Below are 144,179 nucleotides of genomic sequence, written 5' to 3'. Positions count from 1 at the left end.
TTTTGCTTTGTTAGCGGAAATGTCTGCCTTCAGTTATTTGCATGTAATGTGATAATAACAGAATAAGACTGGAAAATGATGTGTTTTCTGCTCAGAAAGCCACAATAATTGCAAATTTAATTTTAAGCTGATTTGAAACGAAGTATACAGCTAACCACCCACAGGTTCACTGGAGTCAATACTGTAGTCAAAAGTACGGCTCATAAACAGATATGAATCGATCTACAGGCAGAATTTATCATTAAACTGCTGCTGAGCGTTGTATCTAGTTAAAGTGGAATAACTACCAACTGAATCCTATCTTTCAGATGTTTGTGGTTGCAGTTTTGATCCTGCTGAGGTCGCTGTTTCTCTGTGGCCATGTGGAGGCGGGGTCCAGCTATTTTGAGGAGCTGAAGTCTACTGCATGTAAGTAATACAACCTACCATCTTATTCATCGTACACCTAACACACTGAATGTATGAACCAGCTGTACATTTCAGGGAATGCTTTCCACCTTTATGTCCTGGGGTTGATTATGACCTGTAATATAAAACTTTTCTGACAATGAATATGTACTTTTTTTAGTCTAAAAATGACATGGTTAGTTCCTAGAAACACCCTTTAAAAAACAATTCATGTTCAGTTCTTACAATGAATCAGGATGGTTTTATAAAAATGTATAACATTTGTTGTCTTGGAGGGTCAAAAATAAACCAGGGGTGCTATGATTATAACTCTGGCTGACATAATTTAAAATGTGTCCTAAATTTGACACTGAAACAAGGTGTAGTTTTGTGTTAATGAGGTATATTGAAATGCAGGGGCCAGCTGGGGGACAGTAGGTGAAGAACACCCATCAGGAATCAGTGAGAATGGAAGAAAGTTAGAACGTAACCCAGTGATCATCAACTAGTGGCCCAAGGGCCTTATCAGGCCCCCCAAAGCTTCTCATCCCAGAGGATTATTAAATACAAATGTGAGAAGTGAAAAAAGATGTTGTGGTTTAAGGATATCTTTTGGATTTAAATGACAGCAGCTGTTAAATCCATCCTAAAAACAAAACTGAAACAGTTTTACCCAAAATTACTTAAGATGTAATCTTTTACAGAAGTCCATGTGTCAGCCATTTTTAAATACAAAAAAAAAAGATTGGCCGAAATGTCACAAAAAAGGCTGGAGGAGATGAAAACGGGTTATAGAGTGGCAGAAATGAGTGGCAAGTATCAAAATGGTTGTGGATTGGTACAAATGGACACAAGTTGGCAGGAAAAGTGGTGAAAAGAGGCTCAAAAGTGGCAAGAAAGGGTAAAAGTGGAAAAAAGGGGTAAAAAATATCAAACATTGGTTAAAAGTCACAAACATGTTGCAAAAATGTCCGGGTAAAGTAGTGAAAAGGATTAAAGAGTGAAGAAAGGGTGTTAGACAGTGGCAAAATTTGGTTTAGAGGTAAAAGTTATCATAAATGGGTTAAGACTGGCAAAAATGTTGCAAAAATGGCCGGGGGAGAAAACATAAATGGGTTGAGAGGTAAAAATAAGCAGAAAGTGGCAAGATATACATATAAAACTAGAAAAGCACTCAGAGTCTCACCCATGGTCCCACTGGACAACTGAAAGTCATGGCAGAAGTTGAATATTCCTCTATTCCTCCCAGCACTGTGAGTATTCTCACTACAATTCTCTGTCTTTCTCTCCTTTACGCTCTGACTCCTCTCCTCAACCGGCCGTGCAATTCCAACTCTATAAACTCCAAAACTTTGAATAGAAACACACCTAAACACGCTGCTGGGATTGAAGTTACTCATGTCTGCCATCTCCTGGTGTAAAGTGGTAACAGTGCAGACCACTGCCATTAGCTCTATCTCCAAATGGTAAAGAATCCTTTAAAAAATTCTGGATCCAGACGGTGATCTGGATCAGTCCTAAAATCGAATCAGTTCTTCCTTATGCCATTTCTGACATTTCCTGAAAACTTCATGAAAATCCATCCATGACTTTTTGAGATTTGTTGCTAACAAACTAACAAACGAACAAACCCTCCTCCTCACATAACCTCCCTGGCAGAGGTAAAAATTAGGTCTGGCAGAAATGTTACAAAGATGGACATAAAGAGGTTAGAAGGATAAAATGGATAAAAGAGTGGTACAAAAGGGTTAAAAAATGTGCAGGCAAAGTTGTAGAAATGGATTAAAGAATGGCCAAAAATGGTGAAAGAGGCAAAAAGCTGCAAAAAGTATAAAGAATGGGTTAAAAGTGACAAGAATATTGAAAAAAAAAATGGCCTAGTAAAGTAATGAATGGGGTGGAAGAATAGTTTAATAAGCAGAACGTGGAGTGGCAAAAATGTTGCAGAAACGGCTGAGTAAAGCAGTGAAAAGGGGTTATAAGGAGTCAAAAATGGTTAACACTGGTGCTAAATCAGAATTGGGGAGGGCCCATTCTCAGTGTTTTTCAGTCACTTCTGTGGGCAGACCTGCCTCATTGTGGTCTGCATTATAGGTAATAGTGCTGGATCTCACTGTTAATGCCTAAAAATGTCATTCTTTGAAAGAAAACAATACAATATGTTAATAAGGCTAAAATATTTATTTGATTTTTATTGATTTGAAAGACCGGCCCCCACAGTCTCTGTCAAACCTAAATCTGGCCTTAGTGCAAATGTACTTGATGACCCCTGAGGTAACCTATGGTGAAGACAGATTTTAGATCCTCCTCCTCTAGATGATTGATGGAGGCTTAAATCATATCTGCTGCAGTGAGCTTCAAAAGTTCTTTCCTGGATGTGCCACTACTTTAGGGATTCAAAAGTACCTCGAAATTTATTTAACTCAATCTGAACAGTTGGCACCGCTGTACACATTGTGAACTCTGATGAACTGGTTGAACTTTTCTATGCAGGAATTACTTCCACATTTACACAAAGAGAAAAGACTGTAATGGAAGAATAAAGTTGGGAAAAAGCTGTACCACAGAAACGGGTGATAAATTATACATGTACTTCATAAGGACGCAAAGCACGCAGAATCAGTTTTGATTTTGGTGAGATTATTTGCTCCCCTTAAATGATTGGGGTTAGCTGTCATCATCAATCTTTCAAAATAGTTCCAAAACGGATTGCAAACTTAAAAACAAGGAATAATCTTCATTAAATGGGCTTGGGGGAAAATGAAATAACAGAATTTAGTGAAACTTTGCATCATCATGCTTTAAAAACAATGGAACACGGATGGATTATATTTGACCCACAAGGACAACAAACATGCCGTCCAAACAAAGACAACACAAGGCCTTTAAAGAGCCAGTCTGGTCATATGGAGCAATATGGATATAAACAGATAAAGTAAAACATATTTGGTGGTCATGTTGAGCATCTGTGACACAGAATCTCTATTCACCTTTTTTTAAAAAACCTTTCTCTCCATTTCTTCATCTCATTCCAGTGTCAATGGACAAACCTCTGAACTGTTACAAGTGGGACTGCAAGTGTGCTTTCGAGCGCCAGCGTAGCTGCTGCTGTGGCGCCAATGAGTTGTATGCTCTTGAGGACGATACCTATGAAAAGATTAAAAGTCTGTGGTATGATATCAGCATGCTGAAGTACAGTGTCCTGGGGCTCACAGGTAAGCACACCTATCAGTCTATCCGTTCCTTAAATGTTTTCTAAGACACTTCACAAAAAGAGTTAGGGTCTCATTTATAAATATAAATGGGGTCTGAGGTTTGGATACGCCACTTCTGGCTCAAGGGGAATGGAGGAACGTTAGAACGTAACCCACTGGGGGAAACTGGTGATACACAAAGTGAGATGGTGAAGTGAAGCCAGTTTGTATATTAATGCATCTGAAACATTTTATTTAAATAAATTCAAAACACAATCCACAAACTCATTGGCAGACAGTTACATGCTTGCAGTTAGTGAGCAATATTTTACATCCAAATATGGAAATGTGTTAATAAATGTCTTAAAAAGAAACAAAAAAACCCCATACATTTCATGATCAAAGTCTCACTTTCATTCATCCAAACAAAATGTGCTATCTTTTAAGTCGTGTATCAGATCCAGATGAAAATTAACCTGGCACGCCAGATGGATTTGTTCACACATCCATCTGGTAAACCACTCATATACAGCAATTTGGAAATGGCAGAGGCTTTGAAAAAAAACTCGAAGGGTGATTGGTTGAACATTCTGTCAGTCACATCTTTAAGGGCCAATCAGAGCAACAAAACACTTGACATAGCCGCTAACAAGGAGTAAACTCCATAGAGAACTGCATAATGGAATCAGGGCGACTGTAGACATGTCAGTACACGACTTTTGTCATTTCTGAAAAGAAAACAACTCACTGCTGTTCTTTGTTCTTCTTTTAACAAAGAAATGTCAAGTTCTGCTAAAACTGGCGCTTTAGCAGCATCCATACTAATGTCTTCTGCCATAATTGCACTGGCCTCTTGTTGCTGCTTGCTTACGTCACGACTCCGTCGCGCCCCAAAGTACTGTCCCTCGTTGCTGATTGGTCCTGTCACTTTCTAACCGGGCCCAAACGGTTCAAATGGGAGCTTTGCAAGATGAATTTGCCAATGAGAAACACAGAAACGGGCGAATCCATCTGCTTTGCAAGGTTAGGAAAATCCTCCACCTCAGAAGATTGATCTGAGGCATCAGTGCTGTGGGACTCTGTGTCACTTTCTGGCAAGGAGAGTCACCGTCACTCCCTCTTCATCTGGAAAACCCAGTCCTTTAAAAAAAAAGTCCTTTTCCCCTCCCTCCTCTCAGTGCCAAACTGCTCACTTTCTGTACATTTTTTTAAATCTTAAAGTGGGCAGAGTTTGCTCTTAGTTCGGGGTTCAGTTAAACTTTAAACTTTTAATTTGTGTGCATTTCTCATACTTTTGAGGGTTTGAGATGCTTATAATGAATAATAAACAATCAAAATAAATTCTGATTTTTTTTTTATCAAATTGCAACGATTTTAATTAAGTTAACCTCATTTTAATTAAATCAGTTCAAAACTTATCAGTTATTTTCTTAAACTCTAATGTATTTTTATCACCTTATATTGGAATTCATGAGTTGTTATGAACTACACTTTCATCATTTAATTTTTGTTTCTTTTATGCTTCCTTGGCACAAATGTTAGATTCTGTCGTAACTTAAAACTTTAGTCCAGCTGGTGCTCAGTGTATGACTTTAAGTAGTTTGAACTTCCGGTTTCAAGCCTACAGTGATGGACTTTAGATTTCACCTAACTATAAATGTTTCTTTCTCACACTCAGAGAGCTACAAGATTTCCTTCAAGGCCACAATGGACCCGAGTATGGCCACACCTATTCCTGGCACTGAAGAACGTTGCTTTGGTCCCTTCAATTCAAATGTGCCGATTCCATACACCATTGTCTCCCTGAATGATGGCAACGGATACAACCCTTCTTGGGGTAGGAATCAAGCACGCACAAATGAAGAGAAGACCCAAAGACACAGTGTTAGCTTTACATGACATCCCAATATTAATATTACCTCACTGTGACTCTGTATCTTCCTCTCTAGGTGCCTTCACCGCTCCTATTTCTGGTGTTTATCACTTCTCCTTCACAGTCTACTCAACTGTGGCAAAAACAGAGCGCCTGTACCATAAAGTAAACCAAAAAAACACTTCGGATACACATGGATCCAGATTAGCATAAGCAGTATCCTAATTTTGCATGATTTTATACCTTTAGATTCAAATGATGAGGAATGGTGTTGTGATCGTCAGCGTGTGGGAAAACAATCGCGAAGATAGCGAAGACAGTGGCACTCAGGTAAACACGAAAAAACATTTCTTTTTCAATCAAATATTGGTTAGATTTCTTCCTTGGACATAATCTTACTTTTTTTTCTGTGCATGCTCTCAGGTCGCCATCCTGTATCTTCAGAAAGGAGATCAGGTTTACATGGAGCTGATGTCCGGGAGGAAGCTCTGTAACCACCTGCAGCACAACATCTTTACAGGCTACATGGTGTACCCCAGCCCTGATGACTACTATCATTAGCTAAGGATCTGGACCAACTAAACTTTGTCGCTCCATGTCCTTAAAAGAATCCATACATTTCTCCACAGCCCCCATAGATTTAGTAGAGCACAAGTTAAAGACTAACACACAGACAGACCTCTGCATATGTAGGCACTAATGATCTCACATCAGATAGGTACAGTCATATTTTTGTATAGCATGGAGAATAAAGATGCATTTTGAGATACTGTATTTCCATAAATGTGTCAATGAAATACCAGAACTTCAAATAATAGAAAAAGGAAGTGTGCTGCTCATTTATTCTATTTTTCATACTTTGTTTCATGGATAAATTTCACCTTCATCAGGGAAACCTCCCATACAATGGGCAGGACTTTTATAAAAATTCTTGGAAGGTGATTGGACGAACGTTCTGTCATATCCAGGATGGCCCAATCAGAGCAACCAGACCAAATGAGGTTGTATGTAGCTCCAGTGCTAACTAGGGGTTGCATGACTTGTGAATTTTTAAAGTCAACTTTCATGTGATAAAAGTCAACTCAACTTCGCCTAGTCACTGATGCAATCATGAATAAAATCTACAGGAGAAGAGAATAGTATAAAATAACCAATAACTTCTATATTTTGAAAATCATAACCCATATACTTCTAACAACATGCAGCTTAAAAATAATTTCTGGTGTGAGTCCAAGCAACAAAAGGTTGATATGGTATATAACATTGAATTTACAAAAAAACCTGATGCACTGTCACTAGATTTCTTGAGTGGCACATTATCTACCTACCTGCCATCTTCTTGGTGTCCATGGTTTCATTTTATGTTAATTAAGCCTTTATTCAACTCATTTAGACCTGAGGCCACCTATAAAATGCCCTCTAAAAACCTATTGCCATGATCAGTAAGAAAACACAGATATTTATAGTTTTAAGACTAGCTCAGTAGGTCAGCCTTGTGTAGTTAAAATTGGTGGGATGTTCCCTGGTAACTAACTTGTATTTGAACTTGTATTAACCATGAATTTGGTTTTATTAGTATTTAAGACCAAGTTAAGTTTCTGCAGACAAGATTAAAGTAGATTAAAGACTTAAAGGCCTGCAAAATTTATCACAGAAATTGTAGACATAAACAGGGAATCAAATAGGTCCTAAGACTAAATCTTGATGCACACCTTTAGGACCTCCAGAAAAGAAGAGGTGGCAAACCATGATGCTGCTTAGTTTGACATGCCAGTATGATGAAGCACATTTATCAGTAAACTGTGGACTACAGTGTCAAACCTTTTATGAATCAATAAAAAGAGCTACACATTAGGCATTGCAATGCCTAATCATGTGATGAGTGACTAGTCGACTTCAAGCAAAAAGAGTCATCACACATCAGTCGAGTCGACTGGTCGACCAGTCTATGCGGCCCCTTGTGCTAACCTGAGTTAAACTACTATTTTAACATCGGATCTTGTTCGTGCCAAAAATTCATGTCGAAGTCTATCTGAAGATGTGCAAAAAGCATCTTTGCTGCTAAAAGAAGCTTTCAGTGTGGCTCTTTGTTCTTGTTTTAATAAAGAAATGTGGTTGAGATTTGATTAAAACCATGCTTTTCTACAGCTACATCCAAGCTAATCGCTACCCTGGTGGCAGCCATTGCATTGTGCTTTGGAACCTACATCCCGTCATGTTGCATTACGGGGTGGGGCGGTCATGTTGGGGGCTAAGGTAGTAAACAAACAAAGGGTCTGAAAGAGATTCATGCAGCTCTCACTCAGACAAGGAAACTGTGTTAGGCAGAAGGTAAGACAGCATTTTGGTTTCATGGTCCACACCTGTGGAACAAGCTTTGGGAATACATGAGGTCTGCTACAACCGTGAGCTCATACATTTTTAAAAACATTTCTAGCTTTTAAAAACCCAGGACACTACCACGAGAATTGCTGTTTGGGAGGAAGAAGACTTGTTTGCATGAGTTGAGCTGAGAAGTCTAGTATTAAGTATTAAGCCAGTGTTTCTTGGAGCCCCCCTTACATGTACCTAAGAAAAGCAGCCCCCCCCCACCATCAAAAATTAACACAGATTTTAATTATTTCACTGATAAACCCTAAAAAAGGGATATGCACGCTTTCCCCCTAAGGTTGGGAACTACTGTATTAAGCCCTGCCTTTCATTTACAGGCAGACTATTGCATAATAGAACTTGTGGTGTTAACACTACTAAACCAGTTCAGACAAAGGCATCCTAGACCACCTCTGAATGCAGTCTGAGCTCTGAGGTTTTAAATCTTCTTCTGCAGGCCATAAGGAGCAAAAATGTCTTGCATTGAATATCACCACCGCTATCAAACTGTGTCTTTTACACACCCACAGACATATATCTCATATATTATATATATTCAATTTAAGTCCATCTCTTTGCAAACAAATCATCCTTAATGCTTAATCTGTGAGTTCCCTTTAGATTTACTGACTCATATTTCTCTGAGGGTCTAGTTTTTACAGCCTTTTGTTACTGGCTTCAGTTCTGTGATTCAGAGTATTCTGAATATGTTCTTACCTTTTTCTAGGACTTCTGAACATGATGTACACTGAGTGTTGTGTGTTTTTATCCAGGATTTATTTTCTTTTAATTTCACCTGCTGTTCTTTAGCTCCTTATCCAACACACGTACATACACAGATACGTCTCACACATGCAGATGCATCCATGAATGGAAATTGGTAGCAGCCAGAGGCTTGAATATCATCTGGGAATGATAACAGTGGGTCATAACATTCTGCTGCCAACATTTAACCGATGACAGCTGAGTATCCTTGTAAACCACCGCCTTTTATGGAGGCTCATTATAAATGATTATAAACCACAGACAGGCTGAGTGAGTGTCCTTCCGTTTAACACATAAACACATGATGTAAAAAGCTCACACATGCTCCACACATTTTCACACATCCAAACAGATACAGAGACCCTGACTTTAAACATTCACTGCAAGTGAGTCATTCAGAAAGGATGCTCGGATCTGCAGGAAGCACTGGATTGTGAGTCTGTAACTTAATGAGCAATACTTTAATTGTAAAATATGGTCTGGTGTCAAACAAACTGAACAGGCAAAAGAATCAGACTTTTCAGTGAAAACATGATTTACCTTTGCATCAAACTGAAACCAAACCAATCAACTAAAGCTTTCAAAAGATAAGCAATGATCTACAAATAGTGTTAGCACTACAGCAACAATGTAGAAAGAAGTGAGCTATTACGTACTCCACAAAGCTACCTGAGCTGCCTTTCTGTTGCTGTACCTCAGTTATGTTTTTGCCACTTAAGATGGATCATAATCTCTACCATCAAATTTGAGCTCTGATGCCCTCCAGACATTTCTGAGTGAAGACTAGATGCATCTCTCAGCTCTGCCCACCTCAACAGCTAACTTTGAATTTAGGAGTCTTATCAACAAAACCGTAGTTCACAAAGTGTTTTTACAAAACAACAAAGGTTAGATTCTCTCCCAGAGCCCGAGCTCGGTCCAAGGTGTCTCATGGTCTGAAACCAGGTCAGGTCAGGCTCTCCACACCCTACTCTTAGGTCCAAACTTGACTGGGCTCAAAGGGAATCAAAGATCATCCTGTCCGACAAGCCAGCATTACAATATTTACCATATATTTTTTTCGTCTATTTTTATTTTTTTTTCCTCTTTTCAAATTTTCTACCTCAGACCTACTGCACTAATTACAGGATGTGCTGCCCAGGTCTGTTGATCAAGTTTCTTTAATTAGGAAGTGTTTTAAAAATATACTCTTAACCTGAATGACATTGCTCCAAGTCTCTGCTCCAGGATCATCAGTCAAGCAAAGAGAGTTGGTTTCCCTCTAGGTCAGGTGTTTTCAAAGTGTGGGAAAGTGAGCCTCCACCAAGAGAAAATAATTTATTCTGTGGACCTCCACCTCCATTAAAAATCTAATTTTAACAACTATATTTTCAAACATTTATGTCTCATCTTTGAGCATGTTTATATTTCTGATATTTTGGTCTGCATGTGTTCTTACACATCCATCTTTCCCAATAAACTTATTGCCTATACCAGGGGTCCCCAAACTTTTCAGCCTGTGACCCCCAAAATAACACTAATGGAGACCGGGGACCCCTACGGTCACTAATGGTGCTTAAGGCGTGGCTGAACATAGCTGTGCCATATAAGAATAGTCATGTGCAGACCTAAATTTAAAGAATCAGAAAATCCCCCCACCACCTTTCAGAAAATGTGTGCTGAAACAAGCCGTTCTCAAATGTTCCCCTCATGATGTCATGTGGGGAGTTAGCCTGACCCCTAGGTTCAGTGGCCCTCCCCACTTGAAAGAAAGACCTGGGATGCTGGATAGCTCAGTGGGTTACCCTGCTGACTCTGGTCAGATTGATGGTTCAAATCCTGGTCAGAGCATAATCCATGTACAGTTTGGGCCTTTAGGCCAAGTCCTTAACCTTGGATGAAAGAGTCTGCTAAATGATATTGTCAGGACTGCCACATAAATTTCCTGAGAGGGGTATGGTCAGGGGCGGAGTCAGACGGCTCATTTACATTTAAAGCCACAGACACAGAAACCACTCGTTCTGAGCAGGGCTGAAACAGAGGGGGTTTTAGACATGCAATAATCCAATACTGGAGTGCTTTCTTCAGCAACAGTCTTCACAGGCATGTTTTGAGGGCCTCTGAGAACAATATCAACTTCTCTCAAAAGGGTAAAATATATCCCCTTTAAGGATTTTGTAAGCATTACTTTAATTTCAACACAAATTTCACAAGATGACCATGTTCTAGTTCAAATTGAACTAATTGTATGCATATAGTTCTACAAAAATGGGCAAAATATACAATTCAAAATCATTTAGAAATATTCTTTGTTTTTTGAAGGCATCTCGTGACCACCTCTTAGTGTCTCGCGACCCTCCTAGGGGTCTGGATCCCACTTTGGGAACCACTGGCCTATACAACCTGATTATTATGGTCTATGCTCTGATTTAGTGGGAACTATTAGTTTGCATCTGTGCATAACAGCAGATCATCCTCCACCCTCAACCTTGCCTGGTACACACTTTTGATCATTGTTGGTGAAGAATCTACTCCTGCACAAGCTGTTTTAGTGTTTACAGCTCTAAATGTCTTTTACCTTCAATGACCAAAATCCCTTTTACTGCCTGTCAAAAATCCCCTTGGTTTGGTCGCTAGACTGAATGTTTTGTCTTAGTATGACCCCAGGGTTTACAGCCTTATGCTTTCATTATCTTGTACATCTTTGCTTATTAATCACTGTGGCCGCAGCACCATCAGGACCAATGCAATCCATTACATCCTGACTTCAATAGTTGACTCTACATTAACCAGAAAAACCTGTTCAATTTGCCTAATGCACAGAAGAAGTTAGCAAAGCACATCCTTTTAGTAGTTTATGGTTTCAAGCCTCCCCTGAAGTCCCTTGGTGCCCCCCAGGGAAGGCCTGCCTCACATTTGCTCTAGGAGATTCAGCAAACGAGGAGGGCAAAGAACCAACCAAACTGATTGAGTTCATTATAGTGCCTTCAGGGTGTCATTCCCTTGAACAGCCAAGTAAAACCAAAGGTCTTTGCACAATGAGTCAGTTTTTCGTCCAAATTTTTGCATGTTGAAAACTAAAATCAAGTTCATGTTGTACTAATCACGTTTGCACACTTGTGCAGACATTTTCGTCCATCATTGTTTCTTCGAAACAGGTTTGATTTTATGCAAATTTTGTGACTGATGATTCAGATCAGCACATGCTGCTTCCTTCTTGCTTCCTCGTTTGTTCACCCTCGAGTAATTTCTCCTCTCTCTCTCTCCCACCCTTGTTCAAAAACTTCAGTTAAACACTGCAGTTTTCCAGCGTATTATGTGGATTTCAACCATGGAAATACAACACATGAAGGCAGAAGTTTGTTGTCACACCCACCCAGCAAGAGTGATTTTAAAGGAGTGACAGAGCCACAGGCTTGTCCTCACTGCTAATTTTCATTGCAGTATAAAACAATTTGCCACATTCGATGAATTTTTGCAGCGAATACAAATAAAGTGCAGCAGACTCGGTGTGCAAGGTTCGACTGCTAGATGTTTTTTTTTTTTTTGGATAGTGGAAGTAAAAAAAAACCTTTCAAAATCTTGTATTCCTTCTGCCATCAGGTTACTGTTGGGATTTAAAATGCATCGAATGTGGCAAGGGTTAGGGTTAGAGACTATGATGACTATGATTATTTTTAAATATGAAAGATTATAATAAAAATTAATATAAATGAATAAAATTATCAATCAAGGCTAACAGAAAACAGGGCATTACCCTGAATGAACAACAACCAAATGAGCTAAAATCAGACTCAGAATTGATACTTAAATAATAATATTATCGCTGGGTGATTGTTACAGTTATTAAAATTATCCACTGGTAAAACTTAAGAAAATATTTCAGACACAGTAAGACCTAAATATAAAAAATATCAGCGTAATAAAGGAATAGTCCCTTTTTAGATTGCAATAGAAATTTCAGAACAGAGATTCTACAAATAGTTTTTCTCACTGGTGCTGCCCTGTGGTGTGAAAATAATTTTCTAACAAAACACAACAACAAAAACTTTCTATTTAAAATGTCATGAAACATGAAATTACAATAAATCATTGCAGTCTTTCAACTTCCCTGCAGCAAATTTGATAGACATTCAACATAACTATGAAAATAATGAAAGCTTTAAAAAACAAAGATACACATTTAACATCTACTTTTTGTTGTACTATTAACAAACTCAGCAGCTCACCTAACAGGAGTTTAGTGCAGGAGTGTAATTAAATGAAGATAGAGAGGGGTGGAGGATATCACTGACTGTAGTGGAAGAGACCCTGGACTTACATGGAGTTGTTTGCCTGAACTATGATCGATCTGTTATTCTCCTTACTCCCATCCACTTCTATCCCTCCTACCCCCCCAAATCCTTCAACATCCCCCTTCTTCACCTCCTCATTCTCCCCCTCCTCCTCTCCTCTTTCATCTTATCTTTATCCCACTCTAGTCCTTTCCATTTCTCCATCCTGATCTCACTTTTCTCCTCCATCTTATCCTTCGGTTCTTGTTGTCTCTCTCTTTCCTTTCTATCTGTTTCATCACTGTCCTCCTTCACATTTATCTCATCCTTGCAGGACGTCACACATTGTCTGGAAATAAGAGCCGCCATTAAACAATGTGAAAAAAGCCAGATGTTAATATGCATGTTAATCCTGCATAATCCTGACATACAAAAAAGGCTAGATGTCTCCCAACTAATGCAAAAATACTCAGTCATGATGTTCAAAATGACCCGCTGGGCGCTGCATCAACACATAAAAAAGGAGCTGCATGATGATGAAGGAACTCTGTGCTGTACTTGCTGATTAATGTACACTGGAAAACACTTTCGAATTGACAGCGAAGTTCGCTGCACTCTCACTACGTCAGTAGTTCATCCAGGATCTCTCTCCTCTCCACTTACAATTAAAGAATAAACAATTTACTGGGAATACCGGCTGGTCAGGGAGCTTGGTTTGAATCTCAGCTACCTGCTAATCAGAGTAGGTCCTAGAATAACAGAGAAACTCATTTTCATTCATATATACCTCCTGCTCAGCACCTTGTTCCTATCATACTGTATTATTATCAACATTATTATTGTGCTACAGAAGACATGACTGCATCTCTTTCTTTCCCCTGGCAGATATCTGACTATAGGGAACTCTTTAAGGGACTGTAATGACATTATATTTAAATACATGCTACTTTGTGATGCGAAGGTTGCATGCCGGTTCAGCCATGGAAACCTGTTCATGATGGTCTTCTGCGTCATGGCTGAGTTGCTGTTGCTCCTAAACACTTCCACTTCTTAGTAATATCACTTACAGTTGACTGTGAAATATCCAGCAGGGATGAAATATGCGCTCTTCAGAACGACCCTTATTGTATCACAAATGTTTGCAGATGGAGACTGCATGGCCAGGTGCTCGATGTTTTACACCTGTGGCAACAGGTCTGATTTAAACACCTGAATTCAATAATTAACAGGTATGGCCAAATACTTTTGTCCATACAGTATATCTTACTGAGTAGTTTTAGCAAGTGGTGTGTGGCAGTTTTCCATACATTTAAAAAGCCAGATTGAACATTTGCAGATGTGAATCAACTCTGATATTAAAGCCCTGTCTGGCCTGCATGTTCCTCTTCCTTACTGCTGATCTGTGGTTATGGCGTACGAAATGCCGGGTGAATTGCTGGGTGAATTTTTTTAACCCAGTGGTATGATGTTGTGTTGATTTAGTTGTTTCCATTCCTCTCCTCTCTGCAGGATTCTTCTCATTCCCTCTGCTCCATGGCTAAAACACTTATAAAGATTCATTTTTCACATTTTTTTCCAATGATGGTTCAGAAGCACACAATTATTCCATTTCTTAGTCATTAAGTCCTTCTCAGTTTCTCTAGGTACCATCTCCTCCTGCTCCATCCCCTTTTCTCTCAGCCCCCATCCTCTTTCTCTTTTTACACCTTGTTCTCTCTTAAACTAGCAGCGATGTGCTGAAAGTATTTGGAGAATTCCTGCTGACCAAACTGACGCTGCCTGGCTGCTCTCTCTACATGGAGCAGCTCTACCCAAATAAGGCCAGGCTCTAAACTAGACGAGAGGGGAAGAGACGCACAGGCAGGGAGAGGGAGCTGCTGAAAGGCCATTGCCCATTTAAGGATGAACTTTACTTTTTTTTCATCTCCCCCTTCCCTTCTCTCACTCCTATTCCTCCCTCCCTCCTTTCCTTCCTACCCTCTGTAGAGCAGTGAAGTCATCTTTCCTCATCTGCTCCTTTTAAGCAGGCGTTATTTAGAGTTTGTCCCCGCCTTGCATATACAAACACTAAGTCAAGCATCCACAGTCGAACCCACACGCTCCAGCCAGCAGAGAACTGAGCATTTCCTCTACACAGTAAGTATACTTTAATTTTACTTTGAAGAATATAGAAGTGGATTCTGTATTTTGGTTGAAAAGTATTACTAAAAATGTGTGTGTGTGTGTGTGTATATATATATATATGATAAATATAGGATGACAGTATAAGAAGATTGAGTATTTTCAAAATAAGAGACATTAAAGGAACTACAGGAGGTCTGTGTGCAAATGCATAAACTTTGAAATCCATCTGTACATTTATATATGTTAAATTTAAAAAACATGTTCCTTGTTTGTATTAGCTGGGACTTTTATTCTTATGTCTGTGGAAACACCATGAAATTTACCGGAGCTTAGGTGTACATGATTGAATCGAAACTTTTTCAATATTCAGTAGCAGCCGTGACATACGGAAGTGGGCATACTATGAATCCTGCAGCATTTCTTCCTGACCCATCCAGAGAAAGATAAACAGCCTGAGTTTAGGCTGCTCTTATGTATTTAGCACATACAAGAATGAGCTACAGATACTGTTATGCTACCTGACTTCAGGCAGTAAGGATCATTTTGAAATTAAGTAAGCTGATATGAAGCAGCATCACCAGCTCTTCACATCACGATATTTGGGGTGTAACGTCTCAGAGGTGTCATGGTTCAATTTGTACCGTGGTTTTTGGATCCCTGTTCAGTATGTGGTAGGTTAGTTGCCAAAAAAAGAAACTTAAAGTTCCAAATTTATAATTCCCTTGTTCATTATTTTGATAGCGTAGCTTACACTTTATTTCACATAGTGTTATTTAGAATTGCCTGTGATAGTTGGTGCAGCCTGTGGTGGATTAAACATGAGAAAAAAATGCACCTTTAAACGCATGACAGAAATGATTAGCCTAATAACTCTTGATTTGAAATTATTAAATTATTAGAACATAATAAAGCAAATTAAAATACATACTATTTAGAACGATATGTCATATTTCTCATGTATGACAGTGTGCAGTGACTGTTATGTAACTGTCAGTAAACAGTGGTTACTCAAGCGAAATCACGACTTGCGTATGTCAGTAAATGACCCCGGCGTAGCTTATGTAAATACAGGATGGGACGTAACAGAGGCTGGGTGAATCACTGCAATGCAAACTAAGAGCCACTATTCTCCCAATTCTACATTATCAATGCTAGGAGCTGCATAGACGAGTCGACCAGTCGACTTTACTGCTGTGTGATGACTCTTTTGGCCTGAAGTCGACTAGTCACTCATTACAAAATTAGGCTTTTAAGATGCCTAATGTTAAGCCCTTTTTATTGACTTATCTAAGGGGTTTGACACTCTAGACCACAGATTACTGATAAATGTGCTTCATCACTTTCACATGCCAAACCAAGCAGCATCATGGGTAAATAAAGGCTGAATTAACATAAAACACCACAATGGGCACCAAGAACATGGCAGGTAGGGCAGATAATGTGCCACTCTAGAAATCTAGTGACAGTACATCAAGTTGTAAATTCTAGCTCATATACCATATTAACCTTTTGTTTGCATTCGCACCAAAAAATGTTTATCCCCTTCTCTTGTAGATTCATTCATGATTTCCACAATGACTAGTTGAAGTCGACTCAACTTTATCAACTTTAAAAACTCTCACATCATACAACCCCTAATCAATGCATAGTCTTTAAATTGTGTTAGCATTTTTAATGTTTTACAGTATTCATTTTTGGCAGTACCACTTGTAATCAGAATAAATGCCTGATCTGAATAAAAATTCTTCATATAAACAATTCATTCTGAATAAAATCTTCCGATTTGGCTCATTCAAAAAGAAATTTTATTCCAATCAAGAGGGTTGGTTTATGCTGACAGTCGTTTAGATCAGTGTCCATGAAAACACTTGATCTGATCATCTCTCCCTATTTGGGATGATATTTGTCTAACTAATTTGTGTAACTAATCATGGATTACTTGAAAAAGTAAGACGTTATGGTACAACAAAAAAGTATTCTGAGTACTCTAATGGATTATTTATAGTGCGTCACTTCCAACATTGATTTTGGTAGCAATTTTGTGTCTACACTTAGTGTCTAGATTAAAATGCTCATCAGTTTTAGTCACATTTCAGTCATTTTGAAACTTTATAATTTTGTCTAGTTTTAGTTCGAGTCTAACATGAAAGCATGCGTCGTTCTTACTTTTCTTAACAAGCAGCAGGTGCTGCCGGGGCCCCTAGCCCGTCCCAAAGCACAGCCATGTGCAGACTGCAAATGAATCACGCTGCCTTGACAGATTATTTCTATTGTCTCTTTCTGGTCCATTTGAATTTTTTATGTAGAGTGTAAAAAAAACTTAAAATGTTGTGGTTTAAAATGTCCGTGTTTTCTGTGACTTGTTGTAGGCTCCTAAGTGGACCATAAGGTTAAAAACCAAAGTAAACTAACCATTTTGACATTATAAGTAAAAAGACAATAACTTCCTGTAAGCCTGTCAGCCAATCACAATGCTCCAGTTTCTTCTTCTATTGTTTTCTTGGCTGTAGAGACCAATCACAGCCAGCCAAAGATCAACAAGAGACAAGATACTCTACAAGATAGACCAGTTTTGAAAGGTTTGAAAAAATAGTCCTTTATGACATTTGTGCTCTTAAATGGGAATCAAGCACATTTTACGCACTGGAGTACCACGTGTGCAAAATGTGAATATGTTTTACAGAGATAAATGATAGTGATAGTTTCTGTTGTGTGTCGGATAATTATTTGTCCCTTTGATAGACCAGGTCAGGAGGAACCAAATGTGAAAAGGCTTGGTCATTGTTGATCTGGGTGTCATTTGTTTGAAGCTCAATATCTGGCTTGTTCTTTTACTTACTGGTCATATAACTCTTGATACATTCACCTGATATCTTAGCAGCACATGTATGCTGATAGTCCAGGCTGTAAAATAAATAAACAGATGTCTATAACTTGACTATGTTTAAAAAGGCTGAGATTCTACAGACATTTATGTATAAGAAATAAAGGCTGACCAACATTAGCAACAACCAGACTAGGGGCTCCAAGGGTTGAAGATGAATTCCACACCTGTAAATCATTCACCTAAGGGCCGGCTCTTTGAATCGGCTCATTCATGAATGATGCATCACTACATACAGGAGACGGCCTGATAGCTCATAATGGAGAGAAAGAGAGAAAGAGAGTCTGTGATGTGGCCCTCTGTGTCACTGCAGACAGGAACTGCTTTGAATAATGGCTTATAAACAGCCAGTACAAAGAAGTGCAAGGACTTTTTGTAAAAATGTGGATATATTTCAGACTATTTGTCACATTATTATCTTTTTTAGGCCCCTAGAGCTGGGAGAACAAGTCTGTGCCACAAAAGTCTTAGTCATTATTATTTACTGTGTGTGACACATAACAATCTGTGAGTTTAATTTTCTGTTTAGTTTTCTCTTTTGTCTTTATAGTCCCATAACTTCTTTTCAATTCAAGAGACATTACTGCTGCACATAAATAAATCCCAGGGTGTCCTGAAACAAAAGCGTGTTGAGAGCTCGGCTGTGCGCCACAAGGTTTATTTTTTTTAAAGCTTTTTAAGACAAAAAGTCCAAACAAGACAAAATGTTTTTAAAAAATTATCTTTCTGATGTTTTTGTCTGTTACGATGGCCACTGTCTCTAACATTGGTGATCATGGAGCCTTAAATTCATGCCGTGACGTTACTGACAGACATGACCGACTGCATGGTGGTATCATAACAATCCAAATATAATATGATAATAAAAAATTACAACTTATGTGATGTAGGAAGAGGAAAAGGGCTAGACTGCACCTGAAATGAAGACTGAACGAAACATGCTCTATTCACTGAACTATCCTGCATTAGTTTGGCTATTCAAACATCATGGGGATTGATACCCAGCAGCTAGCTTCCTCACCAAGTTGCTAAAGTGCACTCTCTCATCTCTTTTTCTGGCTCGATCCGCTGTTCTCTCTCTACGATGAAAAGAGCAAAATAAATACACAAATAAATCTATAAAAATAAGAGCCTTTTACACACAGGAAGTACAGTGCCCTAGGTGTGAGACCATGCAGAAGACTTACAAAGTATGTAAATATAAGACAAATAAAAACACTGCAAAAATATTCTGCAGAGAGAATGTTGGATTATCAACATGAAGTGAATTAGTTTCAACACCAGCCCTTTAAAGCTTAAATATTACGTACCATTTAATAAAGTACTTACCACAGTACTTACCAAGGCTGTTTTGTGTACATTGTGTAGCCCAACATTGGAACAGGGGGTGTATTTAGGAGCCACAGCTGTGTTGTATTTGATATATCACTGTTGGGGGCCAGTGTGGGCAAAAGTGCCATAGCAGACTTTCTGTCCCAGTCTGGCGACAGGTTAGCAGTAAGATATACGATTTTCAAAATTTAAAAAAAAGCAATGGAAACATTGTCTCTCAAACTAAAAATTAATAGTGATCAGTGACTGTGATGTCAATATTGATCGAAATAATTGTGATTATCTTGCAGCCCTAGAGTAAATGTCACCCAGCTCAGGCAGGTTGTTTGGTGGTGGTTATAACACCTGTAACAGATGAGCACCATATCTTAGCCTGAAATAAAGAATCATTCAATTTTTTTCAGGATTTACGGACATTTTACTGCTCTACTGCATACTGACAATACAGGGTTTACTGAGTAGTTTAGTATTTATAAAATGAAGTAGTCCAGTACTTTTACTCCAGTAACAACTTGACTGAGCAGCTTTCCTTTATACTGGACTGATATTTGACCAGAAGTTTTTTCTACTCTGAATGAAGTGTTTAAGTTGAGACCTGGCCTACCACCGTGTATGCTGGGCAGAGTTTTATGTCCATAAGCAAATGACTCACAGCCGTTTATGGTCTGTGAACACCGTAGTTTAAAACACAGACACACTTCCTCACGAGGCTAGAGATACTGAAAGACACAACAGCAGTCATAAATACGACTCCTGTCCTACAGCTTAGACTGTGTATAGAAGAATTAATAAATATGAAGGGTGGTTTTAAAATCATTGAACCCCATATTAAAGCTCCTGTGAGGCATTTTTCACTGTCAGTGAAACAGGCTGGATTTAGTACTGGTGAGTCTTTATGACCTCTAAAAGATAGCTAGTTATCAGAAGGGAGATTGATTCTTTCTGCACTGTTATTTTTTTATAATTTTCCTGCCTGTTGCTGGGTAGGTGTCAGATGAGGTAACAGCACACAGCCCAAATGGCCTCAGATATTTACACGCTGCATTAGACAGCTAAAATAAGGAAGTTTTAGATTTTTTCAGACAAGATTTGCTGTCACATGCACAGAACAAGAGAGCTTTGAGATCAATCATCCAGCTCTGTCCACAGGGGGCACCAAAATCCACTCATTCTGACAGTTCTTCACAGTAACTTTAAAAAAATGTTGTAAAGACAATGTCTAATTCTAAAAATTTAAAGTTGAAATGTTAATGGAAAATTTAAAGATTTTTTTTAAAGCCTGCGACACTTTCAAATAAATTAGGACACTGTCATGTTTGCTACACTGTTGCATCATCTTTTTCTTTCAACAACACTGTGAAGGCATTTTGGATATGTGGGAACTAGTTTCTGTCATTCTGAAAGTGGAAATTTTCTGTTATCAAATGAAACACAAGGTCTTAATGTTTTCCCACCCATTGTATTTTTCTTACTCTCACAACACAATTTCAATCCAAAAGATGAAGATTTTATCCAAAAACAAGACGCTTTAAACTTCCATTCTTTGTTAAACAAATGTGGTTTAGGACTTCTGGCAGTTTTATTGCTCTAAGATTACAAGTACAGTTTAAAAAAGCAGCACACCAAATGATTCAAGGAAAACCAGACCACAAAGGAAGCACCAGGGGACAGCTAAGCCTCTGAGCAGCAACAACAGGAGCAGATAACTCTATCAGTACTGTCAGTCCTGTGGCAGAACATGAACACACCAAACATGGAGGCACTGAAACAGAAGTCCAGGAAGTAACCATTTTTGCCTTAAAGTGAAGGTAGAAAGTGAAAAAATAGTCAGTTCAGCTGCAGATTTGGTTTAGATTTAGTGGTGTAGACACGTATTAGCTGTTTGCTTCAACAGTTGTGAGGGCAAGGTCTTTCAGAGCTCATTTAAGTCCAAACAACGCGGTAGATTTTCATAAAGATGGTCTAAACTGGAGTCATGTTACAGGAACATTTGGCTTTTACTTATATTTAAGAACATTCATTTGTTGGTGTTGCAGATGTATTCAGTGATATCAACACTGTCACCAAGTTTAATCTGCTAAAAGTAGCCGCGAGAAAGCCCCAGAGCCTAAAGTGTCTCTGTGATGTCTCTGATTGGTTAGGCCTGCTGTAACCGTAGAAACATGTACTGCAACCACGATCGGCGACTGTGGATGACATTACATCAGAGTAAACTTTGTTGATTAAAACTATGGCTAAAAATATCAATCAACTTCCTTTTTTCATGGGCGAGACCAAATTAAAACTAGCTAACAATAGTTCATCAGTCACTTCACAACTTCATCACTCCCTGCTGATAAATCTTACATGCAGAATTGAGGAGTGATGAGAGAACACCTTAAACCCCCTGTCAGAGCCAACAGGTGGATGCTGGGGTGGAGGTGGGTTGAAGCAAGAGCACAGCGCCGAACCAGGCAGCAGGCGATTGAGCATAGGAAGAGACAGGAAATCTTGCAGCTTAAAAAGACCACTGAATTAGGAGGATGGGAGTCATGTGATTTGATTACATTGATGTCAGGTGTTAATCGTTGCGCTCGAAATTACTGCCTGAACTAACTCACAAAGTTTGTCACATTTCTTGTGACACAAACTCTGACAACAGTAAATTAGGTTTTGGTCAGTGAGACTAAAATGTCAGTGCTGGACTGTTGGACATTCAGAGTCAATGATATTTCTTCACTGTATATACAAAATATTGCAGTGTTTTTTTACCAGGATATTTAAATAGATTAAAATATTGATAAGGCATTAATATGAGAGTTTTATATTTAAGTTGATTGTATAATTTGCCTAGAAACTGTTAAGTGAGGAAGTTTGTTGTAGGACCCAGAAGCAGACAGACGAGGTGAGCAGTTAGAAGGAGTTTTAATGTTTGCAGTTGTAGGCTGGCTGGTTGGTTTGGGTATCAGAGGAGACAGGTGAATTCTGGTCCTGTTGGCTTTCCGTAGCTGTGTTGCAGGAGGAGTCGTTTAGATGGCTGGATTTGTAGAATCTGGGCACAGAGAAAAAGGCTGTTAGAAACACGGGTAAGGAGTAGTCAAGCAGTAGAAACTCTGAACTAAATTTGCACAGAGGGGCCGATAATAAATACCACAGAGTGGATGTAATAATCTGGCGACGAGTGGAGCTGAAACCAGGCTTCTTATACTGAGGCAGATGAGTTGATGGGATCCAGCTGAGTCATCCAGGTGATCCAGCAAGGTGCTTGATTGCAAGCAGTTGGAGGGTGTGGCACACAAACAATCAGAGACAGACAGGAAGCAGAGCCCACAGAGGGCTAGAAGACACAGGCTTGAGAAGAGAGACGTGGAAGGTAGGGTGGACCTTTAAGGCTGCAGGGAGTTTGAGGCGAACTGCAGTAGGATTGATAACTCTTTCGATTTCATAAGGCCCGATGAATCTGGGTGCCAACTTGCGGGAATCGACTTGCAGGGGGAGGTCTCGAGAGGATAGCCAGACCTTTTGACCAGGTTGGTATAGCGGGGCAGGAGTTTGACGTCTGTCTGCTAAGTGCTGGTTTCTAGCAGCAGAGCGTAGGAGAGCGGCTCGGGCAGCTTTCCAAACTTGATGGCAGCGTCGTAAATTGGCCTGGACTGAGGGAACAGCCACTTCGCCCTCCTGGGCTGGGAAAAGGGGAGGCTGGAAACCCAGGGAGACCATAAATGGAGACATACCAGTGGCTGAACTGATCATGGAGTTGTGGGCATACTCGATCCAAGGGAGGTGTGAACTCCAAGATGCTGGATGATGGGCAGTGATGCAGCGGAGTGCTGATTCCAGATCTTGGTTGGCTCTCTCAGTTTGGCCGTTAGTTTGAGGGTGGTAACCGGAGGATAGACTAACTGTGGCCCCAAGGGCACGGCAGAATGCTCTTCATACTTGGCTTGAGAACTGAGGACCTCTATCAGAAACAATATCCTGTGGGATGCCATGAAGCCTAAACACATGGTGCACGAGGAGGTCAGCTGTCTCGGTGGCAGAGGGAAGTTTCGGGAGAGGGACAAAATGCACAGCTTTGGAAAAACGGTCGACTATGGTGAGTATAGTTGTGTTTCCTTGAGATGGAGGCAGACCAGTAACAAAGTCAACAGCAATGTGTGACCATGGGCGACTGGGGATAGGTAGGGGGCGCAGATACCCAGCCGGAGCCTGGTGGGAAGACTTGCTGCGGGCACAGACAGAACAGGAGGACACAAATGAACGGGTATCTTGGGACATGGTGGGCCACCAAAATCTCTCCTTTAGGAAGGCTAAGGTTCTATTGATACCAGGGTGACAGGACAACTTGGAGGAGTGCCCCCACTGAAGCACATCAGAACGGACAGAGTCTGGTACAAATAATCGATTTTCGGGTCCATTACCAGGAGCAGGTTGAGTTAGCTGTGCTTCCCTTACAACATCTTCAATCTCCCAATGAGCAGCTGCCACCACACAGGCTGGGGGGAGAATGGTCTCAGGTTGGATCTCCTCAATCTCTGGATCTGTTAAACGAGAGAGGGCATCTGGCTTGATGTTCCTTGAACCAGGGCAATATGTCAGGGAAAACTTGAATCTTCCAAGGAAGAGTGACCAACGAGCCTGACGGGAGTTCAGCCTCCTGGCTGAACGCAAATAAGACAGGTTTTTGTGGTCTGTCCAAACGATGAATGGCTGTTTTGCCCCCTCTAGCCAGTGTCTCCATTCTTGTAATGCCAGTACAACTGCCAACTGCTCTCTATTCCCCACATATAATTGTGCTCTGCTGGGGAAAGTCGGCGGGAGAAGTAGGCACAGGGATGCAGCTTTTGGTCAGAGGGAGATCTCTGGGATAGTACTGCTCCAACTCCAGAGTCTGAAGCATCCACTTCCACAATAAACTGGAGAGATGGGTCAGGATGGCTGAGGACTGGAGCTGAAGTGAACAACTTCTTTAGATGATGAAAGGCTGCTTCAGCTTCTGGTGACCAAATAAAGGGACGAGAGGTGGAGGTGAGCTGGGTTAGGGGGGCTGCCACACGACTGTAGTCCCTTATAAAGCGTCGGTAGAAGTTAGCGAAGCCAAGGAAACGCTGAAGCTGTTTGCGGGAGGTGGGAATGGGCCAGTCTGTCACTGCCTGGGTCTTAGCTGGGTCTGCCTTCAACTGTCCATGCTCAATGATGAAGCCAAGGAAGCTCACTGAGGAAACGTGAAATTCACACTTTTCAGCCTTGACAAACAATTTGTTTTCCAAGAGTCGTTGAAGGACCAGTCGGATGTGTTGGACATGCTCCTTCATGTCAGGGGAGAAGATCAGGATATCATCCAAATAAACAAAGATGAATTTGTTGAGCATGTCGCGGAGGATGTCATTGACCAACGCCTGAAAAACAGCAGGGGCATTAGTGAGGCCAAAGGGCATAACCAAATATTCAAAATGGCCAAGGGGAGTGTTGAAGGCTGTTTTCCACTCATCACCTTCCTTGATTCGAACCAGGTGGTAAGCGTTGCGTAGGTCCAGTTTAGAGAAGACAGTAGCCTGGTGTAGGGGTTCAAAAGCAGAGTCCATGAGAGGAAGTGGGTACTTGTTCTTTACTGTTATGTCATTTAACCCTCTGTAGTCAATGCATGGCCTCAGTGTTTTGTCCTTTTTCTCCACAAAGAAAAATCCAGCACCAACAGGAGAAGAGGAGGGGCGTATCAAACCAGCAGCCAATGAGTCATGAATGTATTTCTCCATGGCTTCTCGTTCAGGGCGAGAGAGGTTGTATAGCCGACTAGAGGGCAAGGGGGCACCGGGGAGCAGGTCAATGGAGCAGTCATATGGCCGGTGAGGTGGTAGAGAAAGGGCTTGTGACTTACTGAACACTTCACCTAAATCATGGTACTCAGGGGGGACAGAGGATAAATCTGGAGGCTCAGGGGGTGTAGTCACAGGGCATGGGCTAGGAGGCTAGGGCTGATTTGAGACAGTGGGAATGACAAAAAACACTCCAGCTGACAATGGTGCCTTTAGACCAATCAATATGGGGGTTGTGAAGTTTTAGCCAAGGTAAACCAAGGACTACAGGGACATGAGGAGAGGGGAGAACAAAGAACTTGATGGTTTCTCGATGATTACCAGATAGGATTAGAGTAACTGGGGTGGTACAATGGGTGACTTGGGCCATGGTTTTACCATCTAGGCTATTAACAGCCTTAGGAGAGGATATGGGTTCAATAGGGATGCCAGTCTGATTAACAAGGGATGAATCAATGAAATTATCATCTGCTCCAGAATCAACAAAACAAATGAGAGGGATGGACTCACTGTTCCATAGGAGGGTGGCTTGAAGCTGGCCTTGGTTTGGTGGGGTCGTAGCAGAGGAGGTGGTGTGGCTCATCAGAGACCCCTTGATTACTGATGAGCCTGCTCTTTTGGGCGCTGGGGACAGGAGGTGAGATAATGACCAGGATTTCCACAGTAAATGCAGAGACCTGAGGAGAAACGGCGCTGTCGCTCTGATGGGGTGAGGCGAGTCCGGGCCAGCTGCATGGGTTCTTCCGTCAGGGGGGCATTGGGGGGCACTGCAGGAGCTTTAGCAGCATGTAGGGAATCAGGGGAGCATGGGGACTGGGGGCGAAACTGGGGAGAGGACCTGGAAGTGGGGAAGCGTGCGGCTTTGGCTCGGCCACGCTCACGTAACCTATTATCAAGGCGAATGGAGAGGGAAATAAGAGATTCCAAATTATCAGTTTCATCCCTAGCAGCCAACTCATCCTTAACATAGTCACCCAAACCATGAAAAAAGGCTCCCTGCAAAGAAATCTCATCCCACCCACTCTCAGCAGCTAATATTCTAAACTCCAGAGCATACTGGGCTACAGAGGATGCTCCCTGTTTAATGGTTAGCAAACGCTGTCCTGCTTCCTTTCCCTGCACAGGGTGATCAAAGATTCTTTTCATTTCAGAAACAAAGAGGGAATATGAATTACAAATGGGTGAGTTGCTGTTCCATATAGCTGAAGCCCACTTAGAAGCTTTACCAGAGAGTAAACCCATTACAAAGGCTATACGGGACTTATCAGTGGCATAAGTTAAGGGCTGCAGATCAAACACTAGGGAACATTTTAACAAAAAAGCCCCACACTCCCCCAAATCTCCTGAATAATGCTGTGGGATGGGAATATATGGTTCTCGTGCAGAGTGAGAGGGAGCTGAGGGTTCTGGAGGGACACTGGGGGAAGTAGAGGTAGCAGCAGATGGAGTCGAAGCAGAGAGCAAGGTAGCTACCTGTGACATCTGGGTGCTGAGTTGGGTGACATGTGTAGACAGGTTGCTGAGTTTGCATGATTCCTTGTAGGGCTTGTTCATGGCGTCCAACTAAAGCTCCTTGAGAGGCGAGGGCTTGGTGGAGTGCGTTTGAGTCTGCTGGATCCATGTGGCCAGATTATTCTGTTAAGTGAGGAAGTTTGTTGTAGGACCCAGAAGCAGACAGACGAGGTGAGCAGTTAGAAGGAGTTTTAATGTTTGCAGTTGTAGGCTGGCTGGTTGGTTTGGGTATCAGAGGAGACAGGTGAATTCTGGTCCTGTTGGCTTTCCGTAGCTGTGTTGCAGGAGGAGTCGTTTAGATGGCTGGATTTGTAGAATCTGGGCACAGAGAAAAAGGCTGTTAGAAACACGGGTAAGGAGTAGTCAAGCAGTAGAAACTCTGAACTAAATTTGCACAGAGGGGCCGATAATAAATACCACAGAGTGGATGTAATAATCTGGCGACGAGTGGAGCTGAAACCAGGCTTCTTATACTGAGGCAGATGAGTTGATGGGATCCAGCTGAGTCATCCAGGTGATCCAGCAAGGTGCTTGATTGCAAGCAGTTGGAGGGTGTGGCACACAAACAATCAGAGACAGACAGGAAGCAGCCAGAGCTGTGACAGAAACAGAAGTTCAAAGAACTTAAAGATGAATATTTGATGACTAAAACTGGACTAAAGCGTTAATAAGTTTTTGTTGACTTAACTTGACTCAAAATTTAGGAGATTTAAGAGTGAAAATGACTGAAATGTTATTAAAACCAAAGAAAATCTATCTCAATAATATTTATATCAATCTAAAGACCAAGTCTAAATGTAAAACAGCTGCAATACATGCCAGTATGCAGAGTAAATGCACTCTGAAATTACATCAGAATTTAAAATATAAACACTACAATCAATGTAGAAAAAAGGTACATGTATGGGTTAGAATCTTGAAAACTATCCTAAATAAGGAATAAAATTAATCGCAGTGGATACTGGTATTTGTAGTTCCTTTTTCCTCACAGGGAAATATGTACACAGTCTTGTACCTTTTGTTTTTTCTATGTTTCGGTGTGCTTTTTGTGCTGATTCCGTTGTTTTCATGAGTGCGTAGGTGGCTGGAAAGTTTGGTTAATGCACTAAAAGTGTTGAGGTAAGGTTTTTCTGAAATGTCTTTGGAGGGCTGGAATGGCAAATTTACTTCCAGCACCAGAGCCAAAAAAACAGTGGCTGGGCACTGTTGAGCTCTACTGATGGCCCTTATCCCACTGCCAGAGAGTTAAACCAAAAATGCAGCCTTTTTTGAACAGGGATTGGCATTGTAGCATAATAAAATAAACAGAGTAACAGGAGGACATAAGTGACCGCTCACTCTTGTCAAACTTTGGCAAACAACCCCAAGTTTGGCTGGAGATGTCATTAACGGACATCTGTGAGTTGGATCTTAAGTTTTAAACTTCATTATAATACATTAGTGAATGTGAAGAGGCTACAGCAAGAGTGATCGCTGTATTAAAGTCAGTGGGAACACATCAGTCCCACATTTGATCTTTACTCCTCTCGAGTTTCAGCCCAAAGCTCTTCTTTTACACTCCAGTTGAAAATCATGTTGTAAGTAAAGGCTTTTTGGCACTTTATTACATTGCTGCCACTGTTGGCTAATCTACTGGCATTCAGTCTGGGCTTGTCTTTACCCAAACAGGAGCATGGTCACGCCAGAAAACAGGAAGTGGACTGCTCTTATCAGTATAGGAAAAGCTTTTATCTGTTGCCAGTGGATCATAGCGCTGTTCTAGTTCATGGTAAGCCTCAGTGTTACTTTTGATCTGTTAGAGAACCAGCTCAAAAACTTTGCTTGCTTTTATAACTTATTGCAACCTCTGACAGACAAAAAACAAAAGTTAATATACTTCAATTTTAAAAAAGTCCCTGTGAGTTTATTCAGACCAAGTCATTACACAGTGGTTAGATGGTTAACTGTAGAGGATGGAGTTTGGGCTGCATGATGCCATACTCCCTCAGCCCTCAGCGGATGCCACAACCCTCATACTGGTTTCCTGTTCTGGCATTAAGCAGGTTTGCCATGGTGACAGAGAAACAGAGCAGGAAAACAACAGAGAGAGAGAAGAATGGATAGTGGGACAGGAGTGAAGAAGTCATGTTAGGAGATGATGAAGATTTCTTCTTCAAATACAGAAACTGTACTCATTTTATTTTATTCATGGTTGTTTCTAAATATTCAGGCCTGTAATTTTTATTAAAAAATCTCACTTTTTTATTAAATCTTAGAAACATTATGAAGATGGTAAAACAGAATTAGACCTATGATCATTGTAATTTAACTTAAGAAACCATCTATTTTGCTCAACAGTGTCAGCTAAAACAGATCTATTGGCAGGTAAATATGTGTTAACTTAGATCCTCAGCTAAAATACAGTCTAATGCTGTAGTGTCATTTATAAAAAGTCAAAGGCCGAAAGACTGAGAGTATTTAACCTTGGTTATTAGAAAAGAGGGGTCATGTCATGATGACAACAGTCAGTCATTATATTTTGAAAGTTAACATGTGAGGATGCTTTAGTGCTTGGGCTGCAAAAATAAGTCTGTCTAGATATATTGTGTATTTCTTTTGTACACTATTAGGTTGGGTTGCTACTCCGTGTTGCACCAAAATTAAAAACAATCCTTGATATGTTATTTGAAGAACAATTACCTCAGGCATAATGTAAAAGCCTGAGACCCACTGGCTTGTACCAGTCATCCCTGACCGTTTCCCCCTTACCCAATTTTTTTCTTGCTTTTGAAAATGTACACCAAAGCTGTGTTGTTATGTACTTTTCTGTAGTCATGCATAAAAAACTAAGTATCAGTCATGTCACTGATGCTCTTGTTTTCCATTGTCATATGGAGGCATTAAAATTAATTTCAGTCCATCTAAAATTCCCTGTGGGCGCCATAATATAATAATCTTAATCCAGTGAGGCTTTGAGGGCTTGTAGGAACAAATGTTGAGATTTTTGGAGTTGAAACAGATTAGTGTTAATGGTAATGCTTCTTTATGGTCTACAAAGCAAAGCAAACCAAAACTGACCAGCCAGATTCAACTATGTTTTGAGCTTTTTGGTCAGCAGTCTTATAGTTAATTTAAGCCAACAGTCATACGGCTAAACACATGGTCAGAAAGTTATAAACAAGAAGCCAACAAATGGTAAATTTGGACATAAAGTGGTCAACTTGTTATATAAGCTAGAGGTGGTAATGGTATATTTCTATGGTAGTTTTTAACGTCTGAAACCACAGGATAGGTGACGAATGAAATCACTGCCAAAACAGACTTTTTTTTTACCTTGCAAAGCAGATGGATACAGTCACCGAGGTGCGTGTTATTCCTCGGTAGCTGCGCATGGACACCTCGGTCGCGGCTACGTCATGTGTTTTGTTGCTCTGATTGGCCCGTAGAGATGTGACAGAACGTTCATCCAATCACCCTCTGAGTTTTTTCAAAGCCTTTGCCCTTTCCCAGCCACTTAGTATTGAAGGTTTTCCAGATGGCTGTGTGAAACAAATCCATCCGGCGTGTCAGGTTAGACCTTCTTTTCTCCTATCTTCACAAAAAAAAAATCTTCAGTAGTATTGCATTTATCTGTTTAAATAAAGTAGGGAGGAAATAAAATTGATTAAACATACATAGGACAAAATCAGCAAGTTCTTGTGCCTCAGGTCACTCAGACTTCTTACTCAGACAAAGTTTATTTGGTTCTAATTATTGGTGTATTTTTGACAGAGACAAATTACTTTGGGAAGTCTGTTGGTTCTCCTTAAGTTACCTCTCATTCCTCAAGTGTTAGCAGGGCTAAAGACTCGATAAAGAGTGGAAACAACATGAATTAAACATATTTGAGCCTCTGAGTGACACATTACTAAGCTGAGGGAAGCACCATCCAGTCAGTGTGAACTCAGAGCTGAGAACAACAAACCCACAGGGAATTCGATGATGATCTCTATTAGGAATAACCTGACACACCTGATGCACTGTTTCAAATATCCATTGCGTTGGATATATTCACATCCATCTGGGCAGAAAATCCATAGTTGGTGTTTGGGAAGAGCAGAACCTTTTAAAAAACTTGAAGGGTGATTGGACTTTCACAGGCCAATCAGGACTTATGGTGAGCATGTGAAGCTCTGGGGAGTAAGCTACATAGCATGGACTCGACATGCAGCCACTATCACTGTTTTCTATCAGTGGAGCCAGTTCTATGAATCTCATACTCATTCTTTTACTTAAGAAATGCTGTCCAGTCCCTAAAAACTGCCACTATAGCTACACCTGGGCTATGACTTAACAGCAACAGTAGCTACCGCCTCATTCTTTTTAAATAATGCTGATTGGTCAGGACATGGTACCTGGCCAATCCATCAGCTTTGCAATGTTATATTCAGATATCATAACTCAACGGCATATTAAAAGGATAAATTAATGTTTAAAATACTGCATATTATACCTTTAGGGAAGTCAACAGCTTAGAAGAGACAGTGAAACAGCACAGATGTTAGAAGATTGTCTGGATCTCTTGGACTCAGGCCTGGTCCCCTGAATTACAACAGATCTCTATAAAAATCAAAACTAGAGACCAGACCTTAACAGATTTATTTAGTGCCTAAAATACATTGTGAAAAAAGGTTGCTGTCCCATGGATGGATACAAACTACTACTAAGAAGATGTTTCTCTTCATTGGTGCACAATGTAATCAGTGCAATTCAATTTTTTCCCCTACAGTGAGCATAATTGTGTTATTTGCAGTTGTGGTGCAGCGAGTGCTTTTTTGAGGTTAGGATTTAGAAGCCAATGGAAAAAAAGAGCTTTACCAGCATACCAGACTAGCATTATTGTGCGGTAATAATGTTTGATGACTCATGTCAGCTGGAGTAATAAGGGGTAAGAGTGAATTTTTGTGTGCATTTATCAGATGGAAGGAAAGGCAGGCAGAGGAGGATAAAATATAGCTTGAACATGTGGTGGTGTGTAAGTGAGCATGTTGCCCAGCATGTATGTTTGATTTCTTGTGGTTTGGAAAAGCACCGCAGGGAAGAGAAGTATTAAACATGGCTGGTGGTAACACTCTGCAGATGCTGGGCATAAATCCATTAAGGCTGTTGGTGAGTTTGTAAAATGAAATCTGAATGACTGGCGTGGTGCGAAAGGGAGTGAAATTCTTAATCTAGCACTACTAAAGGTCAATAAATATTCAAATACTATTAACTCCTGAATTATCTATATGTTTACATCTAAAGTATACCAGTGGAGAAACAAAATATCTTTTTAAAAGTCAGACCTGGCTGCAAGAATGAACATTTTGCAGACTAGTTCACATCAACAGTGAATCAGCAGAGTTACAAAGGCATCCTCCTTAAACTTGTACTGTATGTCTACCATAAAAACAAAATCACCTACTGAAGAAGTAGTTTGACTGGCAAATGAAGGTCAATGCTACATCTAAACTTTACCATAAAGTCAAAAAGACCACTCATGGTACAACTTTGGATTTTATGAAACATGGACAAAGTCTCAGTGATGTCAGTCACTGGTTTCTAAGGATGCATTTTGAAGCCAAAGCACAGTGGTCACCATATTGGACATGTGTTCTCCAACTAACTTTCTATTACTTTAGAAACAGGCAAAGAGATCAAGCTGATGTGTGCCTTCAAAGGTCAGTCAACTCAGCCATTCCCTAGTTGTGCAAATTTATAGACAATTCTTATGGCTAAATTACTAAAAGTGGATAAGTTCCTTGAAAAGGCAACCCTCGAACTGTGAATGAGTAAAGAAATTAGCTATTGATGCCAAGTTTATGTTTGAAACTAGGTTATAAACATGTTTATTTCCTCAGTAAAAATGAGCATTTTAGAATGAGACCAAATGGGGACTCTCTTGATTTTGCAGCCGGCCTCAAGTGGACATTTGAGGAATTGCAGCTTCAGCTTTCAACACTGGATGTTGTCACTTAACCTGGCACACCAGACAGACTTTCATATATCCATTGCATGGCATATACTTCACATCCACCTGGGCAACCACCCACAGACAGTGTTGGTGGTGGTGGTGGGGTGGGGCAGGGGAGGCTTTGAAGAAATCTTGGTGTAATTGGACAAGCGACCTGTCACTTCCAAACTGGCCTATCAGAGTCACAAAACATATGATGTAGTAGGCATTCACGCCCTTGGGAATAACTCCTACATTGTTCACTATCACTTTTTACCCCCGCCAAGGAGGTTATGTGTTCAGGAGGGTTTGTTAGTTTGTTAGTTTGTTTGTTAGCAACATAACTCAAAAACTTAGAGACGGATTTTTGATGAAACTTTCAGGAAATGTCAAAAATGGCATAAGAAAGAACTGATTAGATTTTGGGAGTGATCCGGATCACCGTCTGGATCCAGGAATTTTTAAAAGGATTCTGTACTACTGGGAGACAAGGCTAATGGTGGAGCTCTGCGCTCTCCTAACGCTTTTCTAGTTAAAAAAAATGTTATCTAGTTCTGACAAACTGCAACAGCTAAATCTGAGCGACAATGCCTCACTGGCAGCAGCTACTGATAACTGACTTGCGGTACAACTAAACCCTGCCCATAGCTACCCACCAGCCTGATGACAGACATGAAATCTGGCCACTCATCAGCTTTGTAAGGTTAGTTGCCACTAGGGTCCAACTCATGGTTCGTTTTGGCCTTCTTTTAACTGGTCTGTGGAAAACTCTTCCAGAGGCTAAACGTCGTTAAGAACCAAGTCCAGTTGCCCCTTTAGATCAGGCTTTGGATAACCATGACCTAGATGATTGCCATGTAAATTTGGTAGCTGTTTTAAAGTAGTGTTAGCACCAAGGCTTTGCACACTGAGTTTGATTTTTTTTTCTTTGGAAATTGCCACATATAAGGAAAGAAAAACAATCTTATGTTGTGCTTATGTCATCGCTCTCTCTCTCTCTTTCTCCCTTGCTCTGAAACTGCACTTTTAACACAGAGTTTTCCCAATGTATTATTGGTATATCAACCAATGGTATATGGTATATAGTCAAGCCCCTGTGCTCTTTGCTTAATCATGGGTGAAAGATTTCGTACCAATCATTGTGAGTATTGTTCTACTCAGAAAGCAGCAGAATACAGTTTGTTTGCAGAGCATTCATTGGTACACCTTGCCTTGCTTGTCTCCTGTCTATACATATCTTAGATTGTATAACCTTATCTCAAAATTGGATCCATTTAAAAACACATAGGACTGAATGGATTAAGACTGCGCATGGTGTTGTTGCACCTGTTATGTGGACCAATTTTCCAGTGATGACAAAAGAGGCCTTCTCTTATAACTTATTGTGTCTTCAAAGATGCCCATATGTTCAACTCAGTCATCGACTAATGGAAACATGTGTTCACTAACATCTAACTTTATTATTTATCATGGTGACATCATTCTCTCTCCAGTGCCAGAGATGATCATCATCCTCCAATCAACCTCTGCAGTTTTAAACCTTTAACATTTAAACCTTTAAACCTCCCCAGGAACAGGAAGTTGAAGTGACCTGACATCAACATGGCAACAAAGGTCGGATGGTGCAGACGGCACTTTGTTTTGGGTTTTTGACACTTGGCTGTTGGCCACAAGGCAGTACAGAAGCAAAAGTTTAAAAAAAAAAGTGCTGGCAGTGATATGAGGCGATGTGTTGACAGAACGGAGAGAGAGAGTGTGTGTGTGTGTCTGAGTGTGTTTAAATGAAAATATGCAAAATATGAGCTTGCTGGAACAGAGCTCCCATTGTACACCACTTAGCCTTGGACGCAGTGACACAAGTCCTTATAGGGCTAAATGGTGTGCACTAGGAGACATGATGCTGTCAGGGCTGTTTTTCTTGGGATGATATTCAAGTGAGCGCTGGAAACGTTTGCTTATGTACACGCTTTTTAAATGCATGTCATCGATGTTAATTTTGTTGTGTTTTATATATGTTTTATTACTGTCTAAATCTACATTTTTGAAGTATTTCATGCATGATTGTGCAGACAAGTAGCAAAAGGGTTTTTATTCCCCAAACTAACCCTGATCAACCTTTAGCTGTCATGGTGGGTGATACAAGGGAGCCTCTGTCTTTCAGTTAGAACATGTAAAAAAATTACAGGTTTCTTTTTCTGTTTCTTCCATGCTTCATTTCTGTCTCTCCTGCTCAATGTCTCCCCTTTCTTTTAGGGAGTCGGCATGGCTAACAAAGGTCCATCCTACGGCATGAGCCGACAGGTTCAGGATAAGATCGACAGCAAGTACGACCCCGAGCTGGAGCTGATCCTGGTGGAGTGGATCAGCCGTCAGTGTGGCTCCGGTGTGGGGAGGCCAGAGGCGGGCAAAATGGGATTCCAGGCTTGGCTGAAAGATGGATGTGTGAGTGCGACACATCTGTTTGAGTTACTGTTACTGACTAAGGTTAGTTGATTTTTTTTAAATGCCTCTTCTCTCGTTCTGCCTGTTCTGTGTCTTCTCCCCAGGTTCTGAGCGAGCTCATTAACAGTCTGAATGCTGGAAACAAACCTGTGAAGAAGATCCAGAGCTCAACCATGGCCTTCAAACAGATGGAGCAGATCTCACAGTTCCTCAACGCTGCAGAGCAGTATGGAGTCACCAAGACGGACATGTTCCAGACAGTGGACCTTTGGGAAGGTTAGACAGTTTTGATAATCCCTATTTTTCAGTTACCTCAGATATATTAAACTTGGTTTGTTAGGGCATTAAACAGCATAAAGATCTATCTTGACAAACTCCTAGTTTGACAAAAATCTATATGACTTATATTCAGAGGTGGAAAAAGTACCAGACTATTGTACTCAAGTAAAAGTACTGTTACTCTGGATAAGATTTACTTGAGTAGAAGAAAAAGCATTGTTCTATAAATCTACTCAAGTAAAAGCAAAAAGTAAGTCATTTAAAATTTACTTAAAGCACTGAGTAGCTACTTTTGATACCCAAAGGGCTTTCACAGTTAAATATGACTTGACTGCGTGGTTAATCAGTAAAATGGTTAAATTCATTTTTCAAATAAGTCAGCATGGGATTTACGAGTTGGTTAAACTAATTACCTATCATTTTTATACACACTGGCTTGAAATCCCAGTCTATAATGCTCTTTTAAACTGTAATGAACCTCCCGCCTCTAGAGACCGCTGTAGCTTCAGTTAATAGCCGCTTCCTGTCTGGCACATAACTGGATGTTAATATGATAAGCTGGTGGTGGCTTAGCAATTAGCGTGCAGCAGGAACAGCATTTTATGACAGTTTTTTAAAGTAGTAAATGGAAATAAAGTGATATGTAGGCTGCCAAGGGTTGAAGTACTCACCCAAAGTGAAAAAAGGCCACATATCAAAGCACAGTGTTGGTTTGTAAAGATGAATGAAGGCTAGCTTTTAATGTTAGCCACACTGTAGAGAGTATATCAGACTAACATCACACCCACTGACACAATAGCCCTGTGAGGAATTTGACTGTTTTCTAGGGATTTTCTCCTCTTTAGACTAGTCAGTTAAATGAAATTTAAATGAGCATTTAGCCAAACAGGGAAATAGACACTTAGGAACATCCTTAAATATGACCTGTCCATGAAACTAGGGCTGCAAGCGGCACTGAAGGGCCCTCGCATCCCAGCAAATATCAAGAGATTTTTTTGTAGGTCTGGTGATGATCCATATGCAGATCAAGAATCAAAAGCCTTTGAGGTGGCACACTTAAACATAAACAGAAAAAGGTCTTTGGACCCCACTCACACCCCCGCCCTATCATGAGCACACAGTTTGCACAACTTTAGATCTTCATCTTGTCTAGAATAAAAACAAAACAAAACAAAAACAAAAAAAAAATTAAAAACAATCTGATGAAATCTGTACGTGGAGATCCCTCAGATGTGACAACAGTGATGCTGCCTGAAAATTAATCATGAGCATTAACGCATTTATATTAACAGGCCTACTTTTAACCTCCTGTAGTGCATTTATCAACTGATCAAAGATTTATTTAAATCTTTGATTAGTCAGGGTTAAAAAATCTTGGCTATTAATGTTTTGTGACTCGTCCTCATTGTAATAATCCTTGTTTTATGTGTGACTGGGTACAGGTAAGGACCTAGCAGCAGTTCAGAGGACTCTGTCAGCTCTAGGAAGCTTGGCCATCACCAAGGATGAAGGCACATACAATGGAGACCCTAACTGGTTCTTCAAGTGAGTCTGATACACAAAACAGGGTCTGAAGTATCATCAGGAAACACTGATTTGGTTTGGCTCACTAAATGGGATGTGTATTGATGTGTTGCAGGAAAGCACAGGAGAACAAGCGAGAATTCTCCGATGACCAGCTGAAAGCAGGCAAAAATGTGATTGGTCTACAGATGGGGTCCAATAAAGGAGCCAGTCAGGAGGGCATGAGTTACGGCAGACCCCGACAGATCCTGTAAAATCATTGTGCAGCACATACCCAACTCCCCCATCCACCCCTTACACCTTCATAGAGCCTGTAAGCTTCAAACCAGTTCACTTCACCTCCCCTTCCATCATTCCCTCTTTACATGTGCCCCCAACCTCCTCATCCTCACCCCAAACATTTCATCTAGATGTTTTCACAGCTCAGATCAGAACTCACGATGCTTGGTCCTTTCCATGTAGTTTCCAGTACAACAGAATTTCATAGTCTTAATATAGAACTATTAAATGACTAATGCATTGAATTGGAGGTTAAAACACCAACATGATCATGTGCCAACGTTGAGCTGTTCCTGCTTTAGAAACAGTATTCAAATTAGGCAAAAGATACACCAGACCAGTTTAATCTGGCAGGTTTCGTCAACCACTCCCCACAATGCTTTGCCTGCTGTATCAGCACCTATATTTTTTGTACATTTTCTTATTAAATAATACCTTGAATACCTCTCTGAATTGACTTTATGACTCCGAGACACTGAAAAATGTGGGTTTGTGATATATACTTTGGATTTGTGTTTTACTAACCATTTTAAAAACCAATCATTTTTTTCTTCCAACTGTTGTACATCACCCAGAGACTGAGCAAAATGGTGTTAAAATGACACATCTGGAGTTTTTGCATCAGTTCACTTGTGGACAGACACAATTAAGGGTCTTTACACTCAGCAGTACTGGATTATGTTTGACATTTATGACTTTAAATCAGCTATATGAGTGGTTTTCAAACTTTTTTCGCCCAAAGCACACCTAAAGTTGTCAAAATCTTAAGGTACACCGTATTCATATCCATACAAAATAGACTTTTTATATAATGTTACAGCCAAGGGTACCCATAAGGGGGTAAAAAGAGGAGAGCTTTCTGGGCCCCAGCCAACTGGGGAAACTGTGATAACTAATATATTTAACCTGAATTATAGACACTCTTATCAAACAACAAAAAATAGTTTTATTTGTTTATCTTTTGGTACAATATAGCTTCCTTAACTATGCAATCCCATTCAAATAGAACAACATTTTTATTGGTTAACAGTATTCTTAAATGATTAGGGAAGTAATTTCAACTTCATAGCTAGCCCATAATGTACACAAATATCAGGATGCCAGCAAATATATTAGAAGATACTGAGACAATTTTAATTGAGAAGAACTGAATAGTTGCATAAAAGGAGACAATAATAAATATAATATAAACATGAATATATATATATAAATAATAATAAAAAATGTAGACTTCATTTACCAAAGGGGCAGAGCTGCCTCTTTTGCCTGAGGAGACTCAGATCAATAGACATCTGCAGTAAGATGCTGCAGATGTTTTATCAGTCCGTGGTGGCAGGTGTTCTGTTTTATGCTGCAGTCAGCTGGGGAGGCAGTGTAAAACACAAGGATGCAAGACGTCTGACCAGACTGGTGAAAAAAACTGGCTCCGTGGTTGGAATCAAGTTGAACTCATTGGAGGATGAGGTGGAGAGATGCACACTGAAGAAGGTAGAGGCCATTCAGGGGAACATGGATCATCCGCTTCATATCACCTTAAATGACCAAAAAAACAACAACGGTGGACAGCTCCTCTCTCTTCGCTGCAGGACGGAAAGATATAGAAGATCTTTTATACGCTCAGCAATCAGACTCTATAATTCTGCTATAAACAGATGACTACATGAGACTCCACACAAGTTAATTTCCCCTTGGGGGTGAATAAAGTTATTAATGTATTGTATTGTATTGTAATAAATAGGTTGATGTGGCAAATTTGGGAAAAAAGTGCCAAAATATGGTCAAAAAATGGCAAAAATGAGTTGAAAATTATTGAATATATTTTTCAATGGGGCAAATTTGGGCAAAAAGTGCCCAAACAGTGGGAAAAAAAAAAGGGCAAAAATGGGTTAAGGTGAGCTTTTTAAAAAATGGTGGCAAAACTGGGCAAAAAGAAATGAAACAATGACAAAAATGGTAAAAAGATGGCAAAGAGGGTTAAAAATGATTTAAAAAATGTGCCACAATTGGGCAAAAAGTGGCCACACAATGGGTTAAAAGGGGCAAAAATGGTTTGGAAGTGTCAAAAAGGGTTAGAGTTGCAAAAAGGTGGTAAAAAGGGGTCAAAAGTCATGAAAAAAGGTTGGCAAAGGTTGGCCAAAATGTCGCCAAAAAAAAGAGGCAAAATCTGGTGAAAATTGAAAAAAGTGGCAAAATGGGTTAAAAGTTACAAAAAGGTGGTAAAAAGGGGTTGAAAGTTGAAAGCAGTGATAAAAAAAATGCCAAACTATAGCAAAAGTGGCAAAATGGTGTTGAAAAAACATGTTTAAAGTGGCAAAAAAAGTTCCAAAATTGTGACAAAAAATGGGTCAAAAGTAGCTAAAAAAGTGGCAAAAATACCAAAAAGGTCAAAAATGGGTTTAAGGTGTCAAAAGATGTGTCAAAAAGTGCAGAAAAGGTGGTTACCTTGGTTAAATGTAGCATAAATAAATTATTTCAACACCTAAACCCAATAATAGCTTGCCATGCTTTTTGGTTAAAAATGAGGAAACTGTTAGCCAGGATGCTAGCACCAATGCTATATTAATGTTAATTATATTATTAATTAAATATTAATTATATCATATTAATTAATGCAATGCAATAATTCACATTTTGATTTTTGAAATTAAGGGAATAAAGTCATAATATTACGAAAAAAAAAACCTGTAATATTACGAGAATAAATTCATAATATTATGAGAAAAAAAATCATAATATTACGAGAATGAAGTTGTAATATTATGAGAAAAAAGTTTTAATATTATGAGAATGAAATATTACAAGAAAGAAAGTCTGCTGGGGTGCCGCCTTAGTTAAAATGAGCAATGTTGAGCATCTTGTGAAGCTATTAGTATCGGTTTCACAAATAAGGAAATACTTCATCTTTTGGCACATCAGCATCAAATTATTATCAGAATCAGGACAATACTCCGTCATAGATCTGAGGCGCCGTGGCAGACTGTCTTTCTTGTAATATTTTATTCTCGTAATATTAGGACTTTTTTCTCGTAATATTACGACTTTATTCTCATAATATGATGACTTTTTTCTCATAATATTATGACTTTATTCTCATAATATTATGAATTAATTCTCATAAATTAAAAAAAAAAATCTTTTTTTTTTTTCTCTTCGTGTGGCCCTAATACTCCGTCGTACTCTGGGGCTTTTTTCAGGGGCCCAGCCAAATCTGTGGGCAGGCCTGGTTATTGCACTTGTTTTAAAGTTGGACATAAAGTTGTAGTAATAATGTATTGTGGTACAAATTCCCAAGGCACACTTAGAGTTACCTCATGGTAAGTGACTTGCCACATCATTTGAGAACCACTGAGCTATACAGTGCTTTAATTTTTACATTTCTGACTAATAGATTGGGAGAACACTTATGATACAGTGGCCACCACTGACAGGATACAAAAGCCAAATTTAGTCACTGGGCAACTGATGTCAGGTGCATACCACTTTACAATTGTACTGATTTTGGACCTTATGCCCTTACGTCAGCAAAGGCCTGATTATCAGATGATTCTAAAGATTATCTTAGCAGATTTTCCTGAGTGATTTTTCCCTTGCCAACCAGTTTGAGAGACAATTCAAGCTGCTCTGACTTGGGATCAGAAATATTGAACAAGTTCAGAATTTACATCCAAAACTCTTAGTGTATGGGAAAGACACTGAGAAGAGCTGAGCATGCATGAGCAGGATTACATCATGCCTCACTTCCACGGTGTTACACACACCTACTCAGCCAGAATGCCAAAGAGGAGACAGCTTTTGCTCTCAAACACACAGAAACTACCGTACACTGGGCTCGTGAGTCTGGTTTTTCTTCATGACTGAGAGAGAAAGTGACAGAGCTGGAAAATAACTTGGCTTTGTTGAAACACAACCTCAAGGAAACTGGATGTGATGATATGTCTGCTCCATGATCCCCGACTAAAGTAAGCTCTTTTAAAAGCCCTTCTCCTTGCTCATATTAAACAAAAGCACAGGAGATATGTCACACGTTGGTGCTAGAAATCACGGTTTATTTGCTGTGTAGTTGGTGGTGCTGTGTAAACATGTTTGCATATGTGTCCTTCTCTGTGCAGCCAAGGTGTGATATTTTTTTTAAAGCTTTACAATAAAGTGCATGCTCTAAAACTGTGTCAAGAGTCAAAAGGCACAGCTTTACTACTCCCCTTATTATGTTGTAGCCCAATCATGGCACTGGTGTGCAGAGACACTGAGCCATTATGCAGTTATTGGGGGGGGGGGGCTTTGCATGCAAATTTGCCTAATTTCCCTGCGCAGGGCTCTAGTATCATTTTTCACTACAAAAATATGGCCCTATACCCAACAGACACTTTAATTTTCATACAACAGTTTTATTACCATTCAGATCACCTGTGACTTGCACAGCAAAACACAGTTTCCAAATTCACCCCAAACACTCGTTTACATAAAAATAGAACTCTTAAATACATTCTTAAAAACACTTTATAGAAATCATTAAACACAGAATATATCTGTACAGCAGGAACACTTGGTGTATATATTACACTTCATATAAAAATACAAGTACCACACTTGAAAATCCCACTTCAAGTTTTTACCAGTAGTTGGTTGAAAACCCTCAGATGATTAAGAAACCCCAGACTTAAAAAATAAAATGCAGAATAAAAAATAACACCTCAGAAAAAATAAAATCTTTTCCCTAAAATACACCAGCGCCTTTCTTCCATTTGAGGGCACTTTTTTTTATGGAAGACCTCGTATATTTGAGCACACTCACACATCACATCACACACTGATTTCACACACACTAAGGAGTGTACAAGCTCACACAAACAGCGGATTCAAACCTTTTCCTAGTGCACAAGTTTATGATCTTTTCCTGCCCAACAGGTGTCTGTGAACACGTCCTATTAGACTCTGACCTCAGTTCTTTGTCAGGTACACAGTAATACCCAGACTGTCTGTATTAATACTCATTATTTCAATCATGTCAGTGATAATACATTGAAGCCACTTTAGAAGGCTCTCCATTCATACCTGACCCTTTCTCTATCTGAGGCCTAATCCTAATAGAAAGTGTAAACCTGCCCTCAAACTGCAGGTCTGCAGCCTGTTGCACCAGCTATGAGTGAGTTATGTCTTCAGTTACGGCGTCCACACTAAACCTGACTTTACAACTAGTCAAGTTGTCATTTAAGTTGGGCCACTTTTTGGTTGTACCACAGAGATTTAAGGTTCATCTGAACTAGTAGAGCTCATACAGCGGCTTAAGTGCAGATATACAAATTAGGACATTTTGCCTAGTCCAGGGACTATAAATAATAGGACCAGAGCCAACACCATAAACCTAGAGCCAGTTTAAAAAACAACACACATTGAGGGGTGAAATTGTCAATATCATACGATAATTTATCGATGGATGGTGGAAATGATCTCCGCTCATGGAAAATGGCCACTGCTGGACTTTAGACCTAGTAGGAGGTAGGTGTACAATTTAAGTTATAACTTAAGCCTACATTTAAACTATCTCCACTGTTTCTACACCTTAAATTTCAGCAGAGCTAAGCTCTGCATAAGTTCAGGACTAGGCTTGAACTTATGCATAGCTGGTGCAACCCAAAGCTGGTCGTTGTCCTCACTTTGGATGATTTAATTGATAATTTCTCTTCTTATGAAATGTTTGTCAGATGAATTGGTGTATAACAACATGCAGGCAGTCACACATTGACGGGACATACAGTATTGTGCAGAACTTTCAGGCATGTTTGGGCCAAAAATTTAGGTTGACGTAAGGCCTGTAATGGCGCGAGAACTCTCCCAAGGGCACCATCAGGCAGGATGGAGGATTGACACAACCCTGGTCATGCTCTGGATGTCTTTGTATATTGCCAAGGGCAAGGGAAATTATTCTGTTGAGAAAATAACAGTCCATATCGCTAGGGCAGAGTCAGGGCTGGAAGTGGCGAGTAAGCATGGCCTAGGGTACCATCAAAGCGGATAGTAGGGTTGCCAATAGCTCCTGATCCTGCTGTAGATGCCACAACAACCCGAAAACTGCTGGCAATCTCAAGGGGTGAAAATCCTTGGACCAAAGAAATGCCGTCAAGCTTGACCTTGGCTGCCGATTGACACACGTGTAGACTTGTATCGGGCTAGTCTCTACCCGCCCACCCCCTTCTACTCCAGCCTAGGTTGTGGCACATCAGCTCTGTGATGAATCCTAAGTGGCCTACATGCCTAAAACTTATACACATGACTGCGAATGCATAAGCAGATTTTCAAACAAGGCCACATTCACGGAGAAAGCAGGTAAGGATAAATGCTACCCTCCACAGTCTAGTTACAGTGGTTGCTGGAACATGGATTGGTGAAATGGTGGCTGTCCGATATCTTCCAAAAACAGAGGAACAATTTAAATCATTTCAAGCAGTATATCTTAGCCATTATTGGAAAAAATATATATACTATTTGAAATCTAATACCAAGGGCACAATTTAAGTGTGTGTGACATTATACGGGGTTACAGGATAAAAAGTTTGGGAACCTTGGATCTAAACTGTAACCTACCACCACATGGTTTGAGGAACTGGTAGGGCTATTGAGGAAAAGGTCTGGAGAGTGCTGCAGCACTCCCTACAATCAGGCACAATCAAAACAGTCTTATCATTTTCTAAAAACTTTTGTTAATACCTTGGGATGCACAATATTACCGGTATGATATCAGTTTCACAGATATGAGCTTAAAAATTCCATTTTCAGGATTGGCAGAAATGCAAATTCCTGCAGATATATACAAATGATATCAGCCATATGTATAAATGGGTTTGTGGCATTTTAGGCAGGACTAACAGACTGAAGTCAGCTGACATCTTTTTTCTTTTTCATCCTCACTATTAAACCTTCATGTATGTTAAAAGGACTGAACTTTATTTCTTTGTTCATCCTTAAATGTTAAAGAGTAACTAAACCCCCAGGGACATCTCTGTGATCTATGACACTACAGGGCACTTCACATTGTAGGTAATGTAGTGCTGCTGCATGAAGTCATGAATAACTCCCTGCTTTGAAACAAGGTCACTATAAACTTGCTTGTGTCTTCTACATGACCAGTTATAGTCATTTCACCATTTAAACTGTCTTTTGTAGAAAAACAAAACAACCCCCCCCCATCATTAAATTCAGTAGTAGCTTGACCTGTAATTCCACATACAGCAGCTGCACCGCAGTTTTGCTCTGACCAAAGGTGAGCGACCTGACAGACTGGAATCATGCCTTGAACGATGCACAACAATTCATGCAGGGATATTATGTCAACTGCAGATTATTTCACCTTTTTGGGGTTGACTTGCTGTTCATTTTGTCATGATTCCATGATTTATTGCTTCTGTCATGGTTGAGTACATTATGAAGTTAAAAGGTTAATGTTTGCTATAAAGAATCTAAGGTTTCATGTGAAATACTCTGTTTCATTACACCTCAAAATGTAACTTTTCCTTGTCAATGGTGCTGTTGCAGCTCTGTGACCTACTGACCTCTTAATGACCCTTTGCTTGAGCTGAAGTATGAGCCAAAATATTGATATATTGATTATTTAAAATCAGAAGTCAGTGCATCATGTTGTACTTTGAAGTTGACTGGATACTTTTCATGATTTTCTGGCTGTCTGGATCAATCTGCTCAATGTGGATGTTTGTGGTTTTGCAGTGGCTAACGCGGAAAAATTAGACTGGCAGCCATCTCCAACGAAGCCTCGCGAATCAGCACTACAGGGATGTACCAGAGCCAGACTGGACGACAGCAGTGGAACTGACTAGATAGGAGGCAATCTGATCCACAGTGCAATTCACTGGCGGATTGCAGCCAAGCTGCTATATGTAAAAACTGGAGGTTTGAATTGGACATAATGCAGATGTTTGGTGTGTAAAGGTGGGACGAACCAATCAGAGAAATTGCTGTCCCACTGTAGGATTTTAGGGAATGTAGAGCTGTTGACAGAAATTGCATATAAATCATGTTTTTCTAAAAATGTGCTCAACAACATAAAAAACTGCTTCTCCTCTGGCTAAAGATCAAATCCAAGGAGCGGCATGGAGTGAATGATGTTGTGGCTGAATAGGGACAGTAGGAAGGTGGGAGTGGACTTGCCTTAGCCCCCCTCCCTCAAGACCTTTTTCATTACATTCTCAGGGTATTTGTTGAAATTCCAGAGTTGAGGCACCTCAGCTGAAACACTGGGGTTTAGTAACTCTTTAGTATGTTTTAAGGACTGAAGTATAAGGTCTGAACTACGTTTATATATCAGTATTGATACTGTTTTTTGCTTAAATTAGTTAGTAAATATCTGCATATTGGATATCGCCAAAAATCCAATATTGTGCATCCCTGTTAATTCCTTCTCAAGTTATATGAGGTTTTTGATGCATCTGATCATTACTTAACTATAGTAGTCAGCAAATTTTTATAAAACTTCCTGCAAAATAATACAATTTGCAACAGACTGGAGTGATAGAAAACTATTGGTGTGAAGTCGTGTCTGAGAGGCTTTCAACATAAAGAAGTCTGAGCAGCATTACTACATGTTGTCCTAAAGTTTAGTGTTTCGGTTTGGTTTTTCATTAAAGAAAATAAAGAAACTAAATAAAAAAGCATCTGAAAGAGAGGAAGAGGGGGCTCATAAGGAGGGGGAGTGTCTCAGTTATGCACTTAGGTGGAGTGAAAAGAAAAATGTGTTTTTATCATGTCCTTATGTAACTCAGTTTACCAGTGAAGTCTGTAAATGATGCTGCAGACTGACGTCTCTGTTTACAGATCAGTGCTGTCTCATGTAAACAGCTATAATGTGTGTTGGTAGTGCATATCAGTGTTCAAGACCTGCATAAAATGGACATAACCTCTCTGCTGTGATTAAAACCTGGTCATAGGCCACTGTGGCTGCATCAGTTTTTAGACTAAAAGTTTCTTGTCTGTAGATTTTAACATAATGCAACACGTACAAGCTGCAGTAAAATCTCAAACATTGGAATTAATAAATAAAATATGACTGCCCAGTAGAAAGTAAGAGGTCATGTAGTTCATTAGTCTCCAAATAAAATGTTATCTGTATTGTCATCAGGGTAGTGGTTCGGCTGAGTGTCGCTCAGTAGTAGGCGGGGCCAGAGGCAGTATGGCAGACTGTGAGTATCGGGACTAGTGGGTTCAAGCCTGAGATGCCCGGAGAGCACAATAGTCTGGCTCAGTGCTATGTTGCCGTCTGCTCTCCGTTTAAAAGTGACACTTTGGCCTCGGAGTCCAGCACCGCATGCAGCTCCACTCCTGAGTCCCCATCGTCTTCCTCCCCATCCTCCTCCTCGTCTAATGCCTCCTCTAGTCCTCTCCCTCGGTGTCCTCGCTTGGTCCGGTGAGTGCCACGCCTCCTGCCTATGCAGAAAAGGCCTCGCAGGTTCAGGTGAGCGAATGTGACCTCCAGTGTGTAGTAGAGGGACCAGAAAAGAGCGAAGCAGCCCAGCAACAGCAGGAACTGGAGAAGGTAAAGAGTAAGAGAAGGATTATTACAACTAAAATACTTAAAAGTTATTTCCACTGAGCAGTTTGGTTTAGTTCGTACAGCATGGTAATCATTTATTTATGCTTCCATAATCAATCGTTGGAAAGGTCCCAAATAACTGACCTGTAATGTCAAACTTCTGGCACCCTTTCGTAGTGGTGCCAAACTTACTTATCTGTCCTGAAAGGTCGGAGCTACGTATACAAAAGAGGGTTTACATTAGAGGTCAACAACTACATTTTTAAAAGGGCCAGTTTTTTCTTGGTGGACACTGTGGGGGCCGGACCATCAACTAAGCTAAAAATAAATGCACATTTTATTCTACTGAAATGATTTAATTTCCTTTGAAATGCTCCTTGTTTTTAATCTTTAGCATGAATTCTGGTGTGTGCTGAAGCCAACCACAAGGAGGCGGTTAAGATATTTTAGCCACATATTTCTGGGTTATCATGCATCTTATTTACTAATAATGGCGGACAGGTGGATTTTTGTAAAACTCATCAAACTTTAAAAAAAAAGTGTTAATCTCCCTTATTTTGGGGGTTCCTTTAATAGGGATTTTAAAAAAAATGAAAACATGCTATGAATACTGAAAAAACATTTTCAAGATACAATGATGTTCTGTGGGCCAGATGGGAAGCTGTGGGGGGCCTGAGGTGGCCCCCGGGCCTCCAGTTGATGATCAGTGGTTTACAGAGACAATGTAGCACACGACACAGCTGTCAGTTTTCTCCCGTTTTCACCCACTTCCTCTTAAATCCTCTTAAATTAGGGATAGGGATTTGGATTGACAGAGATCTATACTGACACAGTTGACCATGGATATTTCGTTTCCTGACATTTATCAGTAACCTGACATTTATATGGACCTGAATTCAAGAACAAGAAGCCGCGCCTGAAGGCATACATCAGCCTGATTCATCAGTGATAGATGTGAAACTGAATTAATAATGAACTTTTGTAAATATGAAGCTGTTGTTTCTTCATATTTCAGTGGTAATCCGTAGTTTGCAAAAACTCCTACTTCGCTTATTTTTGTGTGTTTTTCTTAATTAAAATGAGAGTAACATAAAAATGATAATCCCTTTCAATGCAACAACTTGGATCCAACTGGCAATATGAGTCAAATTACTGCAGTTACAATTTATTTACCCACACCGATGAAATTGGCAGGGGGTTATGTAAAGGGTTCCGTATCTTTGTTTGTTTGTATGTATACAAGATAACTCGAGAACGGAAAGTCGGATCTTCACCAAACTTTCAGGGAATATTGGGATAGTAACAGGGAAGAGTTGATTAGATTTTGGTGATGATCCGTGCACCCATTCATTTTTTCTTGCACTTCAAATTTTGAACACCATAGTTATCAATGAGAGCCTGAGTTCCTCGGTGGCGCTGCTTAGGCGTGGGTCTGCCACCTCAGACGGCCATTCTAGTTTCAAAATGATTCAGCTCTACTGCACACAGCCATGTTTAATTAGCCCTTTTCCTACTTTTGAATAGTACGCTTGCAGTAAGGGCAGAAGCCAAACCCCAACAAATTACTGTTCTTCCAATTTAATGCACCTCTCTTGTGTAAAAAATGGGAGAAATTGATAATTAAACTCACATTACTTTGATAGATTAAATGCTTGATAAATATAATAGGTGCTGTTTTTGGGTCATCACTGTTTACCTTCAGACTGTTGGAGGTGAATGGGTTGACTATCTCTGGAGGGATGTTCAGGCCTGGTGGGCAGGGCAGAGAGAAGCTGCTGTCCAGATACTTTCCACTCATAGCTTCTTCCACCAACCTGTGAATCAGCGCACAGCCAGTCAACACACAGCACATTTTTCAAGCTTTTAGACCAGTCAAGACCTTTAATGTTGTTTACCAGCTATTCACTTGCTTTTATTAAGTATGAGCCATCAGAATGAAAGTTATGAAGACAATTAAAACCCATTACTGAGCCATAAAACATTCTACATGGTATGGTAAAGCCAACATTTGCATGCAAAAAGGTCATATAGTATTTCTGATTCACATTTCATTCTTTCTTCATGAAATACAAAATGAAAAAGGAAAAATACACAAAAACCCTTAAATGTACAAGGAAAAAAGTAACTAACAGCTCCTTGAGGGTAGCATTAAAATTCTTCTTGAAATCTTACTTCTGTCTTTCTTTGACTTCGTTGAAGGTCATAGAAGAACCGTACAGGGTCAACGCCCACTGCTTTAACACTCCTATAGCAGCACACTTCTTCATTGATGGTTCTTCTGCAGTTGCAGAGAAGACGATCAGTGCATGCAGGGACAGTGTTCACAGTATTTGTCAGTTGTGTGAGTTAGTGAAAGGTGCCTTACTGTGGTCTGAGATCTTGAGCATGTACAGGCCTTCAGCTTTCTCTCCCCAGCAGCGCACAGTTGAGAAAGTCCAGTCCTGGTAGCCTGCAGGGTCCCTGTGCAAAAGATTGAGAGGAAAGAAAAACTCAGGATTCATGTTGGAATACTTTCATATTGTAATAGTTTATACATCGATTTGTAGCAGAAGGGGCAGTGCCAGATTTAGGAAATATCTGGGGTGTAGCACCAACTCTGGAAGATCCAGGGACGTGCTTCCTGGAAATTTTTTGCTAATCAGGTAGTCATATGCCCTGTTTTTAGCCATTTTATTTCTGGTGTTAGATTATAAATGCCAACAAACTCATTTGGAAAAATAAATATACTGTTCAACCTTAAAAAACAAATAAACAAAAACAGCCTTTAAATATTGTTCTCAAACTGTGATCATTCTAAATCCATTATGCATTATGTGGAAGATGAATCATTTTTATTTCTGCCACCTAGAGAGGGCAGACACCGTCTGATTATTTTCCTGTTGCTTTAAGAAAAAATATCTAATAATGGTCTTTAGACTTTCCATGTGTGTTTGTCTGTACCTGTCAACGGCACGGCGTGCCCCGATGACTGAAGTTATACCACTGGGGCAGACCAGCACAATCTCCACGTTGCCACGGCAAGGGTGGGTTATTGTCACGGTAACGGCAACGTGCTCCAGGGTCTCCATCCCTGACTGTTTCAGATCAGCTGATGAGACTGAAGGAGAGAGAGAGCAGCTCAGTGAGTGAATGTTTACGTGACAGTTTGAACAGTGTCTCATTCGAGATTCATTTAAAAGCAACTGAAAACTGTTAATAAACTCCTTAAGATGAAAAACTCCAGTTCTGAAAAAGTCGGGACATCATGAATTAAGTGAATAAAAAATGTGCTCCTTTTACCCAATCATGGTGCTATCACCTGTTGCCAATTAACCTATTTTCCTGTGGAAGGTTTCAGGTGTTTTTGAACTTAGTTTTGAGTGTTTCTCTTACATTATTATTATTATTATTATCATTGGTATAAGACTGATACAATTCTGGCAAAAATTCTGAATCAACACTTCTTAAGAAAATCAGTCACTATCAAACTTCTCCATTTCTTTTGTTCTTGAGATTGATATCATTCAGTCTGACCACCTTCCTCCCCTTGACTGAAACTCTCGGTATTTCCTGGGCTATGACTACTAATGAGCCGTGGTGCTCTCTGGCCATGTAGTGCCGCCCAAATCCTGGGGGCAGGGAGGGACACAAAGTGAAGAGGGAGCAAGGAGTGTAAACACAAGTAAGGAGAGTAGGGCAGATCATCAGGGGACACGAGTAGTGACGGGTGGGGAGAGACTTTCAGGATATGAGACAAGTAGAAACTGAGTGCTAAGGGTGAAGACAAGGCGATAAAGAAAGAAGAGAACATACATCCGTAGGGTAAAAGGAAATGAGTGACAGAACTAAACAAGGAGGAGAGGAAATAAAAGGATTTAGTGGAGATGGTTTCATCAATACAAATGCTATCTTCTTGAAAAAAATCCCCTGTGGTGGTACTTGAGGAGTTTAAATGCATGTACAATGCTCTGATTTTCTGGGTTTCGAGCAGGAATTTGATTTAAAATAACTAATTCAAAACACCTCTAAAGTCCTGTTTTTAGACATACACAATCCCCTTTCAATTAAAAGAATGTTTGTGACAAAATGGGGATTTTCTGTTAATTCTGTTAATTTCTGTTAATTCTGTTAAAGGGGCTCAGCTAGCCTCTTAGCTTGGTACAAGACCTTTCAGGACCTTTGTTTCCCTTCATCAGGATGGACGACACTAGGATGCCTGCAGGGTTTAGTATTTGTGATATTGACTTTTACCACACCAGGTAAATAATTCAAACTGTGGCAAAAAATCACTTTTCTTTAAAGTGTAGGAATCATACTCAATGTATGTATAAATTTTCTGATAAGTGCAGTGCACAGGTCCATTTGGAGCTAAATTTCCTCTGTTTCCATCCATTCCTTATGGCTGTCACATGATTGCAAACAATCTTTAAGTTTCCAAAGAAACAAACACAAAGTTCATGCATGCCTAGGCTGGTACCGTAGCAGCATCAAAAGGAAGGTGACAGTCTTAAAAGTTCAGCACCTCCAGCACAAACTTTCAGCAGAAGGGATTTGATCAGCTCCTGAATGCTGCTTGTCTCCAGCATTACCTGTGCATCAGTTTAAAAGTTCCAGGTGCACTTGCACTGGGGATGTTCCCTTCAGGTTGATTATGGCTACTAAAAATATATTATTTACATATCTAATTGTTTCACAATAAAAATGATAAAAATTGAGGAAAATTTAAATGTATTAATTTTTTAAATGCATCTGGAAATGCATACCATGAGTTCTATGTCCATGACTGTTCAATTTTAAGGATGTTTTTAACCCTATCTCTACATTTAACTGTATTAGTTTGAATTTTACAGCTTAAAATATTCAATATATTAATAATTCATCTGATTTATTTATTCTTTACATTTATTTAAGGCTACTAGTCCACAAATCTGTAGTTTGACTCAACAGTACCAGTAAACCAACTTTATATGGTATTGATGCAAAGTCGGTTTAAAGAACTTGGCTAACGTTGGCAGCGCTAGCTCACCCAGACTTCTCCCTCTTTGTTATGTTACTCTCCTCTTCAGTTATGTGTGATTAATCTGACACAGCCTCTGTACAACAGGCTGTTTTACGAGATGCTGTCAGTGCAATAGCAATTAACAGTGGTTTATATCAGAGCAAAGGGCATTGTGGCAGCAAGGCAGGAGTCTTTAAGAACAACTAGTGGCTACTAGTGGTGGCCGCTGCATTGCAGTTCTGACAGAGGGTAATACTGGGCCTGAAATTATAAAAAAAATATTAATAATTTGTTTAATTGACTTGTAATTCTGGTGCCAGTGACAAAGGGATCAGAATTTACCCTCTAATCCGGCTAATCACATGCATTCCTGATACAGTCAGCAGGCAAACAACATAAAACTACAAGAGCAAAAAAAGCCCTGAAAAGTGTAGCAAGTGAACTTGAACTTAATCACTGGCAAAACTAACTGGACTGCATATTAGTTTAAATCAGTTTTTTAGCTCAGAAAGTGTTTGCTCTTCCCTAAGAACCTCATGTTTCAATAGACCACACATGTACTCGTCTCAGGCTGCGGCCCTGACTGAGAGAGGCCATAAAAAGGGAAAATATACAGATCAAGGTAGAAGGAAGAGTTTGTGAGGTCACAGACAGCGTATGTTATAGAGAACAAACAGATCAAATCAGTGGACAATGAAAGAGATCAAAAAGAAATGAGCTTAAGAGTTGTTAAATAGAGAGAGATTTCAGGAAAGAAAGGTTAAAATAACTAGAGGTCGACAAGAAAAATCTCACACAGTATTTCATTGCTGACGCAGGAGCTGACAAAAAGGAGAACATTACCAAATATGGAGAGGCAGGCTTGCTGAAGAGGAGGCAGGCTGGGCAGAGGGGGAGGGAGCTATGTGGTGCAGAATGTAAACTGGACAAGCAGCTGTCCAACACAGAGCTGAGAGTCAGAAAGGAGGAGATAGAGTTACCTTTCCAAGTGCGGGTCAGCTGGTCAGGATAACTAGGGATGGATGCGTCCTCCTTTATCACCGAGCTCTGATAGGACACAAGAAACGGCACAGACTCCCAAACCTGAAAAGAAAAGAGGGAGAAGTATTAGACCCTGATAGTAGATTCAATAAATCTTGATTTTAAGCAGACCACTGCAGTCGCCCTTGTTTGTAGTAACACGTGTACCTTTGCAGCATTGACGAGTCTCCACGCGTTCAGCAGGCCAAAGCCGTGCTGATGGCTGTGGTAAAATCCAGCACCATTGACTCTCCAGTCTGCACTGTTGTCACACTGTTTAAAGACACACATGACCACGACACAGCCAAGTTCACTTTAAGATTTAATATTAAAACACAGAAATGAAAATCTGCTAGGATTTACTTCCAAAAGAAAATGCAATGGAGTCCATCATGCTCGTAAGCTAATCTTGCTCCTTTTGAACTTAGTAAGGCCCTGTTTTCATCTGTTTTTTTTGGCTTTATACACTTTAGTAACACACAGGAGTATTATCTGTATCCTGCAGTCTTTTAACAATCTCTCACTGAGAGTCTTAATGTAAACAAAGTTCTTCAGCATGCTTTTAATCTCTATTGTCTGAAACCTACTCTGCTGCAGCAATTTTACACACTGAAGTGATTATAGATAGACTGAAAACCTTGTCTCAATTGGTCTTGTTTGCTTTTGTATGTCCTAAAGAGGCATCAGTGTTCATTGGTTTCATACTCTATAAAGACTTTAACATACATTCTAAAGAAACTACATAATAAAGACGTGCTTCTGTAAATCCTATCACCTGAGTTAGACTAAACATTCCACTAAGATGGTATTTTCAGTGCTGAAACATTGTTACCTAATGGATCAGTTGTTCAAATAAGTTTGATAATCTATCTGAGCTCAACTGATTCTTCCTTCTGAAAATGAAATATGGATGATTTCCTCTAAAGGAGAGAACTGACAAAGCTTGACTTTTTACTTGCACGAATCTGCATCATGGAGTTATTTCAGCAAATCTATTTTCCTTAATTGTGGGAAGATTACGTTGAGATTATTTCCTTTTTTGGCTCAAATACGACCAGAGTGAGTGCAACTTGAGGGCCTGTGTCCATAGTTAGCTTTTTTTAACCCTTGCAGCGCTTTTCAATTCATAACCATCGTAGTCCAGCGTTCTGAGCACTCAGCACCCTGGGCAAAAGACGCGGCCTGCAATGTTTCTGGAGCAGAGCACAGCAGAGCAGCTGGAGACTCATCAGAAGAGTATGCAAGCAATAGATTATTTTACGTTTCTGTGGCTGATTTTCCATTCATTTCTATATTATTCCAAGATTTTTATTTTGCTTGAGTGAGCACATACATATGTTAAAAGGGTTATGTTTCCTACAGGGATCGTGTAGTTTTGATGTTTAATCATGTGGTTTTACCATCTCAAAAGTCAACTTTTCGTCATCAGTTGTACTGTAGAAGCTCTGTAACCCGATGACTGACCAAAAAACCTGTTGCATGTGCCAACAAATGTGACATAATGTTGACATAGGGATGATTTACTATTGAGAGTCTGTGCATTTGGTTGTACTTGGATGTTGACTGCATGCCTGGCACATTCTCCCAGCTGTTTGGATTGATTTGCTCTTCGTGGACTGATGCTGTTTGTCTGCAAAAACCACCAGAAATAGACTCGCTTTGTGTCTTGAATGCATCAGAGCAGCAATGCATTCCTGGGGTGAGCCAGTGATGAACCAGAGATTGTGCTGTGGATTTGCAAAGACTGACAAGAGAGGAGGCAATTTCCTCTGGTGAGTACTTCACATTTGGATTGGACACAAATGGAATAGGCGGCATTTGAGGATGAGTAGAGACCTCCAAAAGACATCTTCAACAGTGTAAGAGCAATGGTAAATGACAACAGTATCCAGGAGCATGTCTTCACCTGCCTGCTTATTGTAGAAACATGAGGCAGCAAGAACTGTTGCCATGCCTACCTTGGTGGCGGTGAAGGCAATGATGTGCTGCACGTCTCTCCAGCTGAGGCAAGGCCGGACCTGCAGCATGAGGGCCACCATTCCTGCTGCCAGTGGGGCTGCAGCAGATGTGCCAGTATGGTAGTCTGTACAGCCGGTCCCCTGCTGCATGGACCAGTCTGATGTCACCTGCACAGACAGACACAAGGGATGAATGGAGAGGACAGAGCCATAGAGAGTTACGTTTAGTACAAACAGTTCCAAGGTGCTGCTCTGGCTGGAGACCACCCTCGTGCTTACACATGCATGTACACATCCATCAAAACTTTAGGGGTTATGACAGACGATTCAAGTCTGTCTATTACAAAAGTAGCAGTCGATGGCACCAGTGTCACTGAGCTATCACAACAAAATGAGAAATTTATTGCAAGCGAAAGAGCTCAACAGTATGTGTATACATTTAAAAGACTGTTTGACAGGAGTTTAAAGGCTTAGAAGGGTTTGGTTTAAAAGAAACAAAAGAAAAAGATTGGTTCTGTTTACATACATATAACTCCCTTTTATTTTACTACTGCAATGTGGAGAGTAAAGAGAGAAATGTGAGGAAGATGATAGGATGTATATACAGGAAATTGACTCTTTATGCAAGGAAAAAGACAGATTTTTTACAGCATAATTGTGTGATCTGAAGGAGAGTCAGATCCTCCAGCAAGGACCACATAACATCTCAATTTAAAAAGACTTTTAGTGCACATAGTAGCGATGCTTGATGATGGCAAAAACCTGTATTTTTTACTAGAATATAAAAGGCCTTAAAGAATAAGTCTGTTATCAGTAATCTTTTAAATAACAGAAATTAATGTGCAGAAAGGTTTAATAGAACGACTCAAATATAATGAAAAAGTGCTGAAAATTTTCCGACTCTCCCACCTTAAATATTCTATTAATAACTGCTGAATTTCCTCATTGTATTTTCCAGACAGTGCATCAGTGATGGCAGCTCTCCTTGAGAGAATCTAAATGGCTTCTTCAGAATAAAACAGTAATGGGCAGTGTGTGGTAAGGACTCGGCCTGTTTGTGTACTTTGGTCAATGGGGATTATTCTTGAGAGTCCAAAGAGGGCTAATCTGGGTTCATCTCATTGCTCTCTCATGAACACATCACTGACAACCCAAACAACTGAGTTGCTATGGTGACAGGAATAAATACCAGTAAATAGATGAGAGTGGCTTATTTGGATTGCTGCTAATGTCATCATCTGTTGTTGTTTTTGGATGTTTTGTGGTCGTCCTGATGTGGAGCTGCTCTCTGAAAAGTTTTCACGATCAGTACATTTTGTTTTATTTACTTGAGATTTCATACAATGAAATGTACACATTTAAAAGACATATTCTGCCTTTGAATAAAGAATTACTTAGCAAAACTAAACAAAATCTGGTTTCCTTTTAATATTGGGTCATATTAATGTTTTTATTAACTTGCCATGCCAAAACTGGTCCACCTGTTAACTGCATGGGATTTGTCTGATATCCATTTGGGCAACCGCCTTCTAAAAGCGTCAAAGTCAGTCTGGCTGCAGACCATTCAGCACTGACAACAACAATCACAGACCATTCACATAAGACACTGAATATCTCTGAACTGAAATACACACTAAAACTTTCAAAATAAAATCAGATTAAACTTCCATTTTCGGTTAAGATAAGGGTTAGGATACCAAAAGTTAAAGTCAAAAACCTGACTTGAAATACATGATTACAAAATGTTTAATCAAGTCAAATAAATAGTCAGTTTACAGGAAAAAAGTTTGCCCTCCATGAAAACATTCCAACACAGCAAGCGTAGCTTATGTTACTCTGTTAGCTGCATAAGCTAGGTAGCTAACAGATCTACAGCTAAGATCACGAAGCAGCTATGTAACTATGTATCTATGTCAACTACATAGCTTAGTTAGCTTTAGCTATGTTTGCTAAAGCTCATGTTGCTAAAGCGCACTTAGCTATAGCTAACAAAGCTATGCAGCAAACAGAGCCACAAAGCTAATATAGCTAAAGCTAAGCTCACAAAGCAGCTACATGTGCTAGGTAGGTATGTTATCTATGAAGCTACGTCAGCTTTAGCTATGTCTGCTTAAGGTAACTCAGCTATAGTTAACGAAGCTATGTAGCTAAGGTAGCTAAAGTTAATCTCACAAAGCAGCCACTTATGCTGCATAAGTACTTTATCTACATAGCTATGTTAGCTTAGCTATGATTGCTAAAGCTCACATTGCTTAAGCTAATTTAGCTACATTGCCTTGTACTTACGTAGCTTAGCTAAAACGAGCAAAGCTGAAGCTAGCCATCGTTCATCTAAAATGGGTCTACGCATCATTTAATCCTGGATTAGACCTCTGACCTTTTTCTTAGTTTTATTTATGAAATGCTCATAGTCTGTAAAGTTTGCAATGTAGATAACTGCCAGACTTGGTTCTGAATTAAGTCGAATTTTAAAGAATATTTTAAAACTGTAAATAAGTTCTACGGGCAATTTACGGCACTAATGTCTGAGACAAACAGTGTTGAGTAGCCACCAGAAATGTATGGTCTGCAGCCAGACCCCTCTCTTTAGGGAAGAGCAGAACCTTAAAAAAAAACCTTGGGCATTTGGAAAAACATTCTTATTCATTACGGGCCATTCAAAGCAATGAAGTATATAGCTTAGTGGGCATGCACATTTAGTCACCAGTAGTCACCAACTACTACTAGAGGCAGATGGTGAAACAAAGTCCTTCTTCATTTTCTTGCAAATTCTTCTGCTGTTTATGTAATATGTTCATAAGTGTTTGTGTTCCAGGAAGACCTACAATGCTCCTTAGCTTGTTCCCTCCACTGCTGAAAGTGACAGCCAGCATTGACGCACACTCCTCAGCATAGAAGGGCATTCTCCCGTTCTCATCCACTGCTCCTACAACACACAAACACACAGTGTGATTATCAACAGCCCTATAACACAAATACACACCATGGGATAAACATAAGAAGTGGATATAGCCACTATGAAGTCACCTACTAACTTGAGGACTTCCATTATGAAACCTCATGTTTGGCATTTTAACTGGTCTTTTTTTCCCCTCTTGTGATTATTTTTTCACTGCTCATATCAGTTGGCAGTTAGTTTGTTTTTTCTGTTGTTTGTGTTTTAGAAACACACTTGTAAATGTTAATTGATATAACTATAAAGAACAGTCAGCTTTACCTAAGACGTCATCCTCTACACACTTTCCCTTTCCTTTTAACCCCAACAGAGCTTGTCCAACAGAGCTAATCTCCTGCTGCGAAGACATTCTGGCAAATCTTCGGATCTGAATGTCCCAAAATGATCTAAAAGGTTTCAGAAATTCATGTGTGGCAGGGACAACACAGTCAGACTTCTTTGTTCAGCTAGTTTATTCAGGTAAAATGCAGTTCCACCTTGGGCTTACCACTGGAACAAGAGGGTTACAATAGTCCTAGGCACACAGTCATACACACAAAAGGGGCGTCAAGTCCTACCAACTGTGATGGTATAGATGGAGTTGGCGTAACCGTCATAGTTGCAGTTGTCGTCGTATTGACCCCCGTTACCACTGGCAACCACAAAGATACTCCCAAAGCCTTTCCTGCCTGCAATCACCCCATGCTGCAGTGCTGCCTGAGGGGGAGAAAAATAATTATAACTTTATTGTGTAGCACTTTTAAAAACAAGGATTTACACAGTGCTTTGACATGCAGAAAAAACAAAGCAGCAGAATCTAAAACGAGAGATAAAGTCAAAAAAACACAAGACATCAAGAAAATCCTCAAAATAGAACCTAAACAGAACAAAAACCCAACCTATGTATAAAACCTGGACATTATTATCCACACAACATCACTACTAACACATCCCAAGATAACACATGATTTAAGACATCGTGAGAATTTGGACATCTCAAGACTAATAAGATCTGAGAAATCAAATGACACCACAGGAACCCATAAATACAAGGCAAACACAAGAAACTTTAGACCAGGAGGACCAACGATGTAAAAATTAATTAAAAGATAAACAATAAGAACTAAAAAAAGTTAGACAGGTAAAGTAATAAGGGAAAATGAAAGGTAAAAGCGAAACTATGAGGAAGCACTCCACTTACACTAAAAATACTAAAAGCAATAAAAGTATTAAAAAGATAAAGGCAAGACCACTAAGATCAACCAAAATTAAAACAATAAGAAAAGTGAAATATATGAAAATGAGCTAAACAATAATAATAAAAAATAATGAGAGAAGGGAGGTTAAAGGGAAGGGAGAGCAAGAATAATTAGTAATAGGAGCACAATTTCACATAAAAGTAAGTCTATAAAAATAGCTTTTAAGAAGTGATTTAGAAGATGTTAAATAGAATGGCATCAGTACAGAAAAGATTTTATTTCATTCAATCAAAAAAAAAGTGAAAGAGGTAAAAACAAAAGTTCATTTTCTACAGGTGATGTCGTCTGTAGATTAACTGTTGCTGTGTGGTGCCCCCTGCAGGACAAATGGTGCTTACCTTGCCCAAGGGATGGGGTCCATCCACTGTGTGCCCATCATCATCTGGACCCCAACTTAAGAGACAAAGTAAACAATCTGACTCCAAGAGCAACTTTCACAGTATTGCATTCCATATTTATATACATTACAATAGATTAAATTTAAAAGGACCTGTGAGATCACCCAGATATGTGCACATCTGCTGTATTTTCCTTTTTAGGATTAATACTCCACTGAGACTAAAATCTGTTATAGTCAGACAGAAATGTTGTTACCTGCAGCTGTAGATGTCATTGACCTGGTAGTGCTTGTTAAAGGCTACAGCCTCCAGGCTGTCAGTCAGTGGGCCATCCAACACTCTGATACCTGAGCAGGAAGACCAAGCAAGAGATGTTTCACCACTGATGCTTACTCTAATTTCAGCAGTTCCTACCAATGGGTGAATATATAAGGAAGTTAAAAGGTTTATGTATTTCTTGAAAAGATGTGTGGTTTCCATTAGAGCTGGGCAATAACTCGAGCTTTAAATTAAATCCCAATATGTCCTAAAATAATTAACAAATCCACATAAGGTACCACATGTCATTGACCAAGAATGTGCTTTAAAATACGGTTTTATACATTTTTTTTTGCAGCAGAGATGTTATGGTCTACACATCATGCAAACATTCAAGTGTCATTTTATTACAATGGTTTGCAAAAACTTCTACCTTTCTTGTTTTTCTATGTTCAGTCTCAGTTTATTCTACCAAATATTGTGCTCCATTAAATATATAATAAATTATTGCTTGTGTGTTGAAAAACTACATAAAATAGGAAACTTAAAAACAATTACATCTTAAATAGCAAATCTAATGTTTTGGAAAAAAAGAGTGTTTTTTTACACTCAAAATCAATCTTGTCTTCATCCATGGCTCTGCACTCTCTTTGTAACCCTCTGAGAGATAGGAGACCTGTGCCCTGTGCTCCAGAAAAAAACTTAATGATCATATAGTGATAAGAGTCCATGCATTGTGTTGTATTTTTTAACTGACTTGATGCTTTCTACATTCTTATTTCTGTTTGGGTCAGTCTGCTCTATGGGGATTGATGTGAAACCACAAAGATAGACTATAAAGGGAGCAATTCCCTTTGAAGTGCACTTTGCAGGGAGATCACATCAGTACGTGAAATGCGATTTTTAAAAACTTGGACACCAGAGTTTAACATAGCACTACTAAGGGAAAATGTCTGTTCTTTACCTGCCACCTTGCTGCCATAGGCCACTCCTACTGCACAGTAGCTGTTGTTGGGAACGGCTGCGATTTCTCCAGCACATCGCGTCCCATGGTGGTTGTCGCTGTGGACGTCTGGGTGAGGCATGGGATCTGGGTCATTGGAGTTCAAGTCGTAACTGCCTTCTGGACTCTGAGGGGATTCAAGGATTGTTGATGTAAAAAATAGGAAGAAACATAACCAGAGTACAGTTTACAAGCTAAGAGCTTACATGTACAAAAAAAAAAAAAAAATATATATATATATATATATATGATCAATGCACCAGTCTTACGTAGTTGGGCTGGATGTCCTGATGAGTGTGCTCCACTCCATCGTCTACTACCACCACTGTGACTCCTTGGCCTGTGATATTATGCTCCCACACTCCTGTCACATTGATATCCAGACCCTTATTCAGGTCATTGTGCTGCAAGAGTAAAAAAAGAGAGGAGAAGAGGCAAATTAGTGAAGGGCTAAAGCTGTTTAAAGTTAAAGATTATAATTCAAGTTCAGGTGGAAAAAACTTCCATGCCTATTATGTCAATACAAGAATCTAAAATTTAACAGGTATATGATAGCAGAATTTAAAGAAGGGCCTGAATGAAGGTGAAAATTTTGAGCTTAGATAAATAGTCTGTGGTTGAGTTTTTATACATTAGTGTTTAAATCTTACATTTATCAGGTACCACAATTCAGTATAAACCCATAATAAAGCCCCCATAATGCTTTCGCCTCAGTGAATATCAACAACAGATGAATGCCGTTACTTAACTTAAATGTGGCATGACGGAAAAAATGTATGCATGTATTCGTATGACTGCAGGGAATGTATTTTAATTTGCAGCCTTACAATCTGATGTTTTGACAGAAATGATCATACTGTCAAATAGAGACATTTTTTAAACAAACCTAAATAATCTTAGACGAGTCCCTGAGATGTAAACTCTTCCACTAGTTACAAAATCCTTCTTACAATGCTCTAACAAGATCAAGAACTGGTATTAATAAAAACCTGGAACCATGGCTTTTTGCACCATAAAGAAAGGCTCCAACCAGTGGTTAAAGTCAGTATTACAGCTCAAACCTAAATAACTGATGATTTAACTGTCTTATTTAAACTAAAATAAAGTCAGATAAACCAAAATAAGCTCCAAAATAAGATGTAATGTAACTGATTGCACTCTTGTTCATTACTTTAGAGAAAGTGTACAATTGGATGTAACTGGTTATGTTTCAATTAAGACTGCAAACCCATCAATAACCATATATTAAGTTTTACTTTCTGCATGTGTCTTTTGCTTGCACATTGTCCTCTTTCATCTAGTTTTAGTTTTAAAGAGCAACATTTATTTTTAAAAGAAAAGCTGTTCTTCTTTGCTCCTATTCTAAACAGCTGTCAAAATATATAAAATCAAAATGATTGCCTTGAAGGATGAAAGAAAGTGCATCTTAATTCCACTTTACCTATTCCTAAAAGCACAACAAATGCTACAGTGCATAGAAAAAGCATTAAACCCCTTGGATGTTTAAACCTTCTACTGATTTTATAAATCAGTCATGATCAAAATAATTCGGCTTTTTTGACAAAGGTATTACAAAAAACTTCTGAAATGTCAAAGTGAAAACAGATTTCTATAAAGTAATGCCATTTAAATAAAAATATGAAGGTAAAATAAATGGCTGCATAAATATTCACCTCCTTTAGAGTGACTAACCTAATCCAACAAAGCGCCAGCCAACTGTTGCTAGTGGTCGCACAATCAGTGAAACGAGGAGCACCTGAGTGCAGTGGATCTATCTCGAGTGATTGTAGTATAAAGACACCTGTGTCTGGAAGGCATAGTCACTTTATCAGACCCTGTTAATCAGTATTCCTGGCTACCATTACACCATGAAGACAAAGAACACCCAAAGCAACTCAGACAAAAGGTTATTGAAAAGTACAAGTCAGGGGATGGATGCAAAAAAAATCAAAGGCACTGAACATCCCTCAGAGTTCAGTTAAATCTCTCATTGAGAAATGGAAGGAAAATGGCACGTGTGAATCTGCCTAGATCAGGCCATTCTCACAAACTGAGTGGACATGTAAGAAGGAGACTAGTGAGAGAGGCCACCAAGACACCTATGACTACTCTGAAGGAGTTCCAAGCTTCAGCAGCTGAGATGGGAGACTCTGCTGGCAACAACTGTCACCTGGGTTTTTCACCAGTCAAAGCTTTATGGGAGAGTGGCAAAGAGAAAGCCACTGTTCAAGAAAACTCAGATTAAATCTAGACTAAAGTTCACAAGTGGGATTGTAGGAGACTCCATGGCCAAGTGGAAGAAGGTTCTTTGGTCTGATGAGACCAAAATGGCCATCAGACAAGACGCTATGTTTGGTGGACCTCAAACACTTCACATCACCACAAACACACCATCCACACTTGTAAAGGCTTGTAAAGGTAGAGGGTATATAAATTGTCGATATGGAAATAACGCTGCCTGTTAGACTGGTTTCATCATTTAGTGCTAGCATAGTGCAGGGAACCTGAAAAACTACCAGCAATAAAAGCTGACTAATGAACTCTGGACACAAATCAAACTCTTACACAGTTTGAAAACTAGCAAATGGTCAAATGATCATAAAGGTATAAGAATGTCTCACTGCTCACCAGGTGCCACTGCCTAGGGTAGTAGGGATCGTTGAAGGCCAAAGATCGCTTTGAGCGGCTGAGCACCTTCTCCTTGGAGTACCATAGAACATGAGGGTGAGCTGCAAGGACGTCTTCAGGCTGGTAACTCTTACTCCAGAGATCAGCTGGGGATCCAGTTTCAGGTTTGATAGAGCACAGCAAATAGTGGCCTTCAAGCTGTCCAACCTGGCCCTGGTTCTGCAGCCCAGCCTGCTCTGCAACCTAAGACCAAGAGAATACATATGATTGGTACAAGGTGAACTAAACCGTTCCCCTGTTATAAACCGGTAACCTTCCCTGAGCTTGTAAACTTTAGACGAATCAAGAGAAACAACAATCCCTCTAAAGGTGAAAGGGAGTTGTTGCATAAATATAAGTAAGCTTCATAAAACTGCATATTATCAAAATACCGGCCTCATGGCTGTATCTGCAAATCACACAAGATTCAATTTACATCTGTATGGTTTTCCCACAGATTTACTGCAAGTGTGGGAGGGACAGAGAACATGTGAAATACAAGAGATCTTTCAAATAGGGCTTCTATGATAATTAAAAAAAAAATCATAATTAATCCCAGAAAATCAGAGGTTTATAGCGATTTGTCACCTCATTTGTTGCATTTTGAAATTCCACTATTTTGCATTTAAAACTGTTTCTATTTCATTTTGGAATTTTTGTATTTGTCTTAAACTGAGGATAACTGACTTCTTTAATATTGAAAGGAAAAAAGGAACTTTGGTAAGACTGAAGATTATAACATAGAGCTTAACCACAGAAAAAGTAACCTGACACGCCAGATGGATTTGTTTCACACATCCATCTGGGAAAGCTTCAATAGGAAACGTTTGAGAAAAGGCAGAGGCTTTGAAAAAAAACTCAGAGTGTGATTGGATGAACGTTCTGTCTGTCACATCTCTACGGGCCAATAAGAGCAACAAAACATGTGACGTAGCTGCTATCGAGCTGTGCGTGCTCAGCTACTGAGGAATAACGCAAAACATGGCGACTACAGACATGTAAGTACTCGACTTTTGTCATTTTTGAAAAGAAAACAACTCACTGCTGTTCTTTGTTCTTCTTTTAACAAAGAAATGTTGTCAAGTTCTGATAAAACTGGCGCTTTAGCAGCATCCACGCTAATCTCTTCCTCCATAACTGCATCAGCTCTTGCTGCTGCTTTTTTACGTCATGACTCTGCTGTGCCTGAAAGTACTGCCCTTCACTGCTGATTGGTCCTGTCACTTTCTAATTGGGCCAAAATGGTTCAGATGGGAGCTTTGCAAGATGGATTCGCCAGTGAAAAACAAGGAAACAGGCATATCCATCTGCTTTGCAAGGTTACAGATGTTATAGAACATGAAGGAAAAAAAGGAAGCAGGAAAAAGTTAAATATTTGATGACACAAGCTGCAGATGACTTCTGACTTGTCCGCTGAGATGTCTGTGAGTTTTTAAGTGAAATGAGACATTTGTGGTGGACTTACTTTACATCACTGTGGCTGCAGGGAGATGTTAATGTGGCCTCACCAAAATGTGCTAAAAGGGACAATCAACAATACCTTTAAAACACAAACTATATAAACTAAAATTGCTGCCCAGTTACACCCATCTGTTTACTTCTTGTTTTGTTCAGTAAAACGGCATCTTAAAAGTGCACCTCAGCGTTCACTCTGGAATCTATGTCAGAGACGCTGCACAGGCGCTCTGGCCATGCTTCCAGCGTGAGCACAGAAGTGCACTTTTAAGTGCATTTCTCCTTCATTAGGAGAAATTTATGTATGAAAACAAAATTTTGGTTTCCTGTTTAGGACATATGCCTTATGAGGTGCCGTTTTATTGAACTGGTTCCTCAGGTCAAAACTAGAAGCAGTACTGAGAAAGAGGCTGAGGAAGTGGGTGGTGCTGAGCAGTACTGGTCTGTACCTGAAATGCCAAGTCTGGGGGGGTTTCCATGATACAGAGGGGAGTTTGGGTGATTGAACATACAATCTATGGCAGCCAACATGACAAGACTCGTCCTGTTACATTTACAAAATTAAAGAATTTCTCTGTCTTCGAAAACTCAATTTTTTCATGATTTTGATTTTTTTTTTAAATAAATCAGTGCTACTGGTCACGCCTTTCTATCTGTAAGTGGGTTTAAATACTATATAAAGTGTAAAAAGGTGCTGACTTTGACAACTGAGTGTTAAATTACTGGAAAAATACAGCTTGTTTTTCATTCCCTGAAAAGTTGTGATTTTGGTGCTATGAGGTTTTGGCCTGAGCCAGTGATATAGCTATATGACACAGGAATGGTCACTTATCACAGTAAGTTGGATATTTCAGAACAAAAATTCCACACAATACACTAAATACGGACCTTAATTGCATCACGATTAATGCATAAATGAAACAGCTCTAGTTTAAAAAAGAGAAAAGCTCAAATAAAGTATTAGCCTATGTCGGCCTAAAACTCGAGAGGTCACACTATGATTTAGAGGAGAGACAGTGACTCAGTCCCATTCCTGACTTTAGACCTTACCCCTCAATTTTGAATGCCACTTGCTCCTTGAAACAGTCAAAGGGGTAGTGGTAAAGTCTTCCCCCTTTGAAATGGGACAACCCTTTAAGTTCCTAATATGTTGAGAGGCATCTGGCTGCAGACCTCCATGGTGCGGTGTTTTCAGCTCATCTGTTTCAGAACTCTACAATGAGGCGACCTTGACCTCTGGGCGGGAAGTGACGTACTAACCCTTATTGGGTGTTTTCTTCATTTGTGATGTGTTATTTTTTATTTATCCCCCTTACCCTCCCCCTAACCCTGATCTTTAGGGTCATAGTGCCTAACCCTAACCCTCTTTGGGTATTACTTGGTTTGTGGTGTGTTAAATCTAATTTATCCACCTTACTAAATTTTCAATTTTTATTCATAAAATTCTGCTGCTGTGAAAAAATAGCCACGTACCATAACCTCCGAAAGTGAGCGGAAAACATACGTCAATCGGTGTGTCATTCTGATTCTGGTTTGGGTAGTGTATGTAGCTTCCCGCCCCATGGTCGAGGTTGCCCTACCGCAGAGGTCTGCAGCCAGATCCTCTTGAGATATGTCATCAGATGTCATTGAAAACATTTATGTTAACAGACATAACAACAAAAATACCACAAGAAAAACATTGGCATCACCTAATTTGTTATTTTAAACATTGGTTTCAGTGTCTGCCCTCATGTTCACAACCAGTGCATCTCTAGATTTAATGTTCTTTTTATAAATACTTCTTTTGGTGTAACACTCCAAGTATGTCAACATTTTTCCTCACATCTGACCGTGAAATCACATCAGAGTTTGTCCTGAAGGTCACTTCTTCAGCCCTGTGCAAAAATGTATTTTTTGATTCAGCAGCTAGATACCAGATGGCAGTATGAAATTGATTGGACAGAACAGACAGACTCTGATAACTGATGTCTGTTGATGCCACTTAACTTGGCTGATGGCTGATGTTTGTAAACAGGGCCAATATTAGCAAATACTGAACTGGGTTGAGCAAGGGGACATTGTTAACTAATTCTCTGCAGATGGGATTGTTCTCCCGGAAGAATAGCAAAATAAAACTAAACCAGCTGAAATAAAAGTGACTCCATGTGTTGCTGAGATAGATTGGGACAGATGTTGGGTAACTGTGACCTTTATTTGTAATGAAAACAGCTAATCAGTATATCCATTAGTCAATGTGCACATATTACGCCCTGGAATTCCTGAGAAATTATTTAATAACAGAGATGAGGAATAGTGTGCTAGAAAATGTTGAGGCATTATTAGAGGCATGCTCTGTAAAGCTGAAATCAGTTTGAGAAAAAAAAGAAATGGAGCTTTGGGCAAACAATAGAAAGAAAAAAAATATTCGCAGATAATAAACAAGTACTGTACCCTGTTAGCTATTACATCCAAATGCTCAGACTTCTGTTCAGGATCTTCTTCATGATGTGGGCCAGCGTGGAGCCGGACAGCCCAGGCCTGAGCCAGCCCACAGGAGGGTGACGGCCAACGTGAGGAAGAAGAGGAGGATGTCAGGGGAGGTGATGGGGAAACCGAGGGCAGCAGGGTCAGGAGCAAGAGGGAGAAGGAAGACAAAAAAATGAGAAAAGTGGGGAAATAGGGTGTTGCCATGGCAACGGAGGGAGATAAGCAGGCTCAATCAGGCAAGTTCTCCTCATCTGAAAAGTGACCTGGAAAGAAAAACAAAGACAGGGAGAAAAGAAGATCTTGTTAGTAGTGCTGACAAACTGAGAATAAGTGGATGATTGCTTATCACCCATATGCTGCATTCAGAGGACATTCATGAGATTCACAGCATCACACCAGCTGGACGCTAGTTCAGAGAGTGCTGTGGTGCATTATATCGCCCACATGCTAGTGACAATTGAACCACCTAGGACTCTCAGAATATCATGGGCTCATCTACTGACTGTGCAACAAGTTTGTACAAAACATGGAGAAGCAGCATTTTATTATCAAGCAGCCCAGAGGTGGAATAATCTTACCAACTCGACAAAAACGCAGCAATCTATGAGTCTAACTGTATGGGAAGAAGTGAATTACATTAAAGGATTCGTTTTGATTAGATAAGACCAGTCAGTGAATCTGTGTCAGGCTGTAAAGTAAGGCTTTGTGGTCAGTGACTTTAGAGAAGTGAGTGCGTGCAGAGCTGATTCAAGTAATCGTTGACTATCACTGACAGAGCCAACACACAATTATATGTACTTGTTAATTTCAACTAGTAAATCTAAACTTATTAGTAACAAATCTAAAAATGAGTAATCTAGAGAATTATGTATGAAGCATTTCAGTTACAACTAATGAAGAGCTGAAGTGTAAAGACCGAGTAGATTTTTCCATCTCAGTACCTCTGTGGGGGGTTTCCAGGGCAGGTCAGGGCTGTGCCCTACACAGACGCACAAAACTGAACCTGAATGATAGATGTAATTTTTAACTCTTTCAATCTTTTATTTTTAAATATTTCATTTGTGTCTCTTTTTGCTGTCTTCTAATGCTTTTAATGTTGTAAATGTTCAGTTTCAACTCTATAAAGCATTGCTGAGGGAATGAATGGTGCCACATTAGTAAACTTGCCTTGCCTGAGTGACTTTCATTTCTTACTGTGGTTTTATCAGTTCCTGTTCACAGTGTTGTGATGTGGCTTTAACGTGTGAATGCTATTCTCTTGCAAGTAGTCTGCTAGACCAAAACCAAGGCTGGAAAGAAACCCTGTTTTAAAAGCAAAGTAATTTCATTAGATTTACTCACATTACTGCGATTGAGTAGCTATTCTGTGTAAGTGTAGTTTTGAGTAGTTTTAAAAATCAATCATTTTACTTTACTTCAGTATAATTCAGGGGAAGTATTATGCTGCTCTAGATTTCAAGAAGCATCAATTACTGAGTAAAGAAATAAAAACTAAACTAACTAATAAAAACTAAATACCCCCAAAATGGCCCCTGCTTTCTGTCAAAGGCATGAAAAGAGCTTTGGTTGCACAATGGCCAATAGCAAACTGTAGTAACGAATCCACATTACAACCAAAACAGCATTAATTTCTACTAAACTGACTGAAAATATGAGTCCACCACCCTTTCAAGAGGAGGAAGACTAGACTAGGACAAGCTAAAAAATAGATATTTAATGATTAAAACTCTGATGAAGGGTAAGTTTATTTTCATCAAGGAAACTAATACGAAACAAAAATGTTGATGCTGGACTCTTTAATGTTCAAAAACATATTTCTCCACTGTGCATTCAGTCTAAACTAGTGCTACAAAATACATCTAATTGCATTTGCAATAACAATATGAGGCTGTGCAATGACAGTCACATAAAAGGCTGCAATTATTTTACTGTTTTGCAACAGTGCCTGTGCACTTTTAAAGAGAACCTTTAATAATCTAATTTTTTTAAGAAAAACTTTTATTAGTTGGAAAATATAATACTATTTGGACAGCAGTACTGTAAAAATGTAACGTTTTGTATTGTTTCAAGCCACTTAATTTTTGTATGTTTTAATTGTGAAATACGTACTTTAAACCATCTTTTTTTTCCATTGATAACCAATCAAATAGGCTCCTGTTACCATCTATGAATTAATCTTAATCATAATATTGTCCCATGTAATCACAATCACACATTATTACCAAAGAATGCAGCACAAACCAGAACGCAAGCAGAGATGAGGGGAGAGAGCATTCAATGCATGTCACTACTGTCTTTAGTATATTTTAGAGTGAATAAAGTATTGAGAGAACTCTAACAAATGTGTTTCATATTTATATTACTTGTACAAAATGCCTCATTAATTTAGTTAGAAAATACTTTTGGATAATAGTAAAGACTGAAATGTTTTTTAGTTTTGGTGGACTAAAGCTAGACTCAAACTTTCAATAGTAAACATGACTCAAATGTGACTAATCCTAACCCTAAAACTAAAGCACACACAGACCTAAAGACTAATAAAACGAGTTTAAAAAATCTAAAACAGTAGGGATAAACAACATTTTCAACTTGATATCATCAGATAGCTTACAAGTGAAATATCCGTGTCAGCAGATAAGAAAATTTCTGACGATATTTACAACCAATATTTTGGCTGTAAAAATCTGCCAATACCAGCTGTAAATATTGGCTGAATAAACAAATAACTTGGTGGAGTTTTAAGCAGGTCCAACAGACTTACTTCAGCTAGGGTCCTTTTCTTTATTCATCATCATTCCTTATAGTCTTAAGTGTGTTTCAAGGGCTGAAATGTGTGAATTTGTTCAACCTCAAGCTTTAAATTGTGTGTGTTTAAGGACTAAATCTTTAGGTCTGAACTAAATCTAAATATTGATATCACAATCTGTATCAGCTAAAAATATTTTGTGAATATCAGAATATCAGCATATCAGATAAGCAAAAATCTTATATCCCTATAAGGTAGATGCCAATGCTAACACTAATCCAAATACAGCAGTTGCTTTATACAAGTATGCCTTTACCTAGACAGTCTTTCTGGAGATTCATATTCTGTTACTGTTTCTGCACATTTAGGAAAGATCATCTGAAAACCCCTCAGGTATCAAAATAAGATACTTTAAATAAATTTTAAATATCTTACCTTTTCTACTTGAGTGAATTGATACACCAGAAGTTTTACTACTTCCTTAGTAAATTTTAACCAACGTATCTGCTCTTTTACTTTAGTACAATAGTCGTTCCACTTCTGAGACAAACAAGCATCTCTGACTTGGCTAAAGCTAAAACGAGAGGCAGGATTAACCTGTTGGTGGATATTATGTGCACTGTCTCACTCCCAAGCACAGTAAACAGCGGAAAATTATGTACGGCACACTTGATATTTGCACAGACAATCTTTTCACCTATTGTGGAGCTTTATCAGGTCATACGTTTCTTCTGTCTTAAATCATTTACACAGAAATCTATTCAGTTGAAAATAGCTTTCATTTTTTCCACACTTCACCTGACCTGTATTTACAATAAATGTAGGATAGATACCATTTCAGTTCAATTACTATTCATGTAAAGCTCAAATTATTACGTGAGGTATGTCACTGTCCAAGTGGAGGGAACATCACATAAAAAAGTGATCAATGACAAAATATGACTAAGGTATCTAGATGTCACAACTTCCACACCAACGTGTGGTAACTGATTCATAACCTATTGTTATATTTAAATGGAAAAAAGTCTTGTTCTTCCCTGGAACAGAGTTTGCTGTCCTATAAAGACAACCATATACAGTTTACCATTACACGGATGTGTAAAATACATTGGATTATCTGATGATTCTATTAATCCAACATAAACTTTCACAAAGACTCCTGTAAGAGGAATCCAGCAAATTCACGTACTTGGTATTGAGCAAATCAGCCACTGTAAGCTGTTCTAAAGCCAAATATCCGACCATAATTAAGACTTTATAAGGTTAACACAGCTACATACGAATTAAACAACAGATCCTTTAAGCTGTTTTGAATTACAATTCATATCTACGTAGTAGTAATTATTTTAAAATAATTTTGGCATTATGATGCCATTCAGCTGTTTAATTTAAGCGTCTTTAATGTCACATTTTTTGACACATGGAAAGTGTCAGTATTGTTTCACTTCCTGTAATCAATACTTTCACCTCCCTGTTCAGCTATTCTTAGCTAGCTCTCTATTTTGCTGATTGTTTAGGTTTAATTTAGCCTGTGGGTCAGCTAGCGAGCCAGGCAGCTAACTGAGGGTGTGTGTGATTTACAGGGCTGCCACGGTGACACTCAAACACAACAGCTATGAGACAATCTGAAAATATTTCACTGAGTAACTTAATACGACAATTTAAAGTCAGAAGAACGTGTAATGAGACTCGGCATACAGCCAAAGGGTTGTTGTTGTTGTCATGGTAAATTAGCCAGTATCCTAAAGCTAAACGTTGACATCAATGTTCTCTGGGGAAATAAATCCCATTGACTCAGTACACCTGACGGCAAATAGCGATAATAACCTGAAACCTTACCTTTTTATGATCTGTGTTGTTCTCATCGGCTCTCGGCGATTGTTTGAGAGTAACGTTGAGCTAGTCATTTCACTTCCGTATCATCCAACTCACAGCCTAAGCGTATTACGTCATACAGTACTTGCGTTAACGTAGTGCTTGCCACAGGATTGGTCCAAAGCCAGAGGCGCAGTGCACCCTTTCTGTACCAGTAACTTTAGCTTTTTTGATAACTGAGAATGAGTGCCATTTGGTTGTTTTTAAAGCTTTATGAGTCAATGAAATGGCACGAATGCACATATGGGACTTTGGGTGGGGTCTTTACATTAAGACTTTTTAACCACAGCCACACAGTCTTTTAGGGGTGGATGCAGACCATATGGAGCTCCACAGCACTGCAACCACTGCTGGGGTAATTAGGGTAAATGTTCAAAGCATTCGGGCAATACAGTGTCCCTTCTATCGTCTGCAATATATCACAAGTGAAACGGAAAATTTTTATTCAATTCAATTCAAATTTCCCCTCCTAGTGCCCTAATTTTTGTAAAAAAAAAAAAAAAAAGTCGCCTTCCAGAAATTAAAGAATATGTTAAATTTATACTTTTTTAAATTAAAATATTTGATGAGATTCATGCTGCAATCAAAGCAATGTTTTCAAAATCCCTAAAATGTAAGTTTACATGACTATTCTTGCATGTGCATGGCTGTGTTCAACTATGTATGAAGGCTGAAGCAGGTAGGGTCAGTATGGAAGCGTATAGTGATCAAAACTCAAATGAAAAGTCCAGTTAGAAAATTAAAATACAACAGCAGAAATGCTTTTGAATTTTCCAATTATGGATGCTGTTTTTAAACTCATGAACAAAATCAAAACTCAGTTATTTAATTTTCTGTTTTTATTTTTATCTTTAAATATGCATATTCTTAAAATGCTCAAACTGAAAAAGAAAAGTACTTAAATTTTTTTTTAGAAAATGTTTTGCTAAATATTTCTCATAACTCAAATAGTCTGGCCATTTTAAACCCAAAATGCATTACTATAAATGCTTTTTGTTTTCAAAGTATGAGTGCATTTTTGACTCATAAATAAAATGAATATTCAATTATTCAAGATAAGATAAGAAACTTATTGATCCCACACACAATACTTAACTACAATATTACCAAAATCAGCAATAATAAAAATAACAATGATTTTTACATATTAACATGTGCACACGTTCGCTAGGGGAAGGACAAGACCAGGTTAAAATTAAAAACACAGTGTGAATGGTATGATGTGAGAGGGACTAAAAATTAGAAGTTAACATTACATATCAGGGAAAATAATAAATTTAACTTAGCTTGTTTTAATTTAACTTGTTTATACCCTTTCTGTCCCTCTCTGTGCTCCCCTCTCCAAAGCAGACCACTGCATAGAAGAGACCTGACAGAATGTCTTGAGCAGAGTCCTGCCTACTCCAAAGGACCTCAGTCGCCTCAGCAGGTGTAGTCAACTTTGGCCTTATTTGTTGAGGATGTCTGATTCTTTAGGGGGATTGTAGACAGGCCAGGGGCACATATTTTTGCTGGAAATGCCTGAAAAAGTGTAAGGACTTTAGGGACTGAACAAGTCTGTGTGTGCCATTTTTAATGCTCCTTTTCTAAGTGCACACAGTTACTGCAACAGTATTTACCCTGCTGGGTAACCAGAGTAGACATCTGACCTCTTTAAAAAGAAGGCACCAGACCCTCCTAATGCAGGCTGTCATTCCACAGAAATTCCTGCAGGAGGCAGGGTCCCCCTGGCCAGAGGGTTTTCCTTTTTGTCTTGAATTATTGTGTGTAGTGTTATAAAAGAAGTACAACACATCCAAGGGAAGTTTACTGATCCGAGTTTGTCAACATCATAAATCACCACTCCATCCTCTTCTTCCAAAGAACCTAATAAAGGGAAAATAAATAAATCATTTTAGAATTAAGAAAACATTTCTGTTTTATCACCAATATCTTGAAGTCCAATGCAATTACTAACATGGTATTTCTTCCAGTTCCAAATCACAATGTTACTCATTGTCACATGAAGTCCATCACACATCAGCAAAGAGCTAAAAAGAGATTTATTATTATATTATTGATTGCTGCACCTTTGGCTTTTTTTTTTATTTGGAAAAACTTGTCTAACATCAAAACTAGGAACATTTCAGCCATTAGTATGCTATAACCTGCCCATACCAAATCTAACTCAGAGAATGTGCAGTCTATGACTTTCCATGAACTCCCAAATGCTTACAATGATGCTGAACTGATCAGATGTTTAGCCTTTTATTTTATACATTTAAGTACATTTCAATGATAGTTTGACAGTTTCTAACTCTTGGCTTATTTTTGTTCTTTGCTAAAAATAAGTTGAAAAATTCTCAAGAACAATTTTTCAAGTATGGAGCTATGCAACAGATTCAGCCTCTTTTCAGTCCTATTGTACATAGACCAGGAACTTTAATCATGTTTGAATTTCATTAACGATTTTAGTGTTACACATTCATGAAACAAGACACATATATTATATTACATAATTTCTGACACTGACATTACTTTGTAAAAATCCGTTTTCACCTTGACATTGAAGAGGTCTTTTTGGTCAGAAAGCCAAATGATACTGATCATGATTGATTTATAAAATCAGTAAAAGGGTAAACGTCCAGGGGGGTGAATTCTTTTCATATTCACTGTAGGTCGCCTACTCATCAGTTAGTGGTTAAACCTGTGGGGGAAAAAATGAAAAGTACATCCTGTTACAGTTACAATAAGTAGTTTATTGGTTCAACAGTGCTGCCAGCGCCTGACAGATAAATATACACTTCTTAGTTTGTCTATTTACAACTTGCGGAAGGACGATACAAACTGTCCCTTGCTGACATACATAGCAATCGAGTGTATACCATACTTTGGGATCGTTTCCTTGTCCAAGCATATATGGTCCCCATTGAAAAATGTGGTGAGTTAGGCTGTTTGTGGAAGAAGCCCTATCAAGTCTGGGTTTGTTAACATGTAATGTGTTACATGTGCAAATCGTCAGACAGTGCAGCAGTAGGATAAGTAATGTGTGTGAATGTCTGAGTGTATGTGGGGCAAATAGGAGAACTGGAATGCACTTTTCTTTTTTCATTACAGTATGTTCAAGCTATCATTATAAGAGAAGAAAGTGACATCTGATACTGACTGTTCAGCAGTCTTAGTTTTACACCAAGAGCACTGAGAAAATGCTGTTACAATCTTATATTTCATCAATGAGCCTCTTTATGCTTATTTGATTTGCATTGCAGAAATATTTGCTGGCATTTGCAAAATAGTGTTACTTCATAGATGCTATTTGTCCTCAGTAGTACAATTTCATTATATCTTTCTGTATACTCTTCACGTACATTACAGCTGTGCACACATACAGGCATGCTCACACACAAACAATCATTCATAAGCCACAAACAGTAGAGTTAGAAACACACATAACCAAGCACTCATATGGCCAGATCTTACCATCTCAAACCAGGCCTGAATAGATGATGTATTTCCATCTTAACATGACACCCAGGTTGTGACATTCTTAATTCAACCACACGTTTATCACATCTGCTTTCTCTTTAATAATCCTAGAGTTGCTGTCCATCTCGGTGGTCTATTTACTATACATAAGAAAGAGCAGATTTTCTTTCCTGCATTTACCCCACTTCAGCTCCTCTAGGCATGCTGACACAGAAGCTTTAAACAGACTTACAGTTAACACTGACGACACCATCTTTCTCTGGTTTCTCCTCCAGGTTAGTAATGGCTCCAGTTTAAGTCAAATGCTCTCTAATTTTAGGGCAGCACTTTTCACTGTGTAAATACAGTGTGTTATATTTTATATATTTAACTCCTGAAGAAATGTTTGAAAGCTCTGTTTCAACAGCACCAGTATCCTGTATCACTGACCATAACTTTACATCAACCCTTCTCAATGCTGTAGTTCAAGTTTAGTCTCTGACTTATTTTGCCCCTTTTTTCCACAAATTCACTTAAGGAGCGATATATCATCTGCAAAGTCCCCGTGTGGGTGGATGCAGCGGGCGAAGCGCCACTGGCACACCATGAGACACAGAGGAAGCATGAAGAGAGCACAGATTCCTGCCATGATGTAGGCGATGGTCATGAGAGTGGACTCGTCTGTTTGAGGGATGTTGTAGCCGCAGTCCTCCAGGTCGACACCGTGGAACAGACCTTCCACAGAGGCTGTACGAAACTCATCGTGTACTGCAGATAGGAAGAGAGGGTTGTTAGTAAATGAGACTTACAGAGACCAGAATAGAGCGCTAATTATCAGCTGGTGGCCATATCAGTCTCCCAAAGCTTCCTATCTGCCCCTAAGAAGATCAATAAATTCACAAAATGTGAGAAAATATATAAGAATTAATTTTAAAGTTAATACTGGCAGGAATGTTAAGAAAGTGGCTGGATAAAGTTGTGAAAAAAGAGTGATACATTTCAAAATGGTTTGTGGAGTGGCACAAAAGATCAAAATTGGCAGGCATGGTGGTGAAAAGAGGTTAAAAAGTGGCCAAAAAAAGGGTAAAAGAGTAAAAAAGGGGCAAAAAGTACTATAAGTAGGTTAAAAGTGGCAGAAATATGCAAAAATGGCCGGGCAGAGTTGTGAAAAGGGGTTTAAGAGTAGCGAAAAAGGTGACAAGTGGTACAAATTTGTTTAAAAGGAGCTAAAAAGGGGCAGAAGTTATCAAAATGTGGTTGAGAATGCAAAAAGTTTGCAAAAATGGCTGGCTAAAGAATTACATAGTGGCTATAGTTAGCAAAAATTGGCTAAAAAGGTCAAAAAAAGATGAAAAATAGATTTAGGCTGGCAAAAATATTGCAAAAATGGCCTGGTAATGTAAAGAAAAGTGGTTAAAGAGGGGCACAAAGGGCAAAAGTTGTCACAAAAGTGACTAAAAGGGTGAAAAGTGACAAAAGTGATCAAAAATAGGTTAAGAGTAGCAAAAAATGTTGCAGAAATAGCAAAATGAAAAAGTCTCAAAACAGGTCAATGTTGGTGCTTAATCACAATTGAGGAGGGCCCATTCTCTGTGTTTTTCAGGGACCCAGCCGATTCTGTAGGCAGGCCTGCTTCCTGGTGGCCTGCTTCATTATAGGTAATAGTGATAGATCTCACTGCTAATGCCAAAAATTATGTGTCTTTTGAAAGAAAATACAAGCATTAATGAAATAATATAGGCAAAAACATTTATTTAATTTTTGTTGATTTGAAAAGCTCCCAAGGTCTTCTGTGTTTAAGAGAAAGGAGGAATGTGTTTATTTGCATTACAAACATCATTAAACCCCAGTGTAACAGTACAATATGGATGTACTCAAACTCTTCAAGTTTTGATTGCATGACTTGAAATGTTAATGTCATGCATTTTCTTGTAACCCAGATTATCATTAGTTTGTATCAGAGGTGTCCAAACTACAGCCTGGGGGCCAACTGTGTCACCTCTGGCAAATTTGACAATATAAAATGAGATACGGCCCACATTAGAACATGAAGCTTGTGCTTTATAGTACTTCTTCATTTGGAATAGATGCGGATTTTTGCCAATATCATATGCTATTATTTTGGGAAAGGGCAGTACTATCGTATTCTGGTGTATCTAAAAATAGCCTTTGTGAAAATGGAGCTGTGTAACAAGTGCATGCTTATAATAAATGCTATAATAAAATGTCTGTTTCCAGCAGCAGTACCACTGCCAATGCATGAAGATGTCATAAAAGTGATTAAGAACTCTTGTTAATGATTTCAAACAACATACCTGTCATAATAAGTAATGTGTTTAAAAGCCCAGTGAGCATTTCTTTACATTGTTAGATCTTTCTGATAACAGTTTGGGATAATTATTTCTCATATTACCTCAGAACAGAGACAAAAAGAAAGAGCACATGTGCCATTACTCACAGAGGGATAAGAGAAAAGAGACTTCATATGATTCTCTGTCCTGATGTAATTCAGCTTCCTGTGATGTATAAAACAATGCTGGAACTATAAATCTCCTCAAGTGCCTCTATAATAAATATTCGCATTGGGATTTTATGTAAGACTCAAGTGTTTTGTAAACATTGAATGACACACATGTAAATGTGCATGCTCTGCTCACTGTGCTTGGTCTGACCTGCCTCTTATTTAATGTGCTGCAAATTTTAACCCCGTTAATAACGTACACCATGGGAAGGTTTAAAAGTATTAAAAAAGTGCACACACCAAACCTAGTACAAATGCAAAATGGCTTGTTCAGAAATATCCTGCACTTTCAGGCTGGTATTTCCTGTATTACTTTCCTTTCAACAGATATCCTTATTTCCTCTCACTGAAAAACATCAAACTTTCAGACTGAATTCTACATCCAACCCCCTTTCCTCACCGTGGCATGTACTGACAGCAAAGCCGATGCGTTTCTTTTCTCGGTCAAAAACAACGTAGAATCCCTCCATGATGACAGCTCCCATCACAGTGCCGGTGCTGGACTGGGACACAGCAAACTTATAGCAGTCCTCCTGGGCAGAAGCCACATCCTCCACCGGCCGCAGGTATTGCTGCATAGAAATCAATTGAACAGAATGAAGAAAAGAAAGAAAATCTGTGCTACCTGTGGTGTAAAAGCTCTCTGTGTGATCTGATGACTGGAAAAACACATAAACAAGCACAAGCCCATTTACCAGGTCGGTTACATTAGTGATTCTCAACCTATTGAGTCTGGACCCCCAAGAAAGCATGTGTTGGTGTTGGTGGCCCCCCACCCCCATTGCACACGCCCCTCCCTCCGCCTCCATCCCAGTGTGGGTGGATGCTGCGCTGTCTGTGGTGCTGAAAACAAAAGCAGGGCAGGTGGACTAAAAAAATCCACTGAAAAATTGACGTTCATTTGTTATTATTCTCCTTTTAATGGCTGTAAATCCAACTCATGATATACTTTTACAGTCCACTTGGCAGAAATTGAAAAATGGGGGGAAAATAACTAAGTGAAGCGATACTCAACAAGTAGAGAAGGAGAAGTGCAGCAGCTTTGCCTCTCTAAAAAAGCTTCCCCTTAAGATTTTGAGCAGTATTTCTGAATCACATGCTGTATAAATGTACATAAATCTCAACAGTTATTTGTTTCATTACCTTTCGTAAGAGTGTCTTTAGTGTCTTTTTTTGTGCCCGCTATCCTGTGTTAAACCCATAGTTTCTAATCTTCGTGTTAAAATCTACAATGTTTTTACATTAGGTCAACAGCTTAACAGTTGTTGAATCCAGTTTTTATCAACTGATCAAATCAGTTCTATCTTCCACTTTAACCTCAAGCGTTTAATTCATGGTTATACCAGAGTAATGCCGTAATTTAATTCTAGTGAACAAAAACATTTTTCAGTGTCTTTCTTCTTCACTACACTCCTCTTCTGCATCAACACACCACTGCGTTCAAGCCTTCAATGACCAAAGCAGAGCAGTAGGTCTTCTTCTGTCTCAGAACCTCTGTGGTTCTTTTCTTAACTTCTGACACAGACTCCAAACATGTCCCTTTGAGCACAGATTTGGTCTTAGGAAAAGAAAAAAGTCACATGGCGCTAAATCAGGTGAAAAAGGAGGGTGATCAAGCACTGTGGTTTGTCTTTGGGTCAGAAACCACTTTATTGAGTGCTCAGTGTTAGCTAGAGCATTGTCTTGATGAAGACTGAAACCAGTTTTCTACATTTGTGGTCTCTTTTTTTCTGACTTTTTCATACAGTTTTTCTAGAGCTGGTTTTTAATAGTGCTGATTCACCATTGACCTTTCTGGAACCCACTCCTCCACAATGATACCCTTAATGTCCAAGAAAACAATCAACATGGCCTTGAATTTGGGCTTGCTGCTGTTGGTGATGATGGTGTTTTCCAAAGCACTGACTGCCCTTTTGTCTCAGGATTGTATCAAATGATCCAAGTTTCATCGCATGGAATCACTCTTAAAAAAACTGAGTTTCTTTCAAATGTGTCCAAATGTCCGCACAAATTTCTCGCATTTTTCGTTATGATCAGGAGTCAGAAGTTTTGAGACAACTGGCACACACTTTTGTCTGGGACTGGGCAATTAATCAAAAATAAGATTAAATCACAATCTGGCCTGCTGCAATTTTCAGATCGCAAATGATGCAATATTTCTTTGACCTGAAATTTGTGTCAAAATACAAGTTTTAAACATTTTTTTTGCATTGTAGATGTTATGCATGACATATCATGCAATCATTGATGTGCCATTTTTTAAGAATTGTCCACAAAAAAATCCCACCTTCTTAATTTTTGTACTTTTTTCTTATTAAATAAGAAACTGAAACGTTTATTTCACTTTTTACCGAAATCCCAAAAATCCAAAATTCCATAAAATTTAACATTTAAATTTTTTTGTATTTCATTTGATACATTAGGTGTTTCTGGTAACTGATTATCCACTTGAGGGCATTTTAATCATTTTTCAGAATCGTATTCAGAATTTTTTTTAGTAATTTATGATCATATTGATTAGATAGAGGTATCATAAAAGTATGTATCAAATATGATACAATAGGCTTTAAGGGGTTAAAACCACAAAATAAACAAGACAGCTGTAGCTCTGTCTCTGTGTCTTATCTTACTAATAATAGCTACTATTTGCTTTCATTATGTTATGTCTTTCATGTGTTTTTAGTTGATTTTGCTTCTATGGTGTTTAGTCCATATAAGGAGATTCAAAGTTGCACCTGATATTGAAATTCAAAGAAGTTGAATCTTTACTCGAGCATTTAATATGCCATGGGCACCAAGGTCATGAGACTCCCACAGGTGCACAGCACTGAATCTCTCTTCAAATTCTCACCTTATTCATTCCTTATGCATCACAGCTTTTCTGAGTGGCTTTGAATCAAAACCGTTTAAGGACTTTACAGAGCTTTATGAAAGGCTTTAGGAAATATATTCAAAGGCTACTGGCTTTGAAAACGTGGTCATTATTTCGTCCCCCACGGGTCCTTGCCAGGCTTTCGTCTATTGAAGACTATTTGAAAGAGTACAGTTGAAGGAGTGACCTGAACTGTGACCAGACTTTCTCTCGAGGGGGGGAAGGAAATGAAAACTGCATTTTAATAAAGGCATTTAAATTGCTTCAGAACTCTGAATTACAAAAACTGAATTACAAAGACATGACTCAGTAATAATTTATTAAACAACTTTCAGTAAATAACAAAATGCCTTCAAGTTCAAAGCTTGAAAGACTCATGAATCTATGCTGTAGCATAGGCTGTAGGTCCACATGTCATTGCAAACCTCTGATGTTTACAGGCATGCTGTATGTACGCTTTAGGCTTGGTTCTCAACTGGTGGGTCAGGACCCAAAAAGGAGCCACAAGCCTTTTTCAGTGGGTTGCAGATGTGTGCCTGGGAAAAAAAAACTGTGGCAAAAGTCTTTGATGTGCTTTTATTTTGAAGGGCTCATCTTTCTCTTTGTTGCGTAACATAATTTGTTCCAGCCCAAGTCCAAATGGCCCCATTTTTCATTTAAATTTTTTGGTTATGGTTGAAGAATTGAAGAAATTTATGTCAAATTATTGTTAAGGTGATGATGAGTCCTGACACCAGACCAGTTCAGAGCCACTGCTCTAGGCGTTACAATTAGTCAAATCTGCATGCCAGCACCTGAAAATATCAGAGGTGCATTTCCTTATCCATGCCTCTCTTTGTGACTGAATGAGTGAAAAATATTCCTCAGCCTTCTCAGATGTCTCCTCCCTTGTATTCTTTGCACTAGCTGCAATATAATCAGCTGCTGCTCAGTGTTTATCAACTCCAACATAATACACTTGGCTTCAGTTGCCATGGTTTCAGGCAGACAGGACACACCAACACACAAGCATGAAGTGCTTACAGTGGCCTTGATTTATCAAACTTGCATAGAAACCAACACAGTTTTGGCTGTAGAAAACATCTAACGACAAGCTCCACATGTTATTTATGAAGAGTGCATATCTAGCCAATAACAGCATATTGTGAACAGGTGTAAGTAGCTGAAACAAAAGTCTTTTAAATAACACGCTATGACCTCACCATTAGAGTTTAGGACATGGAAATATATAGCAACAGCAATAGCACCATGATCTCTTTATCAAATTTTCAGTCTCAATGTCTCCATTTAGTCACTAAAACATAATTTGAGTTTTTACATTAAAGCCTTTGCTTTCAGTCAGAGCAATTATTACATTTGAATAAATTAAATCAAGCATATTATATAATTTAAATGAACATAAAACACTAAGATAAATGCACTACAAGATTTTAAATCACTGTGAAATACACTGACAAAAAAACTGACATACCTTGAGTCCTCTACCCAATTTCTCCTTGTGTTTAACAGATTATTTGCCCAATGTTGAAATAACTTACATTTTAGGGTCAATGACAAAAACAACACTTGTGTTTTTTCAGCTTTTTTTCATCACCAAAGATCTATTTATAGGTGCTTTAGACTTTCTTCCATGTGGAAATAAGGTAGTCAACTGACATTTTTAGTCAGAGTTTTAGTCACAAAATCAAAACTGTTGCCAGCCACCCTAAAACACCACAAAGGAATAGAAGATTTTTTTCATTAGCAGTTTCAGAAACATTCTTGCTTGTTTTCAGCATGGGATTGATGTTGGTCAGGACCACGTAATCTTCTGTGCAAAAAAGTTCAATAAAGCTCTCCTTCTTAACTTTGTCTTTATGACCAGGAAATAGTGACACGCTTTTAATTAGCTACTGCTTTTCATCTCTGTTTTATTCTTCTTCCATTCTTCTGCCAAAAACCCCATACTTGCTGTCCCATTTAGAGTGAGAACAGTCTTTGCGATTGCCAGGAGCAAAGGATTCTGTTTCATGCTTATTGAAAACCCCATTCTGGCTATTTTCATGGACACTTTAAGTGTTTTTCTTTCTCTGTACTTTCTCCTGTTTAGGAGATGAAGTTTCTCATATTTTTCATCTCATTAAGAATAAAATTCGTTTCAGCTTCACACCCAAAATTCTGCTTCCTAATGCTGCCATTCGCTATGTTTTGTTTTCTCTTTATTCACTTCCAATCATGTACTCTACTCATGCACAGAGACAACATTAGAAACCAGATTAAACTGTTCACATGCACTAAATAAAACAGATTACTGGGCCAAATCAGCCTTAAGAGGGTAAATTAAACAAATATGCTTCGACACAGACTATTTTGCAATGAGCAAGTCATCCATGTTTTTCCTTTTTAAAACTAAAGTCAAAAATCTGAGATTTTGATCATTTGGACATAAAATCAAGCTTAACAAATTTACCTCTTATGATAATGACATAAAAAAAATAAGTGAACCCCCGAGAAAAAAACAATAAATTACCTGTGGTAAGATGGAGATTCTGAAAGACTGGTTGTGGTTTTCGCTCATCAGGTAGAGTGATATGACTGGGAAGATGTGCCAAGGAGTAGTACCAGCCTGCCAGCATACCAGCTGCTCCCCGAGCCAGAACCCAGAGGGGAACTGTTCTGTCTAAAAACAGGGTTATAGAGAGAGTTATACTTTCCTTTCCCATGTCTGTGTTTTGGAAGTTAGATTTGCATCAGGAGATGGAGATTTTACAGGTAACAGGGGTATAGAGTCACTTACAAGTGAGATAATTGGTGATGATATCAGAAAATGCAAAAGGTAAACAAAGAAAAAATACAAGCAGGATCTTAAAAATTTATAACAGGGACTTAAGGTATCATGACTGACCGAAGAAGCTGCTTCAATAGCCTTGACTGCAGCCTGGAACACTTTCCGAGGCAGACGAAGGTTGGTGGTGCCACTATCCACAATGCTTTTATCGTAGTTGTACTGAAAGAGACGTAAACATCAAAACGCAATAATATTTCTCACAACAGTAAGCCAGATATCAACCACCAAGTCATCCTTAAATAGACTGTTTATCAGATGGTCAGATCTTACCTCTTTACAGTCCATGTTGAGGTCCTGTCCATTCACCTCAATTTTCACAATTATGACTTCATAGTACCACTCCCTGCGGATGGGCGTGTACCAAAGCTGTCCCACATACAGAGACGGATCCACTCCTCCAATGATCTGAGGGCAAAGGGATAAATATTCTAGCGAAGGCTCAAAATATGATATACGAGTTTTAGATATGTGTGTCTCAAAGTGTCTCACCATGCTGCCACCAACGGTCGCACTACCCAGGGAGTAGTTCTGAGTGAAGCCAGCTCCACACAACTGGAGAGAGAAGAGGTTGGGGACAGGAGTCTGGCGAACCAAAGAGTCGAAGAAAGGCTCCAAAGTCTCGTCAGGCTTAGGAGGGAGAGTCAGGGTCAGAAAGAATGATGCAGATTAGTTTAACATTTTAGTTTATAGAAAACTGATTAAATTTTATCCTGCCCCCCCTTCATCTTTCCATATTTTATAGAGAGTACAGCAGCATTATCTTTACTGTTCATAGAAATCAGCAGATTTTTAAAAAACAAAAACTTTGGTAGGACTGCCATAATCTTGGTATTCTGAGGAAAGATCAAGACCTTTAATTGTATAAATTGTTGAAGTAATGAATGGCTTCTGTTACAATCTAGTTAATGTAGTTATTATTATATTTCACTCTTATTAATCTTTTATTATCACATTTCAAAATTCCACTATTTCCTATGACTGTCTATCCATTTACAACTAATTTTGTGCTACTGTTGCATTTTGGACACCTTCAGCTAAAGGTATCTGACTTCCTGTTGGGATACACACTTTCTGAAGAGTCAAGCTCGACACATGATGATGGGAAGAAAAAGAATGCATTGGCAATCTTCTAAAGCTAGAACCAGCTTTCACTTCTAATTCTATGCTCCCTCACCCCCTTCCCTTCCTGCTTCCTGTCACAGGGGTGATTCATGGCTGCAAATGGAACTGAAACTTAAGACTTAGTCATGAAGATTTCTGTTTTATACGAAGCTGTGTCTTGGTTTTCTAAACCTGCACACTGATCAACAGCTGGAACTTTGCACAATCTGCACAAAGATTATGAACTCTTAAGACAGAGTCCTAAACCGTGCTTGAGGTTCTAACAGGGAACAAATCCTAGTGCAGTAAGCAGAGTAAAGCGTGACAGAAGAGAATAATGTTGTTATAACCGTTACAGATGACATTGTTTGGTTTTTCGTTGTTTTTCCAGGTTATTTACAAGCCTTTCACCTGACAGATACACACTGGGATAAGTGGAACTTTATAATATCAGCGTTTTTTTATTTTGGCTCTGTGCAAGACTAATTGATTTTTAGGACCTCGGATACATGACAAATACAGTTCGTTACAACTGAATTCACACTTAACAACATAACTAATTCATAAGAGAGTTACTCAGGTATGCAGGGTTCTTACCCGTGCTATATCAGCATAGGCCAGTCCTAGGATTCCCTCCCAGTTGGATCCATTGATGAAGAAGCGATCTGACTGGGTGATAGCAGCGATGTTAGCACGCAGTGTGGCGTTCGGGCCATGTGGGACGGAGACCAAGTCGGTGCCCAGCTCCCCTTCCCAGCGACCCTGAGTGTAGGGAACATACACGCTCCTGCCCTGGTCACGGTATGAACTAGAGCTGTAGAGGGATGGTGGGAGGACAGAAGGGGAGGAAAAGTGAAGAAATTCAGCACATGGAGACTCCCGCAGGAGTTTCATTGCTGGTATTATAGTCACATAATAGAACAAATCAACAACTCTGTCTCCCTGTTGTCATACTTCATTCACAATATGATGTCGACTGTGAAAATTGGCATCCTTCATTATAATGTTAGCTGAATGATTGAATCATAAAATAATATTGAAAATCAAACTAAAGACAAGCAAAACATACTGTAAAAAATGGAAAATCATGGAAAACATGCAACCTTATGAAGCTATTATGAATGTTCTATACCAGGCATTCCCAAACTTTTCATTCTGAAACCACCAAAATAAAGGTGCCAGAGACTGGACACCTCCCACTGTCAATGTCATATAGTTGTGCATACTCAAGGACAGTCATGTGCAGACTTACATTTTAAGGGTTTTCCATACATTACTTTGGTATCAGCATAAATCATACCTAATGACAACGGCTTTATTCCACAGTCAACTAATTTCATGCATATAATTTACAATAACAGGTAAAATGTATAATTTGAAATCATAAAGCATGTTTTTTGTTTCTTGGGAGGCATTTTGTGACCCCCCCCTTTCAGTATCTTGACCCCTGCTGTGCAGGGCTCCAGACTGCCCCTAAATGGTCGCATTTTGCCCCTAAAATTTGAGACAGTGCGAGTAAATTTTTCATATACTCGCGCATGTGCGACCGGTAAATTTGCCAAGTTTTTATTATTATTATTAAATATTTTTTGTTGCTGACAAACTTCTGCTCCACACGTCAGCCCAGTTGTTGGCAATAATGCACAAATGAGCTGGTTTGTCAATCGACATTAACTCCAAAAGAAGAAGAAAGGAGACAAACACCAAAGAAGAAGAAGGTGGGCCAATGGGTGCTTCTCACTCCTCTTGTTATATGGCTTGGGTCTTTGGCGTGAGTCTTTTCCTTGAGTCTTAGTCCCGCCCACCAGAGACTCATGGAGAGACCGAGGAATCGACACGGAAGACTGAAGCCATAAGACTGATGTTTAACGGTCCTTGGGACGTCCTTACCTCTGCAGCGTCACTTGAAGCGACATCAGTTCATGATGAGGTGCCGCCTGACCATCAATCAGCTGATCATCAATCAGCTGTCAGGAGGCATAAACAGCTGTGTCTGCATAATTTGTACTGCATTTATTCTAAACAAATATCCACATTTACAGTGTTTGGTCTCAGTGTGGATCAGAAAACACCTGCATGAAGAGAAATCGGCAGTAAACATCAGAAGTTTTAAAAGGCTCAACAACTGATGGGCTGGGATTTTAAAAAGTGTTTGAAATAAGCATTTACAGTGAATTATTGAGAATATATTTAATAAAATCAATAATAAAGACTAAATCAGTATGGAGTTTAATATTTGATTTGTTTTCTGATTCACCTTCAAACATCAAACATGTTAAAAGCTCATAAAATCAACAGAATCAGATATAAATCTTCACTTTCCCACCAAACACCCGACATCATTTAGTTTTTTTTTCTACATGCGGTCCGTCATAACCCTGAATTTAGACAAAAGATAGTTGTAGAAAATTATTAAATTATTCTGTCCATCTGATTTATTCCAAATTTAGCCCAATAGTCATCAAAAATATGACCACACAGCGACGTCTTTCCAACGACCTGAAATTACATCTTTTCACCTTTCACTATTCTATTAAATCTAGACGTTGTTTTAGACATAGTGGAGATGTTTTTCAACATCTTTACAACTATTTTTTGATATCAAAAAACATGCGGACTCTTTCTATCAGCAAATGCTATATTACAAAATTATTTATCATAATTATTCAGTGTGAAGGCTAATGACAAAACCTGACGCTCACTATCAGTCTGATAGAAACTCTTAACACTGAGATGATTTAAACGTGTTTCTTCCTGACAGACAGAATGCTCTGACTTTAATTCTCCTCATGATCTATAAACAGATTAACAGAAATTACTAAATGGACTATACCACCCAGCCAAAAATAGTTCTTAAAACATTAAAAAAAATACCTCCACTCTGTCTAAATGTCTAGATTGAATAGAAGCGTGAAAGGTGAAATGCAGTTATTTTCAGGTCGTTGAAAAGACGTCTCTGTAAAGACATTGCTGTAATATTGTCATTTTTTTAATGACTATTATTGGGCTAAATTTGGACTAAACCAGAGGGACAAAACATGGCTCAATTTCCTACAACTATCTTTTGATTAAATTAAGGCTATGACGGACCAAATGTAGAAAAAAAAAACATCTAAATGTTGTTGGTGTTTGGTGGGAAAGTGAAGATTTATATCTGAATTGCTAGATTTTATAAGCTTTTAACATGTTTGATGTTTGAAGGTGAATCAGAAAACAAATCAAATATTAAACTTCATACTGATTCAGTCTTTATTATTGATTTTATTAAATATATTCTCAATATTTCACTGTAAATGCTTATTTCAAACACTTTTTAAAATCCCAGCCCATCAGTTGTTGAGCCTTTTAAAACTTCTGATGTTTATATTCTGTTTAGAGTCCATTGAGTCCATTTATCGCGCTATAAACTCTGTTTCTCCTCCATCATTTATCTCTGCTGATGCTGTAAAGTTTTACTGACATCCTCTGTGTAGCAGCGTTCAATCAGAGAGAGATAGCCAATAAGGGGGCATGCCTCTGAGTAAAAAGACTTCTGGGAAGCCTGCTCTCATGTGTCTTTGCTCATCGGTCTTCAAATCTCAGTCCTCGGTCTTATGGCTTGGGTCTTTACACTGGGCAAGAGCTTTGGCACGGTCTTTAAGATGGCGGATCAGAAACTACTTCTGGCTCGAGCGAATCCGTATCTATATGAGACCTGGGATCCGGCTAATGTGTGTGAGACGGGGGGGGGGTGTTGGGGGTGTTGGGGGCGAATGACCACTGTGTGATGTGTGCTAATGTGTGAAAAGAGGTGAGTCTTGGGGTTATCGCGCTAATCTACAGGTTTCACATAAATCTTGTAAACAATGATCAATGGCCATAGGGACTATCAGTGCTTACTTTCTCCCCACTAAAACTAGTGTGCCAGAGGTGACAAATCCTGATGAGTCCAACTCGTTTTGTGAGGAAACGGTCATGGTGAAAAAGGGCAGGAAATTCTGTTTTCGGGATGAGTGGCTGCACAAGTTCACCTGGCTGAGGTATTTTTGGGAGATGAATTAAATGAATTGCAAATTCTGCTCAATACCCACAACACGCGGGGACAGAGGTTGCGTTAACTGAATATTCTCCGTCACTGACGGAATTTTTTGAAGGATGACGGAGAATTTTGAAGGCTGTCCGTCATTTTGACGGGCTGGAATGATGAGGATGAGCCTGCATTTTAGCACACACACAGACAGACAGATGCATAGACCTTTACCATTTTGCACACATGGACTATCAAGGAGGTTATTTGATCTATTAAAAATCTTGTACCCGGTGGGCTCTCTCACTGACCTCGACATCGTAGATTAATGAAAGCGTGTCAGTCTCTGCTGCAGGTGTCTCAGTACACCGGTCGGCATGCAGAGTTCCTGCTGCTTCCACCCTGCTTGCTCACCACCGAAACCTCACTTTAAACACCAAAGTTTGCTCATTTATCATGTGTATATCAACCATGGAAATATAACAAAGAGATGGGTGAATGATGATTCAGATCAGCACCTGTTGCTGAATTCTCTCTTGCTTGCTCATCACTGCCCAACTGCCCCCCCCAAACCTCACTTTATCCACCGCAGTTTCCCCCTGTATTATGTGGACATCAGTCATGGAAATATGACAGATAAAGGCCTATGTTTGTAGCCTACTCACAGGTCATAACAGAGACAGAATTAAAAAGTTGTTCTCCACCTCTCCAACTTGTCTCAATGCTATGATGCATGAGCGTGTGTTGTATGAAGCTCTCCGTCAGGATGGATCCAGCAGGATTTAGAAGGAGTGACAGGCTCACAGTACAAAAAACTTTGCCACATTCTACAAACTTTCGCAGTCAAGGCAAATACAAACGCAACAGACTCAGTGTGCAAGGTCCGAGTGTGTGACGTTTTTTTCGGATTATGACTCCTGTGGAGCAGACAAATGCGCACGGCTCCACAGTGCAGCCTTTTAACAACTTGTTACCAGCTGTGGTCATCAAACTACAACATCTTGATATTAAAAATATCCTCCAAACTGTGCATGATGTCTTAAATGGCACAGTTCATAGTTGCTTGCTTAAAGACAGGGATTGTTGCTCCACCGTTTGTTGCTCCCTGCGTAAAAATGACGAAGAGAAAATGCTGTGCTGCTTTATTCATCTCTCTATCAGTGCCATTAAAATGCAGAACCTCAAAGATTGTTTTTAGAATATAAGTTTAGAAATGGTGCTTCATTAATTAAACACTAGAAATAAAGTCATATTGAATTATATTACAGATATTAAAGAGGAAATTATAATGACGGATGGTAAAATGGCATGACGGAAATTTCACAACCCCTCCCATCAAAATGACAGACAATAAAAATGTCCAGCGCAACCTCTATGCATGGAACACGATATTTGCTGATAATACTGGCACTACACAATTAAAACATGACACTCTGAGCAAACACAATGCCAGTCTGAAGCATAAAATGTGCCCTGACCTGTGTAATGAAAGTGCAGCTCCACAGTAATACTGTGAAAATGAGAGGAAATGTGAATATTTACTTTGGAAGTCGATTTACAGTGTGCACCCCAAAATTTTCTGCTTGCGCCCCTAAAATTTTAAGTTAGGGGCCACTGTGCTCCTGGTAAAAAAAGTTAGTCTGGAGCCTTGACTTATGGACTGGCACCAATCAATCTGTGTGTCACTGACAGCTTTGGCATTTGTCTGCATCTGTACCCTTCAAGGTCCCAATATTTTCAAATAAATGATTTGTTATCTGTTGCAAAAAAAGGTAACTATATTTATACTCACAGCGAGCGATGGTAGTATCTTCGCAGGAAGGGATGAGCAGCTGCTCCGACAGCAAAGTTGCTGCTTCCTGTGTCCACCAAGATGTTCAACTAGAGAAAAGAAGAGAGAGAGAGAATAAGCAATCAATGATTATTTTTCTAAACTCAAAACGTTTGTCATTCTGGTGCTTTGGTTCTATTTTAGGTATGTAGCATGTCACATGCTTAGCTGCCGCTTTGGTAACAAACATGGTTATTTCCAAAACAAACTTATGCGTGTTCACTTTTATACTGATTACAGGCCATTTCTCTGTGTTATTCTCTATTTATCTTTCCCTTGCGTTGTTTCCTGTTGCCCTAAATGCCCTTCTCCGTCCCCTCTCTGTCTCCACTCTAACCCCCCTCTCCTCTCAGGTTGCCCATTCTACTCCCTCTCTCTCCTAGCTCCTCCATTTCTGTCTGCAGCTCAGTGTGAGTATCATATTTAGTGCTATCAGTCAAAGCAGTTACTGAAAGTGTGAATGGAGACCTTGCAGACCTGTAAATCCCATTAAGAATTACTTGATTCATCTCATACTAGGTGAAAAATGGTAAGACTTTATTTCAATCTTGATGATTGCGGCTTAGAGCGCATGAAAATCAAAATCCCACAATCTCAAAATATTAGAATATTGCAAAGAAGTCCAGTTTGCAAAGATTACCTGAGTCTTCATTCATTCACTCACTCATGTTCAGTACACACAACCACAACCATGGGGAAGACTGCTGACCTGACAAATGTCCAGAAGACAAACACTGACACCCTTCACAAGGAGGTAAAGCCTCAGAAGGTCACTGCTGAAAGGGCAGGCTGTTCTCAGAGGCTGTATCAAAGCAAATTCATGGAAAGCTGACTGAAAGGGAAAAGTGTGGTAAAAAAAAAAAAGGAGCACAATCAACAGGGATGAGCTTAGCCTTCAGAGGACTGTCAAACAAAGCAGATTCAAGAGCTTAGGTGAGCTTCACAAGGAGTGGAATGAGGCTGGAGTCACTGTATTTAGAGCCACCACATGGATGGGTCCAGGAAATAATAATAAAAATAATAATAATAATAATAACTTTACTCATCCCTGAAGGGAAATTCATTTGTCTGGAGTCTCATCTGTTTATAGAAGAACTAGAATGGCCGTCTGAGGTGGCAGACCCACGCCTAAGCAGCACCACCGAGGAACTCGCGCTCCCGTTGATTACTATGGTGTTCAAAATTCGAAGTCCAAGAAAAACTGAACAGGTGCGCGAATCATCACCAAAATCTAATCAATTCTTCCCTGTCACTATCCCAATATTCCCTGAAAGTTTGGTGAAGATCCGACTTTCCGTTCTCGAGTTATCTTATACACATACAAACAAACAAAGATGCGGAACCCTTTACATAACCCCCTGCCGATTTCATCGGCGTGGGTAGTTATACAGTCTTATTGCTGAGGGTGTGAAAGATCTCCTAAATCTTTCCGTCCTGCAGAGAAGAGAGAGGAGCCGTCTACCACTGTTGTTTTTTTGGTCATTTAAGTTGATATGAAGTGGATGATCCATGTTCCCCAGAATGGCATCCACCTTCTTCAGTGTGCATCTCTCCACCACATCCTCCAATGAGCTGAACTTGATTCCAACCACAGAGCCAGCTTTTTTAACCAGTTTGATCAGACGCCTTGCATCCTTGTGTTTTACACTGCCTCCCCAGCAGACTGCAGCATAAAACAGAACACTTGCCACCACAGACTGATAAAACATCTGCAGCATCTTACTGCAGATGTCTATTGATCTGAGTCTCCTCAGGCAAAGAGGCGACTCTGCCCCTTTTTGTAGATGAAGGCTACGTAAATGGAAATAAATGGTAATTTATTAGTAAATGGACCGTAAGTGTGGTGTTCTTAGTTCCAAGCCTCTCCTGAACCAAAGGCAACGTTAGCTTCTCCGACGAGCTAAGGAGAAAAAGAACTCAAGTGTTGCGCAGTGGTCCTAAGTCCTGTTTTCAAATGAAAGTAATTTAAGCATTTCATTTGGAAATCAAGGTCAAGGAATCCAAGGTGCTTGAAGTCCAGTGTTTTCAGTTTCCACCGTCTGTGACGGTTAAGCGTCATGTCATCTGCTGCTGTTGGTCCACTGTGCTCCATCAAGTCCACAGTCAACACTGTCAGCCATCTACTAGGAGATTTTAGAATACTTTATGTTTCTATCTGCAAAAAGTTTCATGGAGATACTGATTTCCTTTATACTTGTCCACAGTGAAGCCAAGACTACCAGAATCTGGTTTGCTGACTGTGGTATTACTGTGTTTGATTTGCCAGCCAACCTGAACAGAATCTCTGGATCAAGAGGAAGATGAGAGACACCAGACTCAACAATACAGACGAGCCTAAGACTGCTATCAGAGAAGGCCTGGGCTTCATAACACCCCAGCAGTGCCATGGACTGATTGGCTCCATGACATATCACATAGATGCTGTAAGTGCATAAATGAGCATTATTTTCTAGAAGGTCAATATTTCTGTATCATAAATCCGTTTTTGGAATGATGCTTTAAAATACTGTAATATATTGCAAACAAAATAGTCTTGAAATATTTTTTTTTATTTAATTTTTCTTGGATTAAACCAAAGCAAAAACAAACTTTTTTGATGATACTAACATTTTAGATACATTTGTATCTATTTGTACTAATATCAGTGTTTTTGTATTTTAAAAAAACAGTATCGAGGTGCAGATTTAGTTCAGCTGGTAGAGCAGGCACCCAAAAATAAAGGACACAGCCTTTCACACTCCAGTCACAGGTACAAAAACCGATCCTGGCACTGCTTTCTGCATGTATGCCCCCATTCTCTCTCCCTGTATTTCCTGTCTCTCTTTAGCTGTCCTATCTTGTAAAGGCAAAAAGCCCAAATAATAACTTTTAAAAAAGGTAGTAGCAAGATATCCCTACTTTTAATGCTTTTAATGCTGGCTGTTGACAGATTTTTTTATGCTGCAGTGCATAATGTAATATTTTACTGACTGATAGATTAAGACTCCTCAGTAGATACGGACCGACATCGTGGCACACAAACACCCGAACAGATGAACAGGCAGGCAGCCATAGAGCCACAGCAAGCTGTTCAATAATGGATTGGCTCTTAAAATACCCAGAGAAGTGGTACTGTCTCAAGGGCTTGGCCTGAAAGCTCAGAATAAATACTGACGCTGTCCACCTCACAGTTTTCTACCACACACATGCATCCATCTGTTCTGCACAGACGTGCCTGCATTCACTGTCTACAAACCGATCTGTGCACACTGACTGTCACTACAGAATCTCTGCACAGAGAGTTTTGCTGACTGCTCAGGATGGATGTCGCTTCCATACACAAACACCAAAGGCTGCATCCTGACACACTGAGACTTCATGTCTTCCCCTGCTGTCTCTCTCCCTCTCTCCTCCTTTGTCTTCCTGTCTTTGCTGGCAGACTGCCCTCCTGTTCCAGCCATTATATTTGCCCTTCCCCCTCTGCCACGGAAGTGAAATCAGGAGTTACCAGAACAGAGAGCAACATATCTGAAACTGACTGTAAATCACTCAAGTCACGTACATAGAGCTTCACCTCTACTCAGCCTTTATGCACTTGTGCAAATAATTATTTCACTAATGGGTGCATGATATTATTATGTATGATAACATTGGCAGAGGGAAGCTTAGAGAGGTTCTTGTCCGTACTAACAAATATGAAAAATTCTACTTAGCCCCTCTATGGTGGTTTTAAGATGGCACAGGCCCATTAATTAAGACGTAGTTCATGAAATATTAATCTGATTCTTTATTTATTTATCTATAACCTATGAAAAATTAAACCCCTGATGCATTCAGACAGTGAACTTAAAACCATCAAAGTATGTGGCAAAGACACATTTCAATTTTGTCTAGTTTTTAGTACAACCACAAAGACAGCAACAGGTGCCAGAACTTAAACAGTTTGGAAAATATAACTCTGACAGTTTATGATAACTTTTAGCCAGATATTCTGTTTCAAAATTAAGCAATGTTTAGGAAACTGAGGATAATTTTTTTTCAAAACAACTACCATGGTTATCCACTGGGAGAAAACTTGAGTCTATGTCTGCTTGATCACTAGAAGTTCCACTCATAATCATATCTACAGTAGAGCCCCAGGAATAAGATGGATAGGACATTCTTTTGGTTCATCACTGGAGAGTGATAAACCAAAAGAACACAACTAACAGTGGCGCCCTCTACTGGAGTTCCTACTGACTTGTCCTGTAAGGCCTATGTATCGTCGCCAGTCTGCATGATGCTGTCCCCATGGTGAGTTTATTTGTAGCAAAAACTGCTAAAATATGGTTATGGTCATGGTAGTTGCTAACGTAGTTGAAAGGGGGCTGGTGTCCCTGCCTCCAGAGCCTTTGGGTGTGGGATTTCCACTCCCACACCCTTAAACTGCATCATTCGTAGACACCTACATTTTAAAGACCTGTGAAGGTGAGTACTCCTGACACTGCAGGTCTTAGACTAGCTGCGCATAATATGACATAATATGGTAATATATGCTGAGGTGTTGACAACAAGTTCTCAACTGTTTCAGCTCAACCTGAGGCAGTCGGTCCAATCAGAACCTGAAACGTGACATGCCATACCTCGAGGATCGGGAATGTGCCTTGCACAGATCTGGACAATGGCCATCAGGAGGCTGGAGCAGCACAGGGCCTAGGCTGACACATGCTCCCACACCTGTACTGACCTGGCTGCTAGAATACCCGAAAATAAGTTTGTTTTTCTTAATAAAAGTATCATTTATCATGCCACGTGTTAGCGGGAACTCCAAAACCAATATCAATCATTTCAGTGACAATCTTGATTGGTTTTTGGATTATTAAGGCTCACCACTTTGTTGTAGTGGGCTGCAAACCAGTATTAATACCGTCACCTATAAAATTACCGCCATGGAATGGGTTTTAGCAACACAGTCATCACCGGTTTAAATACATGTGTTGTGTGTTAGTGCACACGTAAGGCATAATCGATGCTGCCATTAGCATAGCAGAGTGATATGTGACAGACAACTGCTTGATATCATCTGAGCCCAGTCATCAGCATGTTTCAGTCAAGCAATCCAAGCAGCCAGGTAACTAACCAAACCACACCCACTCATGCTGTTGTAAATTAGCCTGCAGTATGCTATGATTTGGTAATAACATATAATTGTGATTATGCTTGACAATATTGTGATGTGCAATAACAATGAAACACATAAATTGTATCATGAGTCTATTTGCTTGTTTATAGGAAAATGCAGAGAACAGTGATAGTTTTGAAGTGTGAATTTCTGACTTCTTAACATGCTTATATGAAGAGGCATATAAAAATACAAAGCCTGAAGTTATTACAGAGTGATGCTTTTAAAAGAACTTAATATTCACACTACTTTTACTAAGTGAAAATTCAGTGGCACTGTTGTAAACATAAAGGCCTTTTTGCATATTTTTGTAAATCTTTCGAGTACTACTTAATACTAAAATCACTGCAGCCTTGTATGCAACAATTAGGGATGTATGATATCATTGGTGTGATATCTGTATCAGCAGATATTAGCTCATAAAGTGAATGATCACATCATCAAACATGAACATTTCTGAAGATATTTACAACTGTATTACAACTATATTTTCCCTATTTGTAAATATTGGCCATACTAAAAAATACATTAGTGGAGTTTTAGGTGGATCCAACAGACCTACAGTGCTTAACAAATTTATTAGACCACCCTAACAAAGTAAGGTTTATGCCACAGCTGCCCTAAATTAACAGCATTGGTAATTACCAAAATCATTTTTGATGTTTCTGCAATGGTTAATACACCAATATGTAAAAGCTTTTTAACCAAAATGATATTTTTAATGTTAAAATCTAATTACCATTGTTATCCATGAATTTTCAAATTTACTGATTTACAAAAAAAAAAAAAAAAAAAGAATAAATAGTAAAGCACATTAATATTTTTTGATTAATATGTCAAAATATAGTTATTTACTTGCATTCCTGAACAGAAAAATGAGTTTTAACGGTTGAATGTTATGCTTGATTCATTTCTGACTTCTCAGAGCAGCCGAGTGGGCTGGCTCAAATTTGGGTGAATTCAGTTTGAAATTCCTCATTCCTGTTCAAAACGGTAAAATGTAGAGGGCTCACTGAAAATGAAAGAGTCTACTTTAAAGCACTTCATGATGCTGGATGGTTTCTGAGACAAATATGACAGGTGGTCTAATAAATTTGTAAAGCACTGTATGTCAGCTGAAGTCTATTTCTGTATTCGTCGGCATTCTCTACACCTTAAAGTGTTTTTTTAAAATATATACTTCAATGTGTCGATTAGTAGTGTTAGTTACATCTTATTGTCACAGATATACATTGACTCATTTTCCCCATTTTGACATTTAGACCCTTGTTCACCCTCAACCACACAGATAAAAAATAATAAGAAATTATAAAAATGAAATAATAAAAATAAAAAAATTATACAAAAAAGAAATGACAATGATAAAATGAATCACTTCTTCATTTTTGTCTAATTTATTACTATTATTTTTAAATTATCATTGAGTTTTAAAAGTGTTTTTAAGGATGAAATTTATTAATTTGTTCATTCTGAAACTTTACATTGTGTGTTTTAAGGACTGAAGTTTAGGGTCTGAGTTACATTTAAATATTGGTATTGATATCGGTATTAGTTAAAATTAGTTTGTAAATATCAGCAATCCAATATCATGCATAAAGTAGCAATTATGTAGCTGCACAGGCTAATTTTTTGATTGCCATGAGATGAATTGTGTAGTTTTTTCCTCTCCAAGGGTGATATCAGTAATAACAGCAACATACAGTGAGTGTACTCACTTTGCAAAGCGTCTCTGTCAGCCTGTCCGAGGCATTAACAAAGACTACATAGTACATCAGATAAACTGAGTTTAACTTTAGCACTACAGTGATAAATCTTTTAATGGCTTTAACTATTGTTTAAAGGTGTGTTTTAACTCATGACTCGCTTGTTTTAAGTCCATGATGATTCACAGAAGGAGCATTTGGTGATAAACGAGGTCGGAGAAGCAGGGGTAAACTCTGCAGCTGGGTTAACTCACCAGTACCCCTGATCAAATTAAATTAATGATGAAACCCTATTTCCACCAAGCACTTAACAAAAAAGCACTTCAGTTCAGCAGGAAAAAAATGAAAACCACAGGTGCAGCTGCAAAGAAGGGAATGCAAAGAGACTTAAAAAAAAGCAAAAATAAAAACTTTTGTGATCATAGTTTTAGTTGAAGAAATGAACACTAGTCAGACTCGATATTTGACTCCTTCTAACTACACAAAAATGTGCTGAATGAAAGGTGGCAGATGAAGAACTCTCAGTCTAAACACCATACCAATGGCCCCAGCTAGCTGGTAGTTAGTGCTGCACATTAATGCCCCATCTTGACATACTCCATCGCTTCCTTTTTACCTGCTTTTCTTTAATCAGGTCTAACTTTTCCTTCTGTGGTCCACACTTTCTTTTTCTGACTCATCTCATCTTCTCAGAAAACCCCGTCTAGCATTTTCTCTTCTTCTCTCACTTTCAGTAACTCTTTGCGGCTCTCATCCAACCATGACTTGTGTTGTTTCATCTTTTCTGTGTCACCCCCCTCTCACCTTCAGAAACTCCTTCATCTCATCTTCTCCCTCCTCATCACTTTCTCTCCCTCCTTCTATCTGTTTCCCTCTGCGTGCCAGCCTGTACACCGCAGCTGCACCCAGCTGGCACTCCTCACTCTGCAGAATTAATGGTTCCATTATTCATCTTATTCAGTGCTTTCCCTCACTTTTACAAACTTGCACGTACGCACACACAGGCCATCTGTCATCGCAGGCCCAGCACCAGCAACAGTATTAAATTTTGTTTTGTTAGGCTGAAATTATTCTAATGTCTGTAAGAGCACAAATCATGACTTATTTGCAGACGTTTTTTAAGTTAACAGGTGTTATAATAACAGAGGAGAAAATGTATGCATTATCAGGACATGTTTTAGATGTATCCGTGTCAAAATCTTACAGTGCATCAGTAACAAGTCCAGGGTACAGTATTTATTGTGATATCCAAACAACACAAAAAAACAAATGAAGACTTGGAAAAATGATGGTGTTGGCATTTATTAAAAATCAATAGCACTTTGAATATTAAAATATCAGGCTTTCAAATATAAACTAATACTTTGGCTCCAGCATGTTTACCAACCTTCTAAAACCTTAAAATAGCTGCAGGTCTTTGGTGATATATTCACCAAGACACCTTGTTTTTGTTGAGTTCTTGCTTGGGAGTGGGATTGTGAATGCCTCCTGTCTGAAAGGGACATTTTTCCATTAATTTTGTCATTTGTTTTATTTGTTTTTTATCATGTTATGTCCTAGGATGACAGAGATTCAGTTATTTACTGATTGAATAATGCAGTGATTCATAAGTATTCCTTTATATTACATTTATTTTGCTTGTATTTTGAACATTCTTCATTAGTTATCTTTCATATCGATCTGGTTTCCTTATCAGATTGTTCTGGGAATTATGTTCCACCTGGTGTTGATTGTTTCTGTTTGCTGCTGCCTTACATTTTCTTATAGAAGCGTTAACTCAACCTTTCTGCTGACATGTTTCTTTTTTATTTGCTATTTAGTACTTTATTATACCAATATTCCTGCATTTTGTAAAGCTTGCAAGTCCTATAAATGCTTCCCTAAGAGTTACTCTGATGATCACCCAGCTGTCAGTGTGTTAACACACAGTGCTGTGAAAAAGTATTTGCCCCCTCTCTGATTCCTGATATTTTTGCATATTTATCACACTTAAGTGTTTCGGATCATCAAACCGGTTAATATCTCACAAAGGCAACCCAAAATGCAGTTTCAAAATAATAATAATAATATACATTAAGGGGAAAAAAATCCAAACCTATCTGGTCCTATGTGAAAAAGTAATTGCCTCCCTTGTTAAATCATGAGTTAACTGTGATTAACCTCAGGTTTCGGAAAGCTGAGTTCAATTTCACTGTCCACAGCCAGGCCTGATTACTGCCAGATTTGTTGAATGAAGAAATCACTTAAATAGAAGCTGTCAGACAAAGTGAAGTAGGCTAAAAAATCTCAGAAAGAAACGCATCATGCCATGAACCAAAGAAATTCAAGAACAAATGAGAAACAAAGTAATTGAAATCTATCAGTCTGGAAGGTTACAAAGCCATTTCCAAGGCTTTGGGACTCCAGAAAACCACAGTCAGAGCCATTATCCACAAATGAAGAAAACAAGGAACAGTGGTGAACCTTCCCAGGACTGATCCACCAACTAAAATTACTCCAACGACAACTCATCCAGGAGGTCACAAAAGAACTCAGAACCACATCCAAAGACCCGCAGGCCTCACTGGCCTCAGTTAGGGTCAGAGTTCATGACTCAACCATCAGAAAGACACTGGGCACAGATGGCATCATGGGAGAGTTCCAAGGCCAAAACCGCTGCTGACAAAAAAAACACAAGGCTTGTCTCATATTTGCCAAGAAACATCTTGATGATCCCCAAGGCCATTGGACAAATATTCTGTGGACTGATGAGACAAAAGTCGAACTTTCTGGGAGGTGTGTGGCCCATTACATCTGGAGTAAAAATAACAGCATCTGATAACTAGAAAAGCACTCAGAGAGCGCAGACCTCCACCATTAGCCCTATCTCCCAACAGTGAAGAATCCTTTAAAAAAAATTCCTGGATCCAGATGGTGATCCAGATCACTCCCAAAATCTCATTTGCCGACTACTCCCTCCCCGGTGGGGTGGAGACATGGTGAGGCAAAGCATTGGCTTCGCTACATGTGGACTGTCATGGCGGAAGCCCCCATGGTCTTACCGGACGACTGAAAGTCATGGCAGAGGGTGAATATTCCTCTATTCCTCCCAGCATTGTGAGTATTCTCGCTACAATTCGCTGTCTTTCTGTCCGTTACGCTTCGACTCGTCTCCTCAACCAGGCGTGCGTCTTTCAAACTCTATAAAATCCAAAACTTTGAATAAGTTACTCATGTCCACCATCTCCTGGTATGAAGTGGTAACAGCGCAGACCTCCGCCATTAGCCTTATCTCCCAATAGTACAGAATCCTTTAAAAAATTCCTGGATCCAGATAGTGATCCGGATCACTCCCAAAATCTAATCAGTTCTTCCTTATGCCATTTCTGACATTTCCTGAAAATTTCATGAAAATCTGTCCTACACTTTTTGAGTAATGTTGCTAACAAACAAACAAACAAACAAACAAGCCCACCTGATCACATAACCTCCTTGGCGGAGGTAAAAAGAACATCATGCCAACAGTCAGACATGGTGGTGTCAGTGTGATGGTCTGGGACTGCTTTGCTGCTTCAGGACCTGGACCACTTGCTGTGATTGATGGAACAATAAATTCTTCTGCCTACCAGAAAATCCTGAAGGCAAAAGTCTGACTATTTACTTGTGACCTTAAGCTCAAGCACTCAAGGGTTATGCAGCAGGACAACGACCCGAAACATACCAGCAAGTCCACCTCTGAATGGTTCAAAATAACCAAAATTAAGGTTTTGGAGTGGCCAAGTCAAAGTCCGGACTTATATCCAATTGAGATGCTGTTGCGTGACCTTAAACTTGCAGTTCATGCTGGAAACCTCTCCAACATGACAAAGAGTTGGCCAAAATTCCTCCACAGCGAAGCGAAAAACTCATCACCAGTTATCTCAAATGCTTGATTTCAGTTATTGCTGCCAAGGGTGGCACAACAAGTTATTAGGTTCAGGGGGCAATTACTTTTTCACACAGGGCCGGATAGGTTTGGATTTTTTTCCTTAATAAATAAAATCATCATTTAGAAAGTGCATTATGTATTTACTTGGTTTGTCTTTGTGAGATATTAAAGTTGGTTCGATGATCCGCAACATTTAAGTGTGATAAATATGCAAAACAAATTAGGAATCAAAAAGGGGACAAATACTTTTTCACGGCACCGTGGAAAATCAGAAAAAAGGGCTTTATTTAACACGCATTGTTGCCATTCTAGGTGTAAAATATCCCGCAATGTCCCTTACTGCTTTACTGTATCTAAAATACTCCAAGATCACTGCGGTAAAATTCTGCATCAGCTTTTTCACCGAAGCCTTGCAGTGTCTGTACATTGCTTTTTGTTTGTAACTTTTCCTCTTCGTTCTTTAGACAGAGGGATGGAAATGCTTCCACATGTCAGATTTAAACATTGTTTAAGCTTCACAATCTTAAAAAAATGTATCACTCGGTTCTACCTTGCCACTCATAAAAGCCCCCATTTTCACGCTTTTGGGTCAAGCCAACAAGTGGAGTGCAAAGGATGATGAGTAGGCAAGGGCCAATGGTAACTGTATTTCCCGCTTCCCTTTGTTCTGCTCCGCTAAAAACTACAGTTTTTGCCCTGAAGATCGACCGCTTGAATGGGAAATGGAGACACACAGCGATACTGCAAAATTAACTAGACCGTTACATCTCTAGGTTTTTGGTTTAACTAATGGCACCTCCTATTTAGTTGTGCAGCATAAAATCTTGACCGTTTGTGTTCTTGTAAATCATCAATTTTTTTTGTAAAGTTATATTTCAAGCAAACAAAAGATACTTGTGCTTTAACATATGTTTGTATACATATGTATATTGTATACACATATGTATACAATATACATTTGTATATTTTAATTTGAAATTTATATTTTTATTTATATTTCTTATTAATATTCCCTTAGAAAACCTTAAAAAGGGAACTTTGACCTCAGAAATTAATCACATTGATCAGTTTGTTTCCCAGACTTATACAGAATTTTTCCTATTTTTGCCGATTCTTGTTGCCACTTGTTCCCCATTTTGTGCCACCTTTATCCCATTTTGCTCTTTGTCACCATTTTTTGCCACTTTTATCCCATTTAAGCTACCATTTACCATGAAATACCACTTCTTTCCTTGTTTACATATTTTTGTCAATTCTTTTTACTACTTTTCCCCAATTTTTTGCCCATTTAAGCTTTTGTCATTTAATACCACTTATTTCCCTTATTTCCTATTTTTTCCCGCATTTTTGCAACTTCTTTTTGCCACTTTTATCCCATTTTTGCCCTTTTTCACCGTTTTCTACCTGTTTAAGCTTCCTTTTGCCATTGAGTACCACTTGTTTCATTTTTTGGCCTTTCTGGCCACTCTTTTTTGCCACATTTTGCCACTTTTGGACAATTTTTTGCCACCTTTAACCTACTTGAATTGCTACTTCAAGCTGTTTTTGCTACTTTTCATCTTAAATTATGGCTCTTGCAAAGGTATTGTTCAACAATTTGGCTCTTTGGTTGAGCAGCATTGAGTAACGCTGTTGTAGAATTATAACTTAGTTAGTCTCAACAAAGTTTGAGCTTATTCATACAATTATGTGTGTTAGATCACAGCAGTATAAAAGAATAACACTGACAACTAATATCTGTTCATGTCACATTATTTGCTGATGGCTCATGTTGGTCCACAGGGCCAATGTGGTCCAGCAATGTTAAACCAGCAAGCTCCCTCATTCTAATAATCCCATTATGTAAACAAAACCTTACCTTCTGCGGAGGAGAGCCCACAGCCATTTCCACGTAGTATCCCTGGCCTGACTTTCCGCGAAGGTTATCAATCATGTCCACGAAGCTGATACCAGCTGCTCCTCTCCGCTTGCGCACACCGTATTTTCCCACGTTGCCGCTCTCGCGGTCCACAGCGGCTGCGGCAGCGGCAGGTGGCAGAAGCGGTTCAGCGCGGGCGCCCTGCCGCAGTGGCACGCGGATAGCTAGAGGCAGGCCCGAGGCGTCAGGCGCGGAGTGACCGCTGGAGAGCAGACACAATATCGTCCATATGAACAGACCTGTCAACCAGCAGGGCTGTAACATCGACGTCTCCATGATGAAAGTCGGTGAAGTTGTGTTTTGGTGTGTCGGTTTAAGCGCCTGTTCAGCTTGACATCCTGTCCGCGGCGGCGAAGAAGAAGAGATCAGGTGGCGATGATGCTATGACGGCTAAAGCCATGATGGTAGTTGAACCACAAATAAGAGGGGGGGCAGGGTCACTCTTTTTTCATAGTTTTCAACAAAAATGAAGACGAAATCATGTAAACTACACAAACACTACATCTACATACAAAAAAAGCCAACGCTAGAAATGAAATCACTCTCAGAATTAACCCTCAGCCCTCGGTGTCACAGATAATTTGAGGCGACGGGTGAATTACAGGCTCCCTCTCTGAGCTCAGTGAGTCAACAAACCGCAGGCCTTTGTTGTTTCCTCCGCAAATCCTCTTGTCCAACGACCGAAACCATCGTTGGCACGCAGGCTGACCGGCGGTCCACGGTAATCCGCATCATTCCCCTCTCTAACCCGTTCATTCTGTTCTCCGCCTTCCAGTCTTTCACCTCCTCCTCCTCCTCCATCCACCCCGCTGCATCCTCCAGAGCTGCGAGACAGCGCGAGCAGCACCACGGTCAAGTAGAAAACAGAACGACACTTCCTGTCAGTATTTTCAAAATAAGACAATCCTACAGAAACCAACAACAGATAAAACTGTACAAAAAAGAAGGGAAATATTTCACTTCATATTTATTCGTACATAAAAATGTATTACATTAGAGCAATTAACCATCTATTTATTCCACTTTGTTTAACCACAACACTGTTTAAGCTTAAAGAGTTTTGCTTTTGAAGTTGAAACAGCCTAATATATACAGTAGTCTATATATATTTATATAAGAAGGTTAATTTTTTCAATTAAAAAAACTGAGTTTTTTGAGTTAAAAATTCGTAGATTGGGGTAAGGTTGGCTTAGGGGTTACACTCTTAGAAATTCCCCCGTTAAAAAAGGCAAACAACTGGCAGTAGGGTAGCCAGGAAGTTACTGTAAAATTAACGGTATGTTGCTGTAGCTGAAATTTACAGCTAGTCACTGTTTTTTTTTTTTTTTATAAATACAGCAAAAAGCTTTTTTAAACCTTAACAGGAAACTACTGTTGAAAAGATTAGCAGTTTTTTACCGTTTATTTACACTTTTTCTGAAGAAGTATATTTACAGATTTTTACTGTGAATTGAAACAAAAAACTACACCTCGCTGTTAATTCATTTCCTTTTAGCAAAATTGACAATATATATCTATTTTTCTAAACATATATTCTAAACAAGTATTCTATTTTTCTAGTGATTTGATAAATTACTCCTTGCATGTCATGTTATAAACGCCATCTTTTAATGTGATAAACATGCAACTTAAAATGTCAAGACAAATAACAAAACTTCAAAGTGTCTTCTCAAACATATCTCTTTATTGAAATTGAACATACGTACAAGTATCAATGCTGTTGTGCCAAAACCTTCTGCAAAAAGGTCAACTTTTTTTTTAAGATTTATTTTTTGGGCCTTTATTCGATAGAGGAAGGACAGTGGATAGACTCGGAAACAGGGAAGAGAGTGGGGAGAGACATGCGGTAAAGTGCCAAAGGCTGGATTCGAACCCAAGCCACCCGCGTACGTGGGTAGCGCCTTAAACCACTCGACCATCTGCGCTAAAAAATAAAAAAAAAGGTCAACTTATCAAGGTTTAACAAAAACTGCCCAATTTTAATTTGTTTATATGTTGGGTTTTTTAATGATTTTGATGGGTCTTAGGATCATCAGACTTTCTCATAACGTAGAGAATAACTTAAAACTTCAATTCTACTTAAAACACTAAAATAACAAAACAAAAATAAGTTGGTTTAGGACTGACTACACCAGTCTGCTTCAAGCATTGGTGTCTAAGAAGATTGTAACACAAACAACAAATATCAAAAAATTTGGTTGTAAAGAAAGTGCATCAATATAAACTTAAGTTTCCCATAGGCCACTATAGTACTACATTGGTGTCCACAAATCTGGCATGGAGACATTATTAGAGGTACTGTAGGATATCCTGGACTAGAGACAATTTTACTGTAGCTCCCTCTGAATTTCCTTGCTGGACAGGAACTGCAAGGAACTGTAAAGGAAAAAGCAACATTGGAACAAAAGCAATAATACATCAAATTAATCATCTGAATTCAATTTTCAGCAACTGTTAAGATCAAGCTAATGTTAGCTGGCAAAGAATTTACTCACTCTGTGTGCCTGCGGTGTTTGTGCGTCATGTCAAACTCCAGCTAATGCTAATCGTACAAATGACCTCAAACTTAGTAAGTGATGGTTTTTGCCTATTCTAACTAGCAAAGCAGTAAGGCACTCACCTGTTTATTGTTAGGATGGAGGTGGATAACAATGTGACTGATAACTTCACTCTCCTTCCAAGCATGTGGTCTCACCTTCTTGTTCCTGAAATGCAATGCAAAAAATACCGTAAATGACTGTTTTCTTTCCTTGAAGCAGTAATACAGTAAAATACTGTTCTAAACCGTTATTATACAGGGTTGTCCTGTATTTAAACAGAACAGGATCTTACCGTTGAAATTCCCTCGTAAATTTACAGCAGTTTGTTAGAGTGTAGGTTGCACTGTGTTCAACTCTGGCCTGTGGCTCGTTCAGTGCATGTCATTACCCACTCGCTCATCTCTGCAAAGCTGGAAAAAAGTACAACTACTGTACTACTGTACCCAAGTAAAAGCACAGTTACTCAGGTTGAAAGGTACTTTGGTAAAAGTAAAAGAACTGTTCTGTAAATCTAAATTAAGTACTGAGTGCTGAGTAAAACTTGGGCTGAATGGTTTGGGAAAATAATCTAATTGTGGGGTTTTTTTCCCCCAATATTCCATTTGCAATTTGACATACAGTCATTTTTTGAGTTTCTCATGTGTTTTTTTAACAAATGCAAGCAATGAGTCATTCTATATCATAACCAACAGAATATTACGCAGACTAAACATTAACTGTTGTTCCTGTAGGCCAGCCCTATATGTAAGGATGACAAAACATGATGTATAGCTCAGTATGAATTACATAGGCTATCTTTATCATCTACTTTGATCACAGTCATAAATTTACTCATTTGTTTAACTTACGGCAAAGGTCATCAAGTACATTAGCACGGGGCCAGATTTAGTCTTGACGTAGATTGTGGGGGTTGGACTTTCAAATTAACAAAAGTTGCATAGCTCTTAGGGGTCCACAATCACACCAGCATGATTTCATCATGCGCAACTTTTGTCACATGACAGCATAAAAATAAAGCCACATTTTGCATTGCAATCACTTCGTGTGAAGCGAAGCTTTCTTTCAGTTTTTGTTTGATGTCAATAGGCCAAGTAAAACAGGAAATATGATCATTTTAATTTGAAATAAAAATTAATGTTACACATAGGGGACAGTGGACCATGCTGTACAGGACTGACACTGGTATTTTTAATAATTAGCATAATAGGCACAATTAGCACAATAAGCATATTGTAATTTGTCTTTAAAAATGACAATATATTGTTTTAAATAATAAAAAATAAATAAATAAATAAAAATCCATCTTTGTGGGGCTTGTCTTTTGAAGGTCCTATATCTATAAGAGTGAATTAAACTTAAAAATAGTTTTCATTTTATAAAGTTGAAGTAATGCTGAAAAAGATTATACCAAAAATGAACAAGGTATATGTTTTCTGAGTGGTTTATTTTGTTAAAAGAAAATTAACAAAATGGCAAAATATCCAGAGGACCTGTAATAGTTAACAAATAATTGTATTAGTATTTGTATTTTCTTTCACAAAACATAGTTTTTTAGGCATTAACAGTGAGATGTATCCCTATTACCTAGAACGCAGCAGGCCACAAGGAGGCAGGCCTGCCTACAGAGTTGGCTAGACCCATGGAAAACACAGAGAATGGGCCCTCCCCAACTGTGATCAAGCACCAATATTAACCCATTTTTGACACTTTTTAAAGCCCTTTCACTACTTTATTCAACCATTTCTGCAGAAGTTCTTGCCTCTCTTAACTCATTTTTGATCACTTTTGCCACTTTTAAACAAATTTTCCCCTTTTTGCCCATTTTGCCACTCTTTAACCACATTTTTTTGCCACTTTCCTTCACATTTTATCCCCTTCGTGCCATTTTTTATCCATATTTGTCACTTAACCAATTGTCTCCACTCTCTAACCTCTTACAACCACTTTATTCAGCCATTTTTGCAACATTTCTGCCAGTTTTAATCTTTTAATTTATATTTTTTGCCCCCTTTATCCCATTTTGCCTCTCAAACCCATTTTTGATAACTAACCCAGGCATTTTTGCTACATTTCTGCCATTCCTCACCCATTTTGATAATTTTTGCCATTTTGAAACCAATTTTTGACACATTTGTTCACTCTTCAACCACTTTCCACTGCTCCAACGAACAATTTTTTGCAACATTTTTGCCACTTTTTACCCATTTTTGCCTTTTTTTAACCCATTTTCACCACTTTCCTGCCATTTTTGGTCCCTTTTTGCTACTCCACAACTTATTTTTGCACCTATCACCAATTTTTCAACTCTCTAACCTCTTTTCTTTTTTCAACACTTTTTCCCAGCCATTTTTGCAACATTTCAGCCAGTCTTAACCCCTTTTTATTATTATTATTTTTCAATATTCACTAATGATGGCTTACAAGTGGATTTCTGTAAAAACAGATCAAATGTTAAGTCATTCTGGGTAAAGCTGTTTCAATATTAATCATTTTTGGTGTGCAGATATTTAAAGCCAAAATATATGCTTAAAACCACAACATCCTCTTTTCCTGCTCTCATTTTCTGAATTCAGTGATCCTCTTGGGGCCTGATATGACCCTTGGGCTGCCAGTTGATGATCACTGGCTGGATAAAGTAGTGAAAAGTGATGGCAAAGTGGCAAAAATTGGTTTAGAAATGGCCAAAGTTATCAAAATGGGTTAAGAATGGAAAAAAAATGTCTGGACAAGTTTTTAAAAAGGACTAAGAGTGGCAAAAATGGGTTAAAGGGGGCAAAAGTTATAAATTAAAAGATGAAGACTGGCAGAAATGCTGCAAAAATGGCTGGACAAAGTGGTGAAAAGGGGTTAGAGTGTCAAAAATGGGTGATAAGTAGAAAAAATTGATAAAGGAGTAGCACAAAGGGGATAAAATGTGCAGGAAACAAACAAAACAATGGGGGCCAGCGATGCACAGGGTGTCAGGGCAGTTTATTTGTCACATCACTACGGACATCGCCTAGATAGAGCACTTACATAGTAATAATTAAAACATTTTGTCACTGAGGCATTAACATACAACTATAATAATATACACCATGTTAAAAGTATAATTCAAAGCCTGTCTACTGAGATGATCCTGGGCAGTCCCAGTAGGAAGAATCAGGAAGAAAGGAAGCTGGTGATGAAAGATTCTCCCCATCTTTTCTCTCCATGGTGAGTCCCATCGAGTCTTTATAGTGCTGTAAAAGTCCACACTGCTCCCCCATCATCAGGGCTGGGTGCTCTTGTCCTGAAGATTCAGGCAAACACAGATGGAAAGCTAGATTATTAACCACCACTGTGAAAATGATGAAGTGTTTTATCCTCTATCAGGCAGCCAGGTGAAGAATGAGTGCATTACCCTGCTTATTTTTTGTTTTATTATTACTAATGACTATACTATTACCTGCTGGGCCATCTGATATGCAAAGTGGATCTGAAAAAGCTGAAAGTGATTACGTTTTGTCTGATGGAAAATTAAAAAAATAAAATGACCTGACTACCTCAAATATATGTGGGCACAATGAGTGGAGAAAATGTAATCAAACAGGTTAAAACATTAATGTGATCATTTGTATTTTTCGGTTTCATTTGATACTAACAGTTAAAACCAGCCTTATAACTTACTAGGTGAAGTGTCTGGCCCTTTTCTTCTCTGCTCTCCATGTTTGGTGCCGAGAGGCTCAGCTCTGCCCTCTGGTGGCCGCCACACTGCCAGAAGTCCAGAATGACTCCCTCTAAACACAGACACACCACACAGTCAGGGACACTCACGCTGCTGTGATTGAGTATCTTTTTGTGCACTTGTACTTTTTCTAGTAGCTTTGACAACAGTAATCTAACTTTTTACATAAGCAAGAGGTCCAAGGGTCGAAGCTTTCTTTGAACTATGAGAAACCTGAACTTTGTTTGGCTTACATTTTCACATGACGGTCAGGGTCACAATGCAAGAGAATGATGTCACACAACATCCAAAATTTGTGGTGGTGCTAAACTTTATCATAAATCCCATACAAATCCCATGTGAGTCAGCATTTTTTTTACTTTGTGTTGGGGAGATTAGGGTGACATGAGGTAAGTTGACCCACCACCACCACCACCTCAGTGCCCAGTAAGCAGCTGGTAATGTCAAATTTTGAACCAATACAGATCAATTTGATGAATAAAATGCACTTTTTATTCATAGTCTCACTTTTAAAATAGGCAACATGACAAAAGCAAATCAAAAAGTGCATAAAAACACATCAACAGAGCTGTAATTGAACATAACCTGGGGAAGTAGAAACACTTTTTTAGCTTGAAAAAAAATAAAAGGATATTCTGTAACTAATAATTTCGGTCACATCTTACCCAGGTATATCTTAAAGTGCATAAAAAACTAAATTTGCAAAGTTTTAGCTACAGTTGAAAAGGACATGTTCTATACTCGGTATCTTGGGGCTACTTCTGTCAGCATCCCCAGCCACATTTTAAAACAACGCAGTGGATTGTAGGTAGACTGTTGTTAGGCTACATGGAGTGTTGTATTCATTGTCTGATATACTGTGGGAATTTATGAAAACTTGTGAAACATGTTGCCCTCTGCATCTCTGGCATGACCACAGGCTGGGCCAATTGGAGGTTGGTCCTGAGCCGCTAACTAAATAGGCCTGCCTTTGACCTTACACTACTAGGACATAATTCGGTTAATCCTCTCGTATTCTGGCTGTTTGGATTATTAGCAGTTAACATTCTCATTAAAAGCCAAAATATTGAGTGAATTTTGTCAAATTATAGACTGTGAGAAAGAGGAGAATCTCAAGATTCTTACAGTGTCCAGCAGCAACGGCTCACAGATACAAGGCAACAAAAACGAGCCCTTAAGTGTTGAAAATACACAGGAAAAACTCATTGTGAGCTGCCTGCCCTCTCTGTCAAATAGTAGTCTGGAAATCAGAACAACACCTGGGAATCCTGGTATAAGATAAAGGTGAGGGTCCAACACACAAATCTAGCAAATCTTGACTCCATTTAGTCCCAAAAGCATGCTTACCCCAAAATTTTATCAATTAAAAAATCATAAAATGCTGCCAATGCAAGTTATTGTTTTTAGTTTAATTTCTCTCATGTCTGACATGGGAGGTGTGTTCAAGAAAAATCCCCTTCTCCGAAGCAAAACAAATGCACCCATATGATCCTTCGATCTGTTTTGGCTGAGTGTTATTCCAGTAAAGCAAACCAGGGCTTCACTGCATATAGGCAGGTTTATTCTGTGGTATCTTGGCACACTTTTAGCCAGAAGCAGCTCCTCTCTCTGTTTCTCTTCTGTGTCTGAGAGACAGGACCATAGACACTGCCACAAAAAGTTTATTTGTATTGCACCTTTCATACACAAAGCAACTCATAGTGCTCTACAGAAATTAAAAGGAAAGAGCATTTAAAATACAACAAAAAGACATCACAATGAAACAATGACCAGAACTGATATTAGAGATGATTTGGATAAATTAAAGTTTAAAAGAAAACTTTGGAGCATTCAATAAATAGCAAATTAAATTAAAAGTTTTAAATAAAATAAGGGTAAAAAAATATAATGTGACTTCAATAGTAGGCACTTTTTTAGGGACGGTCACATTTTCAGTCAGCATTCTTGTAGATTCATGCTGACAATATTTGATAGCAGAGATCATGAAATAAAGGGCGCTTTCACACTAGGCCCAGCTGTTTCAAACTGCAGCACGCTTCCTCCCTTTTCCTCCCACTGGCTTGCTTTCACACCAGCAGCACTTATCCATGCCCGGGCCCACTTGTATATGTACTCAGTCTGAAACAGCAGGTGGTGGTATGCACTTGGCTGGTTTACAAACCTGCCAAGGAGGAAAAAAGAAGAAGAAGCCACTATGGAAACCACTCAGGTCATGACCTGAGCAAAGATTGTTTTTGTTTTAACACAGCAAAAAAGTCCATTATGGAGCCCGGAAGGGACATGAGAGAAGAAAATTATAAAATGATGATGGATTTTTTTTTTTTGGAAACAAACTTTTGTGAGATCTCGCAAAACATTTGGAAGAAAGGGTAAAATTTTGGATGAAAGGGGACTCTTTCATCGTAAAACTTACTCGGATCTTACTCCAGACAGCTACAAGGGTACAAACGAAAGACAATACGTTTACGACGACAGGGTCCCCTTTCACCAAAAATGCCTTTTGCTGATACGAAAAGCATGCCTGCGACTAAGCATGGATTGAATGTCTTCTTACACACCAATTTCTAAGTAAATTCAATGAATCTCTCACATGGATGCTTGCCATCAGCTGTTTTGGTTGGTTTGAACCGGAAGTGGTCACTGCTACATCATTTTAATCTACTTTCGCGAGATCTCGCAAATCAACTGGCTTTGCAAGATCTTGTAAACTGTTTAAAAAAATTCCCCATCATCATATCCAAGATGACAGAGATGAGATGACAGGAGACTTTAATTGCCTTTGCACCTCCTCTCACTTACTTCAACTTGTTTTCATCTGTAAGGTGAGTCATAACAGACCGTTTATTGACTGGATTCTCATGATGTCCACCTTTTATTGAGGAAAAATGTGAACAAACTGCCCCCCCGCAGAAAGAAGTTTCGTTTTTATGATGACCAGATACAACGCTCTGCCCCCTATCTGGGCGTGGTTAAACCTGGCACGCTAGATGGCCTTTGAAAAATACTCGAATGGTGATTGGATGAACGTTCTGTCTGTCACATCTTTATGGGCCAATCAGAGCAACAAAACACGTGACGTAGCCACTACCGAGGACTAAACTCCATAGGGAACTGCATAACGCAAACCATGGCGACTGTAGACACGTCAGTACATGACTTTTGATGTTTTTGAAAAGAAAACAACTCACTGCTGTTCTTTTTCCTTCTTTTAATGAAGAAATGTCTTCAAGTTCTGATAAAACTGGCATTTCAGCAGCATCCACCATAATTGCACTGGCCTCTTGTTATTGCTTGCTTATGTCATGACTCCACAACGCCAGAAAGCACTGCCCCTCGATGCTGATCGGCCCTGTCGCTTTCTAACGGTTCAGACAGGAACTTTGTAAGATGAATTCACCAGTGAGAAACAAGGAAACGGGTCAGTCAGTCTGCTTTGCAAGGATAATTGAATGTAGAATAATGGTATAAAAATGTTTTTTGACATTAGCATCAGGCTGCATCAAAGCAAAATTGAAAAAAGTAATGGAGGTCTGAATGTACTGGATGTCCCCACAGGCAACAGCAGTTGTCCCTCATTCAGTAAAGAAATTTTAGACAATGCCACAATTCTTTAAGGGCAGGGAACCCCTACATTTCAGCTCCTAAAATCACCCCTGTGTAGGTCACCTTTAAAATTGTGTTGTTTTAACTGTGTGTACTGTAACCTGTAGGTTGACACCCTGTTAGAAGTTTTCTTAGCTACAACTATAACAGTGTGTGGGAGAGCAAAGCCACAGTTTAAAGTTTTGCAGAATTGGCAAACAGCTCTGATAGGACAACATAAAACAGTGATTTATCGCAATGAATTCACCAAGTTTTTACTCGTTATACCAAATAAACATAGACTAATTTTGAAAAAGCAGAGTTTTGATGCAGTTTCCATCTCCCAGGTGGGAGACCACCTCCCCAAATGAGCCCGGTGCCTAGGTGCGGTTCGTTCACATTTACACTGACTAAAACTAACCTGACTTTGGGCTCAAGTGCACCCGGCTTCGCGACTGGGCCCCTAGTGTGAAAGCACCCAAAGATTCATGCTTCGAAAGTAAAAATTGGCTCACCTTATCCCAGCATCCCCTACTGCTTTTTCTACATCTTCTTACAGTAAATAAAATATCAGAGGGCTGTGCTGGGCATTGTCATCAGAGATAATAATATATGGAGGCTATTTACAGTGATTTCTTCCAGTTTATTTTAGTGTATGTTCTTTTAAGATCCACATACACACATGCACATCTGTTGTGTTACAACAAACAGCATTTCAAACAACCTGGTTAGAGAGGAACATCTTTTGTTTTTGCCTTGCAAATAAAGGAAAAATCATGTTCAATTTTTTAGCCCCACCCCCTACTACTACTCACAACTTTGCATTATGATAAACTAATAAATTACTTTTTACTATTATAGATCACTAAATTTACCTCTGTGAAATTTGACCATAGTAACTTTATTTTTTAAAAACAATCTTCCTGTATTAACTCAAGCATACTGCATGGTCACAAACAGTTCTAAAACAATGTCTGTACACATAAACACGTGTATGCAAACTCCTAAAACTCACACTAGTTATATTTCGTAACAAATCAATGAAAAACAGCCTGCATCTTTGCACAATCTTTGCACACGAAGATCACTGATCAACTTTCATCAAGGCTGCTGCCTTATCACTGTTTACCAGCGGATGACACACACTGATTAAGGCACATTCTGATCCAGTCATGATATCAACCCACATTTCCAAGAACTCTGGTTTATAAATCAGTGACGCAAAATTTAGGCCTGACTGAACTTGCCCATCTGTCCAAAAGCTCCTTTAATTTTCAGCAAAGGCAGACAAATGCTTGGGTTGTTTTACCCTTATGTTTTATAAACCATTCATTGTCAGTATAATTTGGCTTTTTGAAACAAAATATTTAATTAAAAAAAACTGTCAAAGTGAGAACAGATTTCTACAAAGTAATGCAAATTGAACGTGTAATGTAAAATAAGTGACTGCATAAATATTCACCCCTGAGAAGTCAGTATTAAATATTCAATTTAGTATTTAATCACAGCACTGAGTCTGTGTGGCTAGGTCTCAACTAGGCCTGCACATCTAGACACTAAAATTTAACTCCATTCTTTGCAAAACTGCCCAAGCTCTGTCAGATTGCACGAGGATCAGGCATGAACAGCCTTTTTTTAAGTTCTGCATTCATTTTACCCTATACTTTTACAAGCCTTCCAGGGCTAGCTGCTAAGAAGCATCCCCACATTATGATGCTGCCACCACCCTGCTTCAAAGTGAGGCTGTTGTGTTTATATTGATGTTCAGTGTTCGGTGTCCACAAAATATAGCATCTTGTCTGATGGCCAAAAAGCACCGTTTTGGTCTCATCAGACCAAAGAACTTTCCTCCACTTGACCATGGAGTCTCCCACATGCCTTTTGGTGAACTCTTGGTTCCCTGCACAATAGATGCAGTGAATGATGAAACCAGTCTAACAGGCAGCTTTATTTCCATGCTGATGTTTTATATTTGAACTCTCTTGGATATTTTTGTATCCTCTAACTATAAAAGTCTTCCAGGGCCAAGAAGCATCCCCACAGCATGATGCTGCCACCACTGTGCTTTGCAGTGAAGATGGTGTGTTTGCAGTGATGTGCATTGTTTGGTGTCCTCAAAGCATAGTGTCTTTCCTGATGGCCAAAAAGCACCATTTTGGTCTCATCAGACCGAAGACCTTTCTTCTACTGGACCATAACTTGTGAACTCTAATCAAGATTTAATCTGCGTTTTCTCCAACAGTGTCTCTCTCATTGCCAGCCTCCCATAAAGCTTTGACTGGTGAAGAACCTGGGCAACAGTTGTTGTATGCAGAGTCTCTGCCATCTCAGCTGCTGAAGCTTGTAACTCCTTCAGAGTAGTCGTAGCTGTTCGGTGGTCTCTCTCACTAGTGTCCTTCTTGCACAGTCACTCAGTTTGTGAGGACGGCCTGATCTAGGCAGATGTGCCATATTCCTTCCATTTTTTAATGATGAATTTAACTGAACACCAGGAATGTTTACTGCATTAGACTTTTTTTTGTATCCAGCTCCTGACTTATACTTTTCAACCTTTTCTCTGAGTTGCTGGGAGTGTTCTTTTGTCTTCATGGTGTAATGCTAGCCAGGAATTCTGATGAACCACTGACTGGGCCTTCCAGACTCAGATGTCTTTATAGAATAATCACCCAAGACACATTCACTGCACATTACCGGCACTGCAAGGGTCTACAGTTAGTGCACTTTTAAATGCATTATTGTCCCAGTTTTAAAATGCACTACAAAGGATGTGATAGTTATCCTTTATTGTGCCTTTATATGAAAAACTTGGTCTTGGTTTATGGAATAATTCTAAAACTGTAATCTGAGTAATTGCCTTCAAAATATTAATAATGCTGCTTTCTAATATAAAGAGAAATAACTGCAATTTTTGTCAAATTAAGGAATGGAAGCATACAAAAAGCAAGACACCCATGAACTAACAAAGTATGTTTTGTCAACTCCCTCCTCCAGTTACTGTAAGAGACCTACCGGTTCTGGGGGTCCGTGGTCCTGAAGCCTTTGGCAAATGGGTTGCTAGCAATTTTTAACTGGGTGATCTGAGAAAGAAAAGAGAGAGGAGTTAGTTTGAATGCATTGAAGGAACTAAATCAGTCTAAATATACATCTAAGTAATGTTTGATTTTAAACCGATTCTTCCTTGGCTACATACCCGGTGGTTCTGATAGGCAGTGACGGCCATAAAGCGTGTCTCCGGAAAGGAAAAGGTGCAGAAGTTCCTGTAAGCATTCAAGTAGCTGTTGGGGGCTGGATCTACATAAACCACATGGAAGCGTGGCTGGTAGCGATGCATGGAGTTCAGTATCATCTGTCAAGAAGGGACAAAATATAAAACCATCAACTATAAAGAAAAACTTAAGTTTTTAAGTAAAATTAAGTCAAAGTCATGTAGAAGACATTGACTGACATGCCCGTTATCATCCAGCAGGTTGTTGGTGAGCTTGAGCATGTCGAATGATACGGTCTGCTTCATCCACTGGGCTCCACAGGCTGGTGAGTCTGGGTGGAAATGCATCCTGCTTGGGGCTATGACATCCGCTCGCCCTGCCACCAACCAGGATGAGCTGTGGAAGGCATATCTGATGCAGACATGTTTCCAATGTGTGAAAAAGGCAGGCTGAACAAAGGCAACAAACAGACATTAGAAGTAAGCTTAAAAATAGAGGGTAGGCACTGATGTCACTCCAGCCTGCTCAGCCAGGGCGAGTGGCAAAACATTCTGAGATACAGATCTCTGCACAATGGGAAATGGATGAAAATAGAGTATCTGCTTAATTTAAGAATATTTGGACTCAACAGAGATGCATACTGTTTACTGACAACACAATAGGCCATGGACTATTGGCTAATGGTGATTAATTAGGGCATTATAAATTTAGATATTGCTGTTTCTTTTGCTGCCAATATGTTTTTACCTCTTGGTCACAAATTTTGAAAACACATCAAAAATTTCTTGTCAAAATGTTTGTTTACAGAATTAACCCGTTTAATCCCACTGGCAACAATAGTTGCCAGACTTTTTTTCTACTTCTGGAATCTCTTTAAGTGTTGTTTTGGCTTTGGGCAGCTAATTTAAGTTTTAAAATTAAAGAATAGGTTATCTCCTATAAATTGTATCAGTACCATGTAACTAGTGTGAATGGTCACATGACCAGGCCTCTTTACTTCCTGCCTGCACCTCCGGAATGAAATGTCTGCCTCAATCATTAACAAGAGGAAGTAAGTAAAATACCTTGATGTACAGATATAACTGAAATATTTTCAACATGTATCTTTTAAAGGGTCTACTACTGATATATAATGAGAACTATGTGCCGTCATGTATCTTTTGATCATAAGAAGAGGAAATATAAGCATGGCAACATTTGTTGCCGCTAGCATAAAACATAGTCATAGTGTTATGTCAAGTTTTATTCTAGGCTAGGTTGAAGTTGTTTATTCTGTATTGCTTGGGTTTTTTCTACACATCTTAAAACTATCAGAGGTTTTGGATATCCTACACCCTTGGTTCCCCCCGGGGGTGTGTGGGGGTGGGGTGCTGCCAAAACTAGACTTGCTAAATATGTTATATAATATTTACTAAAAACATGATAAAACATTTATTAAGGAGTTTATACAAAGGTCTTTAGACAAGAAAAGCATGCATAGACCTCTTTTTAAGGCTTTATCAGTGAAACAATTAAAATCTTACGCTTTTCTTACGTGCATGTAGGCACTGTCCTAGACCTTCAGGAACCCCATAGTGATGTATGCTACATCACAGTTATTCCTACAGTTGAAAAAGATGCAATTCAAAGTGACTGTAATTGTGACTGCTCAGATAGAGAGTACCAAGGTAAAACAGACCATTTGCCTGCTAGACTTCTAAATAGTGAAGCAGAAGTGACCTGTCTAGAGGATGAAATTGGCAGCACTCTCTCACCTCTCACTTCTGCAGTATTTGGTGATGAAGAAAGCCCATTGCCACTACTTGGTGAGTCTCCCATGGTGTCCAGCCAAAAAACAGGGACACCTGTTTTTGTCCTGAGGACAATGAGACCCCACAACCTTCAGCTCATCCTGTCCAAGACTGAGCTTATCATCGTTCCAGCCAGTCCCACTTTGGAACTTCAGATCAATATCCAGCTTGGATCAAATAAACTCATGTCCACTAAGTCTGCCCAAAATCTGGGGGTCATGATTGATGACCAGTTAACCTTCAAGGTTCATGTGGCCTAGACTGCTCAGTCCTGCTGATTTTCCCTCTGTAACATCAAGAGGATCAGACCCTACCTGACAGAGCATGCAACACAGCTCCTGGTACAGGCTCCTGTGATATCACGCATTGACTACTGCAACTCATTACTGGCAGACCTCCCTGCATGCACAGTTAAACCTCTGCAGATGATCCAGAAAGCAGCAGCACGTCTGGTCTTAAACCAACCCAAGACAGCTCATGTCTGACCTTGTCGCAGATTTTGTCCCTTGATCTCCTTAAGAGATATGGGAACCCACCTCTTGGTCAAGGCAGAAGATCTGCATTTGCAAAACCTCAGGATTCCACAAGAGTTTATGATAAGAGATAATAGATGGGAAACATCACTGTCCTGTCAACACAAGAAAATACTAGAAGATGCAGACAGTGCCACAACCGCACTGTGCATGGATGCTAGAAGTGTGCTGTACCTCTCCACATTGAGTGATTCAAGATTTTCATGGAGAGTGAAACTGAACCAACAAGCCTTTGAGATGTGTCTTGCTCCTATGTTACATGAATCAAGTTTGTTGAAAGTGGTTCATGAGACTGTTAAACAGATATTTTGATTTTTATCTCTAATGGTGCACTGCATCTCTACAGTATGCACTGCTATACTTTTTGCACTGTTTTTGAAATACAGGAAATATTCACCAGCAAGATGTTGTTTTTGCTGAATAATGTTATACACACTCATCTTATGGCCATGATGTTGTAGGACAGTAAATGTTATTTCAGTCTAAGCTACTGGCACAATGTGAATTTATTTTATTTTTTTTTAACTATTCTATATAGTATGTTATGTACTATATATATATATATATATATATATATATATATATATATATATATATATATATATATATATATATATATGTATGTATGTATGTATGTATGTATGTATGTATGTATATAGCATGATATGAACTATATCAGGTCTTATTTTTTAAGTTCAATAACTCTGAGCTCTACAGTTAACTATTTTATGAGACTGTGAAATACAGTAATTTCATTGCAGTCATTGATGGTTCCTTTCATCATGCATTGCCATGGTATCTTTATGTATCTAACATTTTGGAAACAATTGTAACCATTCCTAGTTAAAATGTGTTACACATGTTAGTTTTATTCTGATTATTTATGTGTAAATAGGTCAAACTGAAGACATTGTGTAGATTGTGGCTATGTGGTTTCCCACTGGCAACAATTGTTGCCGAGTATAAAACCTACATTTTCACTAACATAACCAAGATGAAATGAAAAAAAATCATACATAATATGTGTCGGGGGGTCTAAGGAAGGAAATGCATGCACTTATGTTGCAGTGAAAAATTTGGGATTAAATGGGTTAACATTGTAGCACTGCCTTGTGCTGAAATGAAGAAGAACAGTACAGTCAAGCAAAAGCTTCATGTTCCAATGTGGGTCATATTTCACTATATTTCTTAAATTTGCTGGGGGCTAATTAAAAGTGGATTGCAGGCCACATTTGGCCCCCGGGCCATAGTTTAGACACCCCTGCTGATAGCAAAGAAAAAGGGAAAACTTAACCAGCTGTCATGCAGCTAAATGGGAAGACTGAAAAATCACTTCTTTTATGAACACAAAGACTATCAGACTGGCTATCTGCTGCCATCAAATTCATAATGAGCTGATTTTCTTTAAAAGAAATACACTTCTAAGTTTCAACTTCTGATAAGTTGCTTATGTTCTACTGTGAAGAAAATGTGGATTTATAAGTTTTGCAACTCATTGGATTCTGTTGTTTATATATTTTTTTACAGTGCCCAAACTTTTTTGGAAACAGAGTTATATGTTTAAAATGAACAATCTCTATGGCATAGTAAGAATTTAACTCCTTATTACATGTCTCTGACCTGTATCTTTTGTTATCAACGGGGATGAAGTCCATAAGGAGAACATAATCAGCAGCAGGATCCATTCCAGAGATCTGCACCTGGAATGTTGGGAACATCCTCCTGCAAAACATGAACAGTGATTTCATTAAGAGGCCCTAAGCAAAGAGAATAAAAGGTGAGGAGTGAAATTCTTGCCTTCCAGCTTTGGTAACAATCATCTCTGTACCGAGCTGATCAAACTGCTGCCAAAGTGCGTGCATCTCAAGCTGAACTCTGACTCCAGTGACTTGGGGGGCCTTGGAGCTGGGCAGTGACCCCCCATTTGCACAGCAGGACATGGATAGTTCGCAGCTCTGGGACAGCTGTGGGCCTAGAGAATAAAAAAAATTAACAAAAGAGGAGAGACATGCATTGAGTGTGGATTTTGTATTTAATTGTCGCAGATTAATAGTTCATATTATTGTCCATTTAGCTTACAAAGTTTATTAAAACAGCCACTTACCGTTCATGATTCAGAGGTGTGGAAGAGAAATGATGTGAATTAATCTCCTGTTACGTTGATTTCTCTTGTGTTTCTCCCCTGGAACCAATAGCAGCTTCTGTGAGTCACTTTAAACTCAGTCAAGGACCAGATTTCTAATTTTTCTCTGCAATGTAGAAATAAAAGCAAAAATCCTCTATGCCATCAGCATGCTAGGACTGCCAGTGTCCAGGAGCAGGCTTCTTTTATACACCTTGAGCTTCTCACATGGGACCTCCATGCCTGCCTCATCCATTACAATACTCCTAGTGCCAGTGACATGCACTAATCACAGCCTCACGCACATGCTGCCCAGAGAACAGCCAATACAATACATACACATGCACACACACACAGTCGAAACCTGTCTGAAGCACATAAACCCTGCTAGCGTTGTCTATTGTTTCATATAGCCTAAAGCCTAAAGTGGAGGTTGACTTGACCAACCATAGGGCATTAATAACATCCTAATCAGCCTAGTGTTAGCGGGTGTGGACAGATGAAGACAACAGCAAACTGCTTTTATTATTCATAGGCAATTTTCTTGGAGCAGAGTTTCAACACCATACTAATTAGTGCAACGGTTTGCAGACCTTTACTTTGAGCCCCCATTTGTATCTTAAAAGCTGACCCCCACTCAAGAGCAACACAAAAACATACAGCGCTGTCAACTGAAACAAAACCTAAGTTTTAATTGATTTTATGAGAAACTGGATTGCAAATGAGGCTGAATATGGATTCTGGTAGTTTTGATTGAGCTAATGTGTTTTTTTTTCACATTTATATCTGCTAGGTATTTTCTTAAGGATCCCTAGGCAATATGGCCTGAATACAGTTGTAATCAAAATATTTAAACCCCCTTTGAAAATCAGGTTTGATGTGAAAAATTGCAGACTTTCTGCTTTTTTGCGATGAAAAAAATCGATCAAAAGCAATTGAAATAGGTCAACTCAACAAATACTTGAAGTAGTGTCCCCAAATTCAAATTCAGATTGCAACTTAAAACTTCTCTAGCCTTCATGGCAAGCATCTTAAGTACTTAGAGCACCCTTTTGCTTCTATGACCTCCTGCAAAAGGGTGCATACCCAGAATCCTGAGGAATCTTAGACCATTCCTTATGTGCACTGGCCTCCAGTTCAGTAATATTCTTGGGTGTGTATGCTGACATTGCATCCTAGGTTTCCCTGATACTTCAATGAATCCATCTTGCCTTTCACAGGCTGCAGGTTTCCAGTAACAGAGGATGCAAAGCAGCCAGCACCATGCTTAACTGTGGGCGCAGTGTTGTTCTCAGCGTATGCTTCTTTCTTCTTCATCCAGACATACTGCAGATCCATCATGCCAAAAAGTTCCAGTTTTGTTTCATCGCTCCACAGAGCAGAATCCAAAAACCTCTGTGCCTTATTTATATGATTTTGAGCACATCGGAGCTGACTTTTCTTGTGCTTTTGGGCCTGTAGTGGTGAATGTCTTGGAGTTCTGGCATGGAAACCGCCTATGTTCAGTACCCACCTTACTGTACTCACTGAAACCTCAGTGAGTACAGTAAGGTGGGTACTGAACTGAAACTATGCTTCCAACGGTGTCTATAGGAATATTCAGTGCCTTTGCCTTGCTTTTTGTATCCTGTTCCTTGTTTGTGAGGGACTTAGCTTTCTGAAACCATTCTTTTGACTTTGCCATATTTCTAACACACAGTCAAACATGACACTCAACAAAGGCCTCAGGTATGGCTGAGTGCCTATAAGGAAGTCTCTCCTCAGTGCAAAAGACATGAAAGAGCACCTGAAGAATTCTAAGACTAGTAAAAACAAGATTCTCTGCTCTGAGACAAACAAGATTTAGCTGTCAGGCCTCGATTCTAAACATTATGTCTGGATAAAACCAGGCTCTGCTCATCACCTCCTCAGTACCATCCCAACAGTGAAGCATGGTGGTGGCAGCACCATGGAAATTGTTCTGCAGTGCTCTGTACCTGAGACTGGGCTAAAGGTTCACCTTCCAACATGCCAATGACCCTGAGCCAGGGGTCAGCAACCCACGGTTCCGTAGCTGCTCATTTGCCCCTCCCAAGTGGCTCTCTGCTGTGCCAGGAAATTTAAATAAAGGAATTTTTTTTTAACATGAAAAAGAATTCAAATTCAATGTTGATTTTATTTTATCTGTAAAAAGTGTAGCTTTTGACATTTACTTCTACCTTTATTTTATAAATATTTATGGTGCAGCACAGATTTTATCAGTGATAAAACATCAATGGATGGTCACCTACCATTGCTCCAGTGTTAATTTTGGCAGGTATTTTAAATTTTAGTTTTAGTTTTAGTCTTTAAACGAAATGCATTTTCGTTTCAGTCATTTCTATCCTTTTTAGTTTTAGTCTACTTTTAGTCGACAAAAACTCAAAACATTTTAGTCTAGCTTAGTCCATATGAAGTCCTTACATTTCACTCTTTAATTTTAGTCCAAGCATTTATTTTCTTGCCTAAATCTGGTACCAAATCATGGTAGTGTGTTCTATGCACTCCTAAACCTGGGGTTCCTGCTTTCTACAGCTGAGAGGCAAAAAAGATGAATTGCATTTTGAACGATTCACTTACAGTGGAGATATATCATAGATTTTGAATGTCCAACAAAAACTACATTACACTTTAGTCTAGTTTTAGTCATCTTGACAAAAACTAAACTTAGTTTTTGTCAGTTTTAGTCTAGTTTTTGTCATGGAAAAAAGGCTGTCGATGAATAGTTTTAGAAATGGTTTTAGTTGATGAAATTAACACTGGTTTTCTCAATCAGTTATTTTGGTAGACACAGACTTAATTGACTGTAACGCCTTAAGTGCAAGGTTCAGATGTGTTTTTTTTTCAGCTGTTCAAAGATTTTCTGGTGGGCGGTTTGGGCAAAAAATGACTCTTTTTAACAGAAAAGGTTGCTGACCCCTGCACACTGCTGTGTACCCACTTGACCCCAACTCCTACATTTCTTCTTCTTCCTGCTTTTTCTTCTTCTTCATACATTATCATTATAATAATTACTACTCTTATCGCTATTATTATTATTTTTGATATCATCATTATTATTATTACTTGTGATGGCATTATAATTAAGAAAATACTGATGTTGATAAAACTGATTATAATAGTTTGAATAATAATAGTAATTCATGGTCTTGGACATCCTCTCTGTCGTCACTAAATCTTTAGTGCCATGTAAGGCCTCATGTGGCTGTTTTGAGCCTGTGGGACCCAAGATAGACCTCATAAAACACCAGATTTTATTTAAACAGATCTCATGTCAGTCAATAAGCTAGAGTAAACCCCTAATAAAGTCATGAGTCACATTTTTTGGGGGCACTCAGCAGAAATGACTCCTGTGTCACTGGATGCCTCATTTAACTATAAATTGTATTTCTAGTTTTCAGCGGTGACTCTCTTAACATGTGGTCTCTGTGAGATAACTGCCAAAGCTGGAGGTCCTCCATTATATTCATAGAGTGTTTTATTTTGGTAAACTTTTAGATGACTCTAGCAGTTTTTCAGAGTTCATTTTAGATGAGAGATACTTTACTGAAAACAAGGTGAACTGCAGATTTGTAAAAACGACGTGTGCTTCAGTGTAGACGACTCATGAATGGGTTAAAAGGTGAGTTATTCTACATCTAAGTGATGAAACTGTTGAAATCATAGTCAGAGATCATGGCTGTAAAACAGTCAGATGTTTATTGATCTGTTTTTCAATCATCACACAGAGGTTCACACACTTGATGGTAAATTCACATACATGAGAGCAATATGCCATGAAGAGTGAAGCGTGTGTGTGTGTGTGTGTGTGTGTGTATTAAAGCATGCATGTCAAATAAAGTAAGATGTCTGCATCGGAGAGAGAGAGCATATGGGTCCTGCCATTTTGCTTCATGAGACAGGAGTCAACTTCTTCTTAGGAGGTTTTTGTCAGGGAAGATGGAATGAAGAGGAAGGTGGAATAGATTTTAGACAGATGGGGAGGAGGGGCTGGTTAAAGGAACAGGGAGGAGAGGAGTTAGGCTGCAGTGAAGGTAGCAGCAATGTCTCCTATGATTTCTTGGAGTTTTGCAACTACTTCCTCGCCCTTTTGCTGGACATTCTGACACACGCTGGCCAAATTTTCAGAGTTGATGCTACGAGCCTGCTGAGCTGCATTCTGCATATACTGTTTCATGTGGTCCCTGTATTCTTGGACTTAAGGGTCAACCCTCGTCTTTGCATTTTCCAACATTTCATCACCCTTGGACTTTAAGGTTCCCAAAACTGGCATCAGGGCGGTCCTGTTTTCATCCCAGTTTCTCGGAACACTTTGTGCTAGTTCTCTCATGATTGGCTCCAGCTTGGCCTTGAGGCCATCCATTTCAGCTTGGTGCCTCGCAGAATATTCACTAGTGATGGATTCAATCATGGCGCGGTAATGAGTCGGGTGATCACTGACAGTTTCAGTCAGATTGGCACGGTGGGGCTCAAGCTCCTCTTGCAGGCTTTCAATTTCTTTCTTAACGGAATCCTGCATTTCTGCTGTGGCTGCCATTATGTGTTGGAGAGCATTGTCTGTGTTTGATCGCATGATCTTCAAATCTTTGTTCGATTGTTCCTTCCAGCGCTGCCCTGAAAGAGAAAATAAGTTGGGTAAATAAGTAATCCGAACCATACAATCATGCTGTTAATACAATCATCCATGAGCTACTGATCACTAAAAGATTCTTTAAAGGGACCTCATGAAAACATTAATAAATGAGCCAGCAGACAAGAATGACAGGAAGTGGGACTAAAGAGGGAAAATTATTTGGCATTACCTCTGGGGCTGATACTGAATCTCACCCAGGGCTCTTGTGAGAATTCCTTTAATCTCATATCATTTTGTATCCATAGCACCTCTCATTTGTTCCAGTGTTGAGGTTTCATCATCACTAGACATGGAAGCAGACTGTGAACCAGAAGAGCAAAGAAAGTGAAGGATCAGAAGGAGAAATAAGCAAAAACATCAAGATGCCAGGAAAGAAGTATTTGAAATGCTGTAATATGTTATAGATCAGGGGTGTCAAATTCAATCACAGCAGAGGCTGGAATCTGGATTCAGGTCTGACTTGAGGGCCTAACAGGGTCACCGTTTTAACCAAAAACTCTCAACCTCATTTCACCAGTAATAAAATCTGAACACAACTCTGCACCTAGAAAAAAAGGTTTTGAAGTTAAAAAAGTTAAAAAGATAGGTTAAGATCAGGATTATGCAGGATTAAAAGATAAGGCAAATATATTAGAAAGAAAGTCAAAATTATGAGCTTTAAAGGTCAAAATAGAAATAAAATTTGTAATCATGAAATTAAAAGTCAAAATATGATTCCAAATTTTAAATTGTGAGTCTAAAAGGTCAAACTATGGGACTGTGAAGTCAAAGTAAAGAGTTGAAAATATGAGATAAAATACAAAATAATTAGTTATAAAGGTCAAAACATGACAAAATTTTGAATCATTAATTTAAAAGCTCAAAATATATGAGAAGTCAAAATTATGAGTTGACATGCTTAAAGTATGAAATATGAAGTCAGAATTCCAATATTGAGTCCTTATTGTGAAATGAAAAATTGAAAATATGAAATTATAACATGAATAAATTTATTTTCCCACATTCTTGACTTTTTAATCTAATTATTTTTACTCCTTATTTATTCAGATTTTATGACCTAATAAGGATATCTTAAATAATCAAGTTTGTATTTTTATACTTGAGTAAATCTGCATACTGATGGGCCAGTTATAACAGAAATATCATGTGACAGGTGAAGATTCTCTGTTTAATCTCCAAAACTAAAGAATTCGGAACTCACCGACGGCCAGCAGAAGGGTGAGAGCAATAGCCAGGTATTTCATGATGGCGGTCTGGAGAGGAGAAACAGGAAAACATTTCTTTTATTATTCAGTGAACACAAAAAACGTTTTTACAATGCAAAGAAATGAGCAACACTCATATAAATAATGGATAATACAGAGGTGTGAAACTCAATCACAGCAGTAGCTGGATTCTGAATTTAGGTCTAACCTGAGGGCCGAACACAGTCAGAATTTAACTATAAACCTCATTCACACCAGCAATGAATTATGGGGAAGCAAACAAACTTAGCATTGATGAAGGGTGGTTCTGAGATTTAAAAAAAAAAGTCAAAATGAAAAGTTTAAAGGCTCAAAAGCTGAAATAAAAATTCAGACTTAGTAGTTCAACAAGTAGAAACACAAGTCAAATGTTTTTAAAAGAAAAACATGAAATGAAAAGTTGCAATCATGTTTTAGAGTCAAAATATGAAATCAAATTTGAAATCATGTGTTTTAAAGGTCAATATATGAGTTAAAATTTTAAATAGTGAGTCTAAAACAATCAAATATGGAAGTAAATGTCAAAGTCAGGTTGAAAAGGTCAAAATTTAGGATTAAAATTCAAGATAATACGCTTGAAATTAAAATTTTCATCCTGTCAAAACTGGAGATGAAAAGTCAAATTCATGAGTTTAAGTCATAATTGTCAAATGCAAAATTGAAAATATTTATTTTTGTACAATCATTTTTACGCTTTTCTCCAATTTTTATGACTTAAGGATATTTTAGATTGTCAAGGTTAAGTTAACATTTTTATTCTGGAGGAAATCTGCAGACCTCACTGATAGGCCAGGTATTATAAAAATATCTGCTCTTGCTGAGTGGGTATAATTGTACCAAGGGCCGAATTCTGCCCCCGGGCCTTGAGTTTGACACAATCATCTGAAGAGCTAAAGCTGTGAACTCTACACACTCATCATTGAATTTGTCCAAATAAGATCTAATCCTGATCCAGGCTGCTAAGTTCAATCACAGTCAAAGAATTAACAGCCTGTATCCCTGATCCTACTCATCATCTGGAAGCAGGAATCATGATGGAGGTGAAGAAGCAAGGACAGAGAGCAAGAAGAGGATGATGGAGGTGAAGAAGCAAGGACAGAGAGCAAGAAGAGGATGATGGAGGTGAAGAAGCAAGGACAGAGAGAAAGAAGAGGATGATGGAGGAGAGGATGTTGAAAGAGAGGAAAGCCAAAATGGTCAAAATATGACTTTACATTAAAATTCTAACCTTACAGGTCAAAATGAAGATAAAAAGACAACATCATGAGGTTAAGCCATAATTGTGAAATGCAAAATTGAAAATATGAAAAGAAAACAAAAATTTATTTCTTTTTCCACATTCCTGACTTTAACCTTATCTACTTTTTTACTCTTTATTTTTTCAAAATTTTAGGAATATGTTCTGCTTCCTTCTCTGTTGTAAAATCCACCTAGATCACACCTGCCTAACCCCTCAAGGTGGAAAAAGAAACATTTTTTGGGGTAGTTTTTTAAAGTTTCTCAGACAATATAAGCCAAACTGCACCCACATTTTTCAGGGCGTCAGCAGAATGGATCAAAAAATGTCTGTAGCGTTGACAAAGAGCTGATCCATAAGTCCATCATGACATGTGTAGGCACAGGTGTGTTACCTCAGGTGAGAGTGATGGAGGAGGAATAATGTTTTGTAATGCTTGTCTTTCTTTGGAGGGTTTTTTTTCCATCTAGACCCAAAATGATGTTAATTCAGTTTTTCTCTCAAATTCTCTGTCTGAAACCATTCTTTGAAGGTTTCCTGGAAGTGAATGATGTCTTGCCTTAAAGAGGATTATTGCCGTTTTAAATGTGAGCAGATCTAGACATTGTACTGCTGGTGATTTTAAAACTGTGTTTGTGTGTTCCTGTACCCCACATTATGGATCCTCCTGATTTCTCTTTGTTTACGTTTATATGAAGATTGCCAGTGGCTTTTGTAAGTGTTGCTCCAAACTTCCAGAGAATTTGATAGATGTGGTAAAAGCAGAGAACAATAAAGACGGTGATTTATGGTTCAGGATGTGTTAAGGTTATGCTCTTTGCCATTTTAGACTGAACATCGAGGTTTCCAGCAGACTTTGTGGACTTAAATTACACCAAGAACTTTTTTTATTTACCTTTTCAATGTTGACATTGTCAATGAACATTTGTACTGGTACATCTGTGTTACAGTCTCCAAACAACATGAATGTAGTTTTGCTAAGATTTAATGGTAACTTATTGATGTTAAGTTGTTAAATTATGTTTCAGTTTACTAATTTCTGTCAGGGTTTCCCCGAACAAAGAAATGTCCATTTTTTGGACAACGTAAAATATCATCAGTAATATACAAAATAAACAACTTTGGACTCAGCACAGACCCCAAGGGGACCTTTTCCATAAAGGTGTATATGACTTCAGCAGATTTTCACAAAAAAAGTTCTACTGAAAAAATCATGACAGCATGGCTTGTTCTCACATTTGCTGTAATGAAATAATTTCTGAATGAACACAGCTTCTTTGAAAAAAAAGTCAATATTCATTAATATTTTTAGTTCTCAGACTCACTTTTAACATTACACTGATGTGTACAAGGTAGATGCCACCTGACAGTAAATGATTCTGAGATTTAAAAAGTCAAAATGAAAAGTTTAAAGGCTCAACATCTGAGACAAAAGGTTAAACTTAGAAGTTCAAAAGCTCAAAACACAAAATTAAAGGTCGAATTAACATTTTTAAAAGACAAACATATAAACTGAAAAGTTGTGTCATGTTCTAAAATTTAAAATATGAGTTAGCATTTTAAATTGTGAGTATAAACAGGGGTGTCAACTCATGGTCTGTGGGCCAAATCTGGTCTGAGGTAAAGCTACACAAGATCATATCATATTTTTATTAAAACTGTCCCACTAACATGAGATGTGCAGATTTCCTCCAGAAAAAAAAAGTAAACAAAACCTTAATGATTTAAAATATCATTAAGTCATAAAAATGTGAGAAAATAAAGAGTGAAAAGAGTTAAATTAAGTTAAAGTCAGCAATGTGGGAAAAGAAAGGAGTTAGAAAGAAGAAAGAAATGCTTTCTTTCATATTTTCAATTTTGCATCTCACAGTTATGACTTACACTCATGATTTTGTCTTTGTTTTTTATATTTTTTTTTTACCTTTAAGGTTCACAGTTTTAGTTTTAAGTCATATTTTCACCTTTTAGCTCATTATTTTGAATTGTATCTCATGTTTTGACCTTTCAACTCCTAACTCTTACTTTTAATCCCATATGTTGACCTTTAAAACATGAGTGCAACTTTCCATTTCATATGTCTGCCATTTAAAGTGTTATTTTGACATTTAGTTTTGTGTTTTGACCCTTTCAGTTTAACTTTTAGTCTCAGATTTTGACCCTTTTAGCCTTTCATTTTGACTTTTTTTAATCTCACTATCATCAGTGCTAAGATTGTTTTCCATCATTTCTTACAGGTGAAAATGAAGTTGACAGTTTATGGTGACATGTTGACCCTGTTCGGCTCTCAGGTTAGACCTAAATTCAGTATCCAACTACTGCTGTGATTGAGTTCGACGCCCCTGTTTAAACCTGTTTGAGGCCAATTTTTCTTAAGTATTTTATGCACATCACTGAGTTAATTGAGTCCCATATGAACATGATTTGCAGTAATTTTCTCCATGCTGTGTTCTCCTCTCTAAAAATTCCTACATGAATAATCCCTTGAGTTTGACACCCCTGGTCTAAAAGTTCAAAATATTGGATTAAAAGTCAAAGTTAGGATTTGAAAAGGTCAAAATATGACTTAAGATTAAAATTAGAAACCTTAAAGGTCTAAATAGGAAATTAAAAAAAGTCAAAATTTTGACATTTCGGTCATAATTGTAATATGCAAAATTGAATATTTGAGAAGAAAAACAAAATAATTTCCTTTCCCACATTCCTGACTTTAATCTAATCTAATAATTAATAGTATTTACTTTAAAACTTACTTAAAAACTTTCTATGACTGAAGGATATTTTAAATCATCAAGGTTTAGTTTACATTTTTATTCTGGAAGAAATCTGCAGACCTCCTACTGGTGGGACAGTTGTAATAAAAATATGATATGATATGATCTTACGGGCAGGGTATAACCGGCCAGATTTGGCCCAATGGCTTTAACTTTGACACTTCTACCTTAATGCCAAAGAAAAAAACAGACATGGCCCTAAAATTGGGCTTGCTCTGTGGTGCTTTTCTCATCCTGGGTGACGATGGTGTTTTCAGATGCACTCATTGCTGTTTTGTCTCAGGATTGTATTGGAAAATCCAAGTTTAATAGCATGTACGATGTACTCCTTCCTTTTGATCAGGAGTCAGACTGTTCATGGTCTCAGACGACAACCTTCATGACCTGCAGTGTTCCCACACACCTCAGCTAATGCACTAAAAGATTGAGCTGCTGATTTGTTCAATTTCACTAAAGATTTCAATGTAATGTGTTGTTTAACTTTTAAATAATCATTTCCCAATGCCTTAGCAAAAACATGCACTTCAATCAGCAGCTAGCAGTGAACTAAAGACGTCACTGATTGGAAACTTACAGCAGTTGTGCATGAAAACCCAACCTTGAATTAATAACACCCACTGTGGTTTTATCCTCATAAACTCGGTCTTATTATTTATTAGCCAAACCTCTTATGTTGGCAGGAAATCAAAAATGTGAGCTTACAACAAAAAATCTGTATGGGAGATACTTTACTGAAAAACAAGGTGAACTGCAGATTTGTAAAAACGATGTGCGCTTCAGTATAGATGACTCATGAATGGGTTAAAAGGTGAGTTATTCTACATCTAAGTGATGAAACTGTTGAAATAATAGTCAGAGATCATGGTTGCAAGACAGTCAGATGTTTATTGATCTGTTCTTCAATCATCACACAGAGGTTCAGACACTTGATGGTGAATTCACATACATGAGAGCAATACACCATGACATGCAGAGTGAAGCATGTGGATGAGTGTGTATTAAAGCCTGCATGTCAAACAAAGTAAGATGTTTGCATGGGAGAGAGAGAGAGTCCCACTATTTTGCTTCATGAGACAGGAGTCAGCTTCTTGAGTGATTTTTTTCAGGGAAGGTGGGATGGATTTTAGACGGATGGGGAGGATGGGCTGGTTAAAGGAACAGGGAGGAGAGGAGTTAGGCCTTATTGATGGTAGAAGCAATATCGCTGAAGATTTCCTTGACTTTTGTAATTACTTGATTGGCCTTTGGTATAACATTGTCACGCAGAGTAGACAAATCCTCAGTGTTGATGTTTCTGGCCTGATGCCTTGCATTTCTCATGCCACCCATGATTTGGTCCCTGTATTCTTCTATGTAAGGCGAAGCAGCCTCTCTCAAGTTTTGCAACCATTCATGACCCTTGGCACTCACAAACTCAACAATGGGCATCAGGGCAGACTTGGTCTCTTCGATGTTGGATGCAAGTCGTTCAATGATTGGCTCCATCTGGGCTCTGAGGTTTTCCATTTCAGTAGTGCGCCTTGCATTGTAGTCCTGGGCGATGGGCTCAAGTATGGAACGGTACTCGTCCATGTGCCTGTCAACCACTTCTTTCAGATGGAGAAGTTTGGGCCTAAGGTCATCTGCCAGGCTTTTAAATTGTTGTGTGACAGCTTGACGCATGTCTCTAGTGGCTTCCAGTGCACCATCAGTCTGTGATTGGACAGCACCCAAGTCCTGCCTGATCATGCGAAATCTTTCTTGAATTTTTCCTCCCAGCAATGACCTAAACAGGAGATCAAAACCATAGAATCATACTGTAAATACTATCATCCATGAGTAACTGATCAGTAGAAAATTCTATAAAGGGACCTCATGAAAACATTAAATGAACCAGCACATAAGAATGACAGGAAGTGGGACTGAATAGGGAAAATTACATGACATTACCTCTGGTTGGGATCTTCAACACCTTCCAGGGCTTTTTGGAACTGTACTTCAATCTCACTTAATATGTCATCCATAACACGCCTAACATGATTCAGTGCTGTGGACACATCATCAGTAGGCATGGGAGCAGTCTGTGATCCTGAGAAGCAAAGAAGGTGAAAGATAAGGAGAAATAAGCAAGAACATCAAATCTAAGAAGGTACAGAAGAGAATTAGGGACAAAGGTGAAGAAAAAATGATGCTTGGCACTTTGAGATAAAAGTCAAAATTATGAGAAGAACCTTGAAGCTTGCTATTACAAACAGGTCTCAGACTCTGTTATAGGCTAAAGAGAAAGACTTTATTTGTTGTTAGATCCAACATGAGGAATAGTTTCACATGTTCATTAATATGAGGCATTTTGTAGAGACAGTAAATATTCATTGTGATTGTCTTAAATAAATGTGTGTTTTATTGGAAACTATAGTTGAAGACAATGTCACCTGCAAAATGCGATGGGCACTACGTAACATTTTTGTTTGGAATTCAGAAATAAAAACCGTCATGTTTTCATTGCTGTCATGCAGCAGCTCCATGCTTCCCTTCAGAAATGTCTGTTTATTTGTTTGCACTGATGTTGTTTATCCCACCGCAACAAACACTGACATCACTGACGCTTATTCATGAATTATCAGAGGTCAACAGGTAATCCCAGGTGAATAGTATTTTGGACAATAACAGCCAACCTTGACTGTCTCAGTGTTGTGGTACTCAAGTCCAGGACTAGTGACTCAGACTTGGACTCAGGCTCATGCTTTAACTGCATCTGGACTTGAGAATGAAGAGGAGGACTCGACCTCTTTTTGCTGAAGACTATTTTATTCTGTAATATTTGTTGTTTTTGTGTGAGAGAACACCTCACAACTGATCAGTGTTCACGCAGCGCACAGCGTGTGTGTTCACCTGCATGCGCGTTCACGTGTGTTTAACCTGCTGTCTGTGAAAACAACCAGAGGAGAGAGAGAGAGAGAGAGAGAGAGAGAGAGAGAGGAGGAGCGAGGGAGCCTGGGTGACCGAGAGAGGAGCTGATAGGTTGATAGGAACCTGTGGCTCTTCTCTGCATTCCAGCGGTAATCTTTACAAGAAATTGAACTAAAATCCTGTTGGCCTACCCTTGAATCACTGAAAATCTCCATCAGCTGCTCAGACTGGTCATATTAGCTGCTGTTGCTGCTGTACAGTAATAAAAAACTCTTAAACCTTGTAGTGAGTCCCATTAGTTAAAAATATCAATCCAGTGTTGAAATCTGTGTTAACATGACAAGGTGACAAGGTTGGTATACGGTAAAATTATGATGTGTTTAATGACAGTTCAGACTTTAGAGCATTAAAGGGGGATGGTTAAAAACTTTTTATGATGTGTTCAAATGTCACAGAGAAAATGTGAATTTTAGTGAGAAATCTGAATGAATCCAGTCGTTTTAAAAGTGAAAAATATAACATAGATATAAAACAGTTAAAAAATTTGTCTAATTTTTATTCCCTAAATACACAATCCTGTTAATATAATTAACCCTTTCATATACAGGCCCATATCTGGGGCTAGCTCTCCTCTGAGGAAAACCTTTAAAAGGCAGTCTCAGAGTCCATCAACAGAGTCCTGTCACACACTGTTTGAAGCCCACAGATCACGGCAAACTAACAAGCACAACATTTTCCACCTAAACAAAACACAACTCAGACCACAGCCAGTAGAATGGAAAGATTTCAAAAACTACAGTTCCTCTAAACACAGTACTTTACTGCAAACGAGGAACCCTCAATACTTTTACAGTATTTCCCTTTGACACAGGACATATTTACTCTAAGTTTTTAGGCAGAAAAAACAGTTATGCTATTTGCCATCTTTATTTACTCAGTCCCAGTAACTGCTACAGGGATTTTACACGTCTGCTGAAATCTAAAGAGTTATCTTTACATTGATGCCAAGCTTATTTATAGAGACTTTGTAGTTGCAGAGAAATACTCAGCTGTATTTGAGTATGTCATTTTCAAGCTTGAACACTAAAAGGTGATAAAAGGGTTAATGTTATTCATGAAGAGTATGATCATTAAAGAGTATTAATAAGAGTATCAATATCAATAAAAATTAATGACCCACATCCCAAAGGTCTGTTATCCACTTTATGTTAGTATTTATATCTTTGTATTTCACATTATTACAAGTAGGCTATTTAAATAAGCTAAATGAGGGTTCATTTATTGTTTTTTTTTGTTTTTTTGTTTTTTTTAAGGATTTATTTTTGGGCACTTTTGTGACTTTATTAGAGAGAGGAGGACAGTGGATAGAGTTGGAAACAGGGTCAAGAGTGGGGAGAGACATCCTGTAAGGGGCCTCGGGCCGGATTCCAACCCAGGCTGCCCGTGTACATGGGGAGCGCCTTTAACCACTAGGCCACTTGCTCCCCCATTTATTGTTTTTTTCAGAGAGAAAAACTGTTGTGACCAAAAGTGAAAGCTGAAATGGCAGGACTTGTTATAGACTATACCTGGACTTTCTGTAGTTTTCATGGACTATAACTAGAGTAAATTTATGAAGGGTGATTAGGACTAAAACGTGACTAAAACTTGTGTATTTTTGTTGAAAGACCAGAACAAAAACAGTTGCCAAAATGAACTCTGTCTCTAAGGCCACTCAACCACTGATCTTTAGATGTTTGGTTTTATTCGTGCACAGTTGCTGTAAACAGCTCCACTAGTCCTTTAAAATTAAAAGCTGAAGACAATCATAAATTAATTAACATATCAACGTAGCCCACCTGGGAATGTGGATTGGCTTAAAAATTATTAACAATTTAATTTTATTGGGTTTTAGGTACTATGTAGTGGGGACTTGACTTGGAATAACCTCTGATTTTTCTTTGGTGACTCAGACTTGAAGACGAGGGACTCAGGACTCGGGACTCGACTCGGACTTGACTACAATACTGGTCTGAATGCCTATCCTTCAGAACTGGATTTAACAACAGTAGATCTTCCTCTGTTAGCTCATAAACACAGTGTCTAAGATCGGCTGTTTGTTATAGTTTATAAAACACAGTAATGTGATGCAATCACACAGGATAAGCAAAATTAATGTAAACAAATACAGACATTTCTGAAAGAAGGCATGAAGCTGCTGCGTGACAGCGGCAATAAAAACATGTTTATTTTCTAAATTCCATACAAAAATGCAACGTAGTGCTCTATGGCTTCATGTACGCATACTTTTAACTAGAGTTTCCAAAGAACCACACGTACTGTCCATGATCAATAAACTAGTGATCAATCTCCATTGTGTCGGGGTTCAGTCTGTCACCCCTGCATCACTACAGGTTATCTCCTGTTAATGTTCAAGTGTTTAAGACAGCAGCAGAGAATTACAATTTTCTCTAAAAAATGCCTTATATTGATTAACATGTGAAGCTATAGTTCACAATTGGATATAACATAGACATTCTGTCTATTTAGCTCTTATACACTCACTGGTCCACTGTTTATACTAGCAAGTTTCGACTTTTTTCTTGAAATTGCATTTCAACTTTGGTCAAGGAATTTCTCTTTTATTCTTGATTTGCCCTTTAATGTTTTTTCCTTCACAGGTTTAACTTATCCTCTTCTGTAAAGAAGGTTCCAGGTAGAATTATTTGAACTATCATGTTATGATGAACTAAGATGTTCATACAGGTAAAGACTCTTTGTTTACGCTCCAGAACCAAAGAATTCAGAACTCACCGACAGCCAGCAGGAGGGCGAGAGCAAGAGACAGGTATTTCATGATGGCGGTCTGGAGAGGAGAAAAAGGGAAAATGGTCATTGTAACATTCAGCAAACACAAAAAAGTTTTTACAATGCAAAGAAATGAGCAACACTCAGATAAATAATGGAAGTGTGTGTGTCTAAAAGGCCTGGTTACAGTGAGAGACAGAGCTCAAACTGCTTCATCCTGATCCAGGCTGTAAAGTTCAATCACAGTCAAAGAATTAACAGCCTGTATCTCTGATCCTACTCATCATCTGGAAGCAGGAATCATTGAAATAGTGCTAAAATTCAACTGCAAGATGAACATTATCAAAGTTACAGCTTCATACAATCAAATCCATCAGTGACACAGAGGTTAATATTTCACAAGCTAATGGAGAGACAGAAATAAAGCTGTTCTGAAGTATTTTTCCTTCCTCCTCAAAAACACAGTAACAGTAACAGCAGCTGCTCTTCTTACCTGGTGGAGCTTGTGATGAGACTGGAGAACTTCAGCATCAGCAGAGTTTTTATGGTGACCGATGGAGGGATGGGTCTACGGATGTGGAGACAGCATGTCCCCATGGCAGTGGACCTCAGCCTCAAACCCTCACCCTCATGGAGAGTGGGTTGGGAGTTCAATGGTCACCTACAGGGCAAACAATCAACCAGAGCACAAACACCAACAGTCCTTATCAGCACCAAACATGAATCAGGACTTTAGTAGAGGTTTATGTATTAAAATCGGTGGTTCAATCTGCCTCTATCTATGAGTAATACGTATCAAGAAGGTTTGAACATTTTTTGTGCTTTTAAAGAAATTTCTAACTTGTCTCATTTTGTTTTGGACATACTTCTGACAATGATTTTTCTGCAATAATCTAAACCATTATAGTTGTGTCACAGGCTGATAAAATGACAATGAAACCGACTTTAGATTACAAAGTGGCCTGAGACAACAAGCGCCTGATTAAAACTTATGTAACTATTTTTTAACTTGTAGTTTATTTGAATGAATAACCGTATTTTGAACAATATAAAAATCTAAAACAACATACAAAAATAAACAAAATTGAGTGTGTCTGAAGAGGAGTAGGTAGAAGTGTAGGTGTAGCACAAGGAGCAAAAAGGAGATCCGGGCCCATGTAGGTGATGGTGGGAGGGTGCTTGAGAAGCCTGTGTGTTCTATAAATTTGACTTTTTTAATAATAAGGATCACTATTGAATCAAAAGTGACTACATGACATGGTCAACAGACTGAAGTTTGCATCAAATACAGAAGTAAAGAAATACATTTATAGTACTGTAGACTTTTCTGAATATATATTGACAGTGGACAGAAAGCAAGGAGAGGATGATGGAGGAGAAGAAAGCAGTGAGCCAGAAGAAGACAACGGAGGAGAAGAAAGCGGCAATGGAAAGCAAGTTGAGGATGATGGATGTGAAGAAAGCCAGGACAGAGAGCAAGAAGAGGATGATGGAGGAGAAAAATGAAAAGGACAAAGAACAAGATGAGGATGATGGCGGTGAGGAAAACAGGGACAGAGAGCAAAATGAGGGTGATGGAGGTGAAGAAAGCAGAAGAGGATGATGGAGGAGAAGAAAGCAGCAATACAAAGAAAAAAGAGAACAATGGAGGTGAAGAAAGCAGGGACAGAGAGCAGGAAGAGAAGATAGAGGAGAAGATGGCAAGGACAAAGAGCAAGAAGAGAATGATGGAGGTAAAGAAAGCAGGGACATAGAAAAAGTGAGTATGATGGAGGTGAACGAGGCAGGGATGGAGGTCAAGGTGAGGATAAGAGAGGTGAAGAAAGCAGGGATACAGAGCAAGGTGAGGATGATGGAGGTGAAGAGAGCAGGGACAGAGAGCAAGATGACTAAAAGGTCAAAATACGGGATTGCAAGTCAAAGTTAGGAGTTAAAAAGGTTAAAACCTGAGATAAAATTCAAAATAATGACCTATAAATATATCTTTTTTAATGATAATATGACATAATTTTGCTGGCCCGGTATAAGTGTCCACAGGCTTGATTTTGCCCATGGGCCTTGAGTTTGACACCCCTAACTTAAAACTATCCATCCTCCTCCTTGGTAGATGAAAAGAAACCCCCCTCAACTCGTCATTTCTATCTGTGAAACACTGTGTTTTTTCGACTGTTAACTGTGTACAGGCTGAGGTGGTGCAATGTTATAAAAGGATTCTGTTGAGATATTTTTTAATGACACCTATTTTTACAGAAATCAACAGTGCTTTTAGGAAGCATTTCTATTGACGCTTTCGATGTTTTTCCAGCTTTTTGTTACACATTGATGACATGAGTTTGTATGTGGCGGCTGGAACAAATGTTACGAAGGAACACAAACCACTTGGCATCAAGTGATTTCCACGTATTATTAATGACAATCATTAACCTGATACAGAGAAGGCAACATTTTCTTTCTTCCTATGAATATACAGAACCAGTCAGAATCAAATTTGTTATATAGCACATTTAAAAACAGCATGAGCCAACCAAAGTGCTTTATAGAGAAAGGCTCGATACAAATAAACATGTACATACAAAACAGCTCAATAAACAGAGACTGTGAGAAGATGTTAACACTGGGAATGTTGTGTTAATAGAAAGAGGTATAAGAGAACAGTCTAATTTGAGTCATAGGTCAAGGAAAGAAAAATAGCACTTTAAACTGATTCAAACAAACCTGGTGAGTTGGCAGATCTAATGTGAGGGGGCAACTGATTCCGTCATCTTGAATGTGATTATTACTGCTCAGAATGTCCACTACAAACTGAAAAAGGGTGATGAGAGTGATGAGAGTGTTGGATTGTAGAGGATTAAAAGTTCAGATAAATAGGAAGTAAGCGATGGAGTATTTTAAAAACAAGTTTTAAAATTTTAGGACTTTTAAAATGGATGTGCTACACTTTTAGCGCTAGCAGCAGCATTCTGGACATACTTACGTAAATCAGCATTCACATGTGGCTCTTTGAGATGACTTGTAACTCTGTTAATTCTTACTTGAAAAATAAGACTCCTCCGAAAAAATATTGTAACTCGGTATGTTTTGGGGGTACTTGTACCTTTGGAGTACATTTTAAATCGGTACTTTTACTTTAACTTAAGTTTTAACCAGAATAACTGTACTTTTTACTTGAGAACAATACTGTTGTACTTTTTCCACCTCTGTTGACTGCACAGAAGCACGAAGTGATTCCTCATCAGATCCACAAACAGCAAAACTGGAGTGTTGATATCTCAGGGTTTAACATTTCTGAGCTGATTTGAACCCCTTAAGTGTAATTTTAAACTGCATTTTAAAATCTGGGTGGATGTTAGGGGAAGTTCCCATCATGCCCCTGGGAAAAGTGTTTAGATGTGTTTGCATATGGCCTGTTGTACAGTGATCCCTGTTGGGGCTCTTTTGATTATGTTTCCAATGGATTGTTGTTTTTTTGTTAGACACATTTACACCATGAGGGAAGTTATCCACTGAGTTAGAGTGTCCACCTGTAACTTTAGGTGTTCCTTAAGGATGTATAGTGTATATTCTTCATAGATCTTCAAGAGTAACTGGAGCTCTGTCATATTGGAAAAATATAACACTTCCAAAAATGACAACACACATAAGGACATAATTATTAGCCTCCCTACTTTATCTTGAGTATTTCCCAAGCGCTGTTAAACAGAGTGGAGAGTTTTTAACACAGCTTTTCCAAACATCCTAGTTTTATATTGGATGCTTATATTATTTTAATTTACACACAGAAACAAAATTATTTCACTGAAACCAAAAACTACCAGGTCAGAGTTATAAGCCCCCTTTAGAACTGACCTTTTAGTGGAGCCGTTAGTGTCAGAGCAGACAGGGAACCCAAAAATGTGAGTGATTTTGCAGATACCTGATTGATATAAATAAATGACAGCAGCTCATTAACTGTACTTTGTGACCCCACAAACACTTTCAGTGCATGTTAATTTATCTGAAAGCATTTGCACTGAAATTCCATGTTTATGAAACAAAAATATGATTAAGAAAACGTCGATTTTTTATTTTTCTGTCATTTCTGCTCATATAGTCATATATTGAAGTTAAGTAAACAATGGAAGAGCAAAAGAGCCAAGCCTAAGAAAAAAAGATAAATATATAGAGTCAAAAACACAAAAGAATTGCACTGCTTTTTGCACTCCTAAACCTGTGCAAATGACAGGAAAAGATAGCTAATCCATGGCACATGTGCACAGGGTAAATCAAGCAGATTGATTTGCAAAGCAATAGCACCCTGGGTGTTTGTATCCTATTTGTGAGCATGTAAAAAAAAATGTATGTAATGTAAATGTAAATGTAATGTTCTCCTCACATGCAAATAGGCATCGGTGCAAACAGCAACTACTTTACAAAAGCCAGGACTGATTATTGTTGGTAGTAACAGAGTTGCAGATGAACCCACGTATTAAATCAATGACACGTTACAAAAACTTCACAACACTTTCTCTTTTTCTTACCTGCAGTTTCCACGTCTTTGCAGTCCAACTCTACTCTTGAACTCTTTAGTCAATGCTCTGCTTTCCTCAGATTGTACTGTGATCCGTTCATGGTGCATGTCAGAAGCACCACTCGACTCTGCTCTGCTCTGTATGTGATAACTGCTCATTTTTAAAGTATTTATTTTATTGTTTACATAAATGCACAACAGCAAATAAACCTTTGAAAGTCAAAGTAATCTGTTGTCTCAGTGTTGTTGTCATAGAATACTGAAGTTTATGAAAAGCTGATCCAGGGTGTTTTCAAAGTGTGTTGTAGGAAATACTTATACTTTCATCTATAACAGACAAAAAAGCTTTTAGTTCACACCCTCAGCTGATAAGGACACGTCACACTACCATCAGGTGACACTTCTGATGAAAACGGAAAGGTCGAAACGTGTAAAGGTATGAACTCAAAACTTTTTTTGTCTGTTATAGACGAAAGTAAAAGTATATCATTAAGCACAGACATAATGAACCTTTTTGGACTATGTGTTGTAGGAAACATCCATGTTATTCTTAGGCAACTACATCAATGAATCCCAAATTTATTCAGTAAAAACGCTTGAAAACGAGCCAAACTCGAGGACAGCATAAAGGTTAAAAAGCCATCATCGGGCTTAGGTGGGCTTCAGCGTAGAAAACTAATGAATGGGTAAAAAGGTAAACTACTCTACATCCAAGTCACAGATGTCAAACTCAAGGCCCGGGGTCCAAATCCAGCCCGTGGAACGGTAAAATCCCACCCGCAACATGATCTCATGTTACTGTGCTAACTGGCCCATCACTATGAGGTCTGCAGAAGTATAAAATGTGAACTTATCCTTGAGAATTTAAGATATTCTTATTAAGTCACAAAAATGTCTTACTTTGAGCATTTTAACTCCTAATTTTGACTTCTGGTATAAAACTTTGTGCTTTAAGATTCAGAATTCTAATTTTTACAAAGAACTCTGCATGATCAGACAAGTTCATCTTGTTGGATAGATATTTGTATCTCTCATATAGTTATTGAACTAAAAAACTCACAAGATATCTGCATTTTGAGTCATTTGACTTTGTAAATTAACCAGGAGACCGCCATGTTTTGGTCTGCGCTGGCACGGTGACGTCACAGTTCAGTGGTGTGATCCTCACTGCTCCTGTGCAGTAACCTGTTTCAGAGCGGTAGCCAGTGTTAGGGCTACATCTCAGAAACGCAGCACGTCTCACACATGGAGGACCCTAAAATTAGAGGTCTCTTCTATTTTATATTTGCACCATGAGCGGTTATCTGTCCATCTCGACAGGAAAATGATAAATACAGAGCCATATTTACCTTGTTGTAGCAAGTATTTATGTCCACATGGGTAGAAAATGTTTGAAATCTGTTTTTGTGATGAACCAGATGAAGGCCACGAGCTAAAATGCGTCTGTTTAATAAAGTTGTTCCCCGAACTTCTCTTCTTTATGAAAGTGATGTGCGGATCGATACTGAAATATCGATCCTTCCAATACCAGAGATTTATGTTCTAGAATCGATTCTCATGTGAAAATATCGATATTTTAACAACTGTGAACAAATATATAGTTTACCATTATCAGGAACACAATGGAAAGTAAAACTATCACGAACTTGTTGTATCATTCCCAGTTGGTAGGAACCACTTCTTCTTTCGCCTGTCAGTCACATGCGTAATACGGCTCTGTAAGAGCGTCACAGATTCACAGCGCAATGCTGCTAGCTAAAACGCAGTCGCACGTGGACATTTCAGAACCACAAACAGCAACGATATGGCACGTGATGTGTGTAAGAAGACAGTTAAGTATTGTGGCAACACCACAAACCCCGTTAAACACCTGAGAATCATAAAACAGAATATGATGAGGCGATCCAGAGAGCAGGAGAGGAGAGAGACAGGTGCTGCCAGGGCGAGACAGACGTCACTCTCGGAGTCCTTTTAGTGCTGCGGGCAGACACTATCCAGGTGCAGACAGAGAGAATAATATATAATAATAATATAAGGATATAATATATAGGATAAAATAATAATATATAAGGAGCTGTTGGAGATGTGTAGCACTGCCCCTGAATTTTGGGAAAGTGATATATACGTCTGACTACTAGACTTGGGTTTTGTTTTAATGGTCAAACAACATGAGTTCCCTGCATTCTTAAAGCTACGGAATCCCATTCTATTCAAATGTTCATTAATAAATATGGTCATTAAATCAGTAATGAAATTAAGAAATGCCACAATAAACAACTGCATGAGTTCAGCTTGGAGTAAAATCTTTGTCCCTGAGATCACCTCACATCCATTCAGTAGGCCTAAATTTAGTCAGGTAAGGTTACCTGTAAAGTAAAACATTTAAAGGGGATTACATAGGCTATTCTGTCCTCAATGTGTGTGATTGTCCGTACACAAATCGACAGATAGCTAACAGACTGAAGAGACGTCAGAAGCTGGAGTAAAGTTGCAAGGTCTTTACTGTTGCTGTCATTCTCTTCGTTTACATTTTGTAAAACTGAAAAATACAAATAATTCTGTATCAGTTATATGATGCAATTAAATACACATCATACATGCATACAAAACAGCTGCTGCATAAATCTACTGTACAAGAATATCAATCAGAAATTAGGTTCATATATAACTGAAACACTACAAACAGTCATAAATTCAACATAAATCAGTAGCCGTGCTACATGCAAATTAAAGCTATCAAAACTAGCATAGGAAAAAACTAGCATCATGTACGGCTATCTCTCAGCATCATTAGCTCACTTCTAAATTTTGATTTATGGCAATATGAAACATAAACAACAGAGATGAATCAATATAATAAGCCACAAGTGAAAAACAAACTTACAAGCGATGCTTTCAGGAACGGGGAAGGAAAGAAAGGCAGCTGATGAAGCAGGCTGACCGCATGGCAATGTCTCCCAACCACAGCTCCTACTGTGACTCAGCTAAGTCATGTGACCAAATGAACCAATCAGATCTGATGGCAAACTACACTACAGAAATTCAATTACCTTAAATAACCAAAAGGGGGAGACAGATACTAAAAACATTACACTATTGTTATAACACATGACATAGGCTAGGTCTTACTAAAATATGCATAATTCTTGCAATAAAACAGCCATTGTGGGCTTTAAAAAACAAAGATACAACTGCTCGCTCTCAAATGTACGTCGCTTTGGAGAAAAGCGTCTGCTAAATGACATTGTAACATTGTAACATTGAAAAACATTTTATAAATAAGACTGATAATAACTTTGTATCTATAAAATACTTGTGCTATTTTCAGTCTGATTTCTTTTGACTGATGGTTAATGGAATATTTTAAAATGCAGGTATTGACAAACTTACGCAGTTATTATGACATTTATTTTATTTTCATTAAATTATGTATTTTACTTGCAATTTCAATGAGTCACATAACTTTTCATATATAATGGCAAGTGTATGAAAACTATTAATTCTTTAGTTTTAGTGTAGGCTGTTTTAAGAGTCTACACACATGGCTGAATCAAAATAAGATTAAGAATTCACGGAAAGTATTGGTATCGGATCAGTATCGACGATACCAGCCTGAATTTTACTTGGTATCGGATCGGAAAGGAAATCAGTGGTATCGCACATCACTACTTTATGAAGCTTTCTGTTTCCACACGGTTCAGGTAAAGATAACTGAAAGGACTTCCTGATTGCGCCTTTCAAATTAAAAGTCCACTTCAGCATTTCTTTGGAGAAGCTTCGTATGTACATAATACTTTTATTTTGAAAATCTCCAAGCACACCTCCACTATATAGTGAATTCCTCACTTGTAGGGAGTTTTATTGAGGTAAAACTTAGAAGAA

General features: G+C 38.8%; 6 protein-coding genes across 7 annotated transcripts in view; 2 read left to right on the top strand and 4 right to left on the bottom strand.

Moving 5' to 3' along the window:
* cbln18 (cerebellin 18) overlaps positions 1 to 6,226 on the top strand; it is a 9,626-nt gene extending 3,400 nt beyond the window's left edge. Inside the window, exons 2-7 of the mRNA XM_041813063.1 lie at positions 309 to 408; positions 3,423 to 3,602; positions 5,260 to 5,418; positions 5,531 to 5,619; positions 5,704 to 5,784; positions 5,878 to 6,226. Of these exons, the coding sequence (XP_041668997.1) occupies positions 309 to 408; positions 3,423 to 3,602; positions 5,260 to 5,418; positions 5,531 to 5,619; positions 5,704 to 5,784; positions 5,878 to 6,015 (747 nt within the window). The 3' untranslated portion in view covers positions 6,016 to 6,226. The remainder of the gene's footprint in view (positions 1 to 308; positions 409 to 3,422; positions 3,603 to 5,259; positions 5,419 to 5,530; positions 5,620 to 5,703; positions 5,785 to 5,877) is intronic.
* Positions 6,227 to 14,824: 8,598 nt separating this feature from the next.
* On the top strand, positions 14,825 to 37,408 carry tagln (transgelin). 2 transcript variants are annotated; one of them, XM_041802280.1, is made up of 6 exons: positions 14,825 to 14,978; positions 34,011 to 34,053; positions 34,693 to 34,881; positions 34,986 to 35,157; positions 36,603 to 36,705; positions 36,800 to 37,408. In XM_041802280.1, the coding sequence occupies exons 2-6, from the start codon at positions 34,042 to 34,044 to the stop codon at positions 36,936 to 36,938; spliced, it is 615 nt and encodes a 204-aa protein (XP_041658214.1). In that variant the 5' UTR covers positions 14,825 to 14,978; positions 34,011 to 34,041; the 3' UTR covers positions 36,939 to 37,408. The 2 variants fall into 2 exon arrangements, with proteins under 2 accessions (XP_041658214.1, XP_041658215.1); XM_041802281.1 differs by lacking the exon at positions 34,011 to 34,053.
* A 3,952-nt stretch (positions 37,409 to 41,360) lies between these two features.
* On the bottom strand, positions 41,361 to 71,534 carry pcsk7 (proprotein convertase subtilisin/kexin type 7). Its single transcript, XM_041802339.1, has 17 exons — positions 71,427 to 71,534; positions 66,806 to 67,104; positions 62,879 to 63,121; positions 60,520 to 60,654; positions 60,212 to 60,377; positions 59,246 to 59,336; positions 58,990 to 59,044; positions 57,971 to 58,109; positions 57,283 to 57,383; positions 54,458 to 54,625; positions 52,668 to 52,772; positions 52,460 to 52,562; positions 49,442 to 49,598; positions 48,867 to 48,961; positions 48,674 to 48,779; positions 48,198 to 48,315; positions 41,361 to 46,495 (listed from the first exon to the last, which is right to left on the bottom strand). Exons 2-17 carry the CDS (start codon positions 67,043 to 67,045, stop codon positions 46,217 to 46,219), a joined length of 2,301 nt encoding a protein of 766 aa, XP_041658273.1. The 5' UTR covers positions 67,046 to 67,104; positions 71,427 to 71,534; the 3' UTR covers positions 41,361 to 46,216.
* Positions 71,535 to 72,636: 1,102 nt separating this feature from the next.
* On the bottom strand, positions 72,637 to 103,536 carry bace1 (beta-secretase 1). The gene is made up of 10 exons (XM_041796415.1): positions 102,673 to 103,536; positions 90,026 to 90,114; positions 84,825 to 85,041; positions 83,616 to 83,753; positions 83,397 to 83,531; positions 83,184 to 83,285; positions 82,809 to 82,958; positions 77,828 to 77,999; positions 74,001 to 75,674; positions 72,637 to 73,328 (listed from the first exon to the last, which is right to left on the bottom strand). Exons 1-9 carry the CDS (start codon positions 103,006 to 103,008, stop codon positions 75,436 to 75,438), a joined length of 1,578 nt encoding a protein of 525 aa, XP_041652349.1. The 5' UTR covers positions 103,009 to 103,536; the 3' UTR covers positions 72,637 to 73,328; positions 74,001 to 75,435.
* A 4,677-nt stretch (positions 103,537 to 108,213) lies between these two features.
* LOC121522200 (T-box transcription factor TBX1-like) lies at positions 108,214 to 121,549 on the bottom strand. Its single transcript, XM_041806348.1, has 8 exons — positions 121,423 to 121,549; positions 119,887 to 120,061; positions 119,710 to 119,811; positions 116,006 to 116,177; positions 115,751 to 115,906; positions 115,570 to 115,637; positions 108,921 to 109,030; positions 108,214 to 108,543 (listed from the first exon to the last, which is right to left on the bottom strand). Exons 1-8 carry the CDS (start codon positions 121,547 to 121,549, stop codon positions 108,377 to 108,379), a joined length of 1,077 nt encoding a protein of 358 aa, XP_041662282.1. The 3' UTR covers positions 108,214 to 108,376.
* A 9,430-nt stretch (positions 121,550 to 130,979) lies between these two features.
* Positions 130,980 to 136,384, bottom strand: LOC121525409 (apolipoprotein A-I-like). The gene is made up of 4 exons (XM_041811410.1): positions 136,284 to 136,384; positions 135,797 to 135,848; positions 132,044 to 132,182; positions 130,980 to 131,879 (listed from the first exon to the last, which is right to left on the bottom strand). Exons 2-4 carry the CDS (start codon positions 135,837 to 135,839, stop codon positions 131,288 to 131,290), a joined length of 774 nt encoding a protein of 257 aa, XP_041667344.1. The 5' UTR covers positions 135,840 to 135,848; positions 136,284 to 136,384; the 3' UTR covers positions 130,980 to 131,287.
* Between the last annotated feature and the right edge of the window lie 7,795 nt (positions 136,385 to 144,179).

Source organism: Cheilinus undulatus, linkage group 2, assembly GCF_018320785.1.
Source record: "Cheilinus undulatus linkage group 2, ASM1832078v1, whole genome shotgun sequence".
Taxonomy (NCBI): Eukaryota; Metazoa; Chordata; class Actinopteri; order Labriformes; family Labridae; genus Cheilinus; species Cheilinus undulatus.
This window is presented reverse-complemented; position numbering and strand designations above follow the sequence as displayed.

Coding starts and splice junctions, on each gene's coding strand:
- tagln (XM_041802280.1), top strand. Junction 34,882..34,985: donor CTTGGCTGAAAGATGGATGT/GTGAGTGCGACA, acceptor TCTTCTCCCCAG/GTTCTGAGCGAGCTCATTAA. Junction 35,158..36,602: donor GACAGTGGACCTTTGGGAAG/GTTAGACAGTTT, acceptor GACTGGGTACAG/GTAAGGACCTAGCAGCAGTT.
- pcsk7 (XM_041802339.1), bottom strand. CDS start 67,045: ATGGCAACACCCTATTTCCCCACTTTTCTCATTTTTTTGTCTTCCTTC. Junction 58,110..58,989: donor GACCCCATCCCTTGGGCAAG/GTAAGCACCATT, acceptor TCTCCCCCTCAG/GCAGCACTGCAGCATGGGGT. Junction 48,780..48,866: donor GCTCAAGATCTCAGACCACA/GTAAGGCACCTT, acceptor CTGCAACTGCAG/AAGAACCATCAATGAAGAAG.
- bace1 (XM_041796415.1), bottom strand. CDS start 103,008: ATGGAGACGTCGATGTTACAGCCCTGCTGGTTGACAGGTCTGTTCATA. Junction 90,115..102,672: donor TGGGCTCTCCTCCGCAGAAG/GTAAGGTTTTGT, acceptor TCTTTTCTCTAG/TTGAACATCTTGGTGGACAC. Junction 78,000..82,808: donor GAATCTCCATCTTACCACAG/GTAATTTATTGT, acceptor ATTTCTATGCAG/CAATACCTGCGGCCGGTGGA.
- LOC121522200 (XM_041806348.1), bottom strand. CDS start 121,549: ATGGATCTGCAGTATGTCTGGATGAAGAAGAAAGAAGCATACGCTGAG. Junction 109,031..115,569: donor ACCACGGACCCCCAGAACCG/GTAGGTCTCTTA, acceptor GTCTGTGTTTAG/AGGGAGTCATTCTGGACTTC. Junction 108,544..108,920: donor AGGGCCAGACACTTCACCTA/GTAAGTTATAAG, acceptor CTGAATCTTCAG/GACAAGAGCACCCAGCCCTG.
- LOC121525409 (XM_041811410.1), bottom strand. CDS start 135,839: ATGAAATACCTGTCTCTTGCTCTCGCCCTCCTGCTGGCTGTCG. Junction 132,183..135,796: donor CGCCCTCCTGCTGGCTGTCG/GTGAGTTCTGAA, acceptor TTTGCTTCTCAG/GATCACAGACTGCTCCCATG. Junction 131,880..132,043: donor GTTGAAGATCCCAACCAGAG/GTAATGTCATGT, acceptor TCTCCTGTTTAG/GTCATTGCTGGGAGGAAAAA.